Source organism: Pelophylax lessonae, assembly GCF_965119305.1.
Source record: "Pelophylax lessonae genome assembly, chromosome: 5".
NCBI classification, from domain to species: Eukaryota; Metazoa; Chordata; class Amphibia; order Anura; family Ranidae; genus Pelophylax; species Pelophylax lessonae.
The window spans coordinates 546398379-546542557 of record NC_138772.1 but is presented as its reverse complement, the minus strand read 5'-3'; the positions used below and the strand labels follow the sequence as shown (position 1 = coordinate 546542557).

Here is a 144179-nt window from a genome sequence, read left to right as displayed (position 1 = left end):
GTCCTTCTCCTTTTAATCCTTTTATCCCCCCCTTTTTATCCTTGATTTTTGATATAAACCTCCCTATAGGCCCTCAATTTTGCATGGGGGTTTTTTGGGGTTCTGAGGTTTTTAAGGATTTTTTAAGGGGTTTTTAAGGATTTTTAAGGATTTTTAAGGAATTGTTTAGGAATTAGTCCTCCTTTGTATGGAAATTCGCGAATCACAGCCTCTTGTCCTTTAAAGATACAGTTTTAAGGACACACTTTTGAGTATATATATAATTTTCCCCTGGATACACATTTTTTATACATATCTTTTTACCATTTTTTACCTATTTTGGAATATTTTATATTTTATCGTACATGGTCCCCCATATAACATTCATTGGGTCCTCTGGAAAAACTTGGATCTACAATGGATTTTTTACTACATACCTGTTCAGAATAACAAAGTTTACAAAGATATGGACTTATAGTACAGCGGATGGACTTACTGAGAAATTGCCTTTTAAAAGATTAATCTTGTTTCCAAAAAAAACAAAAATATTTTTCAGCACGATTTCTATCTCACCGATTAGATTGGTATATGTATGGGCACCTTCTTTATAGTCTAGCACTATTTTGCGTAGACACGTGGGCCCACGAGCTTATATTATATTAAGTATAATTAATACACACCACTAGATCACAACGTCACCATAATAAAATTATTTTGAGTATTTTTATTTGTATCACGGCACCACTGGGTATCGGCTCACTACCGATTTAACCAGACACATCACTCTTAGCACATTTCAATTTTAATACATTTTTAATTCCATTTTAATTACCAATAGTCATTTATGTTTAGTCGTACTTGTTGTTTTAATAAAGATTATTGTTTTATAAGTACGGTAAACACAGCATGAAGGGAGTTCACATGATGAGTAAATATTATCTAGGCTACGGGATAGGTATACCAAGATGGCCGCCGTGTTCGGTCGCAAAGTAGGTACACCAAGATGGCGCCATCCCAGCCTATAAAAAGACCGGGAGTAGAGATGGACGGCACGCTCCAGATGACGTCGTATGACGAAACGCGTAGGGCGTGGTTCACGTACGTCAATACGTCACTTCCGGGAACGGTGGTTTGAGCCGGTGGAACGCAGAAGGGGTCCGGCGAACACCTCTCCAAGCTGATAGTGAACTCCCTAACTGTGAGTGGATGCTACGTTTGTTTGTCTGGACATAACATATGCTACGCAATGGAGGCTTATCCTTTATTTTAGTGACCGAAGAAGTGTCGAGGTATCGGCCAAAAGAGTGTGTTAAGCAGCGGTGTTTTCGGTGAATCACCTACCGACACCATACTTTGTTTGATTTCCTAATCACTACACGGTGTTTTGGCAATATCAGCACTCGGCACTTTATTTGTATAAGTATATGCATAACATATGAGGTTTACAGTATGGTACACTAGGCACAGCCCATAAATAGCACGTAGCACTTTATATATCTTATTGCGTGCACCTTTAGCACTATATGCACTTTTCTATTTTACACATGCACGTTTTATAAGTGGTAGCGCCGGTCCCAACATTTTTGCAATTCTTTCTATTTTACTACCTCAGAGGTAGGTTGGAGGCAGCTTACACCACCTTTTTAAACTTTTTAAGCCTGATTCAGTATACGGAAAACTCCATAGCGCTGGTATACATTCCTTTTTTCTATTACATACTCGTGCCCTCTGCATTCTGTAAATTACTTACTGCTGTCCCCTGCCTTCGTACACTACATATTCCTGTTCCCTGCATTCTATACATTACATACTCCTGTCCCCTGCATTCTGTACATTACACACCCCTGCCCCCTGCCTTCTGTACATTACATACTCCTGCCCTCTGCATTCTGTAAATTACTTACTGCTGTCCCCTGACTTCTGTACATTATATACTCCTGTCCCCTGCATTCTGTACATTAAATCTCCTGTCCCCTGCATTCTGTACATTACACACTCCTGCCTAGTGAGGAGCCGAACACCATCCAGTTCGGTTTGCACCAGAACACCGCGAACAGGAGAAAAGTTTGACTCGAACGTCAAAAATCAAACGTCCACATTTTGAAGGCTTAAATGCAAGTTAATGCTCAAAAAAAGTGTTTGGGGGTCCGGGTACTAACCTGGGGAACATGTAACAATGCAAAATAATAAAAAAAAAAATGATTGTTTCTAAAGGAGCACTGATTTACTGATTTTAATGAGGCTTAAAGCTGAACTATAAAAATGAAAAATTCCTTCAAATATCGTGCCTGGGGGGGTCCCCTAATGTGCCTGTAAAGTAGTGCATCTCCACGATGTATGTAGCCTGCTGCAGCTATACTGACATTCCTAAAGCAAAAAATGTCATATACAAATTAGGGATGAGCATTCGAGTTTGAGTCGAACGCAAGTTCGACTCGAACATTTGTCCATTTGATCGTTCGTCGAATGACAACAAATGGGCTTCTTGAGTATCTATCGGTCACATGTGTATACCCTATATTGATCTGATCTCTATCTATATATAGGGCTATTGATTAGATCATATCAGGTCATTGAGTATCCATCGGTCACTTGCGTATACTAGAGATTAGCTTCCAGTTCGAGTCGAACCTAAGTTCGAATCGAACAAGCGGCAGTTCAGTCATTCGTCGAATGACGAACAAATGTGCTTCTTCGCTGGAAATTTGAGCACACATAATGCACTGCACATGCAGTGCGTTATGTGATTGGCCAAATCATGCACCCTGACTCCATTCTTTGGCCAATCAAATAATCTCTGGCATGATTGGACAAAAGGTAGGCTGCCTTTAGCCAATCATGGCTCAGAGGCTAAGTACACACCCCACACTATACAAAGGCTGCAAACACAGCTGCAGCGTGTAGTATGATTGTGTGGGTGAGATAGAAGACAGGTAGAGGAACGTGTTTGAGGCAGGGAGTGAATAGTTAATTTGCACTTTGTCAGACAATGCAGTGAGACATTCCTAGCAGTGTGAGTATAGGGGGGGAGAGGATTGTGTTTTTCAGGCAGGGAGAGCCAAGAGATTTTCAGTTTTTCAGACAGTGCAGTGAGACATTCCTAGCAGTGTGAGTATAGCCACTTCCATACCGCGCCATTGTAAAATGACGGCGGCAGGAAGCTTCTCTCGATCCGGGCGGACTTCATATGATGGCGGCCCGCTCTCGCCGCTACTGCGCGCCCCCAGGGGTGCGCAGCGCGGCGATCAGGGATGAGGCCCATCCCTTGGACTGAGCCACTCCCTGATCAAGGTAAACAGCCAATGAAATTGGCTGTTTACCATTTGATCGGCTGTGTCAATCACAGCCGATCACATGAGCGGCTCCAGCGCGAGCCACTCGTTCTCTCCTTAATGCGCGCCCCCAACGAAGCTCATCCCTTGGACAGAGCCCATCCCTGATCTAGGTGAAGAGCCAATGAAATTGGCTTTTTACCACGTGACCGGCTGTCAATCACAGCCGGTCACAGAATGTCAACAGAGAACACGGTAACTAGCTGTTACCGTGTTCCCCTCCTCACACACTGATCCTGTGTGAGGAGGAGATTGCGGTAACAGCTAGTTACCAATTACAGTGCACCCCAAAACACACTGATTGCCACCCAATAAAGAGGACATGTCACTAGCCCATCAAAGTACCTGTCACCAGCCCATCAGGTACTCTGATGGGCTGGTGACAGATACTCGGGTACTCTGATGGGCTGATGACAGGTACTCAGGTACTCTGGTGACAGGTACTTATGTACTCTGATGACAGGTACTCGGTTACTCTAATGACCGGTACTCAGATGACAGGTACTAGGGTACTTTGAGTACCTGTCATTGGAGTACCCAAGTACCTGTCTTCGGAGTACCCAAGTACCTGTCACCAGCCCATCAGGTACTCTGATGACAGGTACTCGGGTACTCTGATGGGCTGGTGACAGGTACTCGGGTACTCTGATGACAGGTACTTGGGTACTTTGATGGGCTGGTGACAGGTACTCGGGTACTCTGATGGGCTGGAGACAGGTACTCTGGTACTCTGATGACAGGTACTCGGGTACTCTGATGACTGGTATTTGCGTACTTTGAGTACCTGTCATCGGAGTACCCGAGTACCTGTCATCGGATACCCGAGTACCTGTCTCAGAGTACTCGAGTACCTGTCTCCAGCCCAGAGTGCCTAAGTACCTATCTACACCCCATCAGATTACCCGAGTACCTGTCTCTAGCCCATCAGAATACCCAAGTACCTCTCTGAAGCTCATCAGTGTACCTGAGTACCTGTCTGCAGCCTATCAGAGTACCTGGGTACCTATCTGCAGCCCATGCCTCCTAGATTATGTGTTGGGGTGCTTGCTTTCCAAAATGGGGTAATTTTGTGGGGGTTTCCATTGTCCTGGGGTTCCAGGGCCTTCAAAAGTGTGATTGGTTGTAATTAAATTATGTGTAATTTATGCTCCTAGAACACCTGACGGTGCTCCTTGCATGTTGGGCCTCTGTATGTGGTTATGCTGTGACAAAGTCCCACATATGTGGTATAGCCATACTCAGGAGGAGTAGCAGAATGTATTTTGGGGTGTCATTTTTGCTATGTACATGCTATGTGTTAGAAATATCTTATAAATTGACAACTTTGTGTAAAAAAAATGCGTTTTCATTTTCTTTCCACATTTTCCAAAAATTTGTGGAAAAAAATGACATTTTCAAAAGACGCATTATGCCTCATAGAATATACTTTGGGGTGTTTGCTTTCCAAAATGGGGTCATTTTGTGGGTAATTGCCTTGTCCTGGTGCTCCAGGGCCTTCAAAAGTGTGATAGGTCGTCAGGAAATTATATGTGTAATTTATGCTCCTAGAACACCTGACGGTGCTCCTTGAATGTTGGGCCTCTGTATGTGGCCAGGCTGTGTAAAAGTCTCACACATGTGGTATCACCATACTCAGGAGGAGTAGCAGAATGTATTTTGGGGTTTAATTGCAAGTATGCATATACTGTGTGTGAGAAATAACTTGTAAATAAGACAATTTTGTGTAAAAAAAAATAAATAAAAGAAAATATTTCTTCATTTTTCCAAGAATTTTGGGAAAAAATTAAAACTTCAAAAAACTCACCATGCCTCTTAGTAAATACTCTGAAATGTCTACTTTCCAAAAAGGGGTCATTTGGGGAGTATTTGTACTGTCCTAACATTTCAGGGTCTCAAGAAATGAGATTGGGGTTTGTACATCAGGTGTGATCAATTTTCAATGATTGGCACCATAGCTTGTAGACTCTATAACTTTCACACAGACTAAATAATAACCACTAATTTGGGTTATTTTTACCGAAGATATGTAGAAATATAAATTTTGGCCCAAATTTATGAAAAAAAATGACTAATTTTATAATAGAAACGAAAACAAAATGTGTTTTTTTCAAAATTTTCACTCTTTTTTCACTTATATCGCAAAAAATAAAAAACCCAGTGGTGACTAAATACTACCAAAAGAAAGCTTGAATTGTGTGAAAAAAATGCTAAAAAATTTGATTGGGTACAGCGCTGTATGACTGAGTAATTATCATTCAAAGTGTGAGAGCGCCGAAAGCTGAAAATTGGTCTGGGCAGGAAGGGGGTGTAACTGCTCTGTATGGAAGTGGATAGGGAGGGAGAGGATCCTGTTTTTCAGGCAGAGAGAACAAAGTGATTTGCAGTTTTTCAGACAGTGCAGTGAGACATTGCTAGCAGTTAGGCAGGGAGAGAGATTTGTGCTTTTTACAAGTTAAGAGATCAGATAGTGAAGTATATTCAGTAGTGCAGTATATAACAAAGACCATATACCATATATTGATCTCTATCTATATATAGGGCAATAGATTAGATATCAGGTTATTGAGTATCTTATCGGTCACTTGCGTATACCCTATATCCATCTGATCTCTATCTATATAAAGGGCTATTGGTTAGATCATATCAGGTCATTGAGTATCTTATCGGACACATGCATATACTCTATATCGATCTGATCTCTATCTATATATAGGGCTATTGATTTGATCTTATCAGGTCATTGAGTATCTTATCGGTCACTTGCATATACCCTATATCGATCTGATCTCTAACTATATATAGGGCTATTGATTAGATCAGATGAGGTCATTGAGTATCTTATCGGCGTATACCCTATATCGATCTGATCTCTATCTATATATAGGGCTATTGATTAGCTCATATTAGGTCATTGAGTATCTTATTGGTCACTTGCGTATACCCTATATCGATCTGATCTCTTTATTTATATATATATATATATATATATATATAACATTTCTGCACTTGTATGACAGGTGCATACAATTTAAATGTCGTACCCCCGCCCCCCCCAAAATCCACATCATATCCGAAAGGCCGACAAGGAGAGGCAGATGCTCACAGGCCACGAAAAAAGGGCAAGCAGCCTTTGTGTCCACAGTGAAAAGTGGTGGTCACTGGTCACAGACATGGTGCATCCTCTGCAGGTGGGGTACGCCCATCCTTTTATACAGGTGCGGGTCGTGTTATTCAGCCACAAAATTAAGAAGAGCTGGTGGATTAAGCTGTCCTCATCCTCCTCGTCCTCTGTGACCAAGGCTCCTACTAGTTTGCCTTCCACCGCAGCTGCCAAAGCAGCCCGTTCCACAGGCTCCTTCTCCACAGCTATTCCTTCTGTTGCCCCACCATCATGTATGGAAGAGTCACCTGAACTATTCGATCATAGTGTCAGTGACATGCTGCTGGGGGATGCACAGCAATTTGACTGCTGTGATGTTGGTTCCCAGGTTGATGAAGGGAATAACGTGAGCCTAGAGAGAGGGGGTGACAATGACAGACAGGAAACTAGCAGTCATGGTCCAATAGCTGCAGTATACTGCCAAGTTTGCTCCTGTGACGAGGAGGGAGATGATGATGAGGTCACTGACTGCCTGACAGGATAGAGGAGGAACCTGAGGGGGAGGAGGAGACAACTCCAACGAGGCAGGATGTGTTCCAGGGGCCACCATAGGAGTAGCCAACCTACTGCATCACACCACAGAGCTCCACAGGTGCAGGGCTTTTTTTAACACATGTGCAGTAAACCGCAGCGTTGCTGTTTGCAACATCTGTCTGAAGTGGATCAGGGGTGGCCAGAACACCAGCCGCTTGGGCAGCACATGCTTGACAAGACATATGACAGCCTGCCATGCAGTCCATTGGCAACAGCACCTGAAAGAGCCACAATATAAAAACAAGCATACTTCACCTTGGTCCTCATCTGGGATATCTAACCCTACTATACCTAATGTCTTCTCAAAAACCTGCATTGAGAGGGATGATGGTATAGTAATGAGTGCCACAGATACTTCCACCCAATCTGCTAGCAGTACACCACCGCTTGATTTGAGCAGCAGGCAAATTTCACTACCCCAGTTGCTGAACCATAGAAAGAAATACTGTCCCAGCCATCCACATGCTCAGCGTCTTAATGCTAGCTTGGCCAAATTTCTAGCACTACAATTGCTACATTTTCAGCTGGTAGACTCTGCTCCCTTTCGCAAATTTGTGGAATGTGCTGCACCACAGTGGCAGGTTCCAAAAAAGACATTTATTTTCGCGTAAGGCCATGTCGGCTCTAAACCATTATGTGGAAGGTAGTGTTTTGGCCTCGTTGGACAGAGCAGTCAGCAGGAAAGTTCACATTACTGCTGACTCTTGGTCCAGCAGGCATGGACAGAGACGTTACATTTCTTTCACGGTGCACTGGGTAACTCTGCTGGCAGCTGGGAAGGATGCAGGACAGGGTTCAGTGCTGCAACTTGTTTTGCCACCATGCCTCCAAAAAGCTGGTGCTGGTTCTGCTACATCTGGCTACTCCACCACCAAGGGAGCTTGGCTTTTTTTTGCCATGCCAGTGGCTTTTGATAAAGGATGCATGCACCGTCCTGTCACCATTTGAGGAGGCCACAAGGATGGTGAGCTGGGACGGTGCATGCATCAGTGACACTATCCCTCTAGTCTACCTGCTGGAGCACACACTTTGTGGAATCATGGACACGGCACTTGAGGCAGAACAGCGGAAAGGAAGAGGACTTCCTTTCCTCACAAGGCCCCCTTCATGCAGATATCATGCCTGCAGGGACACAAAACACACAGGAGGAAGAGGAAGAGGAAGAGGAGGAGGATTGTGGCAGCATGGATGTATAGGATAGCATACAGCAGTTTTCAAGGGATGGTTTTGATTCCCCAGAAACCCCAGGAGTTGTACGTGGTTGGGGAGAGGTTGCTCCTGACAATGTCATCCTTAGTGACCCAGAGGACTCAGAAGCTCATGCCTCCTCCAACTTACGTTGCATGGGATCCCTGATTTTGCAAAGCCTGTGAAAGGACCCGAGAATTCGTGCTATCAAGGAGAAGGATAATTACTGGTTGGCAACCCTTCTTGATCCGCGTTACAAGGGTAAAGTTGCAAAGCTCACCCTGCCTTCACAGAGGAAGCAGAGGATGAAACATCTTGAGGAGGCTTTGAAAAAAAATGTGACACACCTTTCCAGACACTGTGAGGTTAACATTCCCTGGATGTGTTTCTGAGGCATCGTTCAGCCAAAGGAGGAGCAGTGGAGAAGGCTGCCGGCTGACCGATGCCTTTAAACAGTTCTTTAGTCCTCAGCAGCACCCAGGGCTGTTAGGTTTAAGCAACCATCAGCAGTGTCTCCCTCATATGGTGCATGATTATCTAGGGGCAAGAGCAAACTTGGAGACCTTTCCAAGTGAGCATCCACTGGGTTACTGGGTCTTCAGGATGGACCACTGGCCAGAACTTGTGCAATATGCAATAGAGCTACTGGCTTGGCTTGCTTCCAGCTTCCAATGTGCTTTCTGAACGGACATTCAGTGCTACTGGAGGTTTTGTGACGGACAAAAGAGTGCGTCTATCCACAGATTCTCTTGACCAGCTGACTTTTATCAAAATTAATCAGTCCTGGATCAACAGCAGCTACCAGGCCCCCTGATGCTGATGTAACTGTTTGAATTTGCTAGGAGTCTGCCATCCATTGAAGACTGCATATGCTGCCTATCCTATTCCTCAACCTTGATTCTGCTAACTTCCAACAATGTTGTTGGTTTAGGTCACCACCAACACCAAAGGCCCAATTTTTAGCACCTGTATGACAAGTACATGCGATTCCAAATTTGTATGGAATTCTTACCAGCAGGTCCCTTTCCTGCACCCAGCAAGAGTAACTGTGAGGGTATACGGTGTTCAGGCACCACAAACACCAAAGGCCCAATTTTTTGCACCTGTATGACAAGTTCATGCGATTTTAAATTAGTATGGTATTGTTACCAGCAGGGCCAGTTCCTGCGCCCAGCAAGAGTAACTGCGAGGGGTTGCGGTGTTCAGGCATCACCAACAGCCAAGGCCCAATTTTTCTGCACCTGTATGACAAGTTCATGCGATTTCAAATTCGTATGTAATTTTGACCAGCAGGGCCAGTTCCTGCGCCCCAGCAAAAGTAACTGCGAGGGAATGCGGGGTTCAGGCAGCACCAACAGCAAAGGCCCAATTTTTTTGCACCTGTATGACAAGTACATGCGATTTGAAATTTTGTATGTATATTTGTATATGACATTTTTTCCTTTAGAAATGTCAGTATTGCTGCAGCAGGCTACATACATAGTACAGATTGGCTACTTTACAGGCACATTAAGGGGACCCCCCAGGTACGATATTTAAAGGAATTTTCCATTTTTATAGTTTCACTTTAAGCCTCAATAAAATCAGTAAATCAGTGCTCCTTTAAAAACTATCGTTTTTTTTTTAATTTTTGTATTGCTACATGTTCCCCAGGTCAGTATCTGGACCCCCATACACTTTAGTTGGGCAACAACTTTAAGCCTTCAAAATGAGGACTTTTAATTTTTGACGTTCGAGTCCCATAGACTTCAATGGGGTTTTTTTGTTCGAACAAACAGGAGGGTGTTCGGCTCATCACTAATGGGGAGCAGGTGTGTTAAATTTGGTGTTATCACTCTCACTCTATCATACTGGTCACTGGAAGTTCAACATGGCACCTCATGGCAAAGAACTCTGATGATCTAAAAAAAAAAAGAATTGTTGCTCTACATGAAGATAAACTAGACTATAGGAAGATTGCCAAGACCCTGAGACTGAGCTGCAGCATGGTGGCCAAAACCATACAGCGGTTTAACATGACAGGTTCCCCCCAGAACAGGCCTCACCATGGTCGACCGAAGAAGTTAAGTGCATGTGCTCAGCATCATATCCAGAGGTTGTCTTTGGGAAATAGACATATGAGTGCTGCCAGCATTGCTGCAGAGGTTGAAGAGATGGGGGGGTCAGCCTGTCAGTACTCAGACCATACGCCACACACTGCATCAAATTGGTCTGCATGGCTGTCCTCCCAGAAGGAAGCCTCTTCTAAAGATGATGCACAAGAAAGCCCACAAAAAGTTTGCTAAAGACAAGCAGACGAAGGACATGGATTACTGGAACCATGTTCTGTGGTCTGATGAGACCAAGATAAACGTATTTGGTTCAGATGGTCTCAAGCGTGTGTGGCGTCAACCAGATGAAGAGTACAAAGACAAGTGTGTCTTGCCTACAGTCAAACATGGTGGAGGGAGTGTCATGGTCAGGGGCTGCATGAGTGCTGCAAGCACTGGGGAGCTACAGTTCATTGAGGGAATCATGAATGCCAACATGTACTGTGACATACTGAACCAGAGCATGATCCCCCTCCCTTTGGAGACTGGCCCGCAGGGCAGTATTCCAACATGATAACGACCCCAAACACACCTCCAAGATGTCGACTGCCTTGCTAAAGAAGCTGAGGGTAAAGGCGATGGACTGGCCAAGCATGTCTCCAGACCTAAACCCTATTGAGCATCTGTGGGGGATCCTCAAACGGAAGGTGGAGGAGCGCAAGGTCTCTAACATCCACCAGCCCTGTGATGTTGTCATGGAGGAGTGGAAGAGGACTCCAGTGCCAACCTGTGAAGCTCTGGTGAACTCCATGCCCAAGAGGGTTAAGGCAGTGCTGGAAAATAATGGTGGCCACACAAAATCTTGACACTTTGGGCCAATTGTGGACATTTCCACTTCTTGGCGTACTCACTTCTGTTGCCAGCGGTTTAGACATTTATGGGTGTGTGTTGAGTTATTTCGAGGGGACAGCAAATTTACACTGTTATACAAGCTGTACACTCACTACTTTACTTTGTAGCAAAGTGTCATTTCTTCAGTGTTGTCTCATGATAAGATATAATAAAATATTTACAAAAATGAGGGTGTACTCACTTTTGTGAGATACTGTATATATATATATATATTGATATGTATGTGAGTAGTGATGAGCCGAACATACCCCTGTTCGGTTCGCACTGAACACCGCGAACATCGTAAAAGTTAGCCGAACTCGAATTTTCGAACTCCATTGAAGTCTATGGGAATTCAAACTTCTAAAATCAAAAGAACTAATTTTAAAGCCTTAAATGCAAGTTTTTCCCCAAAAAAGGGTATGGGGACCTGGGTAATGCCCTAAAAAAACATATATCAATGAAAAAAAAAAAAAAAAAGAAAAGCATTTTTAAAGGAGCAGTGATTTTAATGATATTTAAAGTGAAACAATAAAAATGAAAAAATTCTTTAAATATTGTGCCTGTGGGGTCCCCGCAATGTGCTTGTAAAGTTTTGGATCTATAGCATGGATAGATCTTTCTACAGCAAAAAAAATGTTGTTTAAACTTGCATTTAAACTAACCCTAACTCTAACCCTAACTGAAACCCTAAGCCTAACCCTTAACTTAGGGTTAGGGTTAACCATGTAAAACATGTAGAACATCAGTTTGATTAGGGTTAGGGTTATCCATGTAGAACATGTAGAACATCAGTTTGATTAGGGTTAGGGTTAAGGCTAACCCTAACCCCAACTCTAACCCTAACTCTAAGGGTTAGAGTTAGTGTTAACCCTAACTCTTACTCGAACCCTAACCCTAACTCTAACCCTAACCCTTAGGGTTAGGGTTAACCCTAACTCTAACCCTAACCCGAACCCTTAGGGCTAGGGTTAACTCTAACCCTTAGGGTTAGGGTTAGAGTTAAACCTAACCCTAACTCTAACCCTTAGAGTTACCCTAACCCTAACCTTAACCCTAACCCTAATCAAACGGATGTTCTACATGGTTCTAGATGGACTAGTAGCTGATATATAATCACTGCTCAATCTCATTGCACTTAGAACTTAATAAAGCACCTTCCTTTTTGCCTATTTTTATTTTTTATTTAAAAAAAAAAAAAAAAAAAAGTTTGAATTTTCGAATTTGGTTCAAACATCCCGATTTGTTCGAAGTTCTACGAACGAGCGAACAGCTAATGTTCTGCTCGAACTTAGGTTCGACTCGAAATCAAAGCTCATCCCTATATGTGAGACTTGATTGCAATGATGCTTTACCTACAGGTACCAATGATATAAATACAGTCATGGTATCTCCTCCACTTTTCCATTGCTTCAGTTTTTAGAATTGAATCACACATTTTTAAAATGATAAAAAAAAAATGTTTTTTTTTTCACTGATTCAGGGTCACAACTTGACACAAAATGGCAGAGGGGAAGAAAATTAAAGACGTTTCAAAGAATTTAGAAAAGGTAAAACTTCATCAAACTCTATGTAAAGGTTACTCAAAAATTACTACCTGTTCTCTGCAATACATTTTGTATTTTGTTTTTTTCATGCTGCATGGTACACGGTAGTGGGAAAACTTGGATCTTAAAACACGTAGGCTAAAAAAATAGCCAAGGTTTGAATCCTTTCTTTGAAGTTTGCGTTTACGCTTGTATGTATGGAAGAGCCCTGGGGCCATCATAAAAAAAAAAAAAAAAATTCAAAGATTTCTGAGCTTGAAAATTTTTTTTTTTTTTTTTACAGAATTCTGAGTTTAAAAGTCAGAATTCTGGGTTTTAAAGTCAGAATTCTGAGATTAAACGTCAGAATTCTAAATTTGCAAGTCAGAATTCTGATATTACAAGTTTGGTCCATGCTAAAATATATTAAAGACAATTCTGAGATTAAAAGTCAGAATTCTGACTTTTAAACTCAGAATTCTGACTTTCAAAGTCAGAATTCTGACTTTTAAGCTTGAAAGTCAGAATTGTGTTTAATAAATTTTAGCATGGTTCAAACTTGTAATCTCAGAATTCTGACTTTCAAACTCAGAATTCTGTAAAAAAAAAAATTTAAGCTCAGAAATCTTTCACATTTTTTTATGATGGCCCCAGGGTTCTTCCATATGTATGTGATATTACTCCATTAGGAAAGCATTTTCCTACACGTGTACCCGCCCTCTCTCTACACCCTTATCTCTCACCAGCCTACTCTCTCTCTCATCCCCTCCCACCTCTTTCATTCCTCCCTATCTCATCTTCCTCCTTCTCTCTCCTACTTTCCTATCTCTCTCTCCCTCCTCCCTCCTCGTGTCTCTCCCTCCACTCCCTTTTCCCCTCTTAGTTTCTGATAGGAGTTTCTGTCATATTTCAGGTTCTCAGTTAAAAGTGCGCTCTGTCAGTAGTGAGGTCGGCAAAATACTTGCCATGCATCTTGGCAAATACATTGGTGTGTCTGCTTTCCAAAAAAGGGTCATTTGGAAGGTGTTTATACTATCCTGGCATGTTTGGCCTCCAAAACTGTGATAGGTAGTCAAGAAATCAAATGCGCAAGTTACACACTTGAAAGCCTGAAGGTGCTCATTGATTTTGGGTCTCCGTATGCTCTCAAATAGTCTCTCACATGTGGTATACCCATACTCAGGTGAAGTAGCAAAATGTGTTTTGGGGTGTAATTCTACAGATACCCATGTCACGTGTGAGACAAATCTCATTAAAGTGACAACTTTGTGTATATAAAAAAAAAAAAAGAAAGAAAGTTTCATTTTCCAATAACTTGTGGCAAAAAAAAATAAGATCTTCCGAAGACTCAACATGCCTCTCAGCAAATACCTTGGGGTGTCTGCTTTCCACAAAGGGGTTATTTGGGGGGGGTTCATACTGTCATGGCATTTTAGGGCCTCTGAAAATGTGATAGATAGTCAGGAAATCCAATGCATGTTTAAAGCGGAGTTCCGGGCACAAAATCGACCTAATCGATTTTGTGCCCATCCGCTGCATCTTCTTCACCTGAAAAGGAATTGGATAGTTAGGTATATATATATTTTTTTTTTTTTACCCACCTTGTAATTGTAGATAGAAAATACTCACCTCTTCTTCACTTCCTCCCTCTGTGCCGCGGCTCCGCCGTCACTTCCTCCTTTGCGATGATTCCTGGGAGCTGAACGTCATCGCTCCCAGGAATCAATGCGACGGCACCGGCCCCGCTCGTCACTTCCGGGGCGACGCCGCATTCCCTGCTAAACAGCTTCTGGGAATGCGGCGCCACCAGGAAGTGACGAGAGGGGCCGGTGCAGGCGCATTCTGGGAGAAGAAGACACGGAAGAGGACACGGAAGAGGACGCGGAAGAGGATCGCGGCGGCTTCAGCTGCCCACAAGAGAGATGGCAAAGCTGGAGAAGAAATTTTATAAGTGAGTATTTCTTCTTGCAGGTAAGTGCGAACCGGGACAGATCAGAGGCTAGCCATTGTGGAATGTACTAGCCCTGACTGTCCTGGGGGTATGTCTATTGAAAAAACGTTTTCGTGCCCGGAACTCCGCTTTAACGCCACCTGAAATTGTGAAGATGCTCAATGGGTTTTAGGGGGCCTGTAAGTGACTAGACTGCCAAAAAGTCTCACACAGGTGATATCCCCATATTCCAGAGAAGTAGCAGAATGTGTTTTGGGGTGTAAATCTACATATACCCAAGGCATGTGTGAGAAATATTTGTGTTTTTTTTTGCAACTTAGTGTAAAAAAATAATTTCTTTGTCATTTTCCAAAAACTTGCAGAAAAAAAATAAAATCTTCCGTGGGCTCAACATGCCTCTTAGCAAATTTCTTCTGGTGTCTACTTTCCAAAAAAGGGTCATTTGAGGGTGTTTGAACTGGCCTCTAAAAACATTATGTGTTATGCCAGCATTAGGAGTTCCTGCCACACCCCTGCTGTTGGGCATACACGTAATGAACCTAACAAATTCCTCCATTCACATCAATTGATGTGGATGATGAAATCTCTGCCAGAAAAAGTGTATGCTCTACATTAGAAGCTTCCGTCACACATCCACCCACTCTTGCTGTAGGCAGGTTGCCAACTTTCATTACGTTAGCCCGCATGGCTGCCCAGGTTGGAAGGAATTAATGCTTATGCTGCCTTTTCTTGTATGTTTGCGGGTTTTCCTTTGGGGTCCAGCCTCCCTGCTCTGTGATATAAATGGGAAGAGGTCCAGATCCTAGGGTGGGACATAGAACGGACCAGAGATGCACACGCACAGGAAGTCAGAACTATGCTTTAAGAAGCTTGCTGGTCAGCTTGTAACGCTGAATCATCGGGATGCTCCCAAGAACATGGACTCCTCCAATAGAATTATCTCTAATCTGGATCCCAAAGATGCTACACCTGTGCAGGTACCTGGGCAGCTACAGTTAGGTTCAGTTAGGAAAAACATGTTACTGTATGTCACACATGTTCTGCCAAAAGTTCAGTAAAGTTGTTTCAACTGCTCAAGACCTGGTCACTCCAGGGGTGCATGTGGGGTCCTGGAGTCTTTCCAAGGAAACGGGGTCTTGAATTACCACATTGGGGGGAGGGGGGATCTGTGATACATCAATGCAACACACGGTTAGCTTTTGCGTCTAAGAGGAGAAGAATTTGCCGAGGGTAACCACAGGAGGAAACAGCAACCTGTCATTTGTGTGGTACCTGGTTGGATGACGGGTCCTCCGGTAGTGAGGGGGGTTCAGTGTTCCGACACCCTCCCTGCTGGTCACCTGGAGTAGAATAGTATTACAGAGATCTATGGCCTGTTCAATAGATACACAAGGCAAGAGTTAAGTGGGAGCACACATGAGGTCCACTCTAAGTGCTCGGCAGGACCCCATTCTGTTACTGGGAGTGAGGTAACAGAGGTACGCTGACTGGTGGAGTGGGCATAGGCTTTGCATGCCCCTCTTAATGCAACACATACACCTGTACAAGTGTGTAGGACATGGGACAACATCTTCTGGTGGGACTCCGCATCCAACTCTACACACAAGTGGCTCATCTCCGAGTTGAGGGATTGCCTTAGTGTTTGATTCTTCACATGACCAATGCCCTTCACCTGGTCCCAAGCATTGATAAACATGCCTGTGGATGAAGTGTTACCCTTGTGCTAGGATGAGTGATCCTGGAATCCACCTGGGGGGTGGGGGGGGGGTAGTCCTCTCATGTGACCCAGAACTTGGCACCCAGCAAGTTAGCTGGTAGCATGGAGAAAAGGTCTATGACCACCTGCCTTAAACCCATATTTCCCCTTACATTCTAATGTTGGGGGGTTGAACGAAAAAAAAAAAGAACTTAACAGATCCCTCCATTTACAGCGATCGATGTGTGGATGAAGAAATCTCTGCCAGAAAAAAGCAAAAAAAGTATATGCTGAGCCTAGGAGCTACTGCCCCCTGACCACCCTATGCTGCGAATGCTGGGCTTATAGAAAGTTTTCTTTAACTGCGGATGGAGAAATCTCCTCCTGTGGTGCTGCAGGCAATGATGTATGTATTCTGAGAGCAGCACCCTGCTGCTTTCACAATACACTGATCAATGCTGCAGTTGATTGGCATTCCTGCAAAGCAAAAAACAACAGTTAACAAAAACACAAAGTAACAATATAACATTAACTTAACCCCTTCATGCCGACAGAACGCAAATATGCAACCTCGGCTTCAGGGGTTGTACTGGGATGATGCCTGCAGCTAGAGGGATCAACCGGGTACTGTTTTTTAGAGCCGGCGGTCGACTTTCTTGTAATAATAACCGATGCGGCTGAGCAGCCGCTCGATTGTCATTACAAGGAACCGGAGGAGACGTCCTCCACCTTCTGCAGCTTGCCCGGGTCTCCTGTCCCACTGGCTGGCCGAAGACCCGAACAAAGCCACATTCGACTCTGATTGGGTCTCCGATGTAAAAACCCGGAAGCGATGTCATGATATCACTTACGGGTACTGGAGCCTTAAAGGCGCCAAATTTAATGACAGCATTCAAAACAGCCGAACTTGGCGTTTTGAATGCTTTTAGGTGCAGAGGAGGGGTTTGGGGTCTTTTTGACCCCCGATCCCTCCATAAAGAGTACCTGTCACTGCCTATTACTGTCACCAGGGATGTTTACATTCCTTGTGACAGCAATAAAAGTGATCATAACATTTTTTTTTTAAATGGACAGTCTAAAAATAAAAAAAAATAAAAGAAAATAATTAAGAAAAGGAAAAAATAATTTAAAACGACCCGTCCCTCCGTGCTCACGTGCAGAAGCGTATGCATACATAAGTCACGTGTTACACCACATATGTGAGGTATCGCCCCGATCATTAGAGTGAGAGCAATAATTCTAACACAAGACCTCCTCCGTAACTCAAAACTGGTAACCAGTAATATTTTTTAAAGTGTTGCCTATCTAGATTTAGAAGTACCGTAGGTTGTCGCCATTCCACGGGTGTGCGCAATTTTAAAGCATGACATGTTAGGTATAACATCATTTTTCACACTATACAATAAAATGGGCTAACTTTACTGTTTTGTTTTATTTTAATTCATGAAAGTGTATTTCTTCCCAAAAAATTGTATTTGAAAGACCGCTGCGCTAATGCCGTGTGAATAAAGTGCCATAAAATATTGCAAGGATCGCCATTTTATTCTCTAGGAGCTCTGCTAAGAATATATATACCGTGTTTCCCCGAAAATACACCCTACCCCGAAAATAAGCCCTAGCTGGATTATCGGGGTGGGCTGCAATATAAGCCCTACCCCGAAAATAAGACCAAGGCAATCTACGTGAAAAAACGTTTTAAATGATTGCTATTGTTTCCCTTTTGCTCCTATATGTAAGAAAATCTTGTTTTCACCCACCGCTGCCCCGCCAGAGGTCCTCTTCTCTCCTCCCGACTGATGTCTGCTGCTGCTTCCTCCTGTGAGCGCGTCAGCCAGGGATCTCGGCTATTCTGTTTGCTCCCCTCCTCCTACCAGATGTCTTCTCTTCAGCACACTGGCTCTTCTTTTTCCTCCTCTCCTCCCGCGGACATCTGCGCCCCCCTCCCTCTTTAGTGCACGGAGCGGGCTGACGAGCGCGCTGACGTCATCACAGCCGAACTTCTTCTTCTTCCGGTACGGTAATCATCAGAGAAGAATAAAGCTCTTAAACAGGTACCGTTACCGTTATGTATGCACTGTACCACAGTACCAGAATTGATTATCAAAAAAACGGAGAATGTAAAGGGAAAAAAAACGGACTCCTGACTCCCGACATGATAAGGGGGGGTGGTGGTGGTGGTGGTGGTGGGGGGGAGGCCTGAGGGGAAGACAGGACACAGAATTTTTAGATTTTAGCATCTAAAAAACGGACTCCTGGCATGATAAGCGGGGTGGTGGGGGTGGTGGTGGTGGTGGAGGCCTGTAATTGAATAAATGTTGTTTACAGTAGGGAGAGCTACTGTACCATATATTGCTGTAAATGAGAGATTAGGACCAATGGTTCAAAGGAAAATGAAGATGACTGTACCGGTATTTGAAGAAATGTTGTTTATATGTTGTTCAATGTACATACCATAAATAAATAAGCCCTACCCTGAAAATAAGTCCTAGTGTGTTTTTTGTGACTAAAATTAATATAAGACCCGGTCTTATTTTCGGAGAAACACGGTATATATAAAGTTTGGGGGTTCTAAGTAGGGATGATCGAACTTTTGAAAAGTTCGGTTCGGCCAGAACATCCGAACTACCCGAAAGTTCGGCCCGGATTTCAGAAACCCATTGAAATCAATGGGACCCGAAAAAAAAAAAAAAAAAAACACTATTTTAAAGCCCTAAAACCCAATAAATGCCCCTAAAAAGTGCATAGGGTTCTGGGTCATGCCCCAGGGACTATTAATCACACAAAAAAGTTCTTAAAAATTGTCATTTTTGATAGAGAGCCAATTATTGAAAAAATTAAAAAAAAAAAAGAAGAGATTTTTTGATTTTGGATTTAGTATCTGGGGGGTCTAAAAAGACACAGAACGGCCCTCACACCTCTCAGCCAGGACAAGAAGCCTCCATCTTCCATCGGGGACACGGAGGAGAGAAAGAGAAGATCCTCACACAGGTCAGAGCAGAATCAGCTTCATGTCTACAGTCTGCACATTGCAGGCCTAGGACCCCCCACAAGGTGGAATGACACTTTAAGGGGAACTTTCCCCTGATTGTGGACACTTGTGAGCAGGAGGAAGAGAAGCCGAGAGTTGGGAGAGATTTACCCCTTCATGTCCGGTCACCGTGCTGGGAAGAGTCAGAAGTCACCCAATCATAGAAGAGTCATCAGAGGAGCTCCACATCAACCTCCAGATCAGGACACCATCAGCCAGGCTGGTCTGCTGGTACATCCTGGTCACTGAGTACCCATTGTGGCTTATCTATTGGTGTCATCGGGTCCCTGAGGCTACCTGCCTACATGCTGGGGGAGTGCATCAAGTGACTACACTGTATAAATCATCTGTGGTCTGGTAAGAGGCTTAAGTGTCTTTGGGTGTCTCGCTGGCAATAGGTGGTTTGAATACCTGAACTCTGCTGATTTCTATCTCAATCTGGTAAGAGGCTATATGTTGGTGGTGGTTTCCCTTTCTTTTCTATCACTGGGACAGTTATTCACGTTGTGTTTAAATTTTTGGTAAGCTGCCTCACAATCGGTGAAGGATACTCACACACTATGTGGTGGAATAAGATTTGAATAATTTATTTTCCAGTACGGTATCACGATATGGAATGTTTTCTTTTTTATATGGTTTATTACACTATACATCGAGTATCCAACACATGAACTTCACGCAATCTCCTTGGCTTGTGAATCCTACCTCAGCATATGAATCTCGCAGATTTAAATTGTCTTTCTGGTAAGCACATTTCCTAAGGGACCTTGGAGACTGTTCAAGATTTTCAACGTTTTTTTCTACATATTCATTTATTCACGTTCACTATTGGGACATTTACGTTTGTTGGACATTTATTTGTTCCTTATCACTCAGCGCGACTTATTGTATTATTATTGGTCTAAAAAGTGTACCTGTGAAGTTTCAGCTCTGTAGCATGTCCATAACCAGAAAAAAAGAGATCGTTTGTATTTTGTCACTTTCAGAGCACTAATATGGCTCCGCTCCCGTCAGCATTTTTTTTTTGCTGCAGGCGTTGATAGTGCTTTTTTGAGGACATGTTTGGAGTCAGGCATGACATCTGAACATGTCTATAGGGGTATATATACATACACCCATGTCTGTATATATACACCTGCACATATATAGGTGTTAAAGGAGCAGAACACTATACTTTTGCTAATGAAATAATTTGCTCTAATATGGCTAGGCTCCTAACACACCTATATATGTGTAAATGTAAAATACATATCAGTGTGTATGTATATATATATATACCCCTATACAGAAGTTCAGATGTTTTGCCTGCCTCCAAAGAACCCCAAAAAAATGCCCAGGTTTGTTCTTGCAGGGATTTTTTTGGGCATTTTTTTGGGTTCTTTGGAGGCAGGCAAAACATCTGAACTTCTGTATAGGGGTATATATATATACACACACACACTGATATGTATATTACACTTACACATATATAGGTGTGTTGGGAGCCTAGCCATATTAGTGCAAATTATTTCATTAGCAAAAGTATAGTGTTCTGCTCCTTTAACACCTATATATGTGCAGGTGTATATATACAGACATGGGTGTGTATATATACCCCTATAGACATGTTCAGATGTCATGCCTGACTCCAAACATGTCCTCAAAAAAGCACTATCAACCCCTGCAGCATAAAGAATGCTGACAGGAGCGGAGCCATATCCCTGCTCTGAAGTGACACAAGAGAAACGATCTTTTCTCTTTAGCGGTCACCCTGCTATGGAAGGGTTTTGTCACCCTGCCATAACAGTCAGAGTCAGTTAACCCTACACTACACTACGGTCCCCTTACACTTAACACTTTCCCTACAGAAACTGAATAAATTAAAGCTACAAAAACTGAATAAATTAAAGCTAACTATAGTGAAAAATAGCACCCTAACTACACGAGATATCCCTTTCCTCACACTAAAAATTGCTAAATGACACTTTGTAACACATTGTAGCAGAAGTAACAGAACAGCATTCCACTTCATGTCCCGTATAAGAATGCTAGGAATTTGGTGGGGGCTATCTTATATACTGGGAGGCGTATTCACTAATGATTGGACTATGGACCCCCTAGTCACTCCAATCACATTCCTAGCATTCTCCTGCCCCCTCAATTGGCTTTTACTGATGGTTCTGGTCCAATCACGGGCTTTTAAAGCCCATTTCCTGAACCATAGTATTTTGGTCGGTTCTGGTTGCCTAATTCTGAACTTTTTGGGCAAAAAGTTCTAAATTTGGCCGAACCTCGAACAGCCAATGTTCGGGTCGAACCGATGGTCGACCCGAACCGTTCAATCATCCCTAGTTCTAAGTCATTTTTTAACAAAACATACTGATTTTAACTTGTAAGCAACATACTGTATGTCAGAAAAAGGTTTAGGCTCCAAGGGGTTAATAAAACTTTTTTTTTTTTTTTTTACTGTTTTTGTAACAACTTTTTAGAACAATGACATTTCCAGCCTTTGAGTTTAGGGTCTCTAAAAAATGTTATAGGCAGTTTTCTGGCTACCTAACATTTTTAGAGACCCTTCTGATGCAGAATTGTGTGGACCCCTATACTTTGCCATACTGTACCCTACACTAATAGTTTACTATGGTGTGGAAGAGATGGAATTAGTCTTTGAGGCAGAGACCAATTTGGCCGTACCAGGAGGAACATGCCTTATTCCACGTTTACTACAGACACAACATCTTTTTTTGGAGTGACTTTTGTTGGGGTAGGTTGCAACTTGCTAACTGCATCTGGATTTGGGCGTTGGGCCACAACACCTTCTGGCTGAGACAATTACTTCCTGAAATTTTAGGAAGGATCCAGTTCTTCCAGTTCTTCCGGTTCTTCCAGTAGCTTTGTAAATAACAAATGCATTATATAGAGCAAACTGAAATAAACATAGACACTTTTTATACCAGTGTCTAGCTCTGCGGGAGGCTGAATACATTCATCATGTGGTTGTTGAAGCCTACACAGGGCCGGTGCTAGACTATTTTAAGCCCTAGGCAAGACCAGCTACTTGCGCGCCCCCCCCCCCCCCCAAAAAAAAAATAATTAAAAAGGGAAAGGGTTAAAAACTCCTCTATGTAATACCCAGTGACCCTGATCTGATGGTTCCTCCATGTTCTGCTGTCATACCCAGTGACCCCCATATTCCTTCATGTCCTTATGTTCTTCTATGTCACACCCAGGGACCCTGAATGTTTTTCCATGTCACATCCTGGGACCCCAATATTCCTCAATGTCATGCTGTCATACCCAGTGACCCCAATGTGCCTCTATGTCACACCAGGGGCCCCTGATGTTCCTCCATGTCATACTCGGAGAGACCCTGATGTTTTTACATGTCACACTTGGGGACATCAATCCCCCATGGCACACAAAGGGACCCCAATTTCTCAGGGCACACATGGTGACCCCGAACCCCTGTTACACCCAGTGACCCCTATCCCCCATGTCACACCTGGTGACTCCGATTCACCATGGCAAACCTGGTGACCCCGATTCCCTTTCACACCAGGGATCCTCCATGTCACACCCCGGGACCCCGATCCCCTGTTCTGGGAACACCCACTGGGCAGTATGAAGAGAGTGGTCCGCATTCTGCCCTCCTTCACCGTGATTCCTTTTCCCAGGATGCTCCTCTCCTGGACCACAGTGCTCACCACGGCTCCAACCGGCTCCTGGTGGATGGAGAAGCAGCAGTCAGTGCCAAGCTCTGGCTCAGGTTCAGCTCTCCTGCGCTCCCTGCTTAATATCGACCCAGGGACGTGAACGGCTGCCCACCAGAGTATCACTTCCTGCTCAGGGTTTAGGCCACTCAGCTCCAGCCAAAGAGGATCATCATGCAGGCAGCACTCCGGTGGGCTCCCTTCCTGCCTATTGGGGCCCCCCCAAACAGCGGTGGAAAGCCAAGGCCTGGTAGTGCCACTGCCCCAGACACCTATCATCTTCCTTTGTCCCTTCTTCCTCGCCACTGCCGCCTCTCCCCTCAGCTCACAAGGATCATTAATGATGGAGAGAGAGTGCTGACTCATGGCTGCGCCCCTAGGTGGCAATGCGCTCTAGGCGGCTGCCTAGTTTGCCTAGTGGAAGCACCGGCCCTGAGCCTACACCTCCCATATTAGGATTATAGTGTGGACGCAGCGAGGCTTTTCAGTGACAGCAGATATGAAATCGGACCGCTGTGTCCGGATAAATTGAAGACAGAATGAATACATCACGTTTGTCCTTCCATTTTTCTGCTAATAGTTCTTCATTCCGCAAGCAGGCTTTCTACCCCTTTCTAAGTGAGGTGCTAAAGAGATTAGTTGGGGGAAGCACCTGTGATTAGGTCGCATGGTGCCAAAATGGAACAATTATTATTGCCATTGTTGTCTCATACAATATCTTCTCCTGGCCACTGCAGCAGATAAACGGGCATATGATGAATGGGGTCTATGGACCGATATGACTGCAATTCCTTCTTTTTGTAATGCCAATGCTAAGGGTTAGGCCCAAAAAAGTTTTACATTCAGAAACCGTGATGGGTTTCTACTCGATGGGCCTGGCAAGGTATGAATTTAGGTCTGCGGTAATGTATTGTTGGGCATAAACATTACTTTGGTCCACAATCAAATTATAGAAAAACAGCTCAAAAAAGTAATGGGGATTTTTTTCAATGCGAATGGGTTAGAAATGTGGTGATGTTCTGTGCACAATGCTGCATGTGGCAATGTAAGGCTCCTGACTCCGATAGTTGCAAGTTAACATTTTTTCTTGGAACGTATGGGGTATGATTTCTAAGTTTTTAAAGGTGTTTGTGCTAAACAATATTTTTTACTTCCTGAAATAAAACACATCCAATAAAAATTAAAAAATCTAATTTTTTCATCAGTTTATGTATTCTGCCACATATTTTTGGTAAAAAAAATCCCAATAAGTGTATATTGATTGGTTTGCGCAAAAGTTATTGTGTCCACAAACTAGGGGATAGATTTAGGTCATTTTTATTTATTTAATTTTTTTGTACTAATAATGGCGGTGATTTTTAGCGGGACTGCGACATTGCGGCGGACAGATCAGACACCTAACTGACACTTTTGAATGGACCAGTGACATTCATTCCTGCTATCCTTCTACCTCAAGGCCAGCACTTTGTTGCTTCTCAAAGCTGCTTTTTCCCCCCCTTCGCATTTTTTTGTTGACCAAAGATTGTGGAAAGCCCTTCCTGTTCTTTCTGGTGGTTCCGCAGGCCAGGGTTTTTGTAAGGTGTAGGTGTTTTAAAAGGGGCAGGCTGGTATAGTAGTTATCCAGGTATATATGATACCCTTTGTTCAGCACTGGGTATGCCAGGTCCCTTACAATTTTTCTGGTTGTGCTCATGTAGGCCGGGCACTCAGGGGGCTAGAGCTAGGAATCTCTTCCTTCATATATGCGGAATGCATACAGATATCCCGTGGCGCTTTCACATAACTTGTAGATTTTGACCCCATATTTGACCCTTTTGCGAGGAATATATTGTTTTATATATTGTTTTTATATATTGTTTTTTATAAAGTGTACCAGGGACTCATCCACACATATGTTCTGATCAGGGACATAAAGTTATGCAAATCTTTGGGAAACAAAAATTATGAGTGGGCGAATTTTACATAATTTGTCATAATTTGGATGGTTTCGGGGAGGGCACTGGGTGTTGTCTTTGAAGTGAAGGAAGTACATAATCACCTTATATCGGGACCTGGACATTACGGCAGAATAAATGGGCATGTGGTGGATAGGGACTGTGGACCAATAGGCACGTCCTTCACTTTTTTTATGTAAGCCCCATGTTTATAGTGAGGCCCATAAACAATTTGAACTCCTCCAAAGTCAAATCTCTTCACTCAAACGGATGGGCATAGGATTGATTGGGGGTTGTTTTCAATATACTGCAGGGCATAGAGATTGGTCTGGTCCATCATAAATTGCAGAAAAGTGTTTGGCAAAAATAAATAAAGAAGATCAATTTCTGAGAAATTATAAGGATTGGCCTGCACACCTGGCTGTGTGGTGAAAAGGTGAATGCTTGCTGATCATAAGTTAGAAGGCAGCCATGTTGGGTTGGCAAGAGCATCTGGGAGGTATGTAGTGACCCTGACTCTTGGATGATGAGACACTCCAGTGCTGGAAGTTGGGGGATTTGAAATTCCTGTGCTGGTACTTGGGGGTGATACTACAGTGCTGGTGCTGGGCCTGGGGTGTAGCACTGGTGGCAGTGCTGGTACTGGGCCTGGGCATTTGATCCTGTGGTTTATTGTGGTTTATTGCTGGCGGCTGCATGGTTTCCAGAGCGCCGTGCCCTTTTAGGAGGGACCCATTCTTCAAATTCTGAATTGTATTTGGAATCGGAATTGTAATCTGATGAGAACTCCCCACTGCTCTCATAAGTCATGGAGAGGATCTGAAAAACCTCTTCACTGCTGTACACTTTTTTGGACATGATGGTGGCTGTGTGATGCTACTTTGGTGATGGGCTTTACGAAGTGGGGACAGATGACTGCTGATGGTCACTGATGGGTGGCAGGTGACGGTGACTGATAGGTGACAGGTGACGGTCACTGATGGGTGTCTGATGGGTGACGGTCACTGATGGGTCACAGGTGACGATCACTGATGGGTGACAGCTGACAGTCACTGATGGATGACAGGTAACGATCACTGATGGGTGACAGCTGACAGTCACTGATGGGTGAAAGGTAATGATCACTGATGGGTGACAGGTGACGGTCACTGATAGGTGATTGATGATGGTCACTGATGGGTGACAGGTGACAGCACTGATAGGTAATAGGTGACAGGTGATAATCACTGATAGGTGACAGGTGACCTTCACTGATTGCTGATTGATGACAGTCACTGATGGGTGACAGGCGATGGTCACTGATGGGTGACTGACGGGTGACAGGCGACGGCACTGATGGGTGATAGTTGACAGGCAACGACACTGATGGGTGATAGGTGACAGGCGATGGTCACTGATGGGTGATTGATGATGGTTCACTAATGGGTGACAGGTGATGGTGACTGATGGGTGACTGACCGGCGACGCACTGATGGGTGATAGATGACAGGCGATGGTCACTGATGGGTGACAGGTGACGGTCACTGATCGATAATTGATGACGGTCACTGATGGGTGACAGGCGACCGTCACTGATGGGTGACCGGCGACGGTCACTGATGGGTGATAGGTGACAGGCGGCGGCACTGATTGGTGATAGGTTATAGGTCAGGCGATGGTTACTGATGGGTGACAGGTGCACCACTGACGGTAATGATGGCAGTCTCTGATGGGTGACAGTTGCACTTTATTAGCAATAATATGGTAACTGTTGGGGATGAAGACTTTACACATCTGATGATGACAGGTTCTCTTTATTTGTGTTTAGTGCAGAGTAAACTGACAAACACAAATCGGTAACTCACTGCTCCTGGCTCTTCACTCCTCACACTGGAAACGGTGTGTGAGGAGAGAAGAGCTTGTAACAGTCAGTTACCGCTCTGTGTTTACATTTGTGATCGGCAGTAAATGGATTATGGCCAATCACATGGTAAACAGCCATTGTCATTGGCTGCTTACCATTGTCAGTGACGAGCTGTGTTCCTGGGGACACAATTTCACCAACATGAGCGGGCAGCGTGCTCCCGATTGCGTGCATGGGCAGTCTGCACAGGAGGCAGAGCTATGTGATCACAGCTGATCACATGGTAAACAGCCATGCTCATTGGCTGTTTACCCTCTGTCGGTGAGGAGCTGTATCTCGGGGACACGCCACCACCGACAGTGCAGGGCTGCCTGCACCCAATAGTGCGCATGCCCTGTTTTAATGGGCTGACATCAAATGATGTCGGCCCAGAACGGGGGCCGCACTGCTCTGCCGTCATTTGACAGTGGGCGAGTGGCAACTAATTAACACAGGATGGGGAAAATTTGGAATAAAAATATATACTATGCTCTCAAAAGTATTGGGATGCCTGCCTTTACACACACATGAACTTTAATGGCATCCCATTCTTAGTCCGTAGGGTTCAAAATTGAGTTGGCCCACCCTTTGCAGCTATAACAGCTTCAACTTTTCTGGGAAGGCTGTCTACAAGGTTTAGGAATGTGTCTATGGGAATGTTTGACCTTTCTTCCAGAAGTGCATTTGTGAGGTCAGGCACTGATGTGAACAAGAAAGTCTGTCTCGCAGTCTGCGCTCTAATTCATCCCAAAGGTGTTCTATCGGGTTGAGGTCAGGACTCTATGCAGGCCAGTCAAGTTCATCCACCCCAAACTCGCTCATCCATGTCTTTATAGACCTTGCTTTGTGTACTAGTGTGCAGTCATGTTGGAACAAGAAGGGTCCATCCCAAAACTTTTCCTAGGACTAAGACTGGGATGCCAACTGATATTATCCTTGGATGCCCATAAAGCATTTGATTTGGTGGAATGGCCCTATTTATTTGCAGTACTGGGTAGACTGGGATTTGGACCGAAATTTGTCAGATGGGTGAAACTGCTCTATGACTCGCCGGTGGCGCGCCTGCGGGTCAACAACAGGGTCACAGAACAATTTTCCATATGTCGGGGTACTCGACAGGGGTGTCCTCTGTCCCCCCTGTTGTTTGCTCTGGCACTGGAACCACTGGCGACTCTACTTAGACGTGACGGGAGGATTCGTGGCTGCCGGGTGGGGGAGCTGGAGGAGAAAACATCCTTATATGCTGACGATATGCTTCTCTATTTAGCTGATTCGCGGGAGTCATTGGATGCCTCCTTGGAAGTGATAGAGTCCTTCGGGAAGATCTCAGGGTTTAAGGTTAACTGGGATAAATCTGTGGCCTTCCCCTTTGATCCGCACCAAGCCTCTGACCTGGTGCTTCCACGTAGGCTCCAGGTGGTGACTAAATTTCGATACCTGGGCGTGGTCGTTCAACAACCGGTAGAGGTGTATGTTGACAATAATATTGCCCCGATGGTACAGCGGTTGAAAATAACCTTGTCCACCTGGAGCAAATTACCGCTTAACTTGATGGGTAGAATTAATATATTCAAAATGATCTATTTACCCCGCTTTCTCTACCTATTTTGGCAAGCGCCGGTGTATCTTCCCAAGCGGCTGTTTGCCAGTATTGAATCCCTCCTGATCTCCTTTATTTGCGGAGCAAAACCGGCGCGGATTTCCCTTGGCACGCTAAAACTCCCTGCTCACGCTGGGGGTCTGGCGGCTCCGGACCTTCAGGCCTATTACTTGGCTGCGCAATTGACACATGTACATGCCTGGTTTTTCCCTGACCTGCCGAATGCAGCGGTTACCACGTCAGCGGCGGTGATGGGATCCTACGAGGCGCTGTTGAACTCACTGTATAGGAAAGGGCCTTATCCGGTTGAGGGTGCGGACATCCTTAGGTTATCACATAAGATCGTCCATATGTGTAATGGTAGCACGGGGGGTTCTCCCTTTAACAAGTCCCCTAATGCCCCCTTGTGGTACAATCCGGGGCTGCCGGATTTGTATAAGCTGGAATCCCCTAGACCAGTGGTCCCCAACCCTGGCCCTCAGGGCCCACTAACAGGCCAGGTTTGCAAGATAACTGATATACATCCCAGGTGATATCATTTGCTGCTCAGTGATTGCAGTACTCTAGTCTGCATCTCCCCAAGGTAATACTTAAAATCTGGCCTGTTAGTGGGCCCTGAGGACCGGAGTTGAGGACCACTGTCCTAGACGATGGGCAGGATTTGATTTGAAATATGCTCATCAGTTATTTGTGAATCATGAGTTTAAGACCTTTGCTGAACTGAGGGCGGAGCTGGGGGTTCCCTCGACATGTTGGTTTTTGTACCAGCAACTCCGACATGCGGTGGCAGCCCAGTTTGGACTTCGGGGGGTCCATCTAGCTCCGACTCGGCTGGAGAGGGAATTGATGGATCCCGATCATACTAAACTTATCTCCCGATACTATGGGCTGATCCTTGGTGATGGTGGGGGGAGGATGTTGTCCCTTCAGGCAAAGTGGCAAGCGGATGTGCCCCAGCTGGAGCTGGTGGACTGGGATGACTTACTCAGTGCTCAGTTCCATGGGCTGATAGCTGCGGGGGATAGGGTTATCCAGTTGAATTATCTACATAGAATTTATTACACTCCTCATCGGCTATTTGCGATGGGGAGGCTCGCCTCCCCGTTGTGTTTCCGATGCCAGGTGGCTCGGGGGGACTTCTTCCACATGGTTTGGTCGTGTTCGCTGATCCAGTCTTTTTGGAAGGGGGTGTGTACTTTTATTGCGGACAAATTGGCACTTCCTGAATATTTGCTCCCCGGACAGATGCCTGCTTGGAAATCTCGGGTGTTGTACTTTTTGTTTATGGTACTATATTTGGTGTAATTTTGTTTTCTTGGCCTGCACCTCCGTCTGTATGATTCCTGAAAATGATTTGTTTTTTTTATTATTTCCTCTGCCGCACTCCTTTACCTGTATCGGATTTGTTATTTGTGTTTTTGTGTTCTATTAATAAAATACCTTTAAAAAAAAAAAGACTGGGATGCCATTAAAGTTCATGTGTGTATAAAGGCAGGTGTCCCAATAAGTTTGATAATATAGTGTAGCTCAAAGTTGGGCTTTATTTGAACAAATTCATTTTTCTAAAATTTTTACCTCATCATTTTTTATTACAAAACCTTCTAAAATTAAAAAAAAAAGGAAGCAGTATCTACTTTTATCACTTTTCTTCTTTACTCCAGAACTGTAGGTGTTCTCTAAAGAGATTCATGAAAGCTGCTATTGAGGACTTCTATCATTAAAAATATTAGTTGCCTAGTTGTCATACAGTTTTCTAAACCAATAACTTTTTAGAAGTATTTTGATTGAAAGGTCTCAATTATCTTTGTCTTTATTTCATCTGAAACCAGGAAGCCTGAAATGTCTAAAAGAAGGTCACCAGTAACATCATCTATATATCTCTCAGGACGGGCTTCTTTTAACTTTGAAAATCTTCTCTTAAACACAAAATACAAAAGGCATAAATATGCAAATAGCTGTTTACACTGCATTATTTACAGTAACTCAATTTTTTTCCTTGTTTGCAGATGCATTTTAAAGTTTAAAGAAGTTGTAAAGGCAGAAGGTGCATCAGGTGCAGCAGCCTCCCCAGCACCGCCTTTTACTTAGCTGAGCCCTATCTCTGTCCAACGATGTTCATGAATCCCTCCACCTTCTGGGACTCTCCCTCCTAATTGGCTGAGACACAGCCGTGGCGCCATTGGCGCTGTCAATCAAAGTCAGTTAGCCAATCAGGAGAGAGAGGAGGCGGGCCAAATTGCAGCCCAGTGTCTGAATGGACACACAAAGCTGCAGGTCAGCTTGGGTGCCCCCATAGAAAGCTGCTTGCTGTGGGGGCACTCAACAGGAGAGAGGGGCTAGGAGCAGCAAAAAGGGACCCAAGAAAAAGAAGATCCAGGCTGCCCTGTACAAAATAAACTGCGTAGGGCAGGTAAGTATAACATGTTTGTTATTTAAAACAAGCTGGCTCGGCTGTGCAAAACGACGTAGGGGTATGTCAATTGTGGGAGTGGTGCTGGGGGGCGAGCGCGCGCCCCCACCAGGCAGCGGGGATGCCAATCCAGGGGACCGGCTGCGGCTATTGCCGCTGGGCTCCCGCGATCGCGCCCCGCTGAGAGAGAAGAACAGTCAGCTGTTATAAACACAGCTGACCGTTCTTCTCTCTGAAATGATCACAGGTCTCTGTGATCATTTCACAAGTCCCTCCCCCCCACAGTTAGAAATCACCCCCTAGGCTCACAATTAACCCTTTGATCACCCCTAGGTTAACCTCTTCCCTGACAGTATTATTACAGTAACAGTGCATATTTTTAGCACTGATTACTGTAGTAATGTCACTGGTCTCCCCAAAAGTGTCAAAAATGTCAGCTATGGGGTTCGATCTGTCTGCAATGTCGCAGCCCCGCTAAAAAATTGCTGATCGCCGACATTACTAGTAAAAAAAAGAAAATTAATGAAAATTATTTAAATCTTTCCCCTAGTTTGTAGACATGATAACTTTTGTGCAAACCAATCAAAATACGTTTATTGCATTTTTTTTTTTTTTTTTACCAAAAATATGTAGCAGAATACAAATTAGCCTAAAAGGATGAAAATTTTTTTTTTTTTTTTTTTTTTTTTTTGGGGGGGGGGGGTGTAGCTGGCCAGCTAAAACCTGTCCTAGGTTGCTAATATGACCTACATGCATATACAGCTAGACCTGTTAATAACCTCAATACTAGTGCATATGTTTATATGTGAGAGACAAAAGCAGAGTTATTTACTGTGATTTCATGTTTGGATGTCACATAACAATTGTATATTGTGTTCACAGAAGCAAAGGAAAAATATGCCTGTAAGATTCATTTGTATGCATGTAAGGTAAGCTCAGACACAGCAGAGTTGAAACCAGAAAGCACAGAGTTAAACTTTATTACCCATAAGGAGTTTGTGGCCAATCACAGCCAATCTCACACTCAGCAACAGTCTTGGCCAATCACAGCCAGCCTTACACCCATTTTTTTTTTCTCTGAAGCCTCATGCTTCAGCCAGCCCTCTCATTTTCCACTACAGAAGAGAACTGAATAGACACACAGATCCACAGAGCAGTTTTATGGAAGCAAGTGGCCAAAAATAGGTAATTAACAGTTATACATGTTCCTATTGCTAGTAATGTGATTAGAGCTGTATACTGAACTAGTTATGTGTTCACTTGTAGTTCCACCAAACTCGAACACTAAACAAACAAACAGACAAACTTCAAAGGTTACAAACAAACTATCAAACTTCAAAAGTTATATCGAATTCAAACCCAAGCAAACAAACTCTAACAACTCAAAAAACCCAAGCAAACAAACCCAAGCAAACAAACTCAAACAGCAATACAGAGAGAAATATATCCACCATTTGTTATACTGTATTCAGCACATGTTGTACATGGACTGTCTGCTGCAAAAGTGTCACTGTTATCTATGAAGAAAAGTTGAAGTTAATAAAGAAGATATCTTAAGCGTTTGGTGTGCTCTTTAAACCTACTGCTTTCCATAGAACGGTATTAGAGGAATTTATAGAGTAACAGACAGTCTGGTTAGACTGAAGTCAGAGAGATCAAGTTCTTCTAATGCCACAGCGCATAAGGCACTTTGTAGTGCTGCGCCTGCCAGAGTGGAACTATTTTGCCCTTTGAGGGTGAAGTGATAGTGCTCCTCAACTTGCACAGTAAAGAGCGCATTTGAACAGCGGAGCTACATAGAGGCCATAACGTGTGGGTTTAGTCAAACTGCAGCCGACTCTTAAAGTGGCAGAACGGCTAAGGCAAGATAGTCACAGAAAGAGCGCCAAACCTCCTGCGATTCCTAGAGAGAGAAAGAGACGCATGGTAGGAGGCCAAAGTCCAGAGCTAGAGTGCCTACACCGCTACCCACGGAGAGACCACGTACTGCAGCCTGCTAGTTTCCCGCCACTAGGCCCAGAGCATCGCAAGTCAGCGCAGATCATCGCAAGTCAGCGCAGAGCATCGCAAGTCAGAGCAAAGCATCGCAAGTCAGCGCAAAGCATCGCAAGTCAGAATAGAGCATCATATCAAGAAAAGACAAGTCTCCTTTAAGACTGATATTTGTTCCAGCAACCTACAGATCGCAGTATCCTGCTCTTCAAAATAAGGTCAGAACTTTCCTTTATTACTTATCATTGCAATAGGCTTGACAAGAAAGAGACATTTTCGTGTTCAGGAATTAAAGGACTGTAAGTAAAAAAACAAGGGGCAGTTGTGGTACACAGACTCTAAAGTATTTAAAGTGAATGTAATTTTTACTGCCTGCACCTATTGCTATTGCATTTAAAGTAAAAGTCCTTTTTATTGCCTGCACCTATTGCTTTTGCATTTAAAGTGAAAGTCATTTTTATTGCCTGTACCTATTGCTATTGCATTTAAAGTGAAAGTCTTCTTAATATTCTTATTGAGTGTTATAGCATTTAGAGTAAAAATGTCTAAGTCTAGTATTGTTATGCCACTGTTAGAGGATACAAGGATAGATAAGTTAGAAAGTGAAGAGCAAGGGAACCTGTCTGAGGTAAAAGAGTCAGATGCAGCATTAGTCTTGCCCCAAACTGATATATCCCAACCAGACGAACTAAGACGTTCAGAACGTATCAGAAAACCGACCGCAAAGATGCTGGAAAATTTGGAGCAAGAAGCAGCATTAAAAGGAAAAAAGTTCACCAGAATGTATGATAAGTGGAAATTATACATTATAGGTGTTCGTAGAAAGCTAAAGCAAGAAAGTATAAAAGGAAACTTGAGTGATATTATAGAGATGATAGAAGAATCTAAATCAGAGCTCATGGCAGCATATGTCAACCTGCGGTCATCCACGACCCTTTCCCAGGATATTGTAAGGAACATGGACACATGTACTGCAGTCACTAAAGATTTAGTAAAGCTCATGAGAGAACTATCATCTGAAGCGAACTATGATGAAGTTAAGGCACGAAAGAGAATGAACGAGCTCTTTATGAGAGACTATGCTAGGTCCTTAGGGGGAACCACAATCTCAAGTGGGACTTCCTTCACTAGCAGAAGTGCCAGTAACATACCGGAGTCCTCAAGTACCTTAATAGCCAAAAGAAAGGAACTGGTCGAACAACTTGCTGTCAAGAAAGCAGAAATTGAGAAGGAATCTGCCATTGAGACGCAGTGCCTACGAAAAGCTGAAATGGAAGCTAAAATGGAGGCACAGCGCCATCAAATGGAAGCTGAAATGGAGGCAAAGCGCCATCAAATGGAAAGTCTGGAGAGGCTGAAAGAAGTCAAGATTATAGAAGCCAGACTAAGAGTACACGAAGAGGACATAAATAGTAATCATAAGTCCAAATCTGTACTAAATGAAGATGCAGACTCCTACTTCCTTTCATACGCCCAGGAGAATGAAAGGAAATCACCAGTACGTAGTGAAGAAAAAAGTCAGTGCCCTTCTATCCCTGCTCAGAAAGACAAAGAGAGAGACTTACCTAATTCAGAACTAGGTGAGAAAATAAAACTAGATGATCCTATTCCTAGATGTCACTGCAATGATCAGGAAAATGTTGCAACTATTGTCCCAGCAAGACGACAGAGAACAGTCCCAGCAAGACTGCCCGTTCCAGAACCTGCTGTATTTTCAGGAGACATACTGAAGTTCATAGAGTGGAAAGCGAGTTTTGAAATGATCATTGAGCACTATTGTTCCAGGCCAGTTGACAAGTTATTCTACCTTCAGAAATATGTTGGTGGAGAAGCAAAGAAAGCTCTTGAAGGTAACTTCTATAGAACAGATGAAGAAGCCTACAAACAAGCTTGGGAAAAGTTAAATGCAAGATATGGTCATCCTTTCTTAGTACAAAGAGCCTTTAGGGAGAAATTGAATAACTGGCCTAAGATAGGTCCTAAAGAACATTTCAAACTCCAAGAGTATGGTGACTTCCTGCAAGCATGCAGCAATGCCATCCCACATGTACGAGGACTAGAAGTACTGAACGACTATCTGGAAAACCACAGGATGCTAGCTAAACTACCTGAAGGAGTGGCTTCTAGGTGGAATCGCTATGTGACTGAACAGTTAGATCTAAATAAGGACTTCCCAAGTTTTGAAAAGTTCTCTGAGTTTGTCAATAAGGAAGCACGAATAGCATGTAACCCAGTAACAGCATCTTATGCCTTAAAATCCTTAGAAGAAAGGCCTGCGAGACATATAAGACGTTCAAGAGCAGCTAGCTTTGCAACCAACACAGCAGCTAAAGGTCTAGATACCTACGAGAGCAAGTTCAAAGTCACTACTGGGATCAGTAGAGAGACAGAACTGACAAATCCTCAGACTACCTTTAAGTGTATGTTCTGTGGAGAGAACCACTCCAAGTGCCAACAATTGAAAGAGAAGTCCTCAAATGAAAAGAAAAAATTTGTACTTGATAATCAACTGTGTTTTGGATGCCTAAGGAAAGGCCATATTACTGAGTGTAAGAAAAGGGCCACATGCAGTGTTTGCAAAGGACGCCATCCTACCCCATTACATGAAGAACGTCCAAAGAAGGATGAATCCTCAATACCTAAAGATGCTGAGGAAGAAAAGAAAAGAAAGTATCAGTATTCTCTTGCAGAGTAAGGGAAGGAGAAAGCAACGGCACATCAATGGTTGTACCAGTGTGCATTTCAAATCCTAAAAGGAGGAATAAGAAGGTATATGCCTATGCACTATTGGATGCCCAAAGCGATGTTACCTTCATTGATCAAGAAATCTGCAAGAAATTACAAGTGGCTACAGAACCAGTGAAGCTCAAACTCACCACAATGACGGGGAGAGATACATTAGTGAACAGTCAAAGAGTCAAAGGATTGAGAGTTAGGGGACTTCATTCAAACCTCACATTAAATCTACCTCCAGCCTATACGAAAGATGATATACCTCTAGATCGAGATCGCATACCTACCTGTTTAGCAGCCAATAAATGGGAACACCTATCTGTCATATCACATGAAATGTCCCCGCTGAAGGAGTTTGGTGTTGGACTGTTGATAGGCTACGATTGTCCCGAAGCTTTGGTACCACGAGAGGTAATCACAGGAGGAAAGGGTGAACCCTACGCTGTTCGAACTGATCTAGGATGGGGTGTTGTTGGAGGAAAACAGCAGATTGCAAACTCAAGACAGGTGACAGGATTGTGTCATCGAATATCCGTCCAAGAGTTACCAACTGTAAGTTCAGCAAAAGTAATCAAGATCCTTGAGTCTGACTTTGCAGACATAAGTTCTGAAGAAAAGAGTGTATCTCAAGAAGACATAAAGTTCGTACACACTCTAGAAGAAAGTATTCAGCAGAATCAACAAGGTTATCTTGAAATGCCCTTACCCTTTAGAGAACAACCTTGTCTGCCAAATAACAGAAATCTTGCCCTAGCAAGATTGAAATGCCTGAAGAAAAAGATGGGAAGAGATCCCAAATTCAAGCAAGATTATTTTAAATTCATGGAAGGCATCCTTGAAGAAGGACATGCAGAGAAGGTGAATAACCAACCTAAAGAAGGAGAAGTGTGGTACATCCCACATCAAGATGTTTACCACCCAAAGAAACCAGATAAGATTAGAGTAGTATTTGATTGCTCAGCAAAGTATGATGGTGTTGCATTGAACGATCATCTACTAAAAGGACCAGACCTTACAAACACTCTTCCTGGAGTACTCTGTAGATTCAGAAAGTATCCCGTAGCGGTCATGTGTGAAGTTGAAAAGATGTTCCACCAGTTTCATGTGAAGAATGAAGATAGAGACTTCTTGAGGTTTCTATGGTGGGAGGACGGAGATACAGAGACAGAGCCAGCAGAATACAGAATGAAAGTACACTTGTTTGGAGCAGCATCGTCTCCAGGTTGCGCCAATTATGGTATGAAGTACCTGGCCAACAAAAATGAAGAGGATTGCCCATCAGCAGCAAATTTTCTTAAGAAAAACTTCTATGTAGATGATGGTCTTATAAGTCTAGAGTCCACAGAATCTGCAATCAAACTAGTAAAAGAAAGCCAAGAGTTATGCGCAAGAGGAAATCTGCGCCTTCATAAATTCATCTCAAACAACAGAGAGGTACTGGAATCCATCAGTGACTCTGAACGTGCATCAACAATGAAGGATGTAGATCTCAATTATGATCATCTTTCAGTTCAAAATGTACTTGGATTGGGATGGAATGTAGAGAATGATGAGTTCTTCTTTGAAGTATTCTTTGAAGAGAAAGTTGCAACTAGACGTACCATTCTTTCCGCAGTGGCTTCTATATATGATCCATTGGGATTCTTGGCCCCAGTGATCCTCAAAGCAAAAGAAATACTACAAGAATTATGCAGACGGAAGTTGGGATGGGATGAACCCATACCTGAAGATTTGAGGCTAAGGTGGGAGGCTTGGATAAGAGACTTGCAGAATTTAAGAGAAGTTCAGATACCCAGATGTTTTGTACCTCATGATTTCGGAGAGTACAAGAAAATAGAACTTCATCACTTTTCAGACGCCAGTAGTTATGGTTATGGTCAGTGCTCCTACATCAGAGTGATAGAAGAAGGAAAAATACACTGTGCCCTGGTTATGGGAAAGACCAGAGTCGCACCTACCAGTATTCAGACAATACCGAGACTTGAACTGACAGCAGCTGTTTTTTCAGCATCGGTAAGCAAGTTTCTGAGAGAAGAATTAGAGTTAAAAATAGATGAAGAATACTTTTGGACAGACTCACGAGTTGTCCTAGGATACATAAATAACGAAGCTCGAAGATTCCATGTCTTTGTCACCAACAGAGTTCAGAAAATTTGGGAAATAACAAATCCGGAACATTGGCATCACATTGATACAAAGCATAACCCAGCAGATCATTCTTCAAGAGGCCTGAATGTAACAGAATTGAGAAATTCAAATTGGTTCACTGGCCCAAAGTTCCTTTGGGAAAAGGAGATCATACCCAGTGAAGGTTACACAGAATTGTCCATGGGTGATCCAGAAGTGAAAGTTGTACAAACATTGAGCACTGCTGCCAAGTGTCAAGATGACATACTTGAAAGACTAGCCAGATGTTCGAAATGGAATACAGTCATAAACGTAGTAGCTCGAATTCAACGTTTGGCAAAGGGAATCAGAAAGAAGGAATCATTGAATGTAGAGGAAAGAATGAAAGCTGAAGAAACAGTCATAAGACTCATTCAACAGAGATTCTATAGTGAAGAGTTGAAGAGACTCAGTCAAGAACCTAAAAGGCTTCCCAACAACCACCCATTGTACAAGCTTAATCTTGTTCTACAGGATGGTATACTGAAGGTGGGAGGGAGACTGGAAAATGCATCGTTACCCAGCAGAGTGAAGCATCCAGCAATTCTACCCAAAAATTCTGCCTTCACAAGACTGATTATTGATCACTACCACAACAAATCCTTGCATCAAGGAAGAAGCTTTACCCAGAACTGTTTGAGAGAAGGTGGTTACTGGATAGTAAAGGAAGCAAAGTTATTGCAAAGTATATCGGTAAATGCGTAACTTGTAGAAAGGCACGTAGACCTACTGAAGAACAAAGAATGTCAGATCTACCGACAGATCGTGTAAACCCATCATCACCATTTCTTTATAGTGGAATGGAATGTTTCGGCCCATTCATTACCAAGCAAAACCGCAAAGAGTACAAGAGATATGGACTAATATTTACATGTCTAAGCTCCAGAGCAATTCATCTTGAAATGTTAGAAGATATGTCAACTGATACGGAAATTTTCCTTTAATGTAATCCATTGCCGAATCACAAAAAATGGCCTAGTCATTACGGGGCAAATCCTTCCGGTCCAGAACTGGTTAATACAATGTTTAAAAAAAGGCAGAGATCAACTCAAACATGAAGGAATAAATTCATTTAATAATTATTTGCTTTATCTAAAAACTTCCTCAAGATTAAATCTGGAACAACAGCTCAGCCCCACCCTGTGCCGAGAAATGTGAGACGCTCTTTGGGTTTCAGTGTCAGAGGCTATTAGTTTCATTTCTCTCTTCTGCTGTCAGCGATGGCGTCTGCTAATCTGAGAAAGGAGCTGGACTGTTCCATCTGTCTGGAAATCTATAAAGATCCTGTAAACCTGAGATGTGGACACAACTACTGTCGGGTCTGTATTGATCGTGTGTTGAATACACAGAAGGGTCCACAGGAGGATCCACAGGAGGATACACAGGAGGATACACAGGAGGATACACAGGAGGAATCTAAACGGTATTCCTGTCCTGAGTGCAGAAAAAAGTTCCAGGATCGGCCTGTACTGCATAGTAATATAACACTGCGTAACATAGTGGAGACTTTCCGGTCTACTCAGCCAGACCAGAAGACTGGAATCTTCTGTACTTACTGTATTCACTCTCCTGTACCTGCTGTTAAATCCTGTCTGCATTGTGAAGCTTCTCTGTGTAATAATCACCTGAAAGTCCACAACGAGTCCCCAGAACATGTCCTTACTGATCCCACCACTTCCATGGAGAACAGAAAATGCTCCATCCATAGGAAGGTCTTGGAGTATTATTGTGGTGCAGAGGCCGCCTGTATCTGTGTGTCCTGCAGGCTGGATGGAGAACACCAGGGACACAAGGTGATGACACTGGATGAGGAATCTAAGAACATAAAACAAAAACTAAAAAATGTTCTGCAGAAACTGATAGCTAATAAAAAGGAGATTGAGCAAAGAGTCCAGAGCTTGAAGGAACGTAAGGGAAAAGTACAGAAAAAATCAGCTGGTCTAACAGAGAGAGTCACGGTCTTGTGTAGAGACCTCAGGAGACAGCTGGAAGACCTGGAGAAGAGAGTCCTGGAGAACATCTCCAGCCAGGAAGAGCAGCTTTCGCATCCATTGTCTGATCTGATCCATCAGCTGGATATAAAGAAGGAGGATCTGTCCAGGAAGATGGGGGACATTGAGGAGCTGTGTAACATGACTGACCCACTGACTGTCCTACAGGAATCAGACACAGGGGACTTGTGTGACACTGAGGAGGGAGATAATGAGGACAGAGAGAGACATGATAGACTCCTCCATGATGGAGGGGATCTGGATGTGGCTGGAATCTCACACACATTACACACAGGATTATCTGATATGATAAAAGGGGTAAATGATTGCTTCAATATTCAGGAGGCTTCAGACATATTACTGGATGTGAACACAGCTCATAATATTTTACAGATATCGGATGACATGAAAACTGCATCCTCTTCTTGTTTAAAGCAGAATCGCCCAGAAACACCGGAGAGATTTCAGGATTATACTCAGGTATTAGGCGGCAGGAATTTTTCCACAGGGCGACATTACTGGGAAGTGGATGTCAGTAAATCAGTGTGGTGGTTTGTCGGAATGTGCTATCCCAGTATAGAAAGGAAAGGAGACCAGTCAGTTATTGTAAATAATAATAAGTCCTGGTGTTTGTACAGATTTAATAATCAGTATTTCATGACACATGACAAGAAAGAGACCCAGTTACCTGATAATCTCTCCAGTAACAGAGTCAGGATCTATGTGGATTATGAGGCCGGGCAGCTGTCCTTTTATGATCTGTGTGACCCCATTAAACACCTCCGCACCTTCACCACCACCTTCACTGAGCCCCTCCATGCTGTATTAGCTGTAGGAAAAGGTTCTATAACTATATCTGGGAGGGTCAGGGGATGTGAGAAAAAATAATATCACAGGAAATCTGAATATTGATTATTTTTATCCAATAGAATGATGCCGAAGAGGCAGCCACCATATTTCAGAAATCTGGGGTTCCTTTCCTGGGAAATCTTAGCACATTACATTTTATTTAATCACTTCCAGTGACAACAATAAGGGTTAGGGGTTTCTGGGATTCATTAAGTGTTAGTGGTCAGGTTAAGGGAGTTGTAAAAGAAATGTTAAATTCAGTATAAAACTGTGTGACATTTTGGATGCTTTGATTATGTATTGCACATTGCACTCATGTTTTGCATACATCACTTAGGCTCCATTCACTTAGGCTCTGTAACGGAACCGCCGAACCACACTGTACTTGTGGACTTCCATCAGTATACGGCTTACTTGCAGTCATGAACATACAGTATATCCCAGATTTTCCCTGCCACCCTCATACAAAGCTAGCCGACAACTTAGCTTGTACAAGTTTTGAAACCTTCTCCTTTATTTGCGTTGAGTTAGAAAGATGCTTTTATATCATGTATCAATATAATTGCAATTTTTAAGCATGTATATTATCATATATTCATTCCTGATCGGTTTGGCACATGTATATGTACTCTATGTATGATAATTTTCTTATGTTTAAATAAATTTGAACATATATTTACCTTATATTAAGTGGCCACCCATGTTCACCTCATTTACAGTCCCAGGGCAATATTCTGTTTCACTGTATATGCATATTTAGGGATGGATGTGTGTCACTGGCAGCACCGGAACTTTTCAATTGCTGTATAGAACCCAGGTGGAAGACACCTTTTTTGCCCACTATCTTCTGATACTGCTCTAAAAAGATAAAGAGTTCCTGCGAGCTACCTTCTAATACCAGATTTTTAAAATGCCGCAAACACTTCACTTCTCATAAAAAGTGTAATCAACCTAAAATATATAAAATAGTGTTGCGCAGAATAAAAATCTTCTTGGATAAGAATGTGTATATGATGTGTATATATATATTTATATATATATATTTATTTATTTATTATGTGCTCCTTCAATAAATAAACAAATATATCTATTTGTTCAAAAAGGTGAATCCCCAATTATCCTCATCGGTGTTAAAACATAATCTGTATAAATAATGATCAATATAAAATATATAAAGTGACTGGTGAATAATTTAGTATAATAATAAAACACACTATTTTATCAATGAAGTTGCATATATCCTCATAAAAGTGCGTAGTGCAAAAAAATGTGCAATATAAAACTTATTTCCAATTTGCAAATCACAGTAATAAGGAATCAAAATACAGTCCAGCATAAGTTAATTCAAAAATAAAAATAAATAAATAAGTGTCAAAAATAGAAAAATCCAAGTCTTTGTGAGTCACTGCGAATAACAATTAGAATCTTCTATACAGTGCTCAGAACCACCTGAGGGTGGTGGGTGCTCCCCAAGAAAGTGAGTGACCAGAGTGTCACAGATCATAAAACAACTGTGCACCCCCTTGTGAGTGGGTGCTCACCTTATACACGATTATAACAGGCACAAGGGCTCCTTCTTAGGGTTGACCCTTCCAGATCCTATTACTCCAGTGGTCTGTAGCCCAGATATGGTTTAAATTAGCCCATATACAGGGAATCAGGGAAAACAATCCATCCAAACCGTGACACTCCAGCAGCAAGTATCGGTGTGGTATATGCAAAAAAGAAACCTCCAATAGTGCTTATACCTCTTTAAATGTTTATTTCAAAAAAAGTAAAATAAATTGAACTCACAATTTTCAATGTATCCATGCACTTTTTACATGCGGCATATAAATATCCATACACCGAACTAAGCCGTAATGGTAAAGCGGGAGACGCACTGGCTGTATAACTTCTCCTACGCTGGTACAGCCCGACAGTCTCGCGATCAGTGAAGCGCTCCGTCCGTCCTTGCCCCTCCCCTACGCGTGACGACACCAGGGACCTCATGTCTTCCTCAGGGGGAAGACATGAGGTCCCCAGCCACCTGCACATGGTGTTAGGGCTGGGACCAATCACACCCCGTTTGGGATATATACATGAGAGGGTAGCTTTTAGTGATTCACATTTTTTTCATCCACATGGAGGACATCCTCTTTGATCTTACCCTTGACAATATCAATGGTGGGTACACACTGACTTTGTGATACTTCTATATATTTCACCAATGATCTACGGTTGGACTATATGTCACACTCACCCTCCACCTATTCCCCAGTGGGTTGTCTCTGGTCCCGCACCTTCAGCTCCCGGACTTGTTTTGCCGCTACCGGAGGATGGGAGTATCGCTTTGTCATCCCGACTCGTAAATATTTGTAAATATGGATCCCCACAACAGGGCCCCTGATGAGTTTTAATATCTCATTGTCCATTGTGATGCATATTTTCAAATTGACATTTTATATTCTTTAGAAATGTCTATGTGCATCTACTCCTGAGGAAGTGAGCAGTGGCTCACGAAACATGGCAAGTTAGAAAGATGCTTTTATATCATCATGTATCAATATAATTGCAATTTTTAAGCATGCATATTATCATGTATTCATTACTGATCGGTTTGGCACATGTATATATACCCTATGTATGATGATTTTCCTATGTTTAAATACATTTGAACATATATTTACCCTATATTAAGTGGCCACCCATGTTCACCTCATTTAAAGTCCCAGGGCAATATTCTGTTTTGCTGTATATGCATATTTAGGGATGGAGGTGTGTCACTGGCAGCACTGGACCTTTTGAATTGCTCTGATAGGAAGTTATCTATGAAAATTAAAAATGAAAAAAAAAAAAAAAAAAAAAGGAAATAATCTTCTACTGAGTTTTATCCTCTGATTGGAGAGCATCAGAAAGACGCAATTCACCAGTTTCGTACCAACTTGCTGTGAATCGTGCCATCCATATCCCATATTCTCAATTTAATGGAATATGGGTGTGGGCTGGACTTTTGCCCTTGGTCAATCAACCCTGGGGGTGTTCCCTTTCCCAGCCCACTGGACAGTTCTGTGTTCCAAAGTGAAAAGGGCAGTGGCGGCCCATCCATTGGGGGCGCCGCCCCCCCTATCCATGCATCCGGCCCCCTAATCTACATGCAGGGCACCGGACACATGGATTCCAATGTTTTTTTTTTTTTTTTCAAGCACGTGATTAGAGCCAGAGGCTCTAATAGGCTTCAACAAAATGGTGGGCTCAGGGCGCAGAGTACTGCGCCCTAAACCCACCCAGTTGTGTGACAATAGCGAATGAATATTCTCTATTGTCACACGGATTCTCCTCCTGGCCAATCAGGAAGCGGGTCCTGAGACCCATTTCCTGATTGGCCAAAAGGAGAAGCCATGCTATTTGCCAAGGAGGAGGAGGGAGGAGACGCAGGGGAACCTCTTTATCAGCAATTCATTTAATCTACTCCCCTTTACTGAAACCTGGCTTTATGAATCCGACAATTCTCCTGCTGCCCTCTCCCATGGTGGCCCACTCTGGACTCACTGCCCCAGACCCAATGGATGGAAAGGAGGAGGAGTGGGAATCCTTCTAGCCCCACATAGCACCTTTCAGGTACTTCACCCACCTCCCTTTCTGTCACTCTCTTCATTTGAGGCACATTGCATTTGTCTTTACTCTCCAGTTTCTCTAAGGATAGCTGTGATCTACCAGCCCCCTGGACCAGTATCAGCCTTTCTTAATGACTTCTCTACTTGGGTACCCCACTTTCTCTCTTCTGAAACCCCCACAATCATTCTCGGTGGCTTCAACATCCCTGTTAATACAAACACTCCTGCTACTTTCAAACTTCTCAGTCTCAAGTGAAGTTCCTCTTAAACCCTCAAGATACTTTTAAAAACCAATGTCTTATGCCACCCTAAAAGGGAATGTTTATCCATTTCAAAAGAAACGAGAACAAGTATGTTAATTTATCTGTCCATTTCAATACCACCTGTTTGTAGCACTACTCCCTGGGAAGCTGCTTGAAGCGGGTTCCCCTGGGTTACCCATAGCAACAACTTGATAATTTGAGGTAACAAAGTGCTTGGCTCAGTCAGAAAACAGTCCAGGGGATTTGGTTTTGTTGTTTTTATTGAGAACTGGGATAGGAGAAGGGATGAGTGGGATACTCCAACTGGATAAACTATGCAAACTTTTGGGGCTTCTAACTACAGTTGAATGCGGCAAGGCTGCTGCTTCACTTTTCCACTGTAGTGAAGTAGTTAATAAGCAAACTGTAAAATGAATCACTCTTCAGGGCCCCCGCTTGGCACCCGCTTTACCCCTACTCTTCAGGGTTCTACTTAGCACCCCCTTTTACTCTGACATGCTGTGTGAGCTGACCTCTTATCATCTGACTTCATTGGAGTGGTCCCCCTTTCTTGGGCAGACCCCTTGGCAAGCCCCCTGGTACTCACGGACACTGTTTTTCCGAGTGACTCTGCCAGCATCTCCACTGTCAGCTTTACTGGATCCTTTTTGGCTCAGCTATACACCTGGCTCACTAGGCCGACTGCCTGTACCACCTTCCTCTGACAGCAGGAGGAGAGACAGCCCTCTTCCTTCTCCTGGGACTCTGCTTCCCAACTGGACATTGTTTCTTTTGTACCAGGAAAAAGAAGAGAGTATAAGGAGTCTTCAACACGGGTGTGGGGACTCTGTGCAGCTTGAAGGTCCAGTGCCTGTTCGGACCTAGAAGGGGACAAACTGTGGAATATTTCACTTAAAGGTCTGAGTATACAGGATCCCAAGAACATTTGTAGAGGGAACCGGCGTAAAACCAACTCTTGGACTGCAGAGGTTGTCGGTTCCACTGACTAAAGCCAGTGTTCAAGTGAGTTGTGGTAGTTGTAACTGTAAGCTTTGGGCCCAATATAACCTTGTGATCACCAACATTGTGGTCTATTCCCACACACAAGGGAGAGCAAGTCTACCACCTATCCACACAAGAGCTGCACACAACTAATTTTACAAGAACATAACATAATTGATAGTTTTATATCTGTGATCATTTGCTTTGTATATTAAACACTTTTTTTATTTTTATGCAAAAACAGAAAAACAAAAACAGAAATCCCTAAAGATTATTTCTCCAAATTTATGAAAAAAACTTTTTTTTTTTCCCTTTGTGTAGCACGATCCCTTTGGGGGCTGCTGGTTAATGGATGATCCTCCGCACTCACCTGACCCTGAGAAGCGTCCAATCCACTAGGCACTATTGGTTCAGACATTTTCTATAGAATTCTTCAAGAATACACTGACACAGTAAAATACCAGTTTGACTATTTACTGGAATAAGAAGGTAAATCAAACAACTGAATAAGAACAGGTAGAATGTTACAACAACAGATATTGCAGTGTCACTCCTCTAAACCCCCCTATAAGGCAAAGAGGGCCTAAAGGACTGACACCGCAGGAAATAAATGCGTAACTTACAAGGTAATATATCAAATAAGTGAGAGTAACTGAAGTGATTATCAGATTTAACTGTCAGGACTAGGATGGAATGTAATAACCATAAACCTTACTTTGCTTCTACTAAAATCAGACCTAGAGTTATCTGGTACCGTTAATGAGGTCCTATACTATTGTCAGGAAATCCCCTTTAAGAATAGTGAAAAGTAAAGTTCCTGCTCTAGCAAGGCCTTGTTGTATCTTTGCCGGCAGTTGGAGCTCTTTATCACTCTTCTATGTAATATTTGTAATCCACGTGTAGTGGTGTCTATAGGTTGCTAACTGCTTATCCGCATATTATGGTTGCAGGGTCACCAGGCACTCTTGCACAACAGCAGCGTCCATATGTGACTGTCCGGTCTCAGGCAGGACTTCTCCTCTCAAAGCTGCGTTACTAGAATGCCTGGCTCTCACGTTTTTGGTTAGTCAGCTCGGCTAGATCTGCCACCTCCCTGTGACCACCATCATCACACCGCTGTGGATGGGCTCCGCTCCCTCTAGGCTGCACTCTCGGGCCTCCGTCACCGACTGTCTCCTCCGGCACCTCTCTCCCCTCAATCCGTCCTCCATGAGTCCCAGAAGCAAGAGCGCGTGCGCTTGGCCCCACCCCAAAGTATATTCACTCTCCAATGATCCTCCACGAGTCCCATTGCTCCCTGGGAGTATAGTTCCGCCTGCCATCCATATAATAATTCACCTTCTTCACCAGACTATATCTCCCACAATCTAATTAATCAATTTCTGGGAAAAGGCGATCATTCTCATGAATTCTTAAAGGAGCACTCTGATAGTGTAACGTGGATACATATATTATATATATATATCCATAACATATGTACATACACAGTAGTCCCACTTGGCTACATCTGTGTAGTTGCAAACAATGTGTTAGGCTGTTAGAAATACATTCCAAAATATATATTGCACTTTGGCATTCCTCAGAAGACTTTCTGTAGGACGAAACGTGTAAAGGCGGAGCCAAGTAGTTACGTCATTACACTGGCTCAGATGGGTGATGTTTGTCAGTGTTTTGCCTGATGTTTTTTCCTCACTTGTGAGTATTTAGTCTTATTCAATTAGAAAACTGCTACACTATTTAGTTTCTTTCTCTGCACATGAGACGTGGATATGCATGTGGTTACCATCACCATACATAGTGCAGAGAGCCATCCATTCTTTTGTGATCAGTATAAAGTGGTGTGAGACCTCCTGTGATGAGGTCTAACCTTTTATTAAGCAGTTTTGTTTGGTGGTGGCTGGAGCACTGAAGCTAGTGAAGGTGTTAACAAGATTGAGCTTCACAGTGGACATTTTCTCTGATTTTAATTCATTTTGGACTTTTTTCCATTATTAACGGTTGGTTGTGCTGGTCGCACAAATGCAATATATCGTTTGGAATGTGATTCTAACAGCACAACACATTGTTTGTACTGTTGATATTGAATTTAGATATTACGTTGTTCAGATATCTGAGTGCTTTTGTTTTATTGATTACCAATTTGTATTTTTTTTTTACCATTACAGCTTACTTATTGGTTCTATTTGCATAGATTATTGGTGAACTTTACAGAAAACCCCTGGTTTAAATGTATGTCAGGGAGTTCCTCTATAGACGGTTTCCTCTCCATACATGTTAATGAATGTTGCAGATTATGTGGTGGGTGATGCACGGGGCACGGCACACAGCTGGGCAGATGCTATTACTATAGTTTTATGATCATGCAGCCATTTAGAGTCCTGTGGCTCGGCTCCTGGGGGCAGCTTGATGGTAAATTTCTGGAGCACAGCAGAGAAGAGAAGGAAGAGCTCCATTCTAGCCAAATTCTCCCCGGGACAAACACGCTTTCCTGTGGAAGAGAAGGTAAAGAGTTGCGGATGAAGCAGATACATACCAGCTACATGGCAGTTTTGATTGTGTAAATTTTGCAATCAAGTAAATAAACAATTATTAAAAAATACCAAGCTCTATGTGAATACAGAACAGATGTGGTGTTTAGGTGTACACTACCAAAGACAGTGCTGTCAATAGATTTGCTAAGCCCAAATCAGTATGTAAGGTTTGGACCATTGGCCACCAGAGTCAATGTGAAAGGCCATGTTAAGGTGGTTTTTAAAATTAGTCATTTTAAAGAGTTCAGTGGTCTTTAAATGGTTCCTTGGGGTTAGAGAATCTTCTTTCAGCTTGGGGTGCTCTATGAGTTCAGAAACAACTCAGGGCCACTGCATTTTTTTCCTTGATGACCATCCAACCCAATACAAGAAATAGCCATCCAACCCAATACTAGAAATAGCCTTAAAGAGGAACTGCAGTCTGCTCACATAATTTGTAATATAAACATCTTTGCCATTCTGAAGCTTCCCTCCAATCAATTTACATATTATTTTATACAGTATATACTGTAATTCTGTATTTTCCAAATATGCTGCAGAACAGAGACGGCTCTCTAATTAGGCAAATTAGGGAGTCGCCTAAGGTCTCGCACTCACAGGGGCCTCGCGGCCGCCTAATTTGCAGAGTTAAAGAGCCGCCTCTGAGGCTGGCAGCAGGGATCTCCCTGCCATCAGCACAGTCCCAACTCCGAGTCCCGGCCCCTTTGTAAGCAGGAGAATCGGGGCTGTGATCAGGAGCAGCTCACCAAGGAATGGGAGCTCACTGACATCTCCGGATCACAGCCAAATACTGGAGCTGCAGCGCTGACACTTCCCTCTCCCTCACAGACCACAGACAGGGAGGAGAGAGAGCTGCTTCTGCTCCTTCTCCCGCCCTCTCCACCTGTGCTTGCCCCGCCCACACTCCCCGACAGTTTTCTGATTCTGATTTTCAGATTGAACACCAGGAACAAGAAGAGGAAAGATGGCACCTGATCCCTTCATCCATCCCTTCCAGTGAGTACTCTGATCTAAGGGGCACCCTACCTTCATCTCTTTCCATTCCTTTCTTTCTCTCCTGAGTGTACCCCTGTGCGTCCGTCTGGTCCCCCTGTCCGTCCGTCTGGTCCCCCTGTCCGTCCGTCTGGTCCCCCTGTCTGTCCGTCCCCCTCATGCGAGCAAAAAAATCCTTTTTTTATTGCTATATAGACCAGGATCCCCCCGTTTCACTCCAGTTCTCTTCTTCCCATCCCTCATCATCTACCCACTCCCTCCTTTTTACCCCCTTCTCCCCAACCCCATGGTTCCCAGTCCCATCCCTCTCCTATTCATCCCATGTGATTGCCACAGTACACATCCCACCCACACAAGCAGCAGTAATCAGATGCTCAGCCTCAGGGTTCTTCCTTAACCTCTGCAAAGGGGGTGAGTGGGGCCTCATGTCTAAATTCTGCATGAGGCCTCACAAAGCCTAGAGCCGCCTCTGCTGCAGAAATCCCCCTTCACGAGGTCTAGCTGCAGCCATTTTAACTGTGGGCTGCTGACTGTTCACTTCCTGGATTTACATAGATATATATCTATATATATATATATATATATATATATATATATACACACACACACACACACACACACACACACACACACACACACATACACACACATACAGACACACACACTCACACCACTGCTTGCCTGCACATTTCTCCTCGCTGGATGAATATTCATGGATCTCTGCAGTATCCTGTTGTCTCTGCCTTCATCCAGCCCCTCCAGCTCTGCAGCTCTCATTGGCCCTCCTATGACTCATCACTCCCTTCCTTGCTGGCAAACTCTCACGAGAGTGAAAGAGCTGCACATGATGTCATCAGCCTCGGCTAATTACGAGACAAGAAATAGGAAGTGGGCTGTATAAGGTATTTACTAGCAGAAAAAAAAATATGTATTATCCAAAGGTAAAACAAGGGCAGAGGATTTAATAGATTGAAAGATCAAAAAATGACTGAAGAGCCGCTTTAGGTTGGAATTCAGTGGGAGGAACAATACCCCTTACATTGGTGGGTAAGGAAAGAAAGAGAAAAGTAAGTAGGGGAGCATATTTCCTTAGTAGGTTCTCTAGAGAACAATGGCCTTAGGCCAGCTTGTATCTCAGATTAACTTTATATATATGGAGACAACAATTTTTACTGGAAGTTCAGTAAAAATCCAATATACTCCAGGGGACTTTTAAGGTTTCATAATATTTAAATTAATTTTGATGCATATGGAGGATGGGAATGGGGGGGGGTATAATTTGCCAAAATCTGCTTCCCTATCCTCAACCTTCCTATGTGCCCAACAACAGATGGAGTTTAACCACTTGCCGCCCGCCCGCCCGCCGGGACGGTGCGGCCATTGTTCTGGGCGGACGTCATATGACGTGATCCCATTCAAGCAGGGCAGGCGCGCGATCGTGTGCGCGCCGCCCTGCACTGCCGGTGTCGGCTTGTCCCCGGGACACAGCCAGTCACTGGCATGGGGGAAACAGTGAATGGGCATGGCTGTTTCCCACGTGATCGGCTGTGTTCCAATGACACAGCCGATCACAATAGCAAAGCCGGGAATCAGACCGCGCATGCGCGATCGGGAGCGCGCAGCACGGTCTTGTCGGTGGCTCTGTGTTCCCTAGGAACACAGCTAGTCACCGGCGGTAGTAAACAGTCACTGACAGTGACTGTTTACTATGTGATCGGCTGTGAATCCATTCACAGCCGATCACAAAATGTAAACACAGAGCAGTAACTCACTGTTACTAGCTCTTCTCCCCTCATACAGTTTCCAGTGTGAGGAGAGCAGAGCCAGAAACAGTGAGTTACTGCTCTGTACACCTGTCACAATGTAAAATCACGCAAATAAACTTGTCCCCACACAGTCCTCAGCCCCCCCCAATTGCACCTGTCACCCAACAGTCACCTCATCAGTGCCCAGAAATTGACACCCATAAGGCTATGTTCACATGTGAGCGTAGCGATTGCGGGCAGAATCACCGCGATTCTGCCTGCGATCCGGAAATCATTGCAAATCGCGGGACACCTGTGCGTTGCCCGTGATTTGCAATAGCACCCGTAACGCTGTGCGATTTTGCAGCGATTTCCGTCTGCCGAATCGCGGCAACATCGCGCAAACAACGCCCAAAAAAGGTACAAGAGTTTCTTTGGGGCGTCATGCGTTGTTTGCGCGATGTTACCGCGATTCAGCAGGCGGAAATCGCTGCAAAATCGCACAGCGTTTGGGGTGCTATTGCAAATCACGGGCAACGCACAGGCGTCCCGTGATTTGCAATGATTTCCAGATCACGGGCAGAATCGCTGTGATTCTACCCTGATCCGCTAGGCTCACATGTGGACATAGCCTAAAGTTCACCTGTCACCAGAAACTGCCATCAGTACCGCCATGCACCATTGCCCGTCACCTGCTGTCACCCATCGGTGACCATCGCCCCCGTCACTTGTCACCCCATCAATTACCGTCACCTGTCACCCCATCAGTCATCGTCATCTGTCACCCTATCAATCATCGTCACTTGTCACCCCATCAGTGATTGTCATCTGTCACCCCATCATCATCACTTGTCACCTCATCAATCATCGTCACCTGTCACCCCATCAGTCATTGTCACCTGTCACCCCATCAGTCATCGTCACCTGTCACCCCATCAGTCATCGTCACCTGTCACCCCATCAGTCATCGTCACCTGTCACCCCATCAGTCATCTTCACCTGTTTGCTATATACATGCAACCACTTACCGACCGCCTAATGACTATATACGTCGGCCATTAAAAGCTAAATACTGGGGTTATGGCAGCAAATAGCTGCCATAACCCCGGTATTTTTTTAAACGGCGGGCTTTCAGATAAGGGTGGTCCCAGTGGCGGATTCGCCGCGGAATTACCCTTACGGTGCAGGGGAAGAGGTACCCCCCCTCCCACCGCGTCCCAGACGTTTTCCCAGCTTACCGGACCCGCCGGCAGCGGGAAAAAACTATCCGGTCCCGGATCCTCAGAGACAGGAAGTCTCTATGGTCTTGGAGGACCGGAGCTACGTCAAAAGTCGTTGCCTAGCAACCGGTTTAAAGGGCCGCTTTTTTTTTTTTTTCCTTTTTCAACAATTTTTTTTTTCTTTTTTAGTGTAGTTGTGAGGTGTGAGGTCTTTTTGACCCCAGATCTCACAATAAAGAGGACCTGTCATGCCTATTTCTATTACAAGGGATGCTTACATTCCTTGTAATAGGAATAAAAATGATCAAAACATTTTTTTTTTAAAACTGTAAAAATAAAAAAATAATAAATAAAATAAATAGGAAAAAAAATATAAAATTAAAGCGCCCTGTCCCCGTTAGCTCGCGCGCAGAAGCAAACGCATACGCAAGTCCCGCCCACATATGTAAACGGTGTTTAAACCATACATGTGAGGTATCTCCGCGATGGTTAGAGCGAGAGCAATAATTTGAGCCCTAGACCTCCTCTGTAACTCTAAGCTGGTAAGCTGCAGAAATTTTTAAAATGTTGCCTATGGGGATTTTTAAGTACCAATGTTTGGCGCCATTCTGTGAGCATGCGCAATTTTGAAGCATGACATGTTGGGTATCTAATTACTCGGCGTCACATTATCTTTTACATTGTGGAATAAATTAGGCTAAATTTACTGTTTTCTTATTTTTTTTTCAAAAAAGTGAATTTTTTTCTAAAAAATTGCATTTCGAAGACTGCTGCGCAAATATGGTGTGATAAAAAATATTGCAACGATCTCCATTTTATTCTCTACGGTCTCTGCTAAAAAAATATATATATATATAATGTTTGGGGGTTCTAAGTAGTTTTCTAGCAAAAAAAAAATGATTTTAGCTTGTAAACACCGAGTGTCAAAAATAGGCCCAGTCTTAAAGTAGATAAATGGACAACTTTGTGTAAAGTGCTACTTGGATGTTAGGCCTCTGTATGTGGCTAGGCTGTGTAAAAGTCTCACACATGTGGTATCTCCATACTCAGTAAAAATTGCACCCCAAAATACATTCTGCTATTCCTCCTATGTACATGCTATGTGTTAGAAATATTGCATAAATGGAAAGCTTTGTGTAAAAAAAAAATGCGTTTTCATTTTCTTTCCACATTTTCCAAAAACTTGTGGAAAAAAAAATGACATATTCAATAGACTCATTATGCCTCAAAAATTATACATTGTGCTGTTTGCTTTCCAAAATGGGGTCATTTTATGGGGGTTTCCATTGTCCTGGTGCTCCAGGGCCTTCAAAAGTGCAATAGGTTGTCAGGAAATTATATGTGTAATTTGTGCTCCTAGAATGCCGGGCGGTGCTACTTGGATGTTAGGCCTCTGTATGTGGCCAGGCTGTGAAAAAGTCTCACACATGTGGTATCGCCATACTCAGGAGGAGTAGTAGAATGTGTTTTGGGGTGTAGTTGCAAGTATACATATGCTGTGTGAGAGAAATAACCTGTTAATACGTCAATTTGTAAAAAAAAAAAAAGCAAAGATTTGTGGGAAAAAATTACAACTTCAAAAAACTCACCATGCCCCTTATTAAATACCTTGGAATGTCTACTTTCCAAAAAGGGGTCATTTGGGGGGTATTTGTACTTTCCTGACTTTTTAGTGTCTCAAGAAATGAGATAGGCCTTCAGTACATCAGGTGTGATCAAGTGTGATACATTTTCAATGATTAGCACCATAACTTGTGGACTCTATAACTTTCACAAAGACCAAATAATATACACTTATTTGGGTTATTTTTACCAAAGATAAGTAGCAGTATAAATTTTGGCAAAAATTTGTGAAGAAAAATGACAAATTTGCTCAATTTTATGACAGAAACAAAGAAAAATGTGTTTTTTTCACAATATTTTCCGTCTTTTTTTATTTATAGCACAAAAAATAAAAAAACCCAGTAGTGATTAAATACCATCAAAAGAAAGCTCTATTTGTGTGAAAAAAGGACACAAATTTTTTATGGGTACAGTGTTGCATGACTGAGTAATTGTCATTCAAAGTGTGAGAGCGCTGAAAGCTGAAAATCAGTCTGGGCAGGAAGGGGGTGAAAGTGCACTGTAGGCAAGTGGTTAAGGATCGTTCCATCTTTAGAAAGACAAAAGTCATCCTTTTACTGGTCACTTGTAGAAAAAAAAACATTATCTTAGATGAGGAGAATACATTGTAGTGGATCGTTTTTTCAGAGGGGTGGATGTCCTAGCTTTGAATATCAAATAATAATTTCACTATGAAGTTGGCTTAAAGGAGCCTATGTACCACCAGATCTCCCAGAATCCTTCCAGGTTTTATTATCAAAGCTTAATTAAACAAGCTGAAGTTAGAAGCCGATTTGCTGCCATGCACAGATGCACCAGATTTTAGGTGCTCCAGCTTTAGTATATCTTCCCCAATATGTTCTACAATATGAATGAATGCATTGCAATTTTATCTCAACTTGATATAAAACCAATCACTGGAAAAGTTAGTACATTGTATTAGCACTAAGATTTGTGTTTCCTCATTTCTCCCCATCTCCTGGTGGGCTTAGGAAGAGGAATGTAAGGATGGGGAGTCCTGGGAAGTGCAAAGGGTGGTAGAGACGGACACTTTGAGAAAGATGTGTCAGGATTATTGGGGAGATTAAATAGAAGAAAAATGAAATTACCGTATTTATTGGCGTATAACACGCGCCGGCATATAACACGCACCTCAATATTTAGAGAGAAATTTCAGGAAAAAAGCTTAAATTTAAAATAAACAGTTTTGAACTCAGAATTTTTTTTTTTCAAATCAAATGACATCTCACCAGTGCCTATAAATGCAGCCTCATCAGCAGTGTCCATATACAGTGCCTTGTGAAAGTATTCGGCCCCCTTGAACTTTGCGATCTTTTGCCACATTTCAGGCTTCAGACAAAGATATAAAGCTGTAATTTTTTGTGAAGAATCAACAACAAGTGGGACATGAAGTGGAACAAAATTTATTGGATATTTCAAACTTTAACAAATAACTGAAAAATTGGGCGTGCAAAATTGTTCAGCCCCCTTCAGTTAATACTTTGTAGCGCCACCTTTTGCTGCGATTACAGCTGTAAGTCGCTGGGGGTATGTCTCTATCAGTTTTGCACATCGAGAGACTGAAATTTTTGCCCATTCCTCCTTGCAAAACAGCTCGAGCTCAGTGAGGTTGGATGGAGAGCGTTTGTGAACAGCAGTTTTCAGTTCTTTCTACAGATTCTCGATTGGATTCAGGTCTGGACTTTGACTTGACCATTCTAACACCTGGATATGTTTATTTGTGAACCATTCCATTGTAGATTTTGCTTTATGTTTTGGATCATTGTCTTGTTGGAAGACAAATCTCCGTCCCAGTCTCAGGTCTTTTGCAGACTCCATCAGGTTTTCTTCAGAATGGTCCTGTATTTGGCTCCATCCATCTTCCCATCAATTTTAACCATCTTTCCTGTCCCTGCTGAAGAAAAGCAGGCCCAAACCATGATGCTGCCACCACCATGTTTGACAGTGGGGATGGTGTGTTCAGGGTGATGCGCTGTGTTGCTTTTACGCCAAACATAACGTTTTGCATTGTTGCCAAAAAGTTCGATTTTGGTTTCATCTGACCAGAGAACCTTCTTCCACATGTTTGGTGTCTCCCAGGTGGCTTGTGGCAAACTTTAAACTACACTTTTTATGGATATCTTTAAGAAATGGCTTTCTTCTTGCCACTCTTCCATAAAGGCCAGATTTGTGCAGTATACGACTGATTGTTGTCCTATGGACAGAGTCTCCCACCTCAGCTGTAGATCTCTGCAGTTCATCCAGAGTGATCATGGGCCTCTTGGCTGCATCTCTGATCAGTCTTCTCCTTGTATGAGCTGAAAGTTTAGAGGGACGGCCAGGTCTTCCTAGATTTGCAGTGGTCTGATACTCCTTCCATTTCAATATTATCGCTTGCACAGTGCTCCTTGGGATGTTTAAAGCTTGGGAAATCTTTTTGTATCCAAATCCGGCTTTAAACTTCTCCACAACAGTATCTCGGACCTGCCTGGTGTGTTCCTTGTTCTTCATGATGCTCTCTGTGCTTTAAACAGACCTCTGAGACTATCACAGTGCAGGTGCATTTATACGGAGACTTGATTACACACAGGTGGATTCTATTTATCATCATTAGTCATTTAGGTCAACATTGGATCATTCAGAGATCCTCACTGAACTTCTGGAGAGATTTTGCTGCACTGAAAGTAAAGGGGCTGAATAATTTTACACGCCCAATTTTTCAGTTTTTTATTTTGTTACACTTCATGATTGTGTCCCACTTGTTGTTGATTCTTCACAAAAAATTACAGTTTTATATCTTTATGTTTGAAGCCTGAAATGTGGCAAAAATTTGCAAAGTTCAAGGGGGCCGAATACTTCCTCAAGGCACTGTATGCAGCCTCATCAGCAGTGTCAATATATGCAGCCTCATCAGCAGTGTTAAATGAAAAATTCTGTGCAAATGGATGTAATTAAGCTAATTTGTTGGCTGCAGCCTACCCCAAAAATATAGATAAACTATATCTGAAAAGTAGGGATAGGTAGGGTATGTTGGCGCTGCCGTTTCTAGTACTAAATATGTGGGAGAAAGGTATAAATAGTAATATAGAGAAAATGTGAATAATTCAAATGTATATTGGGCCAATCAATGGTATAAATACATAGGAAAGTGTTGGTCCTTATAAACACCAAATGTATCCAACCATAAGCTTCAAATATGTCACAGATAATTATTGGTGAGCACTTGACACTGGTAAAATTTAAATAAATATAAATGATATATAGCTTAGAAAAACTGTAAACAGTGCAAACAATTCATATAATAGCAAGTGAATATTGCAGGGGTAAAAAGTCAAATAAAGTGACTCGTGCAATAAATAATATAGCCACTAGGTGGCAGTGCCAGTGTTATATATAAAATAATAAAAGGATATCCAAGTGATGTTCTCAATATACAAGTGTGCAGGTGAAAAAAAATTATTTTTTTTGTGCTGAGTGATATATATTACTCACTAAAGGTTAATATTTCAAAAAAATAACCCCAATATAATGTGGGTATGGATATCCAAGTGAAAAAATATATATAATCTAGAAAAAAATATATATAAATAACTATAGTGAATAGTGCCACATGAGTATACTATAAAGATCTCATAAAATTCCAAGGTGTAGATAATTAGTGAAATAAATAAATAAATATAGTATTAAATTATGCCAAAGAGTTAATATAGTCCGTAATAAATATCTGGTGAAAAAAAATCCACAAAGTAAGATCGATATGTTGATCTTCCAGAAAGTGCAACAATAGTGAATATTAAGGTGCCAAAATAGATTCTCATATGGAAGGAGTGAGTCCCAGTGATGGATTCAGGATGTGGGTGCCGGGTGAGGAAAATCCGTGCTGCCCTCTCTGTATAGCCCGCACTCACCAGAGAGCGGCACCCCTACAGGGGTAACCAACGTTGTGTATATGGGGTAAAACCCTCGATGACTCTCGATAGGTCCCTCCAATCCTCCTGGGAAACACCGCAAACACCGCTACACGAGGGGTTTGCGGTCCCTACACACTTACGGATGCTGCACTTTGATTTTAAATGTGAGTACTACCTGTATTTTTGATAATAAATGGAATCTTTAAACGGTACATCACTATATTAGTGTTTTCTATCTATGCACCCTGGATACTGTCTTCAACACTTTGGAGAGCTGCCTTTTCGATACCCTATATTGCATACCGCTTGCTTACTTTAACCATAAGAGGGAGGAAGTGAGTTTTACTCAGGAGGATTGGAGGGGCCTATCGAGAGTCATCGAGGGTTTTACCCCATATACACAACGTTGGTTACCCCTGCAGGGATGCCGCTCTCTGGTGAGTGCGGGCTATACAGAGAGGGCAGCACGGATTTCCCTCACCCGGCACCCACATCCTGAATCCATCACTGGGACTCACTCCTTTCATATGAGAATCTATTTTGGCACCTTAATATTCACTATTGTTGCACTTTCTCGAAGATCAACATATCGATCTTACTTTGTGGATTTTTTTTCACCAGATATTTATTACGGACTATATTAACTCTTTGGCATAATTTAATACTATATTTATTTCACTAATTATTTACACCTTGGAATCTTATGAGATCTTTATAGTATACTCATGTGGCACTATTCACTATAGTTATTTATATATATTTTTTTCTAGATTATATATATTTTTTCACTTGGATATCCATACCCACATTATATTGGGGTTATTTTTTTGAAATATTAACCTCTAGTGAGTAATATATATCACTCAGCACAAAAAAAATAATTTTTTTCACCTGCACACTTGTATATTGAGAACATCACTTGGATATCCTTTTATTATTTTATATATAACACTGGCACTGCCACCTAGTGGCTATATTATTTAATGCACGAGTCACTTTATTTGACTTTTTACCCCTGCAACATTCACTTTCTATTATATGAATTGTTTGCACTGTTTACAGTTTTTCTAAGCTATATATCATTTATATTTATTTAAATTTTACCAGTGTCAAGTGCTCACCAATAATTATCTGTGACATATTTGAAGCTTATGGTTGGATACATTTGGTGTTTATAAGGACCAACACTTTCCTATGTATTTATACCATTGATTGGCCCAATATACATTTGAATTATTCACATTTTCTCTATATTACTATTTATACCTTTCTCCCACATATTTAGTACTAGAAACGGCAGCGCCAACATACCCTACCTATCCCTACTCACCAGCAGTGTCCATATATGCAGCCCATCAGCAGTGTCAATATATGCAGCCCATCAGCAGTGTCAATATATGCAGCCTCGCAAGCGCAGTGTCCAAATATGCAGCCTTGCAAGCGCCATTGGAACTGTCCGAATCTTTTTTAAAAAAGGGCAGGAAGCAGCGCCGAGAGCAGAAGGGGCGGGCCAGGCCGAAGAGAAGGAAGGCCGAGCTGTCATAAGAGCAGAAGGGGGCGGGACGGGCGAGGAGAACGAGCAAGCGCAGTCATCGGAAGTCCAACCTCCTCTGCCGAGACGTGTGACTTGTGTCCCTGAGGAAGACACGTGGTCCCTTGTGTCGCCATTGCGTAGTGGAAGGGCAAGGACGGACGGATCGCTTCGCCGAGAGATTTGTGAGACTGTCAGGCTGTTGGACTGAATCCACTGCAGAGGATAGGACACAGCTGCAGTGTCTCCCACTATACCACAACGGTACTTTAAAGATTGTTACACATGGATGGCTGTTTAAAGGTGCATGGATGCACCAAAGCATGTGAGTGCATACCACATTTTTAATAAAATTAAAAGGTTTTTAATAAAAAGGTTTTTAATGACCTTTCATCATTGGATTTTATTTATGATACAGCATTTTAAGATTATGAAATTTAAATCTTTCGCTTGAGGGTTATACACACATATATATATATATATATATATATATATATATATATATATGTTTAGGAATCGCACTGTACACAACTACATATATATATATATATATATATATATTATTTATTTTTTTTACCTTTCATCATTGGATTTTATTTATGATACAGCATTTTAAGATTATGAAATTGGATCTTTTGCTTGAGGGTTATACACATATATTTTTATATAATTTTTTTGCTACATATTTTTAATTTTTACACATTTGGATAGATTTTTATTTTGCGCAACACTAATTATATATTTATTGGCTCTTTGCACTTTATGAGAATTGAAGTTTTTGCGGCATTTTAAAAATCTAAGACAGGAAGGTTGCTCGCAGGAATCTTTGATTCTTAAAGCCCAGTTCCTGTCCCATTGCATTTAGGGTGGTTCTGGTGGCCGAATTACGAACTTTTACCGCAAAAAGTTCGGAATTCGGCCGAATTTCGAACAGCCAATGTTCGGGTCAAACCGATGGTCGACCCGAACCGTTCGATCATCCCTAGTTATGAACAATTCCCAATATGAACTATTCTCTTATAAAAAGAGGACAAGACATTTTTTTTTCTTTTTCTCCTGACGCTATTCCCAGATATGTCTAAGGTTGTTCACCTGAATACTGGGAAGAAGGGGGGGGGATATGTCAGGATTATTGGGGAGTTTAAATAAAAGAAAAATGGAATTATATATATAAGCCATACATATTCAGTTCTATACAGAGAAATTTTGAACATCACAGCTTCCATCTTGTATAGGGGTGTTTGAAAGTTCATATATCCTCTTTTGTAAAATGTCTCTTACAAAAAGGTCTTATATTTTCAATAGAAGATCTCTGTATGTCTTTGGTCGTAAATAATGAGGCCCTTTTTACATCTCATCAGATAAGAGTCAGTTAGCCAGACACTATACCAGTCACTAATGACTTTTATGCTTATAATCTTATCTGTGTAAAACAATGTACAATAGTTACCACATTTTGGTTTTATATTTTACACATAATAATTTAACTTAGTTGAAGCTAATTATTTCATTTTAGAAATGTTTGTGTAGATCTTGTAAAAGTTTTATGACCGCTATAGATCTTCCGATCTTAGCCTAAGAGTCTGAAGTGTTTGACAGGATTTTGATCATTTAAGGCTTTTCACTAGCCAGAGGTTGTAAAGGTTATCAGTATAATAATAGTGTTATTATATGCTATATACTGAATCTAAGAGTAATACAATACTGCCCCCTTTGGGTGACTGCTACTAAATGTAGTCTCAGGGTAAATTAGTAATTTTCCAATCTATCTATCTATCTAATCTATATATTGTATTAATAATATATCCTTATTAAATGGCTTTACCAGGTTCAATCCTTACCTAGATATACGATGGAGATATTAGATGGACATGTGTATGCTATGACAGTATGGATAGCTCTAGGGCTGAAACAACTAATCGATTAATCGTCAACTAATCGATTATGAGAATAGTTGTCAACTATTTTCGTAATCGATTAATCAGTCAGCCGATTAGTTGTCCTGCATACAGAATGCATTATTTGTTTACATATCAGAAAATACAGTGCAACGCACATACAGCTCAGTACACCGTCCGTACATGTCAGTAGATGGCCGAGAACTTGTGAATGTGTGAGGAGCAATGCCTCATGGGCAATGTAGTCCTGGGCAAGAGAAGGAACCAAGTGATTTTAAAAGCAGAGTTTTTTTTTACCTTGCTATAGGGACACTCTGTACAGTACTATACTTTGCTGCTTCCTATAGGGGCACTTTGAAGGCAGGAGGGGCCAGAAGTGCCGTGGGGGGGGGGGGGGCAGAAGAGGAAAATCAGTGCTGCTCTGTAAAAAATCATTACACAGAGAGGGTAAGTATGACAAGATTGTTGTTTAAAAATAAAAAAATCCAACGTTTACAATCATTTTAAAAGCTCTGTGCAGGAAATAGGAGCATCTGAACCCAGAGAAGGTGAAGGCTGATAGACTAGAGGTGATATAAGGCATTACAATTACATTTAAAGTAAAAGTTTACTAGTATTGTGCATTACATTTAAAACTATATCCATGAAAAAAAAAAGTTTCAGCTTTTAGTACTACTTTAATATAAAAATGTTATTTTCCCCCCTCTACCCTTCATATAGCTTCATGTCTGACTCCCAGTTAAAATATCCTGCAAATCCGACTTCTGGGCATATTTTTTTATATACATACACATGATACAAGATATAATACTTTCACTGTTTCACAGTAGAAATTATAATTATATTACAGTAGCGATATCTGCTGTTTTTTTTTTACTATTAAGGGCTATTTTTTCTTTTAACCCCATCATGACAGGTGATAAAAAAAAAAGCATACTGCTGCTACTAAATGTCTTCTGCTGCCCATACATGTACTGGATTTTTGGACAAAAATATTTGCATCTATATTTGTTCAAAAATTATTTGTAAATTCGTTGAATGGACGAGTGTTGTTTGAAAATTCCACTTGTTTTTAACAATAAATTTAAAAATGAATATAACCACATACACTATTTGAAGATTTGTTTGATCGAGAAGTTTTCTATTCTGCTCCTTCAAATTTTCCTGTCACTGTGGTTGACAATGAACACCGAATAGATCCCACTAATGGTTAGAAAAATCAAATGAATGTTTTTAAAAATTTTCTAATTTTCTAAAAAAAATGTAGTTTGGCCAGCATAAGTGACAGCAGGCGCAAGGAGCTTGTATCCAGCTACCTGCCTATTAATAAGGGAGTCTATCATGAATATTATATACCAATCCGGTCTGAAAATTTGCAAAACCGTGTTTTAGGTCTTTTAAAAATATTGATCTCCGAGTCTGATATGTACCACATTTAAACCTCTAATAATACATATATCTGTCTCAGAGTGGAATAAATATCCAACTATATTAAATAATCGTTAGTTGCAGCCCTATATAGCTTCTTATATTGTTGTTATGATTATTCTTAATTGAAGAATTTATCATGTAATTTTAATATCCAATATACTGGATGACTAGTAGAGGTGTCGCCCAATGACCTCACCAGTTAATGGATAAGTAATCCCAACCAATGGGGATAAAGTTCCTCCTTCTGGGTTCGGGTTATGATAATTTTACTGGCCCTTTGTTCAACACAATATAAAAAGGGAACCCCAGATGTAATAGGACACACACACATTACGACAACGTTCATTACACTTACAACATACACGCTACTTACATCCATACATATACTCATCTATACATACTCCATCTTGTTCCATCATTTATCTGAAACTTTGAAGGACGCCAGGTGAAACTCCTCCCTAAATGGCCACCATTTTGGGAAGGCGGCCATCTTAAGGACTCTGGTAACGACCATATTAAGCTAGCAGCCATCTTAAGTGTGGTAAATATACCTTGCTGTTTATTTGATTATTATTTACTATTGTTAATTTCCTTCCTTATATGTTTTATATTTCATATTTAAGGGTAATGAGATTACAATCCCAGCCGTAAGAACCATATTAGATTTTTCTCTAAAAACTGATTTTTGTTTTTATACATTTTTATTAATATCAGATTGAACGCAATATTAGCGTATTAGTCTCCCGTTTTGCATAGCCTATTCTCGCTCCAACTGCAGCGGAGTGACTGTTGGCTGCACAATTCACAGACAATTGTGGTCTGATTATATAGAACACTTATCTATGGTTTCTACTCTACTTGGGGATAACGTAATCTTGCTTTCTTTTTAATTTTATTATTGAGCTACTGTAGACTGTATTAACTAAGGTTGGTATATGCTGTTAAAAAGAAATGAATAGATTAAAAAGAACTCGTTACATATTGATTTGTGGAAATAAGTTGAGATTCTCCTAACTTACAGATCTTTGCTTATTTACATAAATAGACACTGTTATATCAGAGCAGTATAAATATTCTGACAGATGAGAGGAACAAGGCTGAGATATGTGAACAGCTGAGGGGCTGATGTCATGGAGCCATTTCCTGATCCTTACAGGCTACAGAAGAACATGAGATGAGTTTAGAATATCCTACTGTGCATTCAAACAGGAGAGAAGGTGTCCCCAGAATAGCGCTTTACTGGCAGCCGGGGGACTTTTTGGTGCTGGTGCCACTTTACATCAATTCCTGGATATGGAAGAGAAGATCTGGACAAGAAGATTGTTCCCTACTTGTGTATTTTGGGGATTTTAGGCATAATTGTTATGGTGAAGGCATAATGTTATGAATCTCTCACCAGCTGAGAATGGCATGAAGGCCGCCCGATTGCGAAACTGGCCCTCCTCATCCAGGAAGTGCCCAGGGTTAAATTGTTCTGGCGTCTCCCACTGTGAGGGATCATTAAGCACTGACGTCAGGAATGGAGTGACGGTGGTGCCCTGGTAAAGGAGATAGACAGAGTCACTGTTATACATCAGTACAAATCTCATCATACAGTCCCGGCATCGACTGGATCATGTCAGACACTGTGACAACCGGAATATTCAAAGCATTTGTATATTACTGTGAAAGTCAGTGTAATGTAATTAATGACTAGGAAATAGACAGGTGCCTGAACAGAAATGGAGAATTGTTTCGAAACTCCTTTTTCTACACAACAGTATATTACATTCTGATGCATAAAAAAAAGTCAAACTCAAATAACACGCCACATGAAATTTGATATTGTATACACTGATAAGCTATAACATTATGACCACTGAAGGGTAAAGTGATTAACATTGATTATGTTGTAGCACCTGAAAATGACTGGGATATATTAGGCAGCAAGTGAACATCTTGCCCCTGAATTTAATGTGTTGAAAGCAGAAAAAATAAGCAAGCGTAAGAATTGGGTGACATTTACAAGGGACAAATTGTAATGGCTAGACAACTGGGTGAGAGCTGCTCTAAAACCACAGCTCTTGTGGGATGTTCCTGGTCTGCAGTGGTCCGGACCGACCAAAAGAGGTGTTGTTCACCTTGGGAAGAGATGGCACCAGAATTCAGTATGGAAAGAAGACAAGCCGGTGGAGGCAGTGTGATGTTTTATCTAGTGGAGTCCATGTCTTGCCGGGTCAGGGTTGTTTTGGTGGCAAAAAGGGGACTTACTCAATATCAGGTGGGTGGTCATAATGTTATGGTGGGTGGGTGGTCATAGTGTTATGGTTGATCGGTGTATCATTGACTGCTCTCTATGAGACATCTCTTCACAGACTGTAATGCCTCCTTGCTTTCCACCACCTTTATTTGTCACTGTATTCGGGTACCTTAGGGAGGGTGTATCCACGGAACTGGATGTCTTTGGTCACCGCATGGAAGAGAGCAGTTGGGGCCAAGTCTAACACTCTCTGTATTTCATGGATCACTGCATTGGTGTACGGCAGTTGTAGCCTGTCTTCAATTCCAGGTAAGCGCTGTGACTGCAACAAGTCATCAATCTCATGCTGGACCTTCACTGAAAGGAGAATATAGAAGAGGGTTTGAATGTTCCACATGCTGATGTTTAATGAGCATATATAACCGTTAAGACGACCCCCTTATTCTTCAGAAATGCTGCTGCTCTTGCAAACCAATATTGAATCTACCTGAACGCGAAGGCAGTCATTGACCAAAGATGGCATCAGGATTTTCCAATGCAAAAGAGGGGAATTTTGCTCTAACTAATTCAGTGGCCTTTGGGTGCTATAAACATGCCTAGATATACTCTTTGTGCAAAATTATTAAGAACACCTGTACCCCTACTTATTCATGCATTTATCTAATCAGTTAAACATGTAGCAGCACAGAGATGCATAAAATTCTGTAGCTACAGGTTAGGTACTTTATCTAAAGTAAAACTGGAGGAAAAATGTTCAATTGAGGTTTAGATGGGAGAGGGTTTAGAGTTCCTGTTTGGTTTTTATTGCTGTCTGTATCCAAATAACCAACAGTGTAAACAAATGGCAACTGCCCCAACCTAAAACTGGTGGGAGGGCACACTGGACACCTTTGCTGCCATTGTGCTATTTGCTGGGTGTCCACTGCGTCCCTGTGCCTTTAAGGAGGAGTGGGCTTCCTCCAGGGAAACCTGCCCTCAATTCATCCATTATTATATATGTGCTCCTATGGAGGCTTTGAAAATTTCTAGATATAGGACTGCTGATAATACTGGGGTGCCTTTTCACAGCCTCTGCAGCTTATGCATGTATTTGCAAATGTGTGCAAACTAAACCCCTGTTTTTATTGTGAACTGTTAGACAGGACAGTTAAGTTTGTTGCAGGCTGTCGGTAAGTTGAGCTGGGAATTTTTCTTTATTTTTGTTTGATATGTGTCGCCCCTGCATGTGTTCCTTGCTATTGAGGCCAGTTATAGGTTGGGGCAGTTGCTGTTTGTATTATTGGTCTAGGTTTTACTCATAATGGTATGGAAACCAAAAACACCCAGAGGCAGTTCTGCCGACAGAAAGACCTTGGTGATGGGAGGTTAAAGAAGAATGGACTCAAGAGCAGAAATGCATCTGGACAACATATTGAACTTTTAAGTGGTTCAGCTACAATAGCAAAAGACCACATTGGGTTCCACTCATATGGATCACATACAGGGCCACCAAAACTGGACATAGGAAGACTGGAAAAAAGTATCTTAGTCTAATGAATCTCAATTTCTACTGAGGCACAAAGATGGAAAGCCAGTCCATGCATGAGAATTTTTTTACTTTTCCCAAACTTTGTTATGGATGAGTTCTACCAAGTGTTTATTAATGTCTGTGCTCATTTGGGTACATTTCTTATAAATACTACCTTTAGGAATTAACAAGAGTAACAACTCTTCCACAGACCATTTTACATGCAGCACAAGCTAATATTGATCTTACTCTGGACATCAGGATAGTGGGCCATTAAAGCCAGGCAGAATTTCAGGGTAGAAGCAGTAGTGTCAGAACCTGCTGCCAACAGTCCCACCAGGACATGCAGGAGACTCAAATCACAGAAATCTGGGTCCTCTTCATGCTCCTCCTGAGTGGACAGAGAGAACCATTGTCAGATAGCTGGAGCAAACAAAATGCATAAGATAAACACTACAACTACAAGGAAATTAAAGGGCCCTTTAATACTTATGCCCAGTGTTTTTTACATGCATGAGCTTAAGCACATTTTTATTCAAGTTTACACATAAAATTTGTGCTTTGAATGTGTAATTTTTTTGGTTCATTTGTTGTAGGGAGGAGATGAGGGGGTAGAGGAGCAGTTGGGTGGGAGGCAAGAGAACAGGAGAAGATAAGAGAGAGGAGAGGCAGGTAGAGGAGGACGAGAGGAAGGAAAAATGTGAAGAGATGAAAGGAGAAGAAAATGAGAGGAAGAGGAGAGGGAAAAGGAGATGAACAGGAGAAACAGAGGGAAGAAGGGGAAGAGAATAAGAAAAGGAAAAAAGGAAAGAAGGATGTGAGATCGCAGAAGAAAGGGAGAGAAGAGGATAGAATGGGTGAAAGAAAGGGAAAAAAGGGAGAGGACAAAGAGAGGAGGGGAAGAGGTGAAGAGAATGGGAGGGAAATGGAGAGGAGACGTGAGAAGCAGAGGAGAGACAGAACATAAAAATAAACAGAATAGAGGAGGAGGTGGAGGAGAAAGGGAGAGTAGAGGAAGAGGGAGAGGAAAGGGAAAGAAGAGAGGTAGAGAAGTGAGGGAAGGAGGAGAGTTAGACTGGGAGCATAGAAAAGGAGAGGAAAAGGAGAGGAGAGAATAAGGTGCAGAGAATGAAAATAAGATGGAGAAGAGAGTTTAGGAGAAAGAGGAGAGAAGAGGAAGCGAACAGGACAGAAGAGGAATTGAAGAGGAAACACAATAGTGGAGGGGAAGGGGAGAAAAAAGGTAGAGGAGAAGAAGAAGAGGGAGAAGAACGGAGAAGAGAAGTAGAGGAGAAGTGAGGGAAAGGAGGAGAATTAGACTGGATGGATAGAAAAGGAGAGGGAGAGGAGAGCAAGGAAAGAGGTGCAGAGAATGAGAAGAAGATGGAGAAGAGAGGTGAAGAGAAGTATAGGAGAGAAGAGGAAGTGAAGAGGAAACAGAGAATAGTGGAGGAGAAGAAGAAGAAGGAGAAGAATGGAGTAGAGAAGTGAGGGAAAGGAGAGGAAATGTAGAGTGAGTGGATATGAAAGGAGAGCAAGGGGAGAATAGAGGAAAAACAAAGAAAGTCAAGAGCAGAGGAAGTAATTAGGAAAGAGAAGGAGGAAGAAGAGGCAAGACAAGTTTATTTTTAGTAGAAGCACCTCTTTCATCTTGAGCAGAAACTGATCGGTAAAATCTCGGGGGGCCTCAGGCTTCAATGTGCACTTGTGTTGCTCAATGTATTTTATCAAAAATTTCTCCAGGTAGGTCCTTGCTTTAAAGAGGATCTTTGGCAATATTGGCAGTTTGAGGAGGAATGGGAAGACATTGCAGAGCTGACCAGTGGAGAAACAAAGAGAAAACAATGAATGCCTTGATGTGGAACTCTGGAGTGTTTTCAGTAGAAGAGGCATTGCTGTAAACCTATCCAACAACCTGAAGAGTACAAAAGATTAAATGCCTGCATAGTGGCTGACTCGCTGGATCAATGGCAGTTGAGTAAATCTGGGGACAGGGTGAAGAGTTCAATAGAATGTACTGGACTAAATGTGCAGTTACACTTAACAGTATTTAACGCCAAAACTTTTTAGTTTGCTTTTGATGAAGTGGGGAAGGGTTATTCCTGTAAGTTTTTTTTTTTCCCCATTCAAGAGATTTCTCCTTACCTCCTCATGTGATTGAAAATCTATTCAAAGGGGGCGGAAATTTCCACCTAAACAGATATCACTAGAACTAGACTTTTCAATACTTTCTGTTCCGATGATAATGGTTACCTAACTTTATACCTAACCTTCACCCCCAAAGCTCAAAGCTAACCCTTACTCCACACACAAAAGCTAACCCGTGGGCAAGGCCTCACTTCGCCCGTGCAAGTGGGGTTAACGTTATGAGCAGAGTGCGCTCATCAATGCCCGGGACCAGGCGGAGACTGTGGTCATGCGAAAAGTCTAACATTAAGGCAGTTCCCTTCCTCAGAGACGAGCAGTCACTGTGGACAGTAAAATCACAGAGTTCCTCTGAAACTTGTGTCCCATAACACTGCCCATTGTAACTTTAGTAGTTGTTGCAGAAAGACAGATGTGCTGAGCCTGTTCCCATTCCACCAGTCCAGCATACCTCTCTTACATCCACCCAGTAACAGAATGGGGACCCACTAAGCACATAATGTGGATCTCATACATGCTCTATGTCAACTCCTTCACTTCCATACTTCGGGGCTAGGTCATGGATCTCCATAACGCTGGCCTGCTACTGGTTGCTATGGGAGACAGGCCGCTCAGGAGGGAGCCAACGCCATGACCCCCTTGCTACTTGAGGACCTGCCACCAGGGCAAATAATCTATTTTCTTCTAATTTCCCCTGGTGATCCAGCCACAAAACAACTGTCCTGTTCATTAATAAGCACTGGCAGCACAAAACACGTTGACTGTTTCCTTGCTCCCACGGTGTCTATGTTTGCTGTATATGGCTATTTGAAGAATAATAATAAAGAGTATGCAGTTTTCAAGTGTGCAGCCCCTTGGATCCTATTTCATTTGCTCCATATGGCTGAATGAGCGGTGCTTGCACCTGAATACACAGGAGGTGAAAGGGACTGTGTGGTGGACCCACCTGCAGCAGCATACACATTTTACTAGCTACCTGTTTGCAAATGGCAATGTATCTATGGAGGAGCAGTGTTGTCACCCTAGAACAGGAGGTTTGTCAGGACTAAGGATCATCTACGCCCTCTACTCTTAATACTATAGAGGGAAAGTCTTCTGTAGTCTACAGAGAAGACTGGGAGCTGTGCTAACAGATAACAGAAAGCACCAGCAGACCACAGGAAGTTATCAGGTCTCTGAAATTCTCGAAGGAACAGGTAATTTTGGCACTTATTGAACAGATATAACAAAAGGCTCTTAAATGGTATATTTTTCAGATTAAAAGGGAGCAAATAAGAGAAGTTCTTAGTTAGGGTCTACATACCCTTACCCCTATATTTAATTATTATACTCAAGTTAATCCTGAGGTTAGCAAGCAACCAGTGTACCTAATCCATCATCATTTCACCCGACAATTTTCCACAAATAAGGATGATAAATCCTGTCAATGATAACCTACCATATGAGATGGGGACAAAATGTTCTGAATGTGTCGGCTGGTGGAGGCCATCAGCTCATGTAACTTTGGGTCTTTATAGTCAAAATGTTCCCCAAACAACACAGAGCTCATAATATTCCCAACTGCGCAGGCCACGATCTCTATGGGATTAAACGGTTTTCCTTAAAAAAAAAAAAAAAAAGTATAAAAATAATTTGAGCATCTTTTTCAATTCATAAAAATTATTTAATCATTTCTTGAGATGTTTAAAACGATTGTGATTACAAAAATTAGGTTTTAACCAGCAATAAATAACTTTAATTTCAGCAGAGATATTTCTTAAAGTAGTTCTAAAAAGGTAAGGTTTTTTTATGCTGAAGCATATTGCTAAGTTTGCTCCAGTGACGAGGAGGGAGTGGATGATGAGGTCACTGACTGTACTTGGGTGCCTGACAGGATAGAGGAGGATGAGGACTCAACTCCAATGAGGCAGGATGTGCTCCAGGGGCCGCCATAGCAGTAGCCAGTGCCATCTTAACAGCATTAAGGGCCCCGGGCAATTCAGTGTACTGGGGCCCTGCCTACACAATCACCCACCAGAAAAAAAATGAAAATGATCGATAAGGCAATATTTATTGGTACAGCAGTGCAAGCCTAATGACAGCTTCCAAGTTTGGCAGCTGGGTCTGATGAACACACACACACGGACGGGAGTCAGACTCGATTGTCCTATGTGTGCCTGTTCCTGTTGAGGCAGACAGGCATTCCTGCAGTTGTGGGCTCCCCCTCTAGGGCCCAAGGGGCCTGACAGCAGCGCAGGGCCGACAGGCGCTTGCCACCTGCTATGTTCGGCGGCGGGATGCACGCGGGAATCAGGACTAATGCTTTGCTGGGGCTGGGTCGCTGGGCAGGTGGAGCCCCCCAGGTAAGTGGGGCCCCCGGGCAACTGCCCAGCATGCCCATTCAGTAAGATGGCCCTGGCAGTAGCCAACCTATTGCGTCACACCACAGACCTCCACAGGTGCAGGGTGCTGAAAACTCACCGCGGACTCACAAAAGTTCATTAGTGTGGGCTTTTTTCAGCACATGTGCAGTAGACCACAGCATTGCTGTTTGAAACTTCTGTCTAAAGCGGATCAAGCGTGGCCAGAACACCAGCCGCTTGGGCACCACATGCTTGACAAGGCTTATGACGACCTGCCATGCAGTCCGTTGGCAACAGCACCTGAAAGAGGCACCAGATAAAAACAAGCATACATCACCTTGCTCCTCATCTGTGATCTCTAAACCTACTATACCTCATGCCTTCTCAAATACCAGCATTGAGAGGGATGATGGTTTAGCAATGAGTGCCACAGAGACTTGCACCCAATCTGCTAGCAGTACACCACCGCTTGATTTGAGCAGCAGGCAAATTTCACTACCCCAGTTTTTGAACCGTAGAAAGAAATACTGTCCCAGCCATCCACATGCTCAACATCTTAATGCTAGCTTAGCCAAAATGCTAGCATTACAATTGCTGCCTTTTCATCTGGTAGACTCTGCTCCCTTTCGCAAATTTGTGGAATGTGCTGCACCACAGTGGCAGGTCTCAAAAAGGCATTTCTTTTCGCGTAAGGCCATTCCGGCTCTCTACCATCATGTGAAAGGTAGTGTTTTGGCCTTGTTGGACAAAGCGGTTAGCAGGAAGGTGCACATTACTGCTGACTCTTGGTCCAGCAGGCATGGACAGGGACTTTACATTTCTTTCACGGCGCACTAGGTAACTCTGCTGGCAGCTGGGAAGGATGCAGGACAGGGTTCGGTGTTGCAGCTTGTTTTGCCACCACGCCTCCAAAAAGCTGGTTCTGGTTCTGTAAAAATGTTTCAAAGAATTTCCAAGAGGCGGATGCGAAAAAGTTGCCCAAATCCAATGGTGGAAGACGCTAATCCACCCTATGGTGAATCGCATCAGCGACGCGGGAAGTCAAAGGGACAGATAGAAGGGGCTAGCGGGATTTTAATGGTGTCATACAAAAACTTATAAAGACAGACGAATAAAAATTAGAACATTTTTATTACATCAAGACAAACATTTCATTAAAAATACAAGAAATAGGATGAGTACATCCATTCATGGAGCACATGATATAACAAGTAAATGTATTATAACAGATAGGACATGGAAAAGTGCAAATTATTCAAAAAACCAGAACATCCGGTAAATTGGTAGCAGGGGAAATCCATGTCCATCCACAAGACTTTACATGTTTCGCGGTATTTGAACCGCTTCTTCAGAAGTTTATTGTATAAGTAAATATAAGTGCTATAATTACAGATGAAACAAAATAACAGCGTCAATAACATAGTTCATACATATATAATGTAGAAAAACAGCTCATTGATTGCCTGCGGCTGTGTGTTACTTCCAATCACTTTTCCATCTGTGCCCTTGTGATTTTGGTGGGGGACACACACCGGTGCTGGTCTTTGGGATACAATCAATGAGCTGTTTTTCTACATTATATATGTATGAACTATGTTAATGACGCTGTTATTTTGTTTCATCTGTAATTATAGCACTTATATCTACTTATACAATAAACTTCTGAAGAAGCGGTTCAAATACCGCGAAACATGTAAAGTCTTGTGGATGGACATGGATTTCCCCTACTACCAATTTACCGGATGTTCTGGTTTTTTGAATAATTTGCACTTTTCCATGTCCTATCTGTTATAATACATTTACTTGTTATATAATGTGCTCCCGTAGACGTCCTATGACGAAACGTACGTAGGGTGGAACCCAACGTCACTTCCGGTCCGCAGCTGGCCTCAGTTTTGGAACGCGGAAGCTTCCTCGGCACAGCTTGCACCCGTCTGATTTGATCTGCTGCATACCAAGCGTGAGTTACTACTAGCCCTTTGGAAATCCTGCTCTATATGCCACATTAAGAGGTTCGTTTCTCCCCTTTTCACACCCAGATGGGATCCATCGGTCCGCAAGGACGGATAGGGGAAAAGGTTTGAGAAAATTTGATCATACCCTATTTGGCTCCCACATACACCATTTGTTGTTAAAGGGTAAGTGCGACCTCTGGTGGTCAGATTGGAGGTATATCACACAGCAGGTATGCAATAGTAGCCTCACTGCTTTTATCAATTTAAGCACTGCTTTTATCATATTTACCACTACATTAATTTATTCATCTTACCACCTATTTATTGGCAATATTTTACTACATTATTTATTACCTACCATACTTTATACACACCTTTTACTCAATATTTGGCTCAAGTGGTCTTAGCCAGTGACTGGGAATTTTTCACAGGCACAAGATTTATGTTTGCACTATATATCACGCACTAAAGCACTTTTTTCCTCTATCTCACTCGCATTTTGCATATGCGCTAGGTAGCGCCGTTTCCAACTTCTCACCCCCACATTATGGATTAAAATGGTTGTAAAAGCTGAAGGTTTTTTACCTTTATGGATTCAATGCATTAGGGTAAAAAACCTACAGTGTGCAACTCCCTCCCTTCCCCCCAATACTCAAATGAGCCAGATACAGTGATGTGAAAGAGCAGATGCTCTCCTGGGTCTTTCCATCCTCATTGGCTGAGGCAGGAGCCATTAACTCCCGCTGCTGTCAATCATATCCAGTTAGGCAGGAGCAGGGGTGGGGCCAAGCCACACTCTGCATCTGAGACACGACGAGGTGGCTCAGGCAAGCATGCATGAGTTCCCCCACAGAAAGCAGCTTGCTGTGGGGGCACTCAGCAGGAGAGAGGCAAGGAGTGGCGGTCTGGGAACCGAGAAGAGGAGGATCGGGGCTTCTCTGTGCAAAATCTATTGTTTAATTGCCTTTACAAGTGCTTTACCTCAGGAAGTTTACGGGAGGAGCAAAGAGTCTGAAACAAGGTAAAAAGCAAGAGTGTCCATGGGACCAGACTGGGCACGTTCCAGCATTTCAGGTGGCACAGCAAGAGATACATTCACACACTGCAGGGATCCCAGGTTCAGATCTGGATCCTGAATTTTGTTTTGCAATACAAATTTCAACTTTTAAATTATTCCCGTCCCACCTTCTGTCTCGGCCATCTCCTTAATGAGATAATTTGCTTCCTCCAGCACACGGGTTTCCATGGTCTTCTTCCCCATCCCATAGTTCCTCAGGGTGGAGACGGTGAAGCGCCGAAGGGGACGCCATCGGGGTCCATGACTATCTGAGGAAGAAAATGATCGGTGATTTGGCTATAATGAACACGCAGACCATAAATTGTATAGATGAGTAACTATAGAACGTAGGGCTCCATAGAAAAATCTCTGTGGCACGCCCCTAATGTAATTTGTGTGGTTAATTTACCAAAGGTTATACTGTATATTGGAAACACAGGGAGAACCATACACTACTGTGGGGCGGTACCACAGGTGCAAATATCATGATAGTCTGTGCCACATCCAATAATCAAGATTAATGGAAACTAGAACATGGACTTTATAGGCACCAATAGTAAAATCACAAATTGTGATAATTGAATATACAAAAATTATAATATATACAAAATTTACAATATTATAATCAAAAGGATAACAAATACCCTCAACCAAACCGCATGTGTCTAACCCTGTCGGACCTAGAACTAGGATCCCCCAAAGGTAAACACTGCAGATAAGGTTGCACAGATGGTTGGAACAAGGTCCAAGCTCAACATGTTTCGCAGCGTAGCGCTTCATCAGGAGCTCTTCAGACCATTCTATATAAAGTAAACACACATAGGTAAGTATATTACATAGTACACACTTAACATATAGAGTAGTAGTGAATTATCCATACAGTAAAACTCGCTGTGTCACAAACCGTGATGGGAGCCATCATGCATAGAGGTATACCGTGGATGTGGAGAAAAAAAAAAAAAAAAGAATGACAGACCATCCCCAAAAGAATGCAGAGAGCTTGGTGCCACTCAGAATCCAAAAAAGGAGAGATCAAACACACCTACCCCAAACTGTCCATAAATTGAATAGCAAGGAGGACGGGGAAGGCTCTGGCTGTTTCCTTGGTTAAATAAACCAAGGTGCAAATGAGCCAAAGACGGCTCACAAGCCAATCATTTAGTTTGGTTGAGGGTATTTGTTATCCTTTTGATTTTAACATTGTGAGGATATGAATTTGTGTAAATACTGTAATTTTTGTGTATTCAATTATTAAAATTTGTGATTTTACTACTGGTGCCTATCAAGTCCATGTTGTTCTAGTTTCCATTATACTGTATATTGCATATATATACAATATATATATATATATATATATATATAATGTCTGTGGCAGTCTATTAGTAATAGTTTTTTATAGGTGTTGGCTTTAACCACTTTAAGACCGGAAGGATTTGCCCCCTTCTTGACCAGGCCCTATTTTGCGATTTGGCACTGCGTTATTTTAACAGACAATTGCGTGGTCGCACGACGCTGTACCCAAACAAAATTTATGTCCTTTTTTTCCCTCAAATAGAGATTTCTTTTGGTGGTATTTGATCACCTCTGCGATTTTTATTTTTTGCGCTATAAACAAAAAAAAATGAGCAACAATTTTGAAAAAAGAAATTTTAAAATCAAAATTTTTTAACATCTTAAGCCAATTTGTTTCTGCTACATATTTTTGGTTAAAAAAAAAATAAATTTGCAATAAGCGTATTTTGATTGGTTTGCACAGAAGTTATTGCGTCTACTAACTATGGGAAAGATTTGTCATTTTTATTTATTTATTTTTACTAGTAATGGCGGCAATCTGTGATTTTTTTGCGGGACTGCGACATTGCGGCAGACAGATCGGACCCCTAACTTACATTTTTGACACTTTTGGGGGGACCAGTGACATTACTACAGTAATCAGTGCTATAAATATGCACTGTCACTGTAATAATGCCATTGGCAGGGAAGGGGTTAACCCAGGGGTGATCAAGGGGTTAAATGTGTACCTACGGGAGTGATCCTAACTGTATGGGAGCGGGGCTTGTGAAATTATCACAGAGACCTGTGATCCTATATATAGAAGGATCACAGGCGCTCTGTGATCATTCCAGAGAAAAGAACGGTCAGCTGTGTTTACAACAGCCGACTGTTCTCTCTCAGCGGGGAACGATCACGGGTGCCTGGCAGCAATCGGAGCCACCTGCCCCCTGCATCTGAGTCCCCACTGCCGAGTGAGGTCAGGAGCGCTCCGCCGGCGCGCGCTTGTCCCCTAGCTGCAGGCGCGCGACCGACGTATACCTACGGCAGTTTGCGCAGGAGGGCCAGCCTGCCGCAGTTTTTCTGCGGCGGGCAGTGCAAAAGCGGTTAGGAGTAGTCATTTATAGGTGTTGTTGGCTTTAATGTTGCAGCTTACTCTGTCCTCAGCTCCTCTCCAGTCTCTTTCAGCATCAACTGACTTTTTTCTTTAGCGGTCACAATTTCCAATCGCTTCCACGCAGCAAGCATGAGCTGAACTTCATGGCTTAGAAGTTACTAAAGTAAAATGAAATAGTACCAAAGCCACCTTGCTTTCGGTCACTGCTCCATCTTTGCTTAGTGAATGGATTTTGCTATTAGTAAGCAAAGCTCATTCATAGTACTCTGGAGTAAAGTGGGAATATTGGGGAGTCAACAATGTCCTTCGTTAACCACTTGACCTCTGGAAAATATTACTCCCTTCATGACCAGGCCATTTTTTTTGCTATTCAGCACTGCGCTTTTGGTAATTGCGCAGTCGTGCAACACTGTACACAAATTAAATTGTTATTTTTTCACACTAAAATAGCTTTCTTTTGGTGGTATTTTATTAACTCTGGACTTAGATGCTGCCAACCCTATCTTGGGCCCTTCTGACAGCACAAACAAGCTCTCAGTCTTACGAATCTGAGCATAAGTAAAACTTAAGTGCACGCATTAAATCAAGAGAATGCAATAACTTTTCCTCCTCTGATTGAGGATCTGGAAAAAAGGAAGGTAGTACCATGTCCTGATTCAAATGAAAGGTGGACACCACCTTGGGCAAAAACCCTGGGTGTGGACATAGAATCACCCTATCTAGATGAAAAATTAAAAATGGCTATTTACAAGAAAGAGCTGCTAATTCAGATAACCTTCAGGCTGACATTATCCCAATCAAAAAGACCAGCTTTCTGGTCAAAATAGCCAGGGGAACCTGCCCCAGAGGTTCAAAAGGCTGTTTTTGAAAAACTGTCAGCAACAAATTTAAGTCCCAAGGACACAATGGTGGCTCCAAACGTAACATTCCCCGGACAAAGGTCTGAGTCTCAGAGGAATATGCGAAGCCTCAAAATGTGCAAGCCTAGCTTCAGAGGATGCTATACCTTGGGGTTCTGATGCGGATGACACTGTATCCATTTGATATGCTTTTACCAAGACTGAGCATTTTTATACCTTTTATCCAATAAAACCTTTCTAGAGGATAATGCACTAGGCCGGTGCGCCCTTGTGTTTGTTCTTTGATTTTAGTGGTCTCAGACTACCCTGGTTTTGAAAAGGGGCTGCAAGGCCGAAGAAACCAAGCAAAGCCAAGTAGAAAGTCTTCGGTAGCCGCATGAGTGTGGCTGGATGTGGTTAGAAGGTAACCTCTCAGAGCGCAGAAGATAGGTGTTTTTCACCAATTTTTTGTTTTGGTCTGATATCCACCTCCTTTTGATAGGAGGCGGCTGCCTTGGAGTCAGAAGGACCTGACTCATTTGGTGTGGGGTGAGTGTAGCACCCTACAGGTAGGTGCTAGGCAATTGTATGGTGGCCTAGTCTGCCTAACAGCAGGGCTGTGATTTACTCAGTTAGGGTGTCAGGGCATCCAGATGTGCCTGCTGAAGGGAGAAGTGTCCCCACTGCCTCCTGTGAGAGGCTTCTCATAGGGCAGTGTGGGAAGCCCAATCAGGGGACACATCCCAGCTACCCCAGAAGGCAGATTATGCTGCAAAGTATTCTGGTAGTGGGTATAAGTTTGGGGAGAAGTGCGTGGCACAGTGTCTTTGGCGGGAGCAGAGTCCCAGGAGGGAGAGTACGGCTGTCTCTTCTCCTGTCTGAGGAAGAGGATATCTCGGGGTGTAGTCTGAGTATCCAGAGAGTGCTGAGTTGAGCTGAGGGGATCCGGTGTGCCGAGAGCCTGCGGAGAGCGAGAGGGGTTCAGTCCCAGGAAACCCTACACAGGTTGTGAGTACTGAGGTTTGCCCCTGGGGGTCAACCTGAAGTTAGAGGGGACCACTCCGGAAGAGGTTCTGGGATCCAGTTATCAGGTAGCTGTAAAGGGGGTACCTATGTTGAGGACCCTGAAGTTGCAGAAGGGGTACATAGTCAGTGGACCCTGAAGAGTTCAAGGTCAAAGGGGGTACCTGCAGTTGGGCCCTGAATTGTACAGTGTGCATCAGTGGAAGTTACAGCTTTACAGAGTTCTACAATATACTACCTCAAGCCAGTGCAAGACGGAGGGAAGTATTCAGTGACTTTAGCAGTACCGCAGTGTCAGAAGTCTTACAGTTCACAGTCTTGGATCTTCTGGACTTTAAGTCGAGGATTTAGCACTTCTATCAAGTTACAGAGTGTTCTCAGTGTTGGAGAGCGTTGACTGGCATCGGCTGGCGTCAAGGAAGCGTCAGCAGGCATTTTTCAGAAAGAAAGTCCCAAGCGTAATTAGTTGAAGCCTAAAGGAGTATCTCACTCATTCCCTTCTCCCATCTCCTTTATTTACAATAAAAACCACAAACAAAGATGCCGGAGTTGTCCATGTCTCAGTCTCTACACCCAGGGCCGCAGCTCACATGGGCTGGAAAGGTAACGGGTAACGATGGCTGACCCACATCAGGCCAAAGGCCTGGAAAACCTGCCACAGGGAGAATGAAGATCCCATGGAACATGTACACCCCAAAGAAAGAAGGAGGACTAAAAAAAAAAAAAATAATCTAAAAAGATGCCACCATTTTAGTAAAAATAATTGGTTAAGCCTCTTTTAGACATAGTACAGACTGACACAAAGGGGTATCAATAACCTTCCACATGAGGAGCGACGAGCACTAAGATATTAGAGAAACAAAACACATTATTACAAAAAAGGAGTGACAAGGGTGGATACGTCGTCCTAAAGGATGAAAACTTCTATGAAAGAGTGATTACTGGTTGACATGACAACGTACACGAAAATTGACTATAATCCCTTCCCAGAGGTAGTGTGTGAACTAAATGAGAGACTAAATGGGGAAAAAGAGGTGGGTCTGCTAAGCAAAGAGAGTCTGAACATCACCTTGTGAAGGAATTCACAAAATTTGCCAACATTTTACATTATACCGAAGGGGCACAAATGATCAGGGGCACCTCAATGGGGGAATCTTGGGTGCCAGCCTATGCCTACCTACACCTGGGATTATGGGAGGAAGATGGTGTGTTCACCTCGTCGATGTTCCTTGGATATGTACGCACCTGGCTAAGATACATAGATGATGTGCTAATGGTGTGGAAAGGGGATATTCAAGATCTGCATAAATTCATAGGATAGTTGAATAATAAACACAACATACACCTTACATATACGTATGATCGTAGACGGTTCTCTTTTTTTGACCTCTGGATTACCATTGAAAATAATCAATTATACACACTTACATTCCACAAAGAAACAGCAGCTAACATCCTACTTTGAGCTGATAGCCATCATCCCATTTGGCTAAAAGATGGGATCCCAGCTGGCCAGCTAATACATATTAAGCAGAATTGTACTAAACCAAATGATTACAGAGAGGGAGTTGAACTTTATAGGAGGTTCTGCGTACGCGGTGCTCCCATAAACAAATCCTTAAGGCAAAACGTAAAGTAAACCTTTTGCTATCTAGTGAAAAAAAAAAAAGAGAAAGGAGAACCTGGACTGGTCCATTTGGAGTCCAATGGAGTACAGTACAGAAAATCCTCTAAAGACATTGGGGGGGTTCCTGAGAAATTGACCTGGATTTGCCAACATAGTGGAACCTGCTCCCAAGATGGTGGCCCGCTGGGCAAGGAATCTGGCTGACATCCTGATACATTCGGAATTTTTAAAAGAACCAACTTCAAACTGGCTGTCAAAATACCCCAGATCGAAGGGAATGTTTCCATGGGGCAAGTGTCAAATATGTGCTTTCGTTGATAGAAATGACACTTTTAGTGATGCAGTAGGTCAAAATAAGATATCAGATATAAGAGATAAGGGATCTGATAAATTGTTCCACCACAAGAGCTATATACAGTATATGCTTACCTGCCCCTGTCCAAAAATATACATAGGGAAAACTTAGATCTTTCAAGATCCGAATAGGTGAAGATATGAGAGAGATCAAAGAAAAGAACCCATCAAAACCTCTGGCAAAATATTTTGCTTCTCACCATGGAGGACAAATTGAAGGCATGAAAATCAAAGGGATACATATTCTTAAATTACCCCCAAGAGGCAGTGATTTTAACCTTATATTACTACATGAGGAAAAATGGTGGAAATATAGGCTAAGGTCCCAGACACCACTTGGAATGAATACAGATATGAATCTCCAGGTATTCCTAGAGACCTAGGGACTACCCATTTTTTGGTCTGTTTTGTTCGTTTTGTTAGCGATACTACAACTGCAAGGACTGACAAACGCAATAAAAAAAAAGTATTATAACCGGTGTGATAGGCAGTCGCCCCCCAAAAACGACAGATTGAAGCGGGGTGTTATATATACTTTCATAATAGTGTATTTGGGTACTGCAGAAATTGTGCCTCTTTCGCTGCGTTACCTCTGCTATACACAGTGACAAAAGTTACTGGGAATTTTTTTTTATAACTGGTGTGATATACCAGTGGCCCCCCAAAACGACAGATTGAAGCGGGGTGTCATATACCTTCTTCCACATATACTGTGCTTCTCTAGAGACTTTTATCAAAGGGTCATTTAAAAAATGACAGGCAGAGGAAGAGGCAAGCCCTTCCGTGGGGGTGGTAGGGGTAGGGCCGGAGCGAAAGTGGGAAGTTGCAGAAGGTGCGTTCGATTACGTCAAAGGATGCACCAGACTTGGTTGAGTGGCTCACTCAGCCTTCCTCTTCTGCACCCTCTTCATCCTCTCTACTCATCCTCTTCACTCTCTGCTGTGTGCACCCCCAAAGACACCAACACCACCATCACAATATACCCTCCGCTTGAATGACAGGAATTATTTTCTGATCCATCACAAGACATTTACGATGCGCAGCCATTCTTGGCATCGGATCAGGAAGATGAGGTAGCAACAGCCGCCACTCAGCAGTCTGAAGACAGTACCCAGATCAGCGGTTGGTCCCCGCTGTTGCTGCCTACTTCGAGATCTCTAATGTTAATGGTGGGGAAGGCGACGTCGATGATGACGTGTCTATGGATGTCACGTGGGTGCCCACAAGAGAGGAAGAGGAGGGGAGTTCAGAGGGAGAGATGGACCAGCAGATAGGGAGGAGAAGCAGGCCAAACTTACATTGCACAGGAGGGACAAACCAGACTGTTAATGTATTAGGAGCGAGCCATTGACCAAGTACGGTCACATCTGGCCCTCCCAGGATGCCGGCACATGGCTCTGCAGTGTGGGCTTTTTTTAACGTGTCACTGAGCCCAGTGGGAACAACGTCGTCAGGACCCACAAAGCCACACTCCAGGCTCTCACCGTCCAGCCTCTTCTTCTCCTCTCTCCCCACAATTGTCCTCCACTCCACCTTCCATCATGCCGTCCTCGCGTCCTCACGTTTTTCTGGAAAAAGGCAGGCTTCCGTGGCCCAAATGTTCGAACGTAAAAAAATTATGACGCCGGATAACCCTCTTGCCCAACGGTTGACCTCTGGCTTGTCGGAACTGATAGCCCGCCAACTACTGCCATATAAACTGGTGGACTCGGAGGCCTTTTTGGAAATTTGTGGCCATTAGAACACCGCAATGCAAGGTCCCAGGAAGGAAATATTTCTCACAGAAAGGCATCCCAGAGCTATATGGCCATGTTCAGTGGCAAGTGAATGTATCTCTGGCACACAATGTTGGTGCCAAGATACAACTGACCACAGACACGTGGTCTAGCAAACACGGGCCGGGAAGGTATATAACTTTTACTGCCCACTGGGTGAACCTTCTGACGGCCGTCAAGCATGTAACCCGTGGCACCCTTGTAGATTTGGTTTTACCGCCACGGATTGCATGCAGGCCTGCCTCTTGTTCTCCTCCTCCTACTCCATCCTCCCTCTCCTCCTCGGCTGACTCCTCCTTTTCCACTGCTACCGTCTCTCCCGTTGCGCCGCCCCAAGATCCCCAGAAACGATTCGATTCATGCCAGGTGAGACGTTGCCATGCTGTACTGCGTCTGTTGTGCCTGGAAGCCAAGAGCCACACTGGTCCTGCACTCCTTTCAGCTTTGCGTTCACAGGCAGATCAGTGGCTAACACTGCTCAATTTGACAGTTGGTAAAGTGGTGTGCGACAACGGTGCCAATCTGCTGAGCGCGTTGAAACAGGGCAAAATTGCACATGTGCCATGCATGGCACACGTCCTGAACTTGGTCATGCAGCAATTGGTTGTCAAATACCCTGGGGTCCAGGGCGTCTTGAGGCAGGCCAGGAAAATCTCAGGGCCATTTCAGAAGATCTTACACAGCCATGGCTTGCCTTGCTGACATTCAGCGGTGACACAACCTGCCCGTCAGATGTCTTATTTGTGACTGCCTAATGCGATGGAACTCAACCTTGTATATGCTTGATAGGCTGCTCCAGCACAAATGTGCAGTTAATGACTACCTGTACGAACTCTGCGGCAGGACAGGTCAGGTTCTGGGGAGCTTGGTTTTTTTCAACGTGCCAGTGGCTGCTTATGCGCGACGCATGCAGACTTCTGTGGCCATTTAATGAGATCACCAAACTGGTCAGTCGCAGCCAGGGCGCCATCAGTGACATCGTAACTTACGCCTTCTTTCTGGAGCATGCATTACGTCATGTCATTGATCAAGCCATCAAGGAGCAGGAGCAGGAAGTTGAGGAAGTTGCAATGCTGGATGAATTCGCAGGGGGGGGGGGCTACTCCATCTGAGACAAGTCAACAACAGGAGTCAGAGGAGGATGGTGCCGAGGCGGATGAGGAGCAAGAAGAGCATGCTTTAAACCTTTCTGGGATCCCTGGTGTTGTCCGTGGATGGGGGGAGGAGAACCAGGACGACATTATCCTGGATGATGAGCAGGAGACAAGCCACTACACGACTTCCAGTTTAGTGCAAATGGGGGCCTTCATCCTCCAGTGTTTTAAGAGGGACTCCCGTATAAAAATCATAAAGGGCAAGAACCAGTACTGGGTGGCAATGTACTTGGACCCCCAGTCCAAACAAAAAATGGCGGAAATGTTACCACCATCAAAGGGCTGTCAGAATGCAGCACTTCCAGGCCTTGCTTCGAGAAATGCTGCATTATGCTTTTGCGTGCACTGGCAGAGGAATTTCCACTCACAGAGAAACAGTTGCGGGTACCAATCCAACAGTGCCTGCAAGAAGAGGGCGGTTTGAAGATGTGTTGGTCACTTCTGATATGAGATCATTCTTTCAGCCGACCCATCCACAGCTGACCCTTGGATCTAGCATCAGGGAATGCCTATACCGACAGGTGTCCGACTACATCGGCCAATGTGGACGCTCTCAGAAGTGATGAACCCCTGGACTACTGGGTGGGCAGGCTTTACCTCTGGCCAGAGCTTGCAGAATTTTCAATGGAACTGTTGGCTTGCCCCTCATCCAGTGTCCTGTCCGAAAGGACGTTCAGCGCAGCAGTGTGGATCGTGACCAATAAGCGCAACCGCCTAGTTTGCGACAGTGTTGACTACCTCACATTTGTAAAAATTAATGAGGCATGGATCTCGGAGGAATTGAACACATGCGACCAGTAGACCATATGTGATTAAAATTCCTCATGACAGGCCACAAATATCCGCCACCACCCATAACAATTCATAGTCCTGTCTTAGGTAAATACAGTGGCATAAAAGGCCTTTTATGTCCATTGAATGCCTAATTTTTGGGGCCTGTAATGGCCGACACTTATTTATCCTGTGAATGCCTAATGTATCTCCAGCCACAGAATACAAAGTTCTTTGCTGTCAGGTGAACGCCTGTTGGCTAATTTTTGGGGCCTGTACTGGTCGACACTTACTTCTGTATCCTGTGAATGCCTAATGTACCTCCAGCCAAAGAATACAAAGTTCTTTGCTGTCAGGTGAACGCCTGTGGGCTAATTTTTGGTGCCTGAAATGGCTGACACTTACTTCTGTATCCTGTGAATGCCTAATGTACCACCAGCCAAAGAATACAAAGTTCTTTGCTGTCAGGTGAACGCCTGTTGGCTAATCTTTGGGGCCTGTACTGGCCGACACTTCTTTATCCTAAAAAAAGAATGCTTGTCGATCGCAGATTTGCTTAATACTTCTGGTATGTGTCCATGTTGTGGGACAATGTGTGCACAGCTAGTAAGTATTCTGTGGCTGCAAATATGACCTCGAGGTTTTTCATGTTCGCCTGCCATTAAAATAAATAGGACCCGCTGCGAACCTGCGGTTCGAGATCATTTGATCGAGTTTGCGCGATCTCCTTCGCGAACCTTCAAATCAGATGTTCGTCCATCACTAAATATCAGCTCCCTTCCAGGTGGAAGCATTTTTTCTCTCTATTAAAAAACAGAAGTGACCAGCGCTATGGAATGGTGTAAATACCGTGTATAAATATATAAATAAATAATAAGGTGTAAGCTGCCAACAACCAAACCCCAAGGGGTTAGAGGTAAATTGAGAGTGCAAAGAGGTTGAGACGGCGCTACCTGTGAGTGACAAAGTGTCAAATACCAATATAGTGACTCAGAGTGGTGAGGTTCAGAAACAAATTATAGTGAATGAAACACGTGCACAAATTAATATTATGCCATTTGAAAAAACACTGAATCCAACAGTGTGCATTTACCAAGTGCAAAGTGCAAATAAATAAACAAAGATTAGAGGAGGTGATAATTTATTCCAAATATAAATACAGTGCATGCAAATCTATAAAACAACAGTGTTTTATTGGAAATAAAGATTGTATAATGTGATGATGTTAAAAAAGTTCAAATTGAATATGGGAATTCTTACAAAAGATTGTGGGTGCAAATAAGCAAAGGTGATGAGAATTCCCAATAAGTGAAAAGGGAAGGAGGGTTGCATCCACCTGTGTAACCACTAGGTGTCGCACCTCACATACAACCTGTTTATAGCAGTAGTAATGGAACAGATCACAGAATTGCCAAGGGGTTCTTCCAATCAAAGCGAGCAGGCACAAGCTGGCTAGTTTCACAAAGAACCCCATGATGCCGTATACAAAAGTGGCAAGCAGAGAACAAGCGGATAGACTCACGGTGTAGGCTGTTCACGATCAGCACAGTCTCGCCGGGAAGCTTCCGCGTTCCACGGTCCGATATCCACAAGCCGGAAGTGACGTATGACGCAATAGACTCCGCCCCTTCTGCGGTCCTATATGATATTTATGTTATTGATTCAATTAAACATATATATCTAGCTGTACTCACTCAAAGTCCCATATTTCCTCCCCCTTTTTGCTATACAAAATTAGGGATGGAGACAGCTAGATACTTTATAAAATATTTGAGTGGCAGACCTATCTCCCCTATTTGCAGGGTCTATTGTTGCTGGTGGTGGATCTATTGTTACTGGGGGGTGTTATGTTGCTGGCAGGGATCTACTGTTGGAGTAGAGGTCTATTGTTGGCTGCTGCAGGGGCTATTAATGCTGACTGCTGGGAGAGCTATTGTATCTACTGGAGGGTCTAATGTTGCAGTGGGGGGATTTTTTGTTGCTGGGTGTGGTATTTTGTTGTGGGTGGGAGGTTGGTATGGGGTAGAACCAAGGGACCATGCTCAGAGGTGGGTAGGGGGCGGAGACAAGGGGAGACTCAGAAAGGGGGAGTTCCTGCAACTATTCTGAGAAAAAAGCTCTGATCCTGGCTATTCAGTAAAATTGATCAAGAGCAGCTGTAGAGCTGCTTTGTCACTGCTTTCCCCAACATTTTAGAGCAGTTTTTCTCAATTCTGGTCCTCAGGACCCACTAACAGGTCAGATTTTAAGTATCACCTTGGGGAGATGCAGACTAGAATAATGCAATCACTGAGCAGCAAAATATATCACCTGTGATGTATTTCAGTTATCTTGCAAACCTGGCCTGTTGGTGGGTCCTGAGGCACGGAGTTGAGAACCACTGTTCTAGAGGATTCTAGAATTACAGTGGGAGGAAGAATGGGTCAGCAGCTTAAATATATATGGGGACCCAGGCAATCTCTGGAGGGGTGTGTCCCGTAGGTGGCCGGAGAGCCCATAAATAGTCTGAAGCCTGGAGCAGTGGTGTTATATCCTGGGTTAAGCCCTGCCAGTGGAGTCCTGTCTGAGTCTGAGGCGCTCTGCCCCTCTGGGCAGTCTTCTGGAGGTGCTGCTTGGAAGTCATTGAGGTCCCAGATGGGGGGGGGGGGGGGGGGACTATTTTCTAAAGTCTGGGATTTTATCCTTATGGTCTGGAGACTTCACTGAAGCATACATGGTGGGAGCTGGAGGGAAGATTGTCCAGTGGTATTGTGAGTCTGTCTCCCTCACTGAAGAGTGTCCGGTGGATATCAGGAGGAGACAGCTGATGATCCTGTGGCATTGTGAGTTCTGACCTAAATCCTGTGACTCGGGGCTGTGTGGAGTTTTCAGTTCTACTAATAGGAGCAGGTCCCAGGCATTTTTTTTAAACATCGTGGAAGCTCTCTGTCAGAATAGTGAGAAGAAGCATGAGACTTAAGTTCATGCTTATATTGGGCTAATAGGTGGCTGGGTTACTGAGTTTGTTATACTTTTGTATCTTATTCTTTATGCCTCCCCGGTATTACTTAAAATATTATGTATCTTAATGTACAAGTTTACGAATGTATGCTGAAACTTTTTTATTTGTTGTATTTTCATTACTTCAATAAAGCACCTTTTTGTGTTAAAAAAAAGAAGCATGTCCTCAGTCCAGTCAGTTCTTTCGGGTTATATCATGCTATCCTGCCAATCCCTTCATTGGCTTCCACTCACCCAACGAATAAAATTCAAAGTGCTAACAATAGTTTACAAAGCCATCCACAACTCTGCCCCGAGCTACATCACTAATCTGATCTCAAAATATCAACCTAGCCGCTCTCTTCGGTCCTCCCAAGACCTCCTGCTCTCTAGCTCCCTTGTCACCTCTTCCCATGCTCGCCTCCAGGATTTTTCCAGAGCTTCTCCCATTCTTTGGAACTCTCTACCCCAATCTGTCCGACTGTCCCCTAATCTATCCATCTTTAGACGATCCCTGAAAACCCTTCTCTTTAAAGAAGCCTACCTGGCTACTAACTAATAACGCTGTTTCACTTGCTCCATCAGCTCACCCCCCACAGCTATTGCCTTTTGTAGCAATTGACCCTCCCTTTTAGACTGTAAGCTCTAACGAGCAGGGCCTTCTGATTCCTTTTGTTCCAAATTGTAGTGTAAATGTAATGTCTGCCCTCATTATTGTTAAGCGCTGCGCAAACTGTTGGCGCTATATAAATCCTGTATAATAATAATAATAATAATAATAATAATCCTTCTCACCCATCCAAGTTCAATTCAGCAATAAAATTACAAAAGACACCCCTAGAATGTTCACTTGAGCCAGTGAGAAAGAAAAAAATACTATGTGACTGGCTGTGTGTGCACTGAATTTGGGGGAACGGGACCATCAAAACCAGTGGCTCCTTGAGGGATGCGCAACATGTGCTGGAGGGGAGGGCAGGGGAGACATTGTGGGGTCTAATAGACCCCTGATGTCTCTATAAAGGGAACCTTCCAAAGATATCATATATGGGGCGTTAACCTCCTTGTGATAGCAATGAAGTTCAAATTAAAAAGAAAGCAAACAAACACACGCTTGTTTTCACTTGCGGCACGTGATTAAACAGTGATTGCGCCATTCGTTTTAGGAATTGTTGCGAATGTCTGAGAGCAATAATTCTAGAACTATCATTCATGGTTAACTCCAAATTGCTGTAAAGACTTGAAACATTGCCTTTTTTTGGGTAATGTAGTTTTTGACATTTCAGAGGCACTGGCATTTTTGAAAATTGATATGTCTGGAATCTATTTACTTGATCTAATAAATCTTTTATAATTTTACAATTTGTGTATTATGTTATAAATGCGTGCAATAAAATTCATTTTAATTTATTTTTTCCTGAAAAAGATTTGACAAACAGTTGTGCAACATAAAAAATTGCAACTCCCACCATTTTATTCTACAGAGCCTCTGCTTTCAGAAAATATATATTATTGATTGAGGTTTAAAGCAATTTTCTAGCAAAAATCGCAGATTTCAACAGGTGTGCAAAAAATGTAAAACTTTGCTCTGGACACAAAGTGGTTAAATCATTCTGTTCCCCGTCCCTAATTTTGTCACTCAGCAGTGTTTACTTCTGAGTCAACCATTACTCTGTAGCTCCTGGCTCAGTTTCAAAGCTAATCCTTGTTGTGCATGACCGCTCCACACACAAATCACCCAGAACCAGCCAGTAATCTGGGACAAATGCCAAACACCTTGCCTAAGGTCTGCCTCAGCCCAAGACACATACCAGCACACTGCTGAGCACTCTACATATAAGCCAGGGAGCTGCATGTATGCAGCACATGACAGCTTAAGAGTAGAGATGTCCCGAACTGTTCGCCGGCGGACAGTTCCCAGCGAACTTCGCTTGTTCGCGTTCGCCTCGGCGGGCGAATATATGCGATGTTCGGTCCGCCTCCTATACATCATCATTGAGCAAACTTTGACCTTGTACCTCACAGTCAGCAGACACATTCCAGCCAATCAGCATACCCTCCCTCCCAGACCCTCCCACCTCCTATAAAAAAAAGCAAGGACAGCATCCATCTTAGATTCATTCTGAAGCTGCAGTGTTAGAGCAGGGAGAGTGCTGCTGCTGCTGAATTAATAGGGAAATCATTAGCTAGGCCAGTGTTCTGTGTCCACTCCTGCTGTAAGGACAGTATCCTGACAGCACCCCAAAAAGCCCTTTTTAGGGCTGGTATTTCAGTCTGCTTTTATTTATTTTGTTTCTATATATTTATCAGGCATTTTTGGAGGCAGGCATGACTTTTTTTGGATTAGTGTCGGGGGGGGGTCTAAAAAGCGTACCTGTGAAGTTTCAGCTCTGTAGCCTGTCCAGAACCAGAAAAAAAAGATCATATAGTTATAAAAGGAGGGTTCCCACCATCCCTGCTCTACTGAAAAATGATCTTTTTTCTGGTTCTGGACATGCTACAGAGCTGAAACTTCAAAACTTCACAGGTACACTTTTTAGACCCCCCAGACACTAAATCACGCAAAAAAAGTTTTTAAAAATTGTCATTTTTGATAGAGAGACAATTATTAGAAAAATGGAAAAAAAAATGAAAAAAAAAAAAAAAATTCTTTGGATTTATTGTCTGGGGGGTCTAAAAAGTGTACCTGTGAAGTTTCAGCTCTGTAGCATGTCCATAACCAGAAAAAAAATTAGAATTAGGGCTAGGGCTAAGGTTAGGGTTATTTTTAGTGCTTAGGGTTAGAGGGTTAGGGTTAGAGGGGTAGGGGTAGGGTTACTAACTCTAACCCTAAGTATCTCACCGTAACCCTAACCCTATCCCCTAACACTAAACCTAACCCTAACCCTCTAACCATAACCCTAACCCTCTAACCTTAACCCTAACCCTCTAACCTTAACCCTAACCCTCTAAGCCTAGCCATAAAAATAACTCTAACCCTAGCCATAATCCTAACCCTCTAACCTTAAACTTAACCCCCTAACCCTAGCCCTAACCCTAACCCTAACCCGTAATTTTTTTCTGGTTACGGACATGCTACAGAGCTGAAACTTCACAGGTACACCTTTTAGACCCCCCAGACACTAAATCCAAAGACATTTTTTATTTATTTTTTTATTTTAATTTTTTTTTAATTTTTCCAATAATTGGCTCTCTATCAAAAATTACCATTTTTAAGAACTTTTTGTGTGATTTAGTGTCTGGGGGGTCTAAAAACTGTACCTGTGAAGTTTCAGCTCTGTAGCATGTCCAGAACCAGAAAAAAAATTAGAATTAGGGCTAGGGCTAAGGTTAGGGTTATTTTTAGTGCTTAGGGTTAGATGGTTAGGGTTAGAGGCATAGGGGTAGGGTTACTAACTCTAACCCTAAGTATCTCACCATAACCCTCACCCTATCCCCTAACACTAAACCTAACCCTAACCCTTAAAGCCCAGTTCCTGTCCCATTTTGGTCGGTTCTGATCTGTTTGCGGTTGTTTGCGGTGCGTTAAACGGGGAGTTTGGTCTGTCACTGTGAAGCGGGCATAACCCTTACACTACCTGATCGATACAACATCATACCTGATCGTATACACACACTGGATGTTTTAAAGCACGTTATTCCAAACAATTTAGGAATGTTAGGTGATTTATGCCCTTTATGGATTAAAACCCGACTCTGCGTCAACTACGTAATTTTCCATGGGAGTTTTGCCATGGATTTCCCTCCGGCATGTCACAGTCCAGGTGTTAGTCCCCTTGAAACAACTTTTCCATCACTATTGTGGTCAGAAAGAGTCCCTGTGGGTTTTAAAATTTGCCTGCCTATTGAAGTCTATGGCGGTTCACGAACATTTGCGGAAGTTCGCGTTCGCGAACATTAAATTTTATGTTCGCGACATCACTACTTAAGAGAAGTTCTTGCCCCCATCACTCTCCTTTCTTGCCTATACTTATCCTGCAAAACAATATTTTTCTTTTTGCATTGGTACTAGGGTGACCACATGTCACAGATTGGATAAGGGACAGTCCCTTATTTGGCAGTTCTCTCCTGGGTCCCGGGCACCTTCATTCCAGGACAATACAGTGTCCCAGAATTGCCCCCTGGGCAGATCCCATGCCCCCTAAAAAGTCCACCCCATCGCCACTGTCACTCACTGCCCTAGTGGACTCCTGGCCGGCCAAGACCCGCTTTATGTAATTCACCACCGGCCTCTGGCTCACTGCCTGAACTGGTTGTGAACCCCCAAAAGGGAAGGACTACAGGTCCCAGCATGAACCTCTCAGAGCTAAAGATGCAACACCCCCCTGGCCCCAGCATGGGAGGAGTCACATCGGCAGCCAGCAGTGGGAGGGGTGTTCACCTGACTGGTGGCAGGCTGCGGGTGGCACTGGCAAATGGCACTGCATCTGGTGGCAGGCTATGGATGGCAAGTGGAACTGAAACTTGTGGCAAGCTATGGGTGGCAAGTGATTCAGCTGCGGTTGGCAGGCTATGAGTGGTAAGTGACACTGCATCTGGTGGCAGGCTTTGGGTGGCGAGTGGCACTGCATCTTTTGGCAGGCTATGGGTGGCAAGTGGCACACTGCATCTGGTGGCAGGCTATGGGTGGCAAGGGCCACACTGCATCTGATGGCAGGCTATGGGTGGCAAGTGACACTGCATCTGGTGGCAGGCTATGGGTGGCAAGTGACATGGCTGGTGGTGGCAAGTGGCACAATGCATCTGGTGGCAGGCTTTGGGAGGCAAGTGGCACTGCATCTGGTGGCAGGCTATGGGTGGCAAGTGACACTGCATCTGGTGGCAAGCTATGGGTGGCAAGTGACAGCTGTGTGTGGCAGGCTATGGGTGGCAAGTGGCACGGCATCTGGTGGTAGGCTATGGTTGGCAAGTGGCATTGCATTTAGTGGCAGGCTACAGGTGGCAAGTGGCACACTGCATTTGGTGGCAGGCTAAGAGTGAAAAGTGGGGGCAGGCCAGGGGTCTGACCACACCTCTGCCTCTTGTCTTTGTTATAAAGATATAAAGAGATGGGCAAAGACAGCTTAGTTGGCTCTGAAGAAGAGGCAGAACCTCAAAACGCATCAGCCATACATGTGGACGTTTTATTCATCCATGTTGAGATAGTGTGGACACTTCAGTCTGTTTATGTGATATGCCTATACCAAGCACTTGTTTGGGAGTACCTTTCTTTTATCAAATTAAAATATATTTATTTTAAGGATAATACACTAGGCCGTTGTGAACTCTTGTTTCCAGTAATCCAGACTCCCCCAGTCTTGTGAGGGCAGCAAGGCAGCATTTCATCAGAATCAGCCCGGACAGAGAACTTTCGGCTTAGCCCTTGTGAGACCTTCCTTCAAGCGCAAGAGATTTGTTTGGTGTTTCTTTCGAAGTAGAAGGGTGAAAAGTGACACGCGGCATCTGGTGGCAAGTAACAAGCTCAGGGTTCCCACTGATTCTGCATTATGTTGAGTTGAACTATTTCATTATATATTACAATGTAGTAATAGAAATGTGATTTGGTCATCCTGAGACCATATCAAGCATGGTGTCGATTTGTGCTAACAGCAGCTATTCGCATGGGCGTCCGCAAGGGGGGGGGGGGACAAGGGGGTACAAGTGCCCCCCCCCCTGGAAATTTCCTAGCCTGCTCTAAGAGGGGAAATTGTATACCCCAGCTATATGAAAGCCTGGAAGTGAGTTGCCAACATCCCTGCAAACTGAACAAGCAGAATGGGGGGTCCCCCTAGGGTGTGGGACTTTAGCGGCAAACACACTTCCACAATTGAGTAAAACTAAATCATTTTATTAACAAAAATTATTAGATCTGTGTTAGATCTATTTTAATAATTTTTGTTAATAAAATGATTTAATTTTACTCAATTGTGGAAGTGTGTTTGCCGCTAAAGTCCCACACCCTAGGGGGACCCCCCATTCTGCTTGCTCTAAGAGGGGAATCTATGGGGACCCTGCTCTAAAGGGGATCTATTGGGGACCCTGGCCTGGCTTGCTCTAAAGGGGATCTATCGGGATCCTGGCCTGCTCTAAAGGGGGTCATATTGGCTAAATATATATATATATATATATATATATATATATATTCTTTGCAAGGAGAGCCTGGAGTACGTGGTGGTGTAGGAAAACCTAGTAGCATAGGGAATATAGGTGAAAAGAGAAGACTAAAGATCAATGGGGGCCCTGGCCTGCTCTAAAGGGGGATATATGAGGGACCCTCAAAGTCCTTGATGCCATATGACACCATTGGGTGGGAAGTGGTTATTGATAAAGGGTGCAGCTTTTCCGAAAAATTATACTATCGCTGTATATGGTAACGTGTCAGGAATTTAATTATGCAAACTTGCAAAGCTATTTACAGATCCCCTTTCTTTTTTAATTGTAAAACTTTTTACAGCAGTATGAGAAATGATATAGAATTACTATTATTTTTACATTCCCTAGGTAATCAGCACAAATAACTGGACAGTGTTTTCAGGAGTGTCCTCAAGCGGACAATGAGCTCTGTACAAGGCAGCTCCAGCAGACGTCCTCTGACGAAACGCGTAGGGCGGAGTCCATTGTGTCATAACGTCACTTCCGGTTTTGGATTATCGAGCCGTGGAACGCGGAAGCTTCCCGGCGGACGACCTACACTGATCAAAGACAGCCTTACCGTGAGTCTCTACATTCATCTTTATTACTCGCAAAGTATATACTGCATCATGGGGCTCCCCTCTCTTTTTTCTCCGTGAAACCAGCCAGCCTGTGCCTACTTGGCCGAGGAGAGGAACCCCTGGAAGTTGCACACAATTTGCCTTACTACGATAACAGGTTGTATATTTGTTGCGACACCAAGTGGTCACACAGGTGGTTGCAATCTTTTCATTAAACATTGGGAATTGCTTATCACTTTTCACCAATAGTATCACTAAAATTCCCTTATTTTGGACACTATTTTATTTACAGTAACTACATATATTTATCAGTTTTTGCACTGTAAAAATAGTTTTGGAATAAATTAATCACTTGTTTTGGAATTTTGTTTATTTATTTGCACACAAGCACTTTGCACGAGGTCACCATACACAGTAAGATCCAGTGGTTTCGACTTGATCACTCATAGGTAGCGCCATACCAACTTCTTTGCACCTTTCATGAGCACTGTAAAACACTATAAACCAGCCTTTCCCAACATTTTTAGCATAAGGGGAACCCTTAAACTAAATTTCCAGGCTCAGGGAACCCCTGCTATTAATTTCTATATCGAAAGTTCACAGTACATTAGTGTGATGGTCACTTAGAAGAATGCATTTGTAGTTAATGGAAATGTTCTCCCCCTAGATCGCTAAAAAGATCATTGTTGATATTGGTTACTCAACTGAGACATGTTCTGACAATCTTACCGTATCCTTTGGTGGGAATGTGTAGTGTGGGGATAAATGGGCGAGCACTAAACTCCTCAGCATGGTTCAGCAGGGCGTCTTTTACCACCTCATAACCGCAGAGGACCACCACTGGTTCCGTCAACTTCCAGATAGTGAACATTGAGCCATATTTTTGGCTGAGCTGTCAAAGGTAAGAGAAAAGTGGAAAGACAAAGTTCACTGACAGGAATTTTCCTGCTGTTGTGAGAGAAGAAAAACCGAGGGACTAAAAAAGAAGAGATCTTCACGGTTTTCTTAGGCAACCTAAAAGTTTGGATCTTGTAAGTAGAGATAAGCAAACTTATGAGCAATTCAATCAGATGTAGTTCTGCCAAGAGCCTTAGAAAAACTCAAGAGCCTTTGAATCTTAGTTCGAATTTTCAAAAGTTCCATGTTTGTACAGTGCCTTGAAAAAGTATTCACACCCCTTGAAATTTTCCACATTTTGCCATGTTACAACCAAAAACGTAAATGTATTTTATTGGGATTTTCTGTGATAGACCGAAACAAAGTGGCACATAATTGTGAAGTGAAAGGAAATTGATAAATGGTTTTCAATTTTTTTTTACAAATAAATATGTGAAAAGTGTGGCGTGCATTTGTATTCACGACCCCTGAGTCAATACCTTGTAGAACCCATTCCCTGCAATTACAGCTGCAAGTCTTTTTGGGGATGTCTCTACCAGCTTTGCACATCTAGAGAACATTTTTGCCCATTCTTCTTTGCAAAATAGCTCAAGCTCTGTCAGATTGGATGGAGAACATCTGTGAACAGCAATTTTCAAGTCTTGTCACAGATTCTCAATTGGATTTAGTCCTGGACTGTGACTGGGCCATTCTAACACATGAATATGCTTTGATCTAAACTATTCCACTGTAGCTCTGGCTGGATGTTAAGGGACGTTGTCCTGCTGGAAGGTGAACCTCCGCCCCAGTCTCAAGTCTTTTGCAGGCTAACAGGTTTTCTTCTAAGATTGCCCTGAATTTGGCTCCATCCATCTTTCCTTCAACTCGACCAGCTTCCCTGTCCCTGCTGAAGAAAAGCATCCCCACAACATGATGCTGCCACCACCATGTTTCACGGTGGGGATGGTGCGTTCAGGAAGATGTGCAGTGTTCGTTTTCTGCCACACACAACATTTTGCTTTTAGGCCAAAAAGTTAAATTTTGGTCTCATCTGACCAGAGCATCTTCTTCCATATGTTGTATGTGTCCCCCACATGGCTTCTCACAAACTCCAAACGGGACTTTTTATGGATTTCTATCAACAATGGCTTTCTTCTTACCAAGGTCAGATTTGTGGAGCGCACGACTAATATTTGTCCTGTAGACAGATTCTCCCACCTGAGCTGTGGATCTCTGCAGCTCCTCCAGAGTTACCATGGGCATCTTGGCTGCTTATCTCATTACTGCTCTCCTTGCCCGGCCTGTCCATTCAGGTGGACGTCCATGTCTTGGTAGGTTTGCATTTGGGCCATACTCCTTCCATTATCGGATGATGGATTGAACAGTGCTCCGTGAGATGTCCAAACCTTGGGGTATTTTTTTTAAACTTCTCCACGACTTTATCCCTGACCTGTCTGGTGTGTTCCTTGGCCTTTATGATGCTGTTTATTAAGGTTTTCTAACAAACCTGTGAAGCCCTCAGAGAACAGCTGTATTTGAACTGAGATTAAATTACACGCAAGTGGACTATATTAATTAGGTGACTTATGAAGACAATTCCAGTAGATTTTAGTTAGGGGTATCAGAGTAAAGGGGGGGGGGGTGAAAAAAAATGCACTCCACACTTTTCAGATATTTGTAAAAAAAAAAAAAAAAATGTAAAACGATTCATAATTTTCCTTCCAATTCTCAATTATGTGCCACTTTGTGTTGGTCTATCAAATAAAATCCCAATAAAATACATTTATGTTTTTGGTTGCAGCATGACAAAATGTGAAACAGGTCAAGGGGTATGAATATTTTTCAAGGCATTGTAAGTCAATTGGGAATTCAAATCAGGTTTCAAAAATTGTGTATTACAGAGCAACAAAAGGATTGTGCAGAATGGTTTTGGGAAGCTCCTGGAAGCCCTGCCTGATGAGATGATGGGATCAAAGGGCTGACTAAGTTACTTCCCTTACAAAATTCTACCAGGGATACTAAAATAAAATGGTGGTACCTGGTGGCACTGGGGGGTCAGGCAACAAGAGAAGCAGCTACAAGACAGTCTTTGGAGCAGACTCTGTTCATATTCTCCCAGAAGCCTTTTGGGAAGCTATACAGATAAAACTAACAATAAAAGTTGAGTTTGGATTTGACTTTGAAATATGTTTCAAATCTAACACCTAAAATTCAGGATCAACTCTACTTGTAAGGTGCCATGTCAGCCTGATGTAAAGAATTTTTAAAGTTCAGAATTGTATGTCAAAATACAAATATCCTCACAGAGCTGAGCTATCATTTTTTTATAAAGGCCAAAATACATATTCATCACACTGTTCCCAGCAGTCACACATCTTCATAAATATGATCTCAGATTTTTTTGCTCATTTTCACTACATTTTGAAATTTCAAGAATCTCCCATACCTGTGCCGTCCCTTCAGAACTCTGGGCAGTGCCTGTGACTCCTGTGCGCATGTGTGGGAGGGACGTCATCGTGGCTCAGCCAGATGCCCGGAGCAAGCCAACACGGAAGGAAGAACGGGTGAAGATACAAGCCCTGTCAGAGGTGACAGGGCACTATGCTATGGCTGGGGTTTTCTACCACTTTAAAGCCCAATTGAAGTCTATCTCTCACAACCATTTTCTCTTTAAATTCCTGAAGCACTATATAATTTTTACCGATTGGTAAATGGAACAACATTAAAGAAAACCTTTTGGCCTACTTCTCTTGTGAGTCACAGGAGTGCACTCCTGTGACCCATTTTCAGCCGACAGTGGGCTAATGCCTGCTGTCGGCTGACGTCAATCATTCGCTCCAGGCTCTGAATCGTTGCCGACTTTAACCACTTAAGCCCCGGAAGATTTTACCCCCTTCCTGACCAGGGCCTATTTTGCGAACGGACAATTGCGCGGTCGTGCAGTGCTGTACCTAAACTAATTTGATGTCCTTTTTTTCCCACAAACAGAGCTTTCTTTTAGTGGTATTTGATCACCTGTGCGATTTTTTGATCATGCGCACAAAAAAAGAGCGTCAATTTTGCAAAAATAACAATATTTTTCACATTTTTTTATATGAAATTCCCCCCCAAAAAAAATGTAAAAATCAAAATTTTTTAACATTTTCGGCCAATTTGTTTTATGCTACATATGTTTGGTAAAGAAAAAAAAAAAATCGCAAAAAGCGTATTTTGATTGGTTTGCGCAAAAGTTATCACGTTTACTAACAAAGGGAAAGATTTTTGTCATTTTTGTTGTTTTTTTTTTAACGCGTAAAGGCGGCGATCTGCGATTTTTTTGCGGTACTGCGACATTGCAGCGGACAGATCGGAACCTTGACTGACATTTTTGACACTTTTGGGGTTACCAGTGACATTACTACAGTAATCAGTGCTATACATATGCACTGTTACTGTAAAATGACACTGGCAGTGAAGGGGTTAACTTTTTTTGAGAGGGAGGGGTTGTGTGTGTCCCTAGGGGCGTGATTCTAACTGATTGGCTGTGGCTTGAGGTGTAGGAACAGTGATCAACGGTCCTACATAGTAGAACCGTATGATCACTATTCCTACACAGGGGAGAATGACAGGCGGCTTGTTTACATTAGCCGCCTGCCTTTCTCCTGCTCTAACGGACGATCGCGAGTGACCGGCGGACATCGGGTCCGCCGGTCACACGCGCGGGGGGGGTCCGTGACCGCGCAGGAGCCCGCCTCCGGCGGCGCGCGCTCGCTCCCTAGACCCTCACAGGCTAGCGATGTAGTACTACGTCGCTTTGCCTGTGAGGGGCTGACCGCCGCAGTAAATAGTCGTGCGGTGGTCGGCAAGCGGTTAATGTTGGGATACACCCAGAAGCCTGGACCGACAGCTGGCTCAGCCTCTCAGTGTGCCGCTGGGAGACTGAGGCAGCCGTACCTGCCCCTTGCACAACCTGGCGCTCCAATGAGTGCTGAAGGGGCGGATCAAAGAGCCGGTGACTGACAGTCACTGCTCTCTGCTCACTGAAGACCAAAAAGTGATCAGTGGTATTTGATCACTCAGCTCTTGGTCTTAGAGGCTGATAATGCATCCATCAAGGTAATTGTTTTTTTTTTTTTTCCAATTCCCATACTCCTAAAATATCCTGCTCTCCAATTCCAGTGTTCGGTGCTGGCAGAGCTGAGTAATGGCCACACCCTTCATGCTGGCAGAGCTGAGTAATGGCCACACAATTAATCGCAACTGCCCTCAGAGTAGGAGAAGTGCTAAGCTAGAGATGGGGCATGTCTGACCAGATCTGTGAAAATGGAGACAATGTGCATATCTATTTCTGTGACTTAAGCAGGGCTTTACCTCCCCTATTTCTCAAACTCCGGGATACATACTCTATACTGAGATATGAACTGAATGAGAGGACCAGTAGAACAAAATCACTCTGCAGTTCTACAAAGGAAGTAGAGCTTGTAGAGGTATATGAGTAAATATGGCTATCCTCATGTACATTTTACAAACTACACAGGGAAGTTGAACAAGCGCTGAGTGGAAGTACCAACATTATTTTATTGGTGGTTAATGAGAGCCAGGTGTGTAGGCTACAAAGTGGGAGTTCTGTCTATAGATAGTAATTAAGGTTGAGCGAACTCGGACTGTATTGTTCGGGATCGTACCGGACTTTTGGGTATTCAGTACCCGGACCCAAACATTTCACTGTGGCATACTAATGGCATGGCTGCGATTGGCCAGTGCAGCATGTGACCCAGAGTCTATATAAGCTGGAGTCACATAGCATCACGCATCACTCTACTCAAACTATACTAGGGAGAGGTTCCTGCTGCTGCTGCTGAGGGAGAGATAGGAGATTATTGTATGGTCAGGCTGGAGATTGCTTTGAGGGAAAGAATAGGAAGAATCATCTTTAATCAGACAGCGATCTACATTGATTGTATTGTGTGGCGGTGCAGTGCACGATCCTTATGCCCTGACCTGAGCCCAGTGAGGAGGAGAAAGGAGAAAAAAAAACTTTTATCAGTCTGTTAGGTGGGCGGCGTGTGGTGCTGCACATTTAATGCAAGCTCAGTGCATACGTGTCTGCTTAATCTGCATTTAAAAAAGAACATTTTTTTTCCTTCATATTTTACTTTGACAGACACTGCTTTTGTAACCTGCTCTTCAAAAAGCACCAATGTAAGGGGAAAATAATTATTTTTTAGTATTTAGGGAAAAACAATTTTTCAGTTTTTCATTCAAATTTTTTTTTTTTATTCAATAGCGGAATAGAACAACAGTATCCAACCTGTTAGGCGTGCGGTGTGTAGCGGCCATTTCATGCAAGCTCAGTGCATATGTGTCTGCTTAATATGCATTTAAAAAAGAAAAAAAACTTCTTTCCTTCATATTTTACTGTGACTTACAGCATTTAGACACAATGCATTTCAAATCTGCTATTCAACAAGCACCAATTAAGGGGACAATTATTTTTCAGATTTTCATTCATACGTTACAGTGTGATACACCCATTGCATACTGTTGTTGTATTCCGCTTTGCAATAAAAACCCATTTAGGGGAAAAAATAAAGAAATTGCAACCTAATCTGCATATGGTAAAGTGAGATACACCCATTGCATACTGTTGTATTCCGCTTATCAATAAAAACCAATTTAGGGGAAAAAAATAATTTGCGGCCTAGTCTGCATATGGTACAGTGAGATACACCCTTTGCATACTGTTGTTGTATTATGCTTGGCAATAAAAAACCCATTTAGTGGATAAAAAATTGCGGACTAGTCTGCATATGGTACAGTGAGATACACTCATTGCATACTGTTGTATTCCGCTTTGCAAAAAAAACCCATTTAGGGGAAAAAAATTTATTGCGGCCTAGCCTGTATATTTTACTGTGAGATACACCCTTTCTATACTGTTGTTCTATTCCACTATTCAATAAACACCCTTTTAGGGAAAAAATATTAAATTGCGGCCTAGTCTGTATCTGTACGTGTGAGATACACCCTTTAGATACTGTTGTTCTATTCTGCTGTTCAATAAACACCCATTTAGGGAAAAAATATTCAATTGCGGCCTAGTCTGCATATGTTTACAGCTGTAAACAAGATTTCGCCCATTATCGCACACCACCAGGCCGGGCTTGAGGCTCACTGGCAGCAACCACTCATCGGTCTGCTGTTCAATGCCCCTCCACAACTCCTGCGCGGAGGGTGTTTTTTTCCCCCAAACAGGCAAGTTTTAAAACTGCCTGCTGTCGTTTATCCCTGGTTGTGCTGAAGGTGGTGAAGGTGTTACGCTGACCGGATGAGGAGGCGGTAGAGGATTAGGAAGCGGAGTAGGAGGAGTTAGGAACAGGAGGCAAACTGAAGCGCCCTGCAATCCTCAGTGGTGGAAGGACATGCGCCAAACCGATATCCGCCTCAGGCCCAACCGCCACTGCATTTACCTAGTGTGCTGTTAGGGAGATATAACGCCCCTGACCGTGCCTACTGGTCCACGTATCCCTAGTTAGGTGGACCTTGCCAAAGATGGCGTTGCGTAGTGCACACCTGATTTTGTCACCCACTTGGTTATGCAGGGAAGGGATGGCTTGCCTGGAAAAGTAGTGGCAGCTGTGCATGATGTACTGTGGGATAGCCTCCGCCATAAGGCTTTTAAAACTCTGCGTCTCCACCAGACGGAATGACAGCATTTCAAAGGCAAGGAATTATGAAATGCTGGCATTCAGGGTCAGGGATCGCGGGTGGGTAGGGGGGGTACTTCCTCTTCCGCTCCAGTGTTTGGAAGCTAGAAAGCTGAACGCTTTCACGGGACATTGTGGAGATGGTTGTTGGTGACCCAGGTGGTGGTGTTGCTGGCAGATCCTCTGTTTGCGGGGTGGCAGGTGCCGGTCTCACTACAGAGGTGGATGAAGAGGCCGAGACTGCAGCAGAAGAGGAAGCAGGAGGAGCCAGAGACCTTTCTTGGTTTTTGAGGTGTCTACTCCACTGCAGCTCATACTTTGCACTTAGATGCCTGGTCTTGCAGGTTGTGCTCAGGTTGAGAAGGTTTATGCCTCGCTTCAGGCTCTGATTGCACAGCGTGCAAACCACTCGTGTCCTGTCCTGTCATCACATTGTCTGAAGAACTGCCACGCTAGGGAACTGCTTTGAGCTGGCTTTGGTGTGCTTGGTCCCTTGCTGCATTGGGCAGTAGCAGGCATAATGTCTAGGGCACGGCCGCTTTGCTTTTGCACCCTGCTCCCTCTTCTGCGGTGCTGGTGCCTCTGTGCGACCACCGCCTCTTTCTCCAAACTACTCAGGTCACCTGCATAACGTTCATTCCATGTGGGGTAGAGGACCTCATCGTCCTCCACATTATCTTCCACCCAGTGTTCACCCCTGCAACCCTTGTCGGTCTCCACAATTCGGAATTCCGCAGCAGTTGGCACCTGTGTTTCGTCATCATCCGAGACATGCTGCGATGGTCCTCCCATGTACTCATCTTGAGACATAAGTGGTTGGGCATCGGTGCACTCAATCTCTTCCACTTATGGGGCAGGGCTAGGTGGATGGCCCTGGGAAACCATGCTAACAGAGTCATCAAAAAGAAGAAGAGACTGCTGCATGACTTGGGGCTCAGACTGCTTGGCTGATTTGCAAGGGGGTGAGGTGAAAGATTGATGGATATCGGCTGCAGGTGCCAACTCTGACCTTTCAGCAGAAAACTGGGTGGGAGACAATGTGAAGGAACTGGAGGCACTTGTCAGCAACCCAATCTACTATCGCCTGTACTTGTTCTGGCCTCAACATTTGTAGAGGTGCATTAGGCCCTGCCAAATACTGCTGTAAGATTCTGTTGCCTATTCGCAGCTGAGAAAGGTGTTTCACTTGTGCGTGTAGCTGGCACAGATTGACCATGTCCTCTCCTTGCAACAGGAGCTCAACCAGCACCACCACGACCCAGCACTAACATGGTGGAGCAGTATGTGTGCACATGTCTAGACGTACTGAATGACGGGTCTTCCCCCTTCAACTTCTGGGTCTCCAAATTGGGCACATGGCCTGAGCTTGCCCTTTACGCCTTGGAGGTGTTGGCCTGCCTTGCAGCCAGTGTATTATCTGAACGTGTATTTAGCACAGCTGGGGGCTTTATCACAGACAAGCGCAGCCGCTTGTCTGTGAGCCAATGTGGACAAGCTCACGTTCATTAAAATGAACCAGGCATGGATCCCACAGGACTCGTCCGTACCTTGTGCAGAATAGACATGTATACCGGCCTTACCCAGCCATTGTTATATTTGATCTTTCTAACTCTTTTGGGGTGAACCCTAATTTAAAAAGAAATAAAATTGAAAACAAAAACCAGTGTTGGCTACCTTGTCCTCCTCCACCGCCTCTTCCACCGCTACCTCAACCTCCTACATCATTCAAGATTATTATTTTTTATTTTTCAGTTTTTTCTGTTATTTTAAGTTATTTCCCTATCCACATTTTTTGCAGAGCACTTGCCATGCTCTTAAGATGCTTTTGCTGCCATTTGCAGCCCTCTACCCCTTTCCATGTTTGTTTTAGAGCCATTTTAGTGCTCAAAAGTTCGGGTCACCTTTGACTTCAATAGGGTTCGGGATCGGGGTAAAGTTCGGGTCACGAACCCGGACTTTTTTTTTTCAAGTTCGGCCGGACCCACCGGACATCAAGGTGTTCGCTCAACTAATAGTAATGAAGAATTCCAGCAACTCAAAATGTTTTACATATTCTAGACACGTGCTCTCTCCTAGGCTGTTGTCTTCTCTGTTTCCAATTGCATCTGAGAACTATTGAAGACCTCCAGAGGCAGAATGACTAAAGATGCCATATTTCTTTGAAATCTACTAGGAAGTTTTTTTTTTTTAGTTTTTTTTATCCTCAGTCTAATTAAAGAGGTGAAAGAGGACAACTTCTCACATGCCTGTTTTTCTTCTACTCTCTAGTCCACACCACCAGACCACTTAAACTGCCTGCTCTCTCCTATAACTAGGGGGAAATGTCACCGATTGCAATAAAGAGAAAAAAAAAGAACTTCTTATTAGGAATCGGTCAACTATAAATGTCTGAACTAGACAGCAGAACCCCACTTGACACCCCCCCCCCCCCCAAGAATAATGTTGACATTTATTGATCAGCATGCTCTGGCCAACAATCTACAGAGATCACTTACCAGGGTGTAGTTTGTATCAGCTGTTGGTTGATTTATATACTTTGGAGTGCCCAAGAAAGGCAGTGGGGTGGGACCGGGGGGCAGTGACCTGTACCGTCTGTGCTGTCTCCACAATAAGATGACTATGTGGGAAGTGATGAGGAAGAGGACCAACAGAGCTAGGATTGCAGAGAATTCCATCTTCCTGAAAGAGATAGACAGATACTGATATTAACTATGAGGGGCCAATAATCATCCCACCTTCCAGCCAACATTCATCTCTTCACATTGTCTGGGACACAGCTGTGACTAAGGATCAGTTAAATTTGATAATTCTTTGCATTGCATTTTTCCTTCAGGGCTGAGGCCAAATGGGAGGTCGAGTCACTGCTAGGAGGAAGGAGTAGACAGAGCTGAGCTGCTGAGTCACTGCTGAAAGTAGGGGAGCAGGAGAAGCTGAGCTACTGCACCACTGCTGAAAGTAGGGGGAGCAGGAGGTGCTGAGCTACTGCTGGAAGTAGGGGAGCAGGGGGAGCTGAGCTGCTGAGTCACTGCTGACAGTAGGGGAGCTGAGCTGCTGAGTCACCGAGCTTAGCTGCCAAATCACTGGGGGAACAGGGGAACCTTAACTGTGGAGTAAATGCTGGCTGGAAAGTAGGGAGTGCTATGCTGGGAGGGGAAGCTAAGTAGATAAGTTAGTAGAAGGGGGAGCTGAGCTAACAATTTGGTTTTGGGAGGGGGAAGCAGGGTGATCTGGCTTCCAAGTCAATCCTTCGAAGGGAAGCTAGGCTGCTAAATCACTGCAGGGAGGGGGAAACTGAGGGAGCTGAATTGCTGAGTTTCTCCTGGCAGAGAAAGCTGAATCAGATCGGTGCTGAGTTTAAGATACAGGAGGAGCTGACTCACATGAATGCTTTTGGGAGGGGGAAACAGGAGGAACTGAGCTTCTTGGTCACTGTTTGGAGGAGGGAGCAAGAGGAACTGTGCTGCTGTAACGCTCCTGCGTTTTATGTATGGTGTGGATTTTCAGCTGCAGAAATATTCCACTTCAGTAGTCATGTAGAGAAACGCTGAGATACCATTCCCAACTCCCAATGACTCATCATGTGTGGAGGATCTCAATTCAGCAAGTAAATACACACACTCAATAAGATGTTTCCTAGAGTGACTTATGTATATAGTAACACAGTGATGATAGGCTGAAGAGACAGGTTGGGTAGAGATGGTAGATGACAGACACTTGAAAGGAAATGTTCTTGAAAGTGAGATAGTAGCAGATGAGATGCAGATATGTTTAGCAATCATGTATGGTAGCAGATGACAGAGTAGCAGGTGGACATACAAGAGAGATCAACCCAGTGCAAGAACAGGTGGTAGTAGGCTCAAGAGCTAGCAATCTTAGATAATGCAGATGTAGTAATAGTCCTTAGTATGCAGAGCTAGATAGTGTAAGCTTTAGTATGAAAGTTATAGAGGTTTCCCCTACGGGGTACTTATCACTAATAGCAATGTAGCAGAGGAGAGGTTCGGCAAGAGCGGATGATCCGGTAGCGGGATACAGGGATCAGCGCAGCGTGGTTCCGACAGCGAGGTAAGCTTGCAAGCATGAGAGCTTCAAGACAGGTTAGCATCAAGGCACAAAGCAGTTTGAACGAACACATGTGAGTGAGAGCCGGCGATCTAAATAGCCATCAGTCCGGCGCTCAGTGATGACAGCATCAGTCTTAAAGGTGTATGCGCACCTTACCAAAAGAGAATGGTGGGGTGCATACACTTATGAAAGAGTAATTAGGGTACCCAAAGGTACCAGAACATTACAGCTGCTGAGTTGCTGTTGGGAAAGGGCAGCAGTAAGGACTCATATGAGCAGGAATTTAATTTTTGACAGTGTGGGAAAATCACAGCAGCTGCACACTGAAGTGAAAAGGTCACCTTATTGTTAAATTAGAACAGGGGTCTTAAAAAGATGGCCTTTGGTCCACAAATGGTCACCTATGAGATTTTACCCAGCCCACAGTTGATATGCACAGTCTTCACTTCTCCACCCTCAAAACAGCAGTGGGGTCACTTTTGTAAGGGGGGACACTGATGTTTACCCCAATGTAAGGTGGGGAATCTGGCAGAGACCCTGATGTAAGGACTCAGATGGGGACACTAATGTAAGCAGGGATTCTGATTGGGACCCTCAAGTAAGGACTCTGATGGGCACACTGATGTAAGGGAGGACTGTAATGAGGACATTAGAGAGGAAGTAAAGTACTCACTTTAAATTGTGCCTACAGGTAAGCCTATAACAAGGTTTACCTGTAGGTACTGCGAATATCTCCTAAACTTGCACAGTTTAGGAGATATTCAGAGTTTATGCAGCCAATGCCATCAGGGCCTTCAGAGCCGTGCTGTAAACAGCGGCTCCCGTGCGCATGCTAAGGAGTGACGTCATCGCAGCTCCGGCCACTCACAGCGACGGAGCCCATGAACCCGGAAGAAACACTGGGGAAGATGTCAGCTGTCTCAGCGGTGTGCGGGCGTCGCTGGAAGGGCTTCGTTCTAAGGTAAGTGTTTCACAATAAGCTAGTATGCAATGCATACTAACTCAATATGCCTTTGTCTTCGTTTTTTTTCCCTTTAATCGGGTTTTACAACCTCTTTAATGCAAGGTGGCGGGGACCCTGATGTAAGGACTCTGATGGGGACACTAATGTAAAGGAGGACTGTAATGGGAACAATATGTAAGGAGAGACTGATAATGACACTGATGTAAGGTAAGGAGCTATTCTGACTTGGAACCTGATGTACGTAAGGACTTTGACAGAGACTAATATAAGGAGGGATTCTGGTTGGGACCATAATGTAAGTAACGGCTTGCATGGGGTCACTGATGTATGGGCTTGCATGGGGTCACTGATGAAAGTAAGGGCTTGCATGGGGTCACTGATGAAAGTAAGGGCTTGCATAGGGGTCACTGATGAAAGTAAGGGCTTGCATGGGGTCACTGATGAAAGTAAGGGCTTGCATGGGGTCACTGATGAAAGTAAGGGCTTGCATGGGGTCACTGATGAAAGTAAGGGCTTGCATGGGGTCACTGATGAAAGTAAGGGCTTGCATGGGGTCACTGATGAAAGTAAGGGCTTGTATGGGATCACTGATGAAAGTAAGGGCTTGTATGGGATCACTGATGAAAGTAAGGGCTTGCATGTGGTCACTGATGAAAGTAAGGGCTTGCATGGAGTCACCGAAGTAAGGGCTTGCATGGGGTCACTGATGAAAGTAAGGGCTTGCATGGGGTCACTGATGAAAGTAAGGGCTTGCATGGGGTCACCGAAGTAAGGGCTTGCATGGGGTCACTGATGAAAGTAAGGGCTTGAATGGGGTCACTGATTAAAGTAAGGGTTTGAATGGGGTCATTGATGAAAGGGTTTGAATGGAGTCACTGATGAAAGTAAGGGTTTCATGGGGTCACTGATGTAAGGGCATGCATGGGGTCACTGATGTAAGGGCATGCATGGGGTCACTGATGTAAGGGCATGCATGGGGTCACTGATGTAAGGTCATTCATGGGGTCACTGATGTAAGGGCATGCATGGGGTCACTGATGTAAGTAAGGGCTTGCATGGGGTCACTGATGAAAGGGTTTGAATGGAGTCACTGATGAAAGGGTTTGAAGGGAGTCACTGATGAAAGGGTATGAATGGAGTCACTGATGAAAGGGTATGAATGGAGTCACTGATGAAAGGGTTTGAATGGAGTCACTGATGAAAGTAAGGGTTCCATGGGGTCACTGATGTAAGGGCATGCATGGGGCCACTGATGTAAGGGCATGAATGGGGTCACTGATGCATGTAGTTAAAAGACAGGCATAACCAAACAGAATACAGTATCATTGGTCAGAACCTGGGTACCCAAGATGCTGCAGAGCCCCAATAAGAGGAGTCCTGAAACAATGTCAGCGTCTAAGGTATCCATATGGACCAGATGCCCCCCCCCCCCCCTCGCAGGGTGAGGGGGTTAGACTTGTTCTAAGAAGGATAGGAAACTAATCAATGGATCATACATCGTAAACGCCACTCGGGGGTTTGCCCTGGTGCACACCACACCGTCCACCTGGCCTTAGGATCACCCGAGTGCCAATTCCATGCTACTTAGTGTATCGATGCCCTAACCTTCCAGACACCTAATTTCCCTTGGGTGCAGATTAAATATTGTATAACCAAGAAAACTTGAATGTACTCACACCGGTATGTACCAATAAGCAAAAAAAAAAAAGGGAATCCGTGTAGAATCAGGTAGGTAACCCAAAGTTGGGGTCTGCCAATTTCAGCAAGATCCCTATTAGATCAGTGCCATCTTAAGAGCATTAAAGGGCCCGGGGCAATGCAGTGCACTGGGGCCCCGTCTACACAATCACCCACAAGAATAAAAATGCATATTATTGATAAGGCAATGTTTATTGGTACAGCATACAGCAGTGCCAGGCTAATGACAGCTTCCAAGTTCGGCAGTTGGGTTCGGTGAACACACACACGGACGGGAGTCAGACTTGACTGTCCTATGTGTGCCTGTTCCCGTGGAGGCAAACAGGCATTCCTGAAGTTGTGGGCTCTCCCTCCAGGGTCCAAGTGGCCTAACAGCAGCGTAGGGCCAGCAGGCGCTTCCTACCTGCTAAGTTCGGCGGCAGAATGCACACGGGAATCGGGACTAATGCTTGGCTGGGTCGCTGGGCAGGTGGGGCCCCCCAGGAAACTGCCCAGCATGCCCATTCGGTAAGATGGCTCTGTATTAGATGCGGCGAGAGAGGTGTGTTCCCCTCCTAGCTGCTTCTCGGCGGTTTCCCCACTTACCAGAGGAATCCGTAAAAGTGGAAACTATCCAACGTGCTGGAGTAATGGGCAGGAAGTCGAGTGAGGGTAAGATGGCCCCCACTCAACTCTATGCCCTTAGAGGACCAGAGTGATGTCTGATGTCACTTCCACCTAATGGCCTAAAAGGGCCAAAAAATGTTTCTGTTAAATGCAAATATATATATATATATTTTTTTTGCTTTTAAAGGTAAATTAGAGATCTGGGGTTTTTTTGACCCCAGATCGCTTAATAAAGAGGACCTGTCCAGCTTATTTCTAATACAAGGGATGTTTACATTCATTGAAATAGAAATAAAAGCGATAAAAAAAAAAAAAAAAAAAATATTTAAAGGAACAGTGTAAAAATAAAAAGTAAAATAAAAAAAATTTCAAGCATCCCGTTCCTCTGTGCTCGCGTGCAGAAGGGAACGAACACTTAAGTTGCGCCCACATATGTAAACGGTGTTCAAACCACACATGTAAGGTATTGCCGCAATAATTAGAGAGAGCAATAATGCTAACCCTAGACTTCCTCTATAACTCTAAACTGGTAACCTGTAAAAACTGTTAAAGCATCGCCTATGGAGATTTTGAGGTACCGTAGTTTTTCGCCATTCCATGAGAATGCACAATTTTATTTACTCTCCGTAACCTCATCTTTGACATTATACAAAAAAAAAAACGAGTGCATTTTTTAAAAAGAAACTGCGTTTGTAAGACCGAGCAAATATGGTGTGACAAAATATTGCAATGATCGCCATTTTATTCTCTAGGGCACATGTGTCAAACACAAGGCCCGCGGGCAGAATGCGGCCCACCAGGTCATTTCATGTAGGCCTCGCACCTCTCCTCCAGCTATGGCACCCCCTTATCCCTCCCCCCACCTTGTCTCAGCAGTTGGCAGCAGAGAGGAGGACTAAACTCATCCACCAGATTCTGCGCCTCTCTGTGTAGCCACAGCACCTCCTTGTTGCCTCCTCCCCTGGTCTCATCATTCAGCAGACTTTGGCAATATGTCAGCCCTCCTCTGGTACTCCTCCAGCCCCTGTAATTTCTGCTTTACAGCTCTGCCCCCAGTTTCTCCCCAGCAGCAGCACAAGATAAGGGGTGCACAGCAATGTAAGGGGACTCTTGACATCTAATGTAAGAGGGGGGTGGGGAGCTCTGGACATCCACTCTTACAGATGCAACTGTAAGATTTATTTAGGGACCTTAGATTGTAAGCTTTTTGAGGGCAGGGACTGATGTGAAAGTACAATATATATGTAAAGCAGTGGCGTAGCGTGGGGAGTGCTAGGGGGGCCAGCCGCATCAGGCGCAAAATCTGGGGGGGCGCAGTATCATGCTGCCATTTAGGAGCCTGCTCAGCCATCCTGAACAAGCCCCTGCATGGACGGCGGGACTCGGGAGGCAGGAGGCTGATATTAAAGCTAGCACAGCTCCGGATGGAGGGCGGGACTTCAAGTTAGCTCGCAGGTGATTGGTTGCTAGCAACCAATCACAAGCTGATTACCTGGAAAAGTTGTGCAGATCCCGCCCTCCTTCCAGAGCTGTCCTGCTTCTGATGCCAGCTTCATGCTTGCTGCCATCCATGCGGAGGTGTCCACTCCACTGCTGTCTCCTCTGTGAGTAATGTGGATTGTGGAGGAAGCTGAGGGTGCTGTGAAGGTGGAGCTGAGGACAGGGAACTGAGGATGGGGGGGAGCTGAGGACAGGGAGATGAGGACAGGGAGCTGAGGACAGGGGGGAACTGAGGACAGGAATATGAAGATGGGGGATGGGGGGGGGCTGAGGACAGGAATGTAAAGGGGTAGTGGGGGACAGGAATGTAAAGGGGTAGTGGGGGACAGGAATGTAAAGGGGTAGTGGGGATAAGGACAGGAATGTAAAGGGGTAGTGGGGATAAGGACAGGAATGTAAAGGGGTAGTGGGGATGAGGCAAGCAATGTAAAGGGGTAGTGGGGGACAGCAATGTAAAGGGGTAGGGGGGACAGGAATGTAATGGGGTAGGGGGGGACAGGAATGTAAAGGGGTAGTGGGGGACAGGAATGTAATGGGTAGTGGGGATGAGGACAGGAATGTAAAGGGGTAGGGGGGGCAGGAAAGTAAAGGAGTAGGGGGGGACAGGAATGTAAATGAGTAGGGGGGACAGGAATGTAAAGGAGTAGGGGGGACAGGAATGTAAAGGAGTAGGGGGGACAGGACAGGAATGTAAAGGAGTAGGGGGGAATAGGAATGTAAAGGAGTGGGGGGGGGACAGGAATGTAAAGGGGTAGTGGGGGGGACAGGAATGTAAAGGGGTAGTGGGGATAAGGACAGGAATGTAAAGGGGTAGTGGGGATGAGGCAAGCAATGTAAAGGGGTAGTGGGGGACAGCAATGTAAAGGGGTAGGGGGGACAGGAATGTAATAGGGTAGGGGGGGGACAGGAATGTAAAGGGGTAGTGGGGGACAGGAATGTAATGGGTAGTGGGGATGAGGACAGGAATGTAAAGGGGTAGGGGGGTGGGCAGGAAAGTAAAGGAGTAGGGGGGGACAGGAATGTAAAGGAGTAGGGGGGGACAGGAATGTAAAGGAGTAGGGGGGACAGGAATGTAAAGGAGTAGGGGGGACAGGACAGGAATGTAAAGGAGTAGGGGGGAATAGGAATGTAAAGGAGTGGGGGGGGGCAGGAATGTAAAGGGGTAGTGGGGGGACAGGAATGTAAAGGGGTAGTGGGGGACAGGAATGTAAAGGGGTAGGGGGTGAGGACAGGAATGTAAAGGGGTGGGGGGGGTGAGGACAGGAATGTAAAGGCGGAAGGGAGGTGATATAAAGGGGCTAAGGACAGGAATGCAGAGGGGGGCTTAGGACAGAAATGTGAAGGAGGAGGGGCATGATATAAAGGGGGGTGACAAGGATGTGAGGGGAGGGGGGGGGATATGAAGGTGGGCTGAGGACAGTAATGTGAAGGGGGGGTTGTGATGTGCAGGGGGCTGAGAACACTATTGTAATGACAGGATTGTGATGTGAACAATCTGAGGCTAGCTTTATAACATTGCTACCTGTGTTCTGCATGTAGGCAGCCCATTCATTTCATTTTGTGTAATTGTCAGTATAGTAATCAGGTAGGTCTGTGTAGGTGTCAGTATAGTAATCAGGTAGGTCTGTGTAGGTGTCAGTATAGTAATCAGGTAGGTCTGTGTAGGTGTCAGTATAGTAATCAGGTAGGTTAGTGTAGGAATCAGGTAGGTCTCTGTAGTGGTCAGTGTAATTGTCAGGTAGGTTTGTGTAGTGGTCACGTAGGCTTGTGTAGTGGTCACGTAGGCTTGTGTAGTGGTCAGGTAGGTCAGTGTAGTGGTCAGGTAGGTCAGTGTAGTGGTCAGGTAGGTCAGTGTAGTGGTCAGGTAGGTCAGTGTAGGTGTTCGTATAGAAATTTGGTAGGTCAGTGTAGTGATCAGGTTGGTTAGCGCAGGAAAAAGGTAGGTCAGTGTAGGTGTCTGTGTAGTGGTCAGGTAGGTCAGAGTGTAGTGGTCAGGTAGGTCAGTGTAGGTGTTCGTATAGAAATTTGGTAGGTCAGTGTAGTGATCAGGTTGGTTAGCGCAGGAATAAGGTAGGTCAGTGTAGGTGTCTGTGTAGTGGTCAGGTAGGTCTGTGTAGGTGTCAGTATAGTAATCAGGTAGGTCAGTGTAGGGATAAGGTAGGTCTGTTTAGTGATCAGCTAGGTCAGTGTAGGTGTCAGTGTAGTGGTCTAGTAGATTTGTGTAGGGGGCGCAAATTACTTACCTTGCCCCGGGCGCTGACAACCCACGCTACGCCACTGATGTAAAGCGCTGCATAAATTGACAGTGCTATACAAGTACCTGAAATATAAAATGATAAAAAATCCTTCAACACTTTATTTATAAAAAAGCAGTAAAACTCACATTGGGGGGTCCTCAGACAGCGCTTTTTAATCAGCACACATGTAGCCCATATAGTCTACGATCTCCTGATCTTCACAGACTGATAAACAGATCTCTCTCCAACGTGATGACATCCCAAGCCCCACCTACTAATTGCATTTGGTTACCCAATAATTTTCTCGGGAATGACCTATGAGATGTTACCTTCGAATCCCTCTGTGTACAATACGCCCTTTGTATTCTCCTCCCCTTTCTCTTAACTCTTTAGTCAGTTAGGTTCTAAGTCATGTTGCACATAGTGATAGAAGATACAATTACACAAGTTCCCTCTAGTAGTAAACTACAGCAACATGATACAAAATAAAATAAAACCTTCCCTCCATAGTGGTTATAAACATTATTGTCCTGATCTACCTTTAGAACATTAGCAAGTGGTTGTAGATTATATTGCACTCATCTACCTTTCCAACACGAACAAGGGGACATTTATGCATGCAAGAAAACAACAAAATATATATAAAATATACAGTAGTAAAATAAAAATAATAAATCCTACCCATCGTATTTGGTCAAACACTGCAGTGATATTTATGCATGCAAAAAAAAAAAAAAAAAAATAGCTATATATATATGTAGCACCCTCCTAGGTAGGTGCTAGGAAGAAGCACATGGGTGGCCCTGTCTGCATATCAGGGGGGCCTGATTATTTAGTAAGGCTGCCATTGTTACCAAGGGTGTCTGTTGAGTCTGAGGAGTCTCCCCACTATGTCCAGTGAGGGCTCTCATTGGACAGTGGAGGAAACCTAGCCAATAGTACACCAGGGCTTGTATCTATCCCAGAGGGCAGATTCTGCCGCAATGCATCCTAGGATGGGGTAGAAGTCTGAGGGGAGCACACGACAGAGCGTCTCTGGTGGGAAGCAGAGTCCCATGAGGAGGGTGATGGCTGTCTCTCCTCCTGTCAGCGCAAGTGACAGTGTCCTGGGAAGTCGGCCTAGAGGACGAACGTTGAGCTGGGCTGCAGAGAAGGACCCAGAGTGCTGTGGACCGAGTGGAGCTGCTGGGCATATGTTTTGAGGAAAAACAGTATCGTGAGTACTTGAAACTGCCCAGGGGTCTGCCTAGGAGAGGGGAACACTCCAGAAGGTCAAAGGGATCTGGGAGCCAGCTAACCTGTGGAGAAGGTTTAGAGAAAGGGGGTGCCAGTGTTTAAGCCCTGAAGATAAGAGAGAAAGAGGGTGCCGGTGTGGGCCCTGAAGTGTTTAGCAGCGCAGCAGCAGTACAAGTAGCTACCTCAGCGAGGAGTGCTTAGGGGAGCTCAAAAAGGACTTCTTAGTGTGAGAAAGCAGTCCAAGGTCAGTTTAGAGTTAACGGGCAGCAAGTCAGTGTTAACCAGCGTCAACTGGCGTTGACCGGCATCTAGCCAGCGTCAAGTCAACACCAAGTAGCATTTTTCAGTTGTCCCTATTAAATTGTGCATAGTTGAGCCAAAGGAGTATCCCACTCATTTCCTTTCCCTATCCAAGTTCTCAATAAATATAAAAACCCAAAGATACTGGACTGGTCATTGTCTCAGCACTTACACTTGGAGAAGCATGCACAAAGGTACTTTTGTTGCACCCGGTGACCCAGGGGGACCCATATCCAGCAAAATGGCTGGGAATCCTGCTATATATATATATATATATATACACACACACACATATACACACACACACAGTATCTCACAAAAGTAAGTACACCCCTCACATTTTTGTAAATATTTTATTCTATCTTTTCATGTGACAACACTGAAGAAATGACACTTTGCTACAATGTAAAGAAGTGAGTGTACAGCTTGTATAACAGTGTAAATTTGCTGTCCCCTCAAAATAACTGAACACACAGCCATTAATGTCTAAACCGCTGGCAACTCAAGTGAGTACACCCCTCAGTGAAAATGTCCAAATTGGGCACAATTAGCCATTTTCCCTCCCTGGTGTCATGTGACTCGTTAGTGTTACAAGGTCTCAGGTGTGAATGGGGAGCAGGTGTGTTAAATTTGGTGTTATCGCTCTCACTCTCTCATACTGGTTATTAGAAGTTCAACATGGCACCTCATGGCAAAGAACTCTCTGAGGATCTGAAAAAAAGAATTGTTGCTCTACATAAAGATGGCCTAGGCTATAAGAAGATTGCCAAGACCCTGAAACAGCTGCAGCACGGTGGCCAAGACCATACAGCAGTTTACCAGGACAGGTTCCACTCAGAACAGTCCTCGCCATGGTCGACCAAAGAAGTTGAGTGCACGTGCTCAGTGTCAGATCCTGAGGTTGTCTTTGGGAAATAGATGTATGAGTGCTGTCAGCATTGCTGCAGAGGTTGAAGGGGTGGGGGGTCAGCCTGTCAATGCTCAAACCATACGCCCCACACTGCATCAAATTGGTCTGCATGGCTGTCGTCACAGAAGGAAGCCTCTTCTAAAGATGATGCACAAGAAAGCCCACAAACAGTTTGCAGGAGACAAGCAGACTAAGGACATGGATTACTGGAACCATGTTCTGTGGTCTGATGAGACCAAGATAAACTTATTTGGTACAGATGATGTCAAGTGTGTGTGGCGGCAACCAGGTGAGGAGTACAAAGACAAGTGTGTCTTGCCTACAGTCAAGCATGGTGGTGGGAGTGTCATGGTCTGGTGCTGCCGGCACTGGGGAGCTACAGTTCATTGAGGGAACCATGAATGCCAATATGTACTGTGACATACTGAAGCAGAGCATGATCCCCTCCCTTCAGAGACTGGGCCGCAGGGCAGTATTCCAACATAACGACCCCAAACACACCTCCAAGATGACCACTGCCTTGCTAAAGAAGTTGAGGGTAAAGGTGATGGACTGGCCAAGCATGTCTCTAAACCTAAACCCTATTGAGCATCTGTGAGGCATCCTCAATCTAAAGGTGGAGGAGCGCAAGGTCTCTAACATCCACCAGCTCCGTGTTGTCGCCATGAAGGAGTGGAAGAGGACTCCAGTGGCAACCTGTGAAGCTCTGGTGAACTCTATGCCCAAGAGGGTTAATGCAGTGCTGGAAAATAATAGTGGCCACACAAAATATTGACACTTTGGGCCCATTTTTGGACATTTTGACTTAGGGGTGTACTCACTTTTGTTGTCAGCGATCTAGACATCAATGGCTGTGTGTTGAGTTATTTTGAGGGGACAGCAAATTTACACTGTTATACAAGCTGTACACTCACTACTTTACATTGTAGCAAAGTGTCATTTCTTCAGTGTTGTCACATAAAAAGATAGAATAAAATATTTACAAAAATGTGAGGGGTGTACTTACTTTTGTGAGACACTGTGTCTGTGCGTATTATATATATATATATATATATATATATATATATATATATATATATATATACACACACACACACATACACACTAAAATACTAAAATTATACAAATACGATACCAAAAAAATATATAACCTGCCCACCCTAGTGGTTATAAACACTATACTGATCGAGCATTCCAACATTTACAAGGGGACATTTATGCATGCAAAAATATATATATTCACTGTATACACAGTGGGGAAAATAAGTATTGAACATGTCACCATTTTTCTAGGTAAATATATTTCTAAAGGTTATTGACATAAAATTTTCCCCACATGTCGGTAACAACCCATGCAGAGACGTATAGTAACTAAGTAGAACTACTTCACTACTGTACTTAAGTACGGAAAGGCAGTATCTGTACTTTCCTGGAGTAGAATTTTTTTCTCCTACTTCCACTTTTACTTCACTACATTTTTTCGATGACTTCAATACTTCTACTCCGATATTTTTTTTTTTGTGCTGCATAGTTACTCGTTACTATTATAAAAATTACCACTGCCAGAACAGTAGATGGCAGGTTTCATGAAGTTCAAAACATGTGTATTATCAGCGCATACGAAAATAAATGCTACTGTATGTATAAATAAAATGGTCTACATATCTGCTGTTAAGGGGAAAGAGAACCTCCCCCAACCTAGGAGAGTCACAAGAGTACATAGACCTTTTTTCTGGTAAGAGGCTGATTTTGCTTTTTTCCCTGGAAGTTGAGAGCACAGGTTTTGCAGTTTTGTTTCACTGGAATAGTCTATTTGGATATTATTTTGCACTTCCCTTCATCCGCCGGGTAAGGGGGAAATCCACAAGGTGGTGGGAGGAGTCTGCACCTATTATTTGGAATAGCACCTGTTTGATTCCTGCACCTTTGAAAATATATTCATCTTGTTTTGTCATATATACAGTATATGGTATTATGGCATTATATATATATGGACTTTTTATTGACTTTGATTTCATACACTCTTCTTTTATTTCATTATTGGAATATATTGTTGTATATCACATTGGTTTATATATGATTTTGCGCACCAATAAGCCGTGGAGAAAAAAAAAAACACGCAGGGAAGAGAAGGAGGGATGCTTTAAAGGGGAAGGGAGGGACATACTTTATCTGTTTTTGTTTACAAAAAGTTACAGCCAAAGGAATTGTGATTGTCCTTTAGGTTAATCATTTGAAATAATAAATATGTTGTTCAAACTTTTGACTTCTTTCTTTAATAACTACATAACACAGTACTGGTACTTTTACTTTCAGTACTTGAGTAGCAAAATTAAAAAAAAACTACTTGCAATACTTAAGTACAAAAAATGTTGAATACTTTAGTACTTCTACTCAAGTCACTTTTTGATAGAGCACTTCCACTTCTACTCAAGTCACTTTTTGATCGAGCACTTGTACTTTTACTAAAGTATGGGTTTCGAATACTTTATACAAGTGTGAACCCATGCAATCCATACATACAAAGACACCAAAACAAATACATTCAGAAATTAGGTTATGAATAATAAAATGGAATGACTGGGAAAAAGTATTAAACACATGAAGAAAGGGAGGTGCAAAAAGCTATGGAAAGCCAAAGACACCAGCTGAAATCTGTCAGTAATTAGAAAGCAATCCTGCCCCTTGTCAGTGCAAATTAATATCAGCTGGTTCAGTCTCAACTGATGGCCTATTAAAAGGTGTCTCCTTACCAAAGTGTAACAAGAACCATCTCATGATAGGTAAAAGTAAAGCGCTCTCAAGAACTTCACAACCTTATTGTTGCAAAACATACTGATGGCATTGGTTACAGAATGATTTGTTAAACTTCTGAATGTTCCAGTAAGCACTGTTGGGGCCATAATCCGGAAGTGGGAAGAATATAATTTCACCATAAACCGGCCATCACCAGGTGCTCCTCTTAAAGAGGTTGTAAACCGAGAAAACATTTTTTTTTCTTTACATCCTGAAAGAGAAAGACATAATGAGCTAGTATGCATACTAGCTCATTATGAAATACTTACCTTAGAACGAGCCCCCGCCGCGCCGCTCGCTTACCTCTATGACGGGCGACATGTCCAGTCGCCCGTCTTCCGGGATCGCGGCATCCGGCAATCTGATTGGCCGGAGCCGCAATGACGTCACTCCCGCGCATGGGTGCGGGAGCCGACGGTCACGGCACGGGGCTCTGAAGGAACAGCACGATCGGCCGTTCCTTCAGAGCACATGCGCCAGTGACGTCACTGGCTGCATGAAAGGTAAATATCTCCTAAACGGTACATGTTTAGGAGATATTTACAGTACCTATAGGTAAGCCTTATCATAGGCTTTCCTATAGGTGGAAGTGTCAGAGGAGGGTTTACTTCCTCTTAAAGATTTCTGACACAGGAGTGAAAATAATTATCAGAAGAGTTGTCCAAAAGCCAAGGACCACTTGTGGAGAGCTTTAGAAAGACCTGGAATTAGCAGGTACAATTGTTTTAAATAAAATAGGTAATGCATTCAAATGCCATGGCCTGTATGTACGCTCACCATGCAAGACTCCATTACTGAAGAAAAAGCATTTTGAATCTCGCTTAAAGAGACCAAAGTTGAGCTCTTTGGATGCCACAATATAAACCATGTTTGGAGGTCAAATGGCACTGCACATAACTCCAAAATCATACCAACAGTGACGTTTGGAGGTGGGGACGTCATGGTATGGGGCTGTTTTTCAGCATACAGTACTGGCAAATAGGGATGATTGAACGGTTCGGCCCGAACATTGGGTGTTCGAGGTTCGGCCGAATTTAGAACTTTTTGCCCAAAAAGTTCGGAATTCGGCAACCAGAACCGACCAAAATGCAATGCTTCAGGAAATGGGCTTTAAAAGCCCGTGATTGGACCAAAACCATTAGCAAAAGCCAATTGGGGGGGCAGGAGAATGCTAGGAATGTGATTGGAGTGACTAGGGGGTCCCTAGACCAATCATTAGTGAATACGCCCCCCAGTATATAAGATCGCCCCGCCAAATTCCTAGCATTCTTGTACGGGACATGGAAGAGAGTGGAATGCTGTTCTGTTCTAATGTGTTACAAAGTGTCATTTAGCTATTTTTAGTGTGAGGAAAGGGATATCTAGTGTAGTTAGAGTGCTCCTTTACACTTAAGTTTGCTTCAAAAATTTAGTTTCTGTAGGGAAAGTGTTAAGTGTAAAGGGACCGTAGTGTAGTGTAGGGTTAACTGACAGTGACTGCTATGGAAGGGTGACAAAACCCTTCCATAGCAGGGTGACCGCTATAGAGAAATGATCATTTCTCTGAGTTGCTTCGGGACAGGAATATGGCTTCTCACCAGCCAAGCATTTTTCATGCTGCAGGGGCTGCCACTGCCAGTGCTTTTTTGGAGGACATGTTTGATGTCAGACTTGACATCTGAACATGTGTATAGGGGGTATATATACACATATATGTCTGTATATATACCCCTAGACATATATAGGTGTGATAGTAGCAGAAATATATGCTTGCGCTAATGAAATCATTTACAGTAATATATTTCTGCTACTATCACACCTATATATGGCTAGGTGTCTATATACATATAATTATGTGTGTATATATACCACTATACACAAGTTCAGATGTTTTGCCTGCCTCAAAAGAACCCCAAAAAATGCCCAAAAAAACGCTAGCGTCACAAAAAAAAATGCCCAGGTGTGTTTTTGCTGGCATTTTTTGGGGGTTTTTGGAGGCAGGCAAAACATCAGAACTTGTGTATAGTGGTGTATATACACACATACATATATTTATATACACACCTAGACATATATAGGTGTGATAGTAGCAGAAATATATGCTTGCGCTAATGAAATCATTTACAGTAATATATTTCTGCTACTATCACACCTATATATGGCTAGGTGTCTATATACATATAATTATGTGTGTATAAACACCACTATACACATGTTCAGATGTTTTGCCTGCCTCAAAAGAACCCCAAAAAAATGCCCAAAAAAACGCTAGCGTCAAAAAAAAAAATGCCCAGGTGTGTTTTTGCTGGCATTTTTTGGGAGTTTTTGGAGGCAGGCAAAACATCAGAACTTGTGCACAGTACCACTATACACAAGTTCAGATGTTTTTCCTGACTGCAAAGAACCCAAAAAAATGCCTGCTTTGAAACCGGCAAGGTGTGAAAACCGAGAAGAGAAGCTAACCCCCTGAGCTGAAAGTGTTCTAATACAAACAATCTTTTTTTTTTATGGTTCTGGACATGCTACAGAGCTGAAACTTCACATGTACACCTTTTAGACCCCCCAGATACTAAATCCAAAGCCAAAATCAAAAAATCTCTCTTTTTTTTTTTCAATAATTGGCTTTTTTATCAAAAATGACAATTTTTAAGAACTTTTTTTTGTGTGATTAATAGTTAATGGGGCATGATCCAGAACCCTAGGCACTTTTTAGGGGCATTTATTGGGTTTTAGGGCTTAAAAATTGTGTTTTTTGATTACCGAAGTTCGGGTCCCATTGATTTCAATGGGGTTCTGAAATCCGGGCCGAACTTTCGGGAAGTTTGGATGTTCTGGCCGAACCAAACTTTTCAAAAGTTCGATCATCCCTACTGGCAAACTTCATATTATTGAAGGAAGAATGAATGGAAAAATTTACCAAGACATTCTTAATAAAAAATCTGCTGCCATCTACCAGGATGATGAAGATGAAACGAGGGTGGACATTTCAGCAAAATAATAAACCCAAACACAAAGCCAAGGACACTCTCAATTGGTTTCAAAGAAAGAAAATAATGGCCCAGCCAATCACCTGACTTGAATCCAATAGAAAATCTATGGAAAGAACTAAAGATCAGAGTGCATAGAAGAGACCCACGGAACCTTCAAGATTTGAAGACGGTTTGTGTGGAAGAATGGGCCAAAATCACACCTGAGCAACGCATGCAACTAGTTTCTCCATACAGGAGGCGTCTTGAAGCTGTCATTACCAACAAAGGATTTGGTACCAAGTATTAAATACATTTTAGTTAATGTGTTCACTACTTTTTCCTGGTGTCACTCCATTTTATTACACATAACGTATTTCTGAACTTGTTTATTTTGGTTTCTTTGTATGTATGTATTGCATGGGTTGTTACCGACGTGTGGTGAACATTTTATGTCAATGGCACCTTTAAGCCTCGTACACACGCGACGAAAATCGGCAGGTAATTTTCGGCCGATCTGCCGATTTTCGGCTTGTTAGTATGATGCTTTCGACAACCGACTCCGACTTTTCGGCCGAAAAAAATCTGGTGTGCAGACTATAAAATTTTTGTCTGCCGTCAAAACACGGCCGATTTTCGTGCAGTCAGTACAGATTTCGACAGGGAAAAATCTAATGATCAAGTCTGGGCATGCTCAGAGAAGAAAGAACACAAAGAAAGCAATCCAACACATGACATCACTTCTGAAGTAGAATTTTGTCGGGCGAGAAAATTTGTGTGCAGTCTAGGCACATTCCAACCAACAAAACACCACTCTGGACAAAAGAAGGACGATCGGTCAGCCGATAAACTTTGCGTGTGTACTAGGCTTAAGGCCCCTGTTCCAGCTGAAGAAAAACAGCCCCAAAGCATGATGCTGCCACCACCATGCTTCACAGTGGGTATGGTGTTTTGGTGATGTGCGGTGTTGTTTTTGTGCCAAACATATGTTTTGCTTTAGAGATATACTTACCTAGAAAAATGGTGCTGTGTTCAATACTCATTTTACCCACCATATGTATATATATATATATATTATAAAATATATATTATATATATGTATACAGTATATATATATATATATAAATATTAATATATATACAAGTAGTATATATAACCAGACGTGTAACTGGAACCTTTAGGGCCCTGGTGCAAGAAACCATGAAGAGCCCCCCACCCCGAGTCCTCCAGGCAAGGAGCCTTTCCTTGTGATCCTGGAACCCACGTTTGATATGTCAAATCGCATGCCAAATCGGAGCCTGCTGCCGGCATTGTCACCGTCCCCACTCAAATTGGTGCAACGCCGATTCCCAAAAGTAGTTTCTGCACTACTTTTGGGAACTTCGGGAGCCAAATTTAATCACTTAAGGGCCAAGCCTATATTTCTGACACGTTTACAAGTTAAAATGAGTGTTTTTAGAAAGAAAAGAACCCCCAAACATGTATATATATAATTTTTTTTTAGCAAAGACTCTGGAGTATAAAATGGCAGTTGTTGCAATATATTTTGTCACACGGTATTTGCGCAAATGCAATTCTTTGGGAAAAATAAATTTCACTAAATTAAAAAAAAACTAAACAGTAAAGTTAGCCCAATTTTTTTTTATATTGTGAAAGATGATGTTACGCCGAGTAAATGCATACCTAAACATTACACTTTAAAAATGAGCACGCTCGTGGAATAGCGACAAACTAAGGTACTTAAACATTTCTATAGGCGACGCTTTAAGATTTTTAACAGTTACCAGTTTAGAGTTACAGAGGAGGTCTTTTTTTAGAACTATATGTGTTTTCTTTTGTGTGCAAGCTCACGGCGACGTTAGCCGCCAAGTAAACCGGAAGTGGTGTCAAGTGGCACCAGGTTAATACATCGGAGACCCAATCTGGCTTTGTTCGGGACTCCCAACCACCTGGCAGACATGCCGGCTGGTTGCACGGGTCTCCCGGTTGGAGGCGAGACCCAGGCAGGGCCGCGGACGGGGGTGGGAGGGGGGGGACAATTACTTGACCTCAGTAATTTATTCACTGCACCTGAGCAGTGCATTATGGGGCGCTCGTGACGTCAGATTCCTATAAAAGAGCCGTCAAACTCAAACAGCTCATAACGTGCGGGAGGCGTCTTGAGAAGCAGGAGCTTTTTTTTTTTTTTTTTTCTATTTTTCGGATGGGCTGGCTACTGATCATCTGGGGACACTATTTTTTAATAAAGGACTTGTCCAAACCTGTCTTTTGTCTATATTTGTACACTTTTTCAGATTCCGAAAGACCCCCACAACCACAGCCCACGGTTGTCAGAAAGAGACCCCTGTCCCCATCAACATGGGGGCAAAGTGCTTTGGGGTGGGGGGGGCCTGGAATGGTTTAGGGGGGAGGGGGCACTCGCTCACACCGCCATCCTGGCCAGCCAGGCTGCTTGCTCGGATAAGGGTCTGGTTGTGATGCAGGGGGGTGGAACCAGCGCCAAATTCAAAAATGTAAATACACCAAATGAGATGATCGAAAGCTGTGATCCTAACGGATTACACTGTATCATCCCATCTCACCACAGGATTTCACCTGGTGACTTTTCCAGTGCCCTGCCTGTGCTTTTCCAGTTCTTTGTGCCTGGAAAATAGAGAACGACCATGGCGTCCAAAAAACGTTCTTTTCGCGCAAAAGCACTTTTAGACGAACTGGAAAACAGAGACAGCGAAACGGAGTTACTTGAAGAACTGAGCGATAGCGATTCGTGGGAAAATTTGTCATCAGGTACAGAAAGTGAGGACAGCGACGTTTCTGATGTCTCTTTCTGGCACATCGCTCCGTTGGAAATTCTGAAGAATCATTTGATAAACTTCCCAAATTCCACAAGCGATGTGCCAGAAAGACATCAGAATCGTCGCTGTCCTCACTTTCCGTACCCGATGACGAATTTTCCCACCAATTGCTAGCGCTCAGTTCTTCAAGTAACTCCGTTTTGCTGTCGCGGTTTTCCTGTTAGTCTAAAAGCGCTTTTGCGCAAAAAAAAAAAAGCTTTTTGGACACCATGGTCGTTCTCTATTTTCCAGGCACAAAGAACTGGAAAAGCACAGGCAGGGCACTGGAAAAGTCACCAGGTGAAATCCTGTGGTGAAATGGGATGATACAGTGTAATCCGTTAGGATCACAGCTTTCTATCATCTCATTTGGTGTATTTACATTTTTGAATTTGCCGCCGGTTCCACCCCCCCTGCGTCACAACGCTCGCAGGGAACCTGGAAGACAGGCGGCCGAGAACAGAGTGGGAGGACAGCGGGAGGATGTCTTGAGGACGGCAGGGGAGGATGGCGGGGGATCGCAGGGGAAGGGGAGTGTGCTTCTGGGGTAATTCCGAGTGTGGCTCGGGGTTACCGCTTTTGGTACTGAAAATTAACCCCGAGCCACACTCGGGAATATGGCTAAGGAGGTTAATGGAGTTTGCATGTTCACTAGAACATTTCCCCTGTTCGAGATGTTCTGGTGCGAACCGAACAGGGGGGTGTTTGGCTCTTTACTATTATCTTCTGACAGCCGAAGAAGAACGGTACCGGGGTGATGCCTGCAGCCGCAAATCAACCCGCTACAATAACTTCTCCGAGCCGATGTACAGATACTTCCATTCATGGGAAGTGGATAATAGACATCTGTGCATGAACCCGCACAGATGTCTCCCAAATCGGCCCGAGTTCAACTGAAGTTGCACGATTTTCAAACCCGCATTCAGTGTGAGCCTCGGCTAAAGACTGGAAGCTGATTGGTTTCTATGCAAAGCTGCACCAGATTTTGCACTCTCCGGTTTTTGTAAATCTTCCCCAATGTACCCAATGTCATAAAACTTCATTTTTTTAAATATTTTTTATTATAACAGCTGGCAAAATAAAACGAGTGCGATATCTGACCATTATTTTTTATAAACGAACGCATCAATATCTGTTTGGATGGATGGGAGTAAAAATTCTCAATGAATTCTCAGTGCCGGTTCACACTAAAGCGACGTCAGACATCGCATGTAATTCGCATCGCACTGCTCTGCAAATCACATGTGATGGCTGTGCATTGTGAATTCAGCCATACAGATTGTATGGCTGAATTCGCATTGCATTCAGACGATTCAAAATCGCACAGGACTCTTTTTTTTTGGCCCGCACCAGAAACGGATCGCATGGGTGCTCACTCCTGTGCGATCCGATTCATGTCTGAATTGACAGTTCACACTGCGATATGCGAACTGATCTGGGAGTGACGTTAACTTTGTATTGACGCCCCCAGCAATTCGCATATGGCAGTGTGAAGTGCGGGAATGCTCAGTGGATTCGCAGGGTTCCCGCATCGCACCAATGTGACCCGGAACGCAAGGTGCTCATCAGATATTTTGGTTTCCAATTTTGCCCTTCGTGTTCTTCATCCTTGAAAACAATTTCCCACAAATATTGGTGCTGCCCGAAAACTGATGACATGAGTAAGGCCCCTTTCACACGGGCTTTCCGATCCGGTCCCTGTCAGTTTTTCAGGTGGATCGGATCGGATGCTCCATGTACCTCTATGGAGCAGCGGGTGTCAGCAGTGACATCTCCTCTGACACCCGCTGCTATCCGATCCAAACCTGTCTGTGAAATCCAGATGGATAGAAACCCTATTTTCCATCCGTCTGGAGGATCGGATCGGATGGGATTGGATGAAAATGGACAGGCGGTCCGTTCTCATCCGATCTCCCCATAGAGGGGAGCGGGGATCTGACAGCTCCGTCTCTACAAAGTAAGCGGAGGTGGAGCTGTCATCCGCCTGCTCAGCGGCAATCGGAAAATCCATCCCCCGCTGAGCAAAACGGAGTCCGCCTGGAGGAAAGCCCATGTGAAAGGAGCCTAAGTCGTGATTGTGAAGAGTGGGAGATTTTTCTTTGGAAGATAAAACTTATAGGGCCTCTTGCACACGATACTCCTGTTTGAGCATCTACTTTTTCAGATTTTTATTCTTTTTTGCATGTATTTGCGCGTATTTTTGCACACATATGCATTCGTGCAAATTTCACATGTGCATTTTCACGAAAATGTATTCTTGCATTTTTTTGTTCCGCGCGGTATGTAAAAAGATACACATTTGTGCACAAATTGACCAAAAAGGCAGATTTTTCTATATATTTTCTTTTTCACTGAAGAATACACGCCACTTGTTTACGCTCCTCTGTGCATAGGCACAATATAATTAGGCCTCTTACACACGATACTCCTGTTTGAGCATCTCCCTTTTTCATCCGTAAATTTCAGGAGTATTTGTCTTATTGAAATGCGCACATTTTTCGCGCAAATGTATTCTCGCGTTTTTGTAAAATATGCAAATTAGCATTTTTCAGATCGACAGTATGTTGACGTGCATTCATTTGTGCGCAATTGCACTTATTTGAACGCATTAGGCCTAAATTACTGTCCAAAAATCCAGATCTTTCTATTTTGTTCTTACTGAAGAATGCACGGCGCTCATTTACGCGCCTCTGTGCACAGGCACAATATAATTATTGGGCTGTATTTTAGCTCAGTAAAAAAACGCTGTACTGAGCTTTAAGCGGCAGTGTGGAAGAGGCCTAAGGCCCCTTTCACACATATAGTCTATCGGACAGACTCCATTTTTCTCAGCGGGGGATCGATCCGCCGATCCCCCGCTGAGCAGGAGAATGACAGCTGTTCGCCGCACTATGTGCTGAGACACAGCTGTCAGAGCCACATACATCTCAATGGGGGAATCGGATAGGAACGGACCGTCGGTCCGTTCTCATCCGATCCGCTGGACGGATGGAAAATAGGGTTTCCATCCATCCAGATTTGACGGGTCGGATCGGATGTCAGCGGACATGTCCCTGCTGACATAGGGATGCATGGGGGGACCATTCAAATCCGCCAAAAAAACTGACAGGGGGATCTGAACGGTCTGCCTGTGTGAAAGGGGGCTTAGGCTCCGTTCACATAATGGCGTCCTGGATCGCAGGCAGAATAGCAGCTAACCCGAATCATTGCAAATCGCGGGATGCCCGTGCAATTCCAGTAACTTGCAATGGCGCCCCAAACTCGGTATGATTTTGCCACGATTATCGCCTGACAAACCGCGGTAAAATTTCGCAAACAGAATCGCAGAACGCCTGTCGCCCAAAAGACATTCTTGTACTAGACCATGACAATTTTTTTTTTTTGGGGGGGGAATTTTTTTCGTAAAAATGTTTACACTTCCTGCACTACTTTTGGGCGAAGTTGGAGCGACTTGCATTGACTTCTATTATGAGAAGTCGTTTGCAAGCCGCGATGAAGTCGTGCTGCACGGGCGACTTCAAAGTCGTGGCGACTGAGTCGCCGCGGTGTGAACCGACTCTTAAGGCTCCGTTCACATATTGGCATCCCAGATTCTGCCCGCGATTTTGCATCATTGCAAATCGCAGGACGCCCCTGCAATTTTTATGACCTGCAATGGCAAACCCGGCGCAATTTTTTTCCACGATTGTCGCACCGTAAACAGAATCAGAGGACGCCCCCCCAAAAAAAATACAAGAAAGTCTTTTGGGCGACAGGCGTCCTGCAATTCTGTTTGCAGTGCGACAATCGCAGAAAAAAAAAATTCACACCGCATTTTGGGGGTGCCATTGCAAGTCATGGGAATCATAAGGGCATCCTGTGATTTTCAATGATTCGGGATCAAAGGCAGAATCGCGGCGATTCGGCCCGGGATGCCATTATGTGAAAGTCCAGCAAAGAGAAACTATCACATTGCTTTTTGTTAAGTGTAGACATTTTTACAAAAAATTTCCCCCCCAAAAAAATCTAAATTGTCATGGTCTAGTCTGCAGATTTCTGTTCGTGAAATTTTTACCTCCTTGCTGCAGGATTCTGCTAAACCTGTGACTCCCTTTCACAGGTGGGGTTTGGCCTCTCTGTTCACCTATGGGTGTCGCCTGCTCCACTGTGGGGTTTATATCCTTTTCCTTTCTATTACTTCCTGGGTCACCTCCTTGTTTGTTTCCCTATATATACATGTGCTCTGTGCAGCCCAGTGCATGTCACTGGTCTGCTGACGTCACTGGGGTCCATTTACTGGCCAGGAACTAGCCGTTAACATAAGACGCCAGAGCCGCGGTTTGCGGAGGGGAGATACACGGTGATCATCTACTACAAGGTGTGGCACTTAAAAATTGTCTAAAACAACTCGTTTGACCCTATACACATCTTTTAACCACTCACCGACCAGGCATATTTTTGACACTTTTTTTTTTCTGCTAGAAAACTACTTAGAACCCCCAAACATTATATATATATATATATATATATATATATATACATTTTTATTTTTTTCAGAGACCCTATAGAATAAAATGGAGATCGTTGCAATATTTTGTTATCACACCGTATTTGCGCAGCGGTCTTCCAAACGCAATTTTTTTGGGAAAAAAATTCACTTTTTTAAATAAAAAAAAAAAAAATAAGAACCGTTAAGTTAGCCCAATTTTTTTCCACAATGTGAAAGATAATGTTACGCCGAGTAAATACCCAATAAGACGCGTGGCCACTCACTAAAACTAGAGGAAAAACGGTTTAACCTTAACCACTTGCCGACTGCCGCACGACTATATACTGCGGCAGTCAGCCCCTTCTGGGCAAAGCGACGTACCGGTACTTTGCTTGCCCACGAGCGTCTAGGGGTTGAGCGCGCGCCCCCGGAGGCACGCTTCCGCCCCCGCTCGTTCCCTGACATTCCAGCGGGAGTCACCGGCGGCTCCGATGTCCGCCGGTCACTCGCGATCTCCCGCTGGAGAGGGAGACAGGCAGGCGGCTGATGTAAACAAAGCCGCCTGTCATTCTCCCTGATGTAACTGCAGAGATCTTACGATCCTGCTATGTAGGATCGTATGTCTCAGTGGTTACATCAAAAGCCATGCCCTTTACAGTTAGAAGCACGCCCCTAGGGACACACTTAACCCCTTGATCACTAATACAGTTAACCCCTTCCCTGCCAGTGTCATTTTTACAGTAACAGTGCATATTTATAGCCCTGATTACTATGATAATGTCACTGGTACCCCCAAAAGTGTCAAAAATGTCAGTCAAGGGTCCGATCTGTCCGTCGCAATGTTGCAGTCTCGCAAAAAAAAATTGCAGATCGCCGCCATTACTAGTTTAAAAAAAACAATAAAAATTACAAATCTTTCCCTTAGTTAGTAAATGCAATAACTTTTGCGCAAACCAATCAAAATATGCTTATTGCGATTTTTTTTTTTTTTTTTAAACCAAAAATATGTAGCAGAAAACAAATTGTCCTAAAATGTAAAATTTTGATTTTTTACATTTTTTTTTTTTTTTTTGGGAATTTCATATAAAAAAATTTGAAAAATATTTTTTCAAAATTGCGCCTCTTATTTTGTTTATAGTGCAAAAAATAAAAATCGCACAGGTGATCAAATACCACCAAAAGAAAGCTCTGTTTGTGGGAAAAAAAGGACGTAAATTTCGTTTGGGTACAGCGTCGCACGACTGCGCAATTGTCAATCAAAATCACGCAGTGCCAAATCGCAAAATAGGCCCTGGTCTTTGAGCAGCCAAATCCTCCGGGGCTTATGTGGTTGAATTACGTAAGGGGTTCTTTACTGTCAGAGCAGTAAGAATGTGGAATTCTCTTTCACAAGCAGTGGTATCAGCAGGGAGCATTGATAGTTTCAAAAAAACGATTAGACAGTCACCTTAAAGACCACAACATACAGGGGTATACAATGTACAACATACAGGGGTATACAATGTATGGTTAACAGCAAACACACACACACATCATAGGTTGAACTGGACGCCCATGATCCCATCGCATTAATTCTTTCATGGATATGCTGGCCAGGGAAACCGAGAGTCACACGTTGCTTTCCAGGTCAGCAACAAGGAGGGGAGGAGAGAAGATGTGTCTGATCAGCTCCCTACCCTCTACACGGCTGAACCCACTATGTCGGCCCCGGGCCTCTAGATGGGCAAGCGGAGCTTGGGATGCATGAGCAACACACAGGGAGGGCGCCATTATATGTACGGAATCAATTGGATGGCAGCGCAGGCGCTAGAATGCTCCTATCTGATAGGCAGGTGTCTGCTTGTCAGATTTACACACAATCCAAGTGGCTGTAGACAGGGGTAATGTGTGCAAACCCGCCCCGCTCGCTGTCAGTGAAAGGGTTAAATTGCATGCCTGGAATATATCCCAACATCGTAATGCAAAGACACCATAAAATAACACCACACTGTTTAACTATAAGCAACATATATATTGTCATGGATGAATAGATAAGTGAACCATGCAACGATCGATCAACCAGGAAGAGAACTATTACACTGTTGGTTAACAGTTAGTAGACATTGGGTTATATTAACCCCTTTGCTCCAATGGAAAGCAAATATGCAGCCTCGGCTTAAAGGGGTTGTACTACCGGGGTGATTCCAGCAGCTTGAGGCATCACCCCGATACCATTGTTTAGAGCCGCAGGTCAGCTGTCTTGGATTGACAACCGATGCGGCTGAGCAGGCGCTTGGCTGTCATTACAAGCAGTGGGATGGGACGTCCTCCCCCCCCCCCCCCCGTCCCCCCCGCCGCCTTCCGTCCCAACGAAAGACCCGAGTGACCAGTTGGCTCTTTCGCCGGCTGGCTGAAGACCCGAACAAAGCCGGATTCGGCTCTGATCGGGTCTGTGATGTAAAAACCTGGAGGCGATGTCATGACATCACTTCCGGGTACTGGAGCCTTAAGGCCCGTATACACGAGTGGAAATTCGGCCGGGAATTTTCGCCCGACGTCGGATCTGCCAATTTTCAGCTTGTTAGTATGGTGCTTCCGACAACCGACTCTGACTTTTCGGCCGAAAAAATCCTGGTGAGCAGGTTATATAATTTTTGTTGACCGTCAAAACGCTTCAGATTTACGTCTCATTAGTATAGATTTCGATGGGGAAAAATCTTATGAGCAAGACTGGGCATGCTCAGAGATGAAAGAACACAAAGAAAGCAATCCCACACATGACATCACTTCTGAAGTAGAATTCTGTCGTATGGGAAAATTCGTGTGCAGTTTAGAGCACATTCCAACCAACAGACACCACTCTGGACAAAAGACGGACGACCGGTCGGCGGAAATTCGTTGCGTGTGTACGAAGCTTTAATGGCGCCAGATTTAAAAAAAGACAGCATTTAAAACAGCCAAACTTGGCGTTTTGAATGCTTTTAAGTGCAAAGGAGGGATATGGGGTCCCTCCATAAAGAGGACCTGTCACTGCCTATTACTGTCACAAAGGATGTTTACACTCCTTGTGACAGCAATCAAAGTGATTAAAAAATGTAACAATATGTATTAATTTGTCTTTTCTTTTTCTTTTTACTGTATTGATGTTTAAATAATCTGTATTGTTTAATATTCATCTGTTTGACATTTACGTAATTTTACCAAACCTTGTATTCTTTTCACTTGCAAATTGAAATAAACGAGTTTGGAATTAAAAAAAAAAAAAAAAGTTTTAAATGGACAGTGTAGAAAAAAATAAATAAAATAAAAATAATTAAGAAAAAAAAATGTAAAGCGTTCCGACCCTCCGTGCCCGCGCGCAGAAGCGAACGCATATGCAAGTCGCACCCGCATATGTAAACAGTGTTCAAACCACACATGTGAGGTATCTCCGCGACTGTTAGAGCGAGAGCAATAATTCTAGCCCTAGACCTCCTCTGTAACTCTAAACTGGTAACCGTTAACATTTTTATAGTGTTGCCTATGGAGATTTTTAAGTACCAAAGTTTGTCACTCTTCCACAATTGCACAATTTTAACCACTTCCATACTGGGCACTTTCACCCCCTTCCCACCCAGGCCAATTTTCAGCTTTTAGCGCTGTTGCATTTTGAATGACAATTGCGCGGTCATGCAACACTGTACCTAAACCAAATTTGTCATTTTTTTCCCCCACAAATAGAGCTCTCTTTTGGTGGTGTTTGATCACTGCAAGGTTTTTTTCTTTTTTGCTAAACAAATTGAAAAAAGATCGAAAAGTTTGAAAAAAAATAAAAAAATTTTTTGTTTGTTATAAAATTTTGTAGATGCGTTTTTCCCTGCACTGACGAGCACTGATGAGGCTGCACTGGCAGGCACTGATGGGGTGGCGCTGATGAGGTACTGATAGGCGGCACTGGTGGGTGGCACTGATGGGCACTGGTGGGCGGCACTGATGGGCACTGGTGGGCGGCACTGATGAAGGGCACTGACAGGCTCCCTGAGCACTGATTGGCATTCCTGTTGGCCATGGGTGGGCAATCCCTGATGGCTCTAGTGGCATCCTCCAAGGGTCTGCACTGGTAATCAATGCTCTGATTACCAGCAAAGACCCCCCCCCCCCTGTCAGGAGAGCTGCCGATCGGCTCTCCTTTACTCGGCACCTGTCAGGCGCGAACTGAAGAAAACCGATCAACGGCACTTCCTATTTACTGTGTGACCAGCTGTGATTGGACACAGCTGATCACTTGGTAAAGAGCCTACATCATAGGCTCTTTCCCGGGATCAGAGATGCGGTGTGTCAGAGTGACACACCGCACCACCAATCGCCGCACTGCGTCCCTCCGGGGGGGACGCACAGAGCGGCCTATCCTGTTAGATGTCGCATGACGCCCAGTCAGGATGGGACAACCACTTTGCGGCCGTCATTTTCCTATATGACGGGCAGGAAGTGGTTAAAGTATGACATGTTGGGTATCTATTTACTCGGCGTAACATCATATTTTACATTATAAAAAAAAAAACTTTTTAAAACTTTTTTTTTTTTTTTTTTAATTCATGAAAGTGTATTTCTTCCCGAAAAATTGCATTTGCAAGACCGCTGCGCAAGCACTGTGACATTAAATATTGCAACAATCGCCATTTTATTCTCTAGGGTCTCTGCTATAAAAAAAAAAATTATATATAACGTTTGGGGGGTTCTAAGTAATTTTCTAGCAAAAAATACTGATTTTAACTTGTACGCAACATATGTCAGAAAAAGGCTTAGGCTCCAAGGGGTTAACACAGTTGGCAGTCATAGCACAGCAATGCATCAAATAAAGAATCCTAGCAGCAATAAACCGTATCAGATGACCATAAGGCAATAGCTGAGCAGTTGGCCTATCTGGCAGCAATAGGAAATGTTCCAAAGGTGCACTTCTGTCTGTAACTTGCAATGGATATTCCTAGCTAGGGAAAGGTCTCTGTAGGTGGTCACTGAAACAGTCAGTAATTAACCACTTGCTGATCAACGCCTGCAGTTATACGGCAGCAGGTCGGCAGGTTCCTGCAAATCTCGCCCACTCAAAAGCAGGGGAGCCGAGGCGCAGGGCCGCGCTTGCCGCCAGGCACCCACGCTCGCTCCCCGTGAAGAGAGAACGGCGGTCTGCTGTTGTAAACACAGCAGACCGTTGTTCTCTCAGCTATCAATACAAAGCTCCTGTGTTCCTCCTATTTAGGTTTACAGGTCTCTGTATTTATATTACAAGCCCATCCCCCTACAGTTAGAAAGCACCCCCTAGGGACACATTTAACCCTTTACTCGCCCTGGGTTAAACCCTACCCAGCCAGTGTCATTAGTACAGTAACAGTGCATATTTTTAGCACTGATTACTGTAGTGATGTCACAGGTCCCCCCAAAAGTGTCAAAAATGTCAGTTAGGGGTCCGATCTGTCCACCGCAATGTCGCAGTCCCGCTAAAAATCGCAGATCACCGCCATTACTAGTAAAATTAATAAATAAAAATGACAAATCTTTCCCATAGTTTGTAGACGCGATAACTTTTGCACAAACCAATCAAAATAAGCTTATTGGGATTTTATTTTTAACCAAAAATATGTAGCAGAAAACAAATTGGCCTAAAATAATGAAAAAATTAAATTCAATTATTTTTTTTTTTTTTTTCAGGGGAATTTTTTATAGCAGAATATGAAAAATATTTTGTTGTTTTTTCAGAACTGGTGTTTTTTTGTTTTTTTTGTTTAGCGCAAAAAATAAAAATCGCAGAGGTGATCAAATGCCACCAAAAGAAATCACTATTTGAGGGGGAAAAAGGAAATCCATTTTGTTTGGGTACAGCGTCACACGACCGCGCAATTGTCAATTAAAGTAACGCAGTGCCGCATCACAAAAAATGGCCTGGTCATTTCCTTAACCACTTAAGCCCGGAACATTTTACCCCCTTCCTGACCAGGGGTTTTTTAGCGATTTTTTTTTTTTTTTTTTTTTTTTTTTTTTTTTTACTGCGTGACTTTGACGGACAATTGCGCGGTCGTGCAACGCTGTACCTAAACGAATTTCACGTCCTTTTTTTTTCCCACAAACAGAGCTTTCTTTTGGTGGTATTTGATCACCTGTGCGATTTTTTGATCATGCGCTATAAACAAAAAAAGAGCGTAATTTTTGCAAAAATAACAATATTTTTCACTTTTTTTTTATATGAAATTCCCCCCCAAAAAAATGTAAAAATCAAAATTTTTTAACATTTTCGGCCAAATTGTTTTACGCTACATATGTTTGGTAAAAAAAATCACAAAAAGCGTATTTTGATTGGTTTGCGCAAAAGTTATCGCGTTTACTAACAAAGGGAAAGATTTTTCTCATTTTTGGTGTTTTTTTTTTTTTTTTTTTAACGAGTAATGGCGGCGATCTGCGATTTTTTTTTTTTTTTTTTTTTTTTTTTTTTTTTTTTTTGCGGGACTGCGACATTGCGGCGGACAGATCGGACCCTTGACTGACATTTTTGACACTTTTGGGGGTACCAGTGACATTACTGCAGTAATCAGTGCTATACATATGCACTGTTACTGCAAAAATGACACTGGCAGGGAAGGGGTTAACTGTATTGGACAGGGAGGGGTTAAGTGTGTCCTAGGGGCGTGATTCTAACTGTAGGGGGACAGGTCTCCTAGTGTAAAAACAAAGATCAACGGTTCTACCCAGTAGGACCGTCTGATCTTCATTTTTACACAGGGGAGAATGACAGGCGGCTTGTTTACATAAGCCGCTCTTTCTTCCGCTGTACCGGCGATCGTAGTGTGAGCGGCGGACATCGGGTCCGCCGGTCACACGCCAGCACTCCTCTGTGAACGAGCCGAGGCGCGCGCTCGCCCGCTATTGGCTCTAAAAGGAGTGACAGGCGAGCGACGTAGATCTACGTCACTCTGCCTGGCCGGGGCTGACTGCCGCAGTAAATATACTGTGAGCAGTCGGCAACCGGTTAAGGAGCCGGACTATTTCTGACACTTGTTTACAAATTAAAATCCGTATTTTTTGCTAGAAAATTACTTAGAACCCCTAAACATTATATATTTTTATCAGAGACCCTAGAGAATAAAATGGAGATCGTTGCAATACTTTGTCACACCATAGTTCTGCAGCGGTCTTACAAATGTAATTCTTTTGGAAAACTTTGGACAACTTTTTTGAATTAAAAAAAAAATAAGAAAACAGTAAAGTTTAACTAAATTTTTTCTATAATGTGAAAAATAATGTTACGCTGAGTAAATTGATACCTAACAACACGTCATGCTTCAAAATTGCACACGCTCGTGGAATGGCAACAAACTTTGATACTTTAAAATCTCCATAGGCAACACTTAAAAAAAATTCTACAGGTTACCAGTTTAGAGTTACAGAGGAGCTCTAGGGCTAGAATTATTTTTCTCACTCTAACAATTGCAGCGATACCTCCCATGTGTGGATTGAACACCGTTTACATATGTGGGCGCGACTTGCATATGCTTTCGCTTCTGCGTGCAAGCTCGGAGGGACGAGGTGCTTTAAATTTTTATTTTTCATTTTTTTTACACTGTAACAAAAAAAAAAGTTTGGATCAATTTTATTCCTATTTCAAGGAATGTAAACATCCTTTGTAATAGAAATAAGGACAGGTCCTCTTTAAAGTGAGATCTGGGGTCAAAAAGACCTCACATCTCACAAGGCCATAGAGTGGTTTAGGGGCCAGCTTGCCCTCACTCTACTTCCTGCCAAGGACATGGATGGACCGGATCATTTTCCCTGCTACCGACGGCTCCGGTAAGCAGGGAAAATGACCGAGAAGTGGCGGAAGGGTGGGCACTGCCCATAAAAGTGATTCCCATTGTGAATCCGCCGCTGGGACCACCTTTATGTGAAAGAGGACCGCCCGCTCTGTAAGAAAATATCGGGGGGTTACGGAAGCTATCAAAGTACCGACGTATAACTGCGGTGGGCAGTCCGGAAGTGGTTAAGGGGGTAAAACCAGAAGTGGTTAAACAGTCCTAAAGTAGAACTATAGGCAAAACTTTTTTTTTTCATTTTTGGATAGAGCAAGGAGGGTTATAATCTCTGTCAGATTTTTTTTTTTTCGCTATTTGTGTCTCATTGCAGAGATTTCCCCTCACTTCCTGTTCCATAACCAAACAGGAAGTGAGTGGAAATTCCTGCAAATAAAGAGAATTTTTTGGGGATCCCCCCCCCCTGCTCACCAGAACTAGTGTTCCCATTGGAAGATTTCCCCTCTATCCAAAATTGGGATTTTCTTTTACTTTCAATGATCACAGTAAACAGGAGAAATAGAGGATGAATCTTCCTAACGGGGGCACAGACAGGAATAAAAACCGACAGGGGTTCTAATCTAGGGATCGACCTATATTGTTTTTTCATTGCCTATACCGATATGGCCCCTCCTCTGCACTTAAAAGCATTCATAATGCCAAGTTTAGCTGTTTTGAATGCTGTCATTTTTTTTTAATCTGACGCTGAGTACCCGGAAGTAATGTCACGACATCACTTCCGGGTTTTTACATGGAGACCCGATCAGAGCCCAATGCGGGTTTGATTGGGTCTTCGGTGGCCGTGCAGGCTGGTTGCCCGGGTCTCCCGGTGGGACAGGAGACACGGGCGAGCTGTGGGAGGGGGGGACGTCCCCTCCCGCTCCTTGTAATGACAGCCGAGCAGCTTCTCAGCCGCATCGGTTGTCATTACAAGACAGCCGACCGTCAGCTATGGACGCCGGTACCGGGGTGATGCCTCTACCTGCAGACATCACTCCGGTACAGCACTTTCCCTAACTATTGGCAATATTGGTAACCTCCGGGGCCGATTCCGATATATCAGGGAAAGTGCAGATCGGCCCTCGATATATCAGCTTTGCTGATAATCGGTCGATCCCTATTCTAATCCCTCTCCACTTGTTTTGCCTTTACTTATACTTTAAAGCGGTTGTAAACCCTAGAAACAAAAAAAAAAAACCTGCAAGACAAAGGCATAATGGGCTAGTATGCATTGCATACTAGCCCATTATGTGTAACTTACCTTAGAACGAAGCCTCGACACGGACCCCCGGACATCGCTGCGGGCGCTGCCATGATCCCTCGCCGTCTCTTCCGGGTTCGGCGGCTCCGGCGCGGTGATTGGCCGGAAGAGACGGCTCCGGCGCGATGATTGGCCGGAGCCGCGATGACGTCACTCCCGCGCATGCGCGCGGGAGTGATTTTCCGGCAAGCTCCCGGCAAATTAATTGAAGGTCCCCCCGGACCTTCAGAGCGCATGCGCCACTCGCGAGAGCGGCTGCATGCACTGTAAATATCTCCTAAACCATGCCGGTTTAGGAGATATTATTTGTACCTACAGGTAAGCCTTATTATAGGCTTACCTGTAGGTAAAAGTGTCAAAAAGCGGGATACTACCACTTTAAGTTCTGAACGATGGTGCACAGTCCCTCCACATCAGTCCCAACAAATTCTCATAATTCAGTGAATTCATCTTTTTTTATTTTTTATCTGTTAATATCCTAAATGAAGATCAGAGCAATGGTGTTTATAACCACTACTGTGGGTAGGCTTTATTTTAATCTGTATCATTTGTGCATTATGTTGTAGTATTTTTTTTTTTTTTTATATTTACGAGGTGTGTATGTATGTATGTATATATGTGTGTGTGTGTATATATATATATATATATATATATATATATATATATATATATATATATTCCACAGAGGATAGTGAACACATACAAAAGGAATCATTTTCAAATATTAGGCTACTGAGGCCTGATCTAAATGAGTAAATATGGGGACTTGGTGACACTATATGGCCAGATCGTGATTAAGACCACCACTGAGTCAAAGTACCCCATTATCAGTGGGTCCCCCCCAACCCTTTGTTACACATTGAGTGCTGACCAGACTCCTGAGGTGGAACACCCCACTCTCACACACCAGTACTTCGATATCAGTGTCCACCAGTAAGCAGATATAGGAGTCCCTGTATAGTGTAGTTTAATAAGGACTGGGCCTTATTTCTGACACTTGTTATTTACAAGTTAAAATCCTCTTTTTTTGCTAGAAGATTACTTAGAACCCCCAAATATATATTTATAATTTATAAATGTATAATATTTTTAGCAGAGACCCTAGAGAATAAAATGGAGATTGTTGCAATTTTTTTTTCTTCCAAGCGCAATTTCTTTGGAAAAAATTCCCTTTTTTTAATTAAAAAATAAGAAAACAATAAAGTTAGCCCAACTTTTTTCAATAATTATAATGTGAAAGATGTTACGCTGAGTAAATAGATACCCAACATGTCATGCTTCAAAATTGCGCACGCTCGTGGAATGGCTACAAACAGTGGTACTTAGAAATCCCCATAGGCGACATTTTAAAAAATTCTACAGGTTACCAGCTTAGAGTTACAGAAAAGGTCTTGAGCTCAAATTATTGCTCTCACTCTACCGATCGCAGTGATATCTCACATGTGTGGTTTGAACACGGTTTACATATGTGGGCGGGACTTGCATATGCGTTCACTTCTGCGTGCGAGCTAATGAGGACAGGGCGCTTTAATTTTTTTTTTTTGTCTTATCTATTTATTTTTACAGTTTTAAAAAAACTAATAATTTTGATAATTTTTATTCCTATTACAAGGAATAAAGCATCCTTGTAATATGAATAAGCATGACAGGACCTCTTTATTGTGAGATCGGGGGTCAAAAAGACCTCACATCTCACATCTACACTAAAAAAAGCCATTTCTTTTTTCATGATGAAAAAAAAATTGGCTCTTTAAATGCATTGCTAGGAGACAAAGTTTGAAGTCGCTCCGGTCCTCCAAGACCATAGAGTCAAGTGGGGGCCATCACTCGACTTCCTGCCTGTGAGGCAGTGTTGGGGTAGTTACTCAAAAAATGTAACTATTTACTTCTGTAAATTGTAACGAGATTACTTTACTAGTTATTGCATTTTAAAAGTAACTTCACTACTTATTACTTTACTCTCCTCTTTCTTAATTGACCGTGTAGAAGAAGATACATGACACTCTTTCTGCATAGAGTTTATTGTATAAACACAGGCTTTGGGAAACATGAGAACAAAACCTGAAAAAACAGAATAAAACATAAAGTGCAACAAAAAGTCATAAACTTCATCCCTCTCTATTCTTCGAAATAACGATTGTATCGCACGGCTTGGATAACGCAGGAAAGCGCGTTCCTATAGCCTAGTAAAGTAGTGTAGTTACCAATATTAGTATTGTAACTAGTTACGTTACTTCGTTACCAAAAAAAGTAATGTAGTTACTGTAATCCGTTACTTTGTAACTCGTTACCCCCAACACTGCTGTGAGGGAGCGCGGACTGGATTGTTTTCCCTGCTGCTGGCGGGTCCGGTAAGCGGGGAAAACGTCCGGTAAGCGGCAGGAGGGAGGGAGGGGGGCACCTCTCCCGCCGCACCGTAAGGGTGATCCTGCGGTGAATCCGCTGCTGGGACCACCCTTATCTGAAAGAAGACCGCCCGCAGATTAAAAAAATACCGGGGTTATAGCGCCTATCTGCTGCCAGAACCCCGGTATTTAACGTCAAAGTATCGACCTATATCTGCGGTGGGCAGTGTTTTCTGCAGCTAGCACATTTCTCCCATGTAAGGAGCAAGTATCTCCCACGGTTAAGAGAAGTGGGATTTATCCTTCATTTTATGGATAGTGTAGGACCCACTGATAATGGGGTGCTTTGACACAGCAAGGTATGGCCATATGGTGTGACCAAATCCCCATATTTGCTCATTTAGATCAGGTCTCAGTAGCCTTCTAATATTTGAAAGTTACTCCTTTTGTATGTGTGCGCTATCATCTGTGGTTATATACAGTTGTTAATTTTCAAGGTGAAGGCGCCTGGTTTTGGTGTTTGGCCCTATGTAGAATAGAAATGCCTGCTGCCCTTTTTATTTTAATGGTTCAGTACCAAAAAAAATCACAAATATTAAAACAATGAAAAATTAGCTCAAATGTGAAGTAATCTGTTCATATAGGATTACCTATAGCGCTTGCTTGATTTAAATAATTGCAATATTTAAAAAATGTAAAGTGCGTGTAAACCCCGTGATCTGATACAGTTGGTATATAAAGTTATATATAAATGTACTTACATAAAATTGCAATAATTATTAAATACGATAATAAATATAATAAAAAAAAAGTGCGAGTTCATATATAGTGCAAAAAATATAGGTATTCTCATAAAATTTCCTTAAAGTTCATGTGCAAAATAAGCTCATGTGCAAAAAGTTTATAATAATGTGACTTCTTGGTGATGAAAGTTCAAAATAAAGTGCACAGTGAATAGTGCTTGGTGCTTCGTGATAGGTTTTTCCACTCTATCCCTGGTGTCCCTCCTTGTGTTCCAACGTGACAAGATAGATGAATTTCACACTCTCCGGATTACGTGGGTCCTATGTGCCTTATGACACTAAGACCATAAGAGCTTTAGTGACCCCCCAGGGCAAGGATGCGTTCCCTCCAGACAGGTACCTTTTCCTGCAGCAACTCTCCTCCTGTCATCCACCTTCAAAAAGGGATGTATAAAAGAAAGGGGAAGGTCCAGATAGTGCAGTACCGTTTTTTAAACTGATATTTTTATTGCACAAAATCCAGATAATCCATAACAAAGTCCCAATATAAAATAAAACAAGTAGAAACAGGAAAAAATTCAATAAAGCGCTGTCATGTGTGGAGAGCGGCACTTCCGGCTTACTTCCACTGAGCTCATGTGACATCACGACGTGCGTTCCACCTAACGTGTTTCACCATTGGCTAGACGTCTTCAGTAAAAATTAAAGATAAAAATTGGCTGCTTACAATGGGTAGTGCCTATCCTGGCACTGGGTGAAAGCACTGTTTGTTTTGGGGTCTGTGAAGGTAAAACTCCTGGTGCTCTGTAGTCTCCTACACAGCGCTAGTAACGTGGCAGCGGTGGTGTGCGTTCCAGACAGGGCGGAAGTGACGTCGTTGGCTATCTCGGTTTCCGGGTTACAGAAGACCACAATGCATTTCGCATCTATCCTGATGACGCGATAGACGCGAAATGCATTGTGGTCTTCTGTAACCCGGAACCGAGAGAGCCAGCGACGTCCCTTCCGCCCTGTCCTTATCTTTAATTTTTACTTTAATAAAAAAACTAAATTACACTATATTTTGGCTTCCCCACTACATTTCTTTTTACATACACCCGCTTGAGACCGTATCCTAAGGTCCAGATCAATATTGGAAAACCAGCCACCTATCTGGATTGGATGAGTTCGATGGAGGATTGATCCATCCTGTAAAGGGATCAAAAGCGATTTAGGTCCTTGCGACCTAAGGCCATCTGGTAAGAAGCAAATATTGCTTAATTTTATCAAGAGCACAAATTGGAGCACAAAGTACTTTGAATATTTCATTTACCTTTTAGCACCGACTATCTCACCAGTTGCACAAATAATTTTATGAATTACGGATTTTATTGTCAGTCATATGCGTTTTTATGAAAAAAACAGTTTTAACAAATAATCACTAGTGTCATACATTTGCAATATTTAAGTATCACCAAAAGTCACAATATTTTCATATTTTCTTGCGATAATTCATTGGGTTGATATTATTAGCACAATAAGGTATTCTAATTTATTTAAGGTTTACCTTTATTTATACACTGGTTATATTTATTGGTAATGACACTATATTTTTATTTTTAATATCTTTACTCACATTGAATATATATTTTACCCACCATCACAATATATGTTACAAGCCCACACCATTACCAGCGCCGATTTTTCATTGTTTTAATATTAATATTATATACAGTTGTGCTCAAATTTACACACCCATGCAGAATTTGATTTATTGGCCATTTTTCAGAGAATATGAATGATAACACAACTTTTCTTTTACTCATGGTTAGTGTTTAGCTGAAGCCATTTATTAACCAACTGTGTTTACTCTTTTTAAATCATAATGACCCTGATCAAAAGTTTACACACCCTGGTGATTTTGGCCTGATAACATGCGCACAAGTTGACACAAAGGGGTTTGAATGGCTATTAAAGGTAACCATCCTCACCTAGGATCTGTTTGCTTGTGATTAGTGTGTGTGTAGAAGTCTCCATTCACACTAGTAGGACTTGTCAGACGAGTCGTGCAGCGTCGCGGTCCATAGTGTAGTACAGGAACGGTTCTAATAGGAGCGACACTAGTCGCTCCGACTTAGAAAAAGGGTCCTGTACTACTTCGGGGCGACCTGGAGCGACTTGCATAGACATTAATTTTCTGAAGTCCGTGCAAGTCGTGCCGAAGTCGCGGTGCACGCGTTTCCACAGGTCGCCCCCGAAGTCGTGCCGCTTCAGTGTGAGCCGGCACTAAAAGGTCAATGAGTTTCTGGACTCCTGACAGACCCTTGCATCCTTCATCCAGTGCTGCACTGAAGTTTCTGGATTCTGAGTCATGGGGAAAGCAAAAGAATTGTCCAAAGGATCTGCGGGAAAAGGAAGTTGAACTGTATAAAACAGGAGAGGGATATAAAAAGATATCCAAGGAAATGAGAATGCCAATCAGCAGTGTTCAAACTCGAATCAAGAAGTGGAAAATGAGGGGTTCTGTTGAAACCAAACCACGTTCAGGAAAACGAACTAAAATTTCAGCCACAACTGCCCGGAAAATTGTTCCAGATGCAAAGAAAAACCCACAAATAACTTCAGGGGAAATACAGGACTCTCTGAAAACATGTGGTGTGGAGGTTTCAAGATGCACAATGAGGCACATGATCCTAAACACAAGGCCAAGTCCACCTGTCATTGGTTACTGCAGAATAAAGTGAAGGTACTGGAGTGGCCATCTCGCTCTCCTGACCTCAGTATCATTGAGACTCTCTGGGGAGATCTCAAACTTGCAGATCATGCAAGACAGCCCAAGAATTTACAGGAACTGGAGGATTTTTGCCAGGAAGAATGGGCAGCTTTACCATCTGAGAAGATAAAGCGCCTCATCCACAAACGCCACAAAATACTTCAAGCTGTCATTGATGTTAAAGGGGGCAATACACGGTATTAAGAACAGAGGTATGTAAACTTTTGATCGGGGTCATTTTGGGTTTCTGTTGTCATTATGATTTAAAGAGTAGACACAGTTGAGTGATAATAAATTCTTCAGCCAAACACTAACCATGAGTGAAAATTTTTTTTTTTTTTTGTTATCCATCATATTCTCCGAAAAATGGCCAAAAAATCATAAATTCTGCCAGGGTGTGTAAACTTATGAGCACAGCTGTATGTATATTGGTCTTTATAGCAGCACCAGCTTTAGAAAGGCATGTTTAGGGTGTGACCCCTCCCCCCCCCCCCAACCCTTTGTTTGTATGCATGTATTCTTTATTTCTATGCATAATTGTACATTTGTTAATGTCAGATGTGTGTATATGTATGTATGTGTGTTATATAGAGCGAGAGAATATTATGTGTGTATGTATGTGTAGATGGATAGATAGAGATATATATATGTGTGTGTATGTGGATGGCCTTGCGGTTCGCCCGGCGGTCGGTCCGCGGCCCATTTTGCTTGTTCGCTACCCGCCAATTTTGCGAACACATGGGGTTGTTCGCGGTGGCCATATTAGTTTACATTGGGGAGAACTTTGACCCATGACACAGCCGTCAGGTGGAACGGGACAGCCAATTGAAACATTTCAGCACATGGACATACCCCCCTACCTTATAAATAGACCAGAGCTGGTGGCCATTTCACATTCTGCTTTTTGTCAGCATAGGGAAAGGTTGGCTGTGCTCATGAGGGAGAGATTGCCAGACACATAGCTCTGTTAAAATCCACAAAAGTCCTTTTGAGGGCTGGTATTTGGTATAAGTCTACTACACTTTCTTTTTAGTTTAGGGACAGGTATGCTGTGTTCATAAGGGACAGATCGGTAGTGACACAAATCGCTCTAAGAGCCACAAAAGTCCTTTTCAGGGCTGGTATAGTATTTGGTATAGGTGTACAGGTTCTGTTCAGTTTCGGGACAGGTATGCAGTGTTCATCAGGGACAGATCGAGATCGGCAGTGACACAAATCGCTCTGGTAATGTCCACAAAAGTCATTTTAAGGGCTGCTATTTGGTATAGGTGTGTAGTGCACAATATAGGGGTGTAATCCACGATATAATATACTTTGTAATATAGAAAGCATATTATAGTGGATTTGTATTGTGCACTGTGCAGCATTGTGACAGGTGTGGTGACTGAGCGTTTCTGCAGCAATACTACAAACTGTGACAAAAGCACTTTTGTGCTACACACAGTGACAACAGTTACTGGCCAATTATTTTTAGAACTGGTGTGATAAAAATGTGGCCCCCCAATACCACAGATTGAAGCGGGGTGTTATCTGAGTATACTTACAAGTGTATTTGTGTCCTGCAACAATATTTCCTCTTTTGCTGCGTTAACTATGCTACACGGTGCCAAACTCACTGGCCAATTTTTTGAACTGGTGTGATAAACCAGTGGCCCCCAATACCACAGATTGAAGCGGGGTGTTGTATACCTTTTTCCAGATATACTGCGATTCTCTAGAGACTTTTGTCGCAGGGTAATTTAAAAACATGACAGGCAGAAGAAGAGGCAGACACTTACGCAGGGGTGGTAGGGGTAGGGCAGGAGCAGTAGGCCGGAGCCAAAGTGTGATGTTTCAGAAGGTGCGTTTGATTACGTCAAAGGACGTACCAGACTTGGTTGAGTGGCTCACTAAGCCTTCCTCTATCTGCACCCTCTTCACTCTCTGCTGTGTGCACCCCCGAAGACACCACAACCACATACCCTCCGCTTGAGTTACTGGAATTATTTTACGATCCATCACAAGACATTTGCGATGCACAGCCATTGTTGGAAGAGGAGGTAGAAACAGCCACCAT

The 144179-nt window shown here is 43.3% G+C and overlaps 2 protein-coding genes across 2 annotated transcripts; one reads left to right on the top strand and one right to left on the bottom strand.

Moving 5' to 3' along the window:
* Positions 1-38941: 38941 nt before the first annotated feature.
* On the top strand, positions 38942-40607 carry LOC309555655 (E3 ubiquitin/ISG15 ligase TRIM25-like; the record flags this gene model as incomplete). The annotated part of the gene is made up of 1 exon (XM_082257688.1): positions 38942-40607. One exon carries the CDS (start codon positions 38942-38944, stop codon positions 40598-40600), a length of 1659 nt encoding a protein of 552 aa, XP_082113814.1. The 3' UTR covers positions 40601-40607.
* A 6953-nt stretch (positions 40608-47560) lies between these two features.
* On the bottom strand, positions 47561-103349 carry LOC309555533 (cytochrome P450 2C25-like). Its single transcript, XM_082257600.1, has 9 exons — positions 103166-103349; positions 93838-94000; positions 73637-73777; positions 69593-69753; positions 67651-67824; positions 66259-66400; positions 64672-64859; positions 63660-63801; positions 47561-47889 (listed from the first exon to the last, which is right to left on the bottom strand). The coding sequence occupies exons 1-9, from the start codon at positions 103343-103345 to the stop codon at positions 47693-47695; spliced, it is 1488 nt and encodes a 495-aa protein (XP_082113726.1). The 5' UTR covers positions 103346-103349; the 3' UTR covers positions 47561-47692.
* Positions 103350-144179: the final 40830 nt, after the last annotated feature.

Excerpts from the sequence above, each read along its gene's own strand:
- LOC309555533 (XM_082257600.1), bottom strand. The coding sequence starts at position 103,345 with ATGGAATTCTCTGCAATCCTAGCTCTGTTGGTCCTCTTCCTCATCACT. Across the intron at positions 94,001-103,165 it reads CTGATACAAACTACACCCTG|CTCAGCCAAAAATATGGCTC; the intron begins GTAAGTGATCTC and ends TACCTTTGACAG. Across the intron at positions 67,825-69,592 it reads TTTTGTCCCCATCTCATATG|CTCTGCAATGTCTTCCCATT; the intron begins GTAGGTTATCAT and ends TCCACTGGTCAG.